Source organism: Danaus plexippus (genome assembly GCF_018135715.1).
Source record: "Danaus plexippus chromosome 22 unlocalized genomic scaffold, MEX_DaPlex mxdp_27, whole genome shotgun sequence".
Taxonomy (NCBI): Eukaryota; Metazoa; Arthropoda; class Insecta; order Lepidoptera; family Nymphalidae; genus Danaus; species Danaus plexippus.
In genome coordinates, this window is record NW_026869855.1 from 2,521,004 (window position 1) to 2,640,306 (window position 119,303).

The 119,303-nt window shown below is 32.7% G+C and overlaps 8 protein-coding genes across 16 annotated transcripts; 4 read left to right on the forward strand and 4 right to left on the reverse strand.

Annotated features, from left to right (window-relative positions):
- Positions 1-2,457: 2,457 nt before the first annotated feature.
- LOC116773525 (insulin gene enhancer protein ISL-1) lies at positions 2,458-32,987 on the forward strand. 3 transcript variants are annotated; one of them, XM_061528735.1, is made up of 9 exons: positions 2,458-2,816; positions 16,222-16,411; positions 22,777-22,907; positions 24,766-24,833; positions 25,136-25,241; positions 29,223-29,340; positions 30,474-30,651; positions 30,947-31,174; positions 32,234-32,987. In XM_061528735.1, the coding sequence occupies exons 1-8, from the start codon at positions 2,714-2,716 to the stop codon at positions 31,145-31,147; spliced, it is 1,095 nt and encodes a 364-aa protein (XP_061384719.1). In that variant the 5' UTR covers positions 2,458-2,713; the 3' UTR covers positions 31,148-31,174; positions 32,234-32,987. The 3 variants fall into 3 exon arrangements, with proteins under 3 accessions (XP_061384719.1, XP_061384718.1, XP_032521890.1); XM_061528734.1 differs by having other exon boundaries at positions 2,459-2,816; positions 30,947-31,141; XM_032665999.2 differs by having other exon boundaries at positions 2,459-2,816; positions 30,474-30,636; positions 30,947-31,141.
- Positions 32,988-34,116: 1,129 nt separating this feature from the next.
- LOC116773541 (endoplasmic reticulum metallopeptidase 1-like) lies at positions 34,117-43,777 on the forward strand. 3 transcript variants are annotated; one of them, XM_032666017.2, is made up of 19 exons: positions 34,117-34,270; positions 34,515-34,580; positions 35,003-35,119; positions 35,421-35,601; positions 36,253-36,411; positions 36,661-36,788; positions 37,037-37,135; positions 37,482-37,623; positions 37,957-38,108; positions 38,363-38,504; positions 38,593-38,731; positions 39,131-39,233; positions 40,629-40,815; positions 41,001-41,182; positions 41,478-41,612; positions 41,928-42,175; positions 42,361-42,473; positions 43,059-43,234; positions 43,552-43,777. In XM_032666017.2, the coding sequence occupies exons 1-19, from the start codon at positions 34,262-34,264 to the stop codon at positions 43,717-43,719; spliced, it is 2,646 nt and encodes an 881-aa protein (XP_032521908.2). In that variant the 5' UTR covers positions 34,117-34,261; the 3' UTR covers positions 43,720-43,777. The 3 variants fall into 3 exon arrangements, with proteins under 3 accessions (XP_032521908.2, XP_061384697.1, XP_061384698.1); XM_061528713.1 differs by having other exon boundaries at positions 37,482-37,620; positions 37,954-38,108; XM_061528714.1 differs by having other exon boundaries at positions 37,482-37,620; positions 37,954-38,108; positions 41,928-42,160.
- Positions 43,778-46,438: 2,661 nt separating this feature from the next.
- On the reverse strand, positions 46,439-56,679 carry LOC116773381 (neurofilament heavy polypeptide-like). Of its 3 annotated transcripts, none has more exons than XM_061528722.1 (19): positions 56,627-56,679; positions 56,249-56,444; positions 55,905-56,030; positions 55,159-55,216; positions 54,872-54,949; positions 54,440-54,534; positions 53,624-54,107; positions 53,412-53,480; positions 53,009-53,105; positions 52,578-52,703; positions 51,682-51,751; positions 50,941-51,059; positions 50,533-50,756; positions 50,046-50,175; positions 49,627-49,730; positions 49,014-49,096; positions 48,746-48,826; positions 47,761-48,090; positions 46,439-46,798 (listed from the first exon to the last, which is right to left on the reverse strand). In XM_061528722.1, exons 1-19 carry the CDS (start codon positions 56,635-56,637, stop codon positions 46,667-46,669), a joined length of 2,613 nt encoding a protein of 870 aa, XP_061384706.1. In that variant the 5' UTR covers positions 56,638-56,679; the 3' UTR covers positions 46,439-46,666. The 3 variants fall into 3 exon arrangements, with proteins under 3 accessions (XP_061384706.1, XP_061384705.1, XP_061384707.1); XM_061528721.1 differs by having other exon boundaries at positions 50,941-51,062; XM_061528723.1 differs by lacking the exon at positions 53,412-53,480 and having other exon boundaries at positions 50,941-51,062.
- A 253-nt stretch (positions 56,680-56,932) lies between these two features.
- On the forward strand, positions 56,933-60,360 carry LOC116773621 (myoneurin-like). The gene is made up of 6 exons (XM_032666107.2): positions 56,933-57,679; positions 57,785-58,055; positions 58,828-58,937; positions 59,281-59,408; positions 59,851-59,938; positions 60,292-60,360. The coding sequence occupies exons 1-6, from the start codon at positions 57,073-57,075 to the stop codon at positions 60,336-60,338; spliced, it is 1,251 nt and encodes a 416-aa protein (XP_032521998.2). The 5' UTR covers positions 56,933-57,072; the 3' UTR covers positions 60,339-60,360.
- Positions 60,361-76,151: 15,791 nt separating this feature from the next.
- Positions 76,152-83,102, reverse strand: LOC116773443 (ELAV-like protein 4). Its single transcript, XM_061528728.1, has 2 exons — positions 78,313-83,102; positions 76,152-78,019 (listed from the first exon to the last, which is right to left on the reverse strand). The coding sequence occupies exon 1, from the start codon at positions 83,018-83,020 to the stop codon at positions 81,959-81,961; it is 1,062 nt and encodes a 353-aa protein (XP_061384712.1). The 5' UTR covers positions 83,021-83,102; the 3' UTR covers positions 76,152-78,019; positions 78,313-81,958.
- Positions 83,103-90,651: 7,549 nt separating this feature from the next.
- Positions 90,652-97,461, forward strand: LOC116773648 (ankyrin repeat domain-containing protein 12). 3 transcript variants are annotated; one of them, XM_032666144.2, is made up of 7 exons: positions 90,655-93,676; positions 93,788-93,999; positions 94,404-94,608; positions 95,739-95,857; positions 96,225-96,403; positions 96,529-96,638; positions 97,124-97,461. In XM_032666144.2, exons 1-7 carry the CDS (start codon positions 90,754-90,756, stop codon positions 97,417-97,419), a joined length of 4,044 nt encoding a protein of 1,347 aa, XP_032522035.2. In that variant the 5' UTR covers positions 90,655-90,753; the 3' UTR covers positions 97,420-97,461. The 3 variants fall into 3 exon arrangements, with proteins under 3 accessions (XP_061384671.1, XP_061384670.1, XP_032522035.2); XM_061528686.1 differs by lacking the exon at positions 97,124-97,461 and having other exon boundaries at positions 90,653-93,676; positions 96,225-96,407; XM_061528687.1 differs by lacking the exons at positions 95,739-95,857; positions 96,225-96,403; positions 96,529-96,638; positions 97,124-97,461 and adding an exon at positions 95,275-95,413 and having other exon boundaries at positions 90,652-93,676.
- Positions 97,462-98,918: 1,457 nt separating this feature from the next.
- Positions 98,919-104,831, reverse strand: LOC116773597 (uncharacterized). Its single transcript, XM_032666079.2, has 6 exons — positions 104,141-104,831; positions 103,016-103,362; positions 102,386-102,525; positions 101,815-101,990; positions 101,453-101,642; positions 98,919-101,373 (listed from the first exon to the last, which is right to left on the reverse strand). The coding sequence occupies exons 1-6, from the start codon at positions 104,191-104,193 to the stop codon at positions 99,361-99,363; spliced, it is 2,919 nt and encodes a 972-aa protein (XP_032521970.2). The 5' UTR covers positions 104,194-104,831; the 3' UTR covers positions 98,919-99,360.
- Positions 104,832-107,234: 2,403 nt separating this feature from the next.
- On the reverse strand, positions 107,235-115,912 carry LOC116773599 (hyaluronidase-like). Its single transcript, XM_061528702.1, has 6 exons — positions 115,685-115,912; positions 112,151-112,509; positions 110,514-110,653; positions 109,614-109,789; positions 108,936-109,125; positions 107,235-108,858 (listed from the first exon to the last, which is right to left on the reverse strand). The coding sequence occupies exons 1-6, from the start codon at positions 115,762-115,764 to the stop codon at positions 107,827-107,829; spliced, it is 1,977 nt and encodes a 658-aa protein (XP_061384686.1). The 5' UTR covers positions 115,765-115,912; the 3' UTR covers positions 107,235-107,826.
- Positions 115,913-119,303: the final 3,391 nt, after the last annotated feature.

Genomic DNA, 119,303 nt, shown 5'->3' on the forward strand with positions numbered 1-119,303 from the left:
ACGACGTGACTTGTATGTGGAAAAAAGAATGTCTTTTCATGTGACAGAATAATTTCACGCAATTTGTTGAACGTTTTGTTGTGCTTTTGGCTGTTTTTACCTCATTGTTGAGTATCGCTCCCGTCTCTTAACGCTTCTATACATAACACTATATTTATATACTTACCTAAAGGTAAGATTTTCTAATGATGAATACGTATTACGTTTGAATCAATTTTATTTACTGGCATAGATTACTCACACATGCAAACCACACACACATGGATACTAATTGAAAGAATCAGGAAGCAGGTAATTTTAAGTCGGAATTATAACATCAGAAGCTGAGAGGTCGTTCTTAACAGAGAACTCACGAAAAACGTAACTTGTTGACTTTACTCTCGCTTCAATTAGAACTAGTTACTCAAAAAAAGTAAGATGTCTAGCGGGCATGTGTTACAATATTTACTATTGTTAATAGGTGCGTTTAAACCGGTTAACGGACGAAGTGTTCCGTATAAGATGATCTAACAAAGAGGTTGTCTTTAATAGTTCTTATAGGTGAATAATATCACAAGTCTCAAGTCGTATTGTGATTTTCTTTTTTAAATTAACGTATATTAGAAAAGACAAACACAAAAAGAAAAAGAATGCTTATATACATATATAATAACAATGAAATAAACGTCTTTTTTCCATCAAGAAACTTCTTCGTATTTCCTCCACACAGGACTCAAGATTATAATTCGTCCGACAAACAAAAACGTTGACATTGGCGAAGTGTTCCATGACTCCAGTGCGAATGAAGCTATCTACTATACTATATAAAATTGCTTTTATATAACAATTATGAAATATGTATTGATTAAATATTTTAACTAATAAAAATTTGTATACCCAATACTATGTGGTTATATCTGTAAATTAAAGAACCTTGCGGTTAATACTTTATAAAAAAACTACATGCAAGTAGGTCTTTCACAGCCATACCTACTTCATATGAATATGTTCTGTAATGTGAAAAGAATGACAAATAATAAAAAAAAAATAGATTTTTTTTTAATAATATTTTTGATATAAAATTTAAGTCAGATCAATTATTTCTCATAATTATTATAGATTATGAAAAGGAAAATGTACAATAAATATTCTGTGGATAAAAACAATGGAATTAATCCTCTGACCGGACACGGCTGGACACCGGATGTGAGGGGCAATCCGGATGTGAGGAATGTTATTGATTGCAGAATACCAGCCCTGGACGGAGACAATCATCAATATATCAATATAATAATTTGAATTTATTTTACGGTTATAATATTATATTAGCTGAAAATGGAAAATTAATTTCTTAAATATGTATATCAAAGAAAAAAATATATCCATACTAAGAATATAGGCGAACTATAATATATGGAGATCAAAAAATATTACCTCTGTGAAATTAAACGTATAAAAATACAAGTACGAAATAATCTACCCTTAAAGTTATTTTAGCTTTAAAAACATTTCTCATTGATTACTCTAAAGCATCCGGTTATCACCAATTACGTCACTTCCTTGCAATAATTATCTCGGAATAAAAAAAGGCTTATCTAGTTCACAAGCATCTGCAGACTTAACTTTTCACTTCCTTCCAAATTCCTTAACGAATCCTTTACAACGATCGTATAAGGACTCCTTTGATTTTTATTTTTAATCTGCGAAATCAACATCTGCAAAGATAACCTTTCTATTTTATCTGTGACGTTAATGACGTGAGGAACATTTGGCGCCAAATTTCTTGACAATTTTTTGTCGCCTCACACATAGCTGTCAAGTTAACTAGATATTAATTGATATTCAGAAAGCCATTCATTATTTGAAAGTAAAAAAAAAATATTTATTTTTTAAATTATACACTTATATAAAATTTGTTTATTAAATTTTATTTCTATAGTAATATGTAAGCAATAAAATGTCATTTGGAATAAGGTTATGAAGAATTAAAACACATTTTTGATTGACACAAATAGTTTTTATATTAAAACCTCTTTAATAATTTGAACAAATAGCTACATATAATTGTTTATACAAATAAAAATTTGTTAGCTCGTTAATTTAATATGAATGCCAGATAAGGGTAATTATGAACATTTAACTATGTAACATGGGGTAACTAGTTGTGTTTAAAACAAAACAAGAGATCAACAAGGCTAGATTAAAACGCCGTGGTAAAGGAGACCGCGGTACTAAAACATAAATCATGCTCATTATATTCGAACAGGATTATTTTTTATCGAAGAAAATGTTCAAAAAAGCATCAAAAGGCTATAAGGGGGGCGCCATTTTGTGAGGGTAACGTCGGGTAGGGCGGGAAAATGGGAAGCTTCCGTCCAATGGCTGATGTAATTTTGAAAAGGCGTTCTAAAATCCGACCAATAGCACCCGGTCTGATGTGATCATGCGCTTTGGAGTCGATCCATAGACTTATAGATATTATACGGCAGTATGGGCTTGGCCTTTGCCGTGGAACGATGTGCTCATAGACAATAGTCGTTTGAATTAATATAATGAAGTGGCCAAATATCTGAAGTGATGTATCATAGTGTTTATATGAAAACTGGCAAATTTAAAACATTATAGCATTATATATATAGATAGTGTTTATCATTTCTGTGTGTTTCGTATAGTATACGGGGAGTCAGTCAGTTAGTGTTAGAATCGTTATAGTCATCAGCTATCAGCGTCAGTGATGGTTATGGCCAGCGGCGGTGGCGGGCTGGTGCAGTCCCCGCCCGACATGTTGCACCATCACAACATCATGGACACTTCCTCTCACGTAGAAATGATGCCCAGTGAGTTAAATTATATATATCCATATAAAAATAACATACACCTAATGCAATGTCATTATTTTGAAGTATGACGTTTTTTGTTTTTCTAATTTCGTCTTCTGCACAGGCTAAGGACTTAAACCATTCTGCCGATTATTGTATGACTTGTATTTTATAATAATGTATCTATAGGAAACGTTTGGCACAAAGTTATTCTGCCGGGTTATGGTTTTGAAAATAATTTTTGTTTTTGCACAAAGACATTATGCCGTGTTTTGAATTTGTTTTTTTTTTTTTGCAAAAAGTCGCAAATCGCGTGTTATTATTTTAATTTTAAATAAGTATTTGTAAATACTATAAAACATATCACGGCAGAGACATATATGATAATTACAGTTTCTCCTTTATTCATATTAGGTACATATTTATTATAAGTAAATGACAAAGAAAATATTATATTTAATTTTGATAATAAAAATATATATACACTATAATCCTTTTACTGAAAATTAAAATAAAATGCCAGTATATCGATAAACCAATGTTTCCGATAATGTATTTGTACGCCCTGATTGATTCATTGAGCAAGGGTGAATCTGCCCGCTATTACTTCAACCATCGGGGGTTGAGATTTATTGAGGATATCTTACAATATAACGAAAACCAAGTATTAGTATGGAACTACACATAGAAGTAACCGTTCTGTTTCAAAGGGTGTATATTTTTTATTAAATTAGGATTGATATTGGAATTCGCAATTTAATAGCTTATAAAAATGCATGACTCTACCGAGTTCTGGTGTTTGGACCTAAAAATTCCACATAACACAATTCAGTGAAATTAGGTAATATATATAGGTACATAATTGATATTTCAATAATATTAAATACAATTTAAAATATAGGTACCTATTACTTAAAAAGTATTTCAATATGAAGAAAATCTAACATATTTATTAGGTATACATTTTATTATATTTTATATGGAGATCGATAAATACTAATGTTTAGTATTTAACTTGTAACGGAACAACGAACACACATTCACATATCAATAGAATCACCTGATTATTATCTTTCTTAGATTACCTATCTTTTTTTGACAAATAGTTTTTAAGAAAATGGTTAATTATCTGTGTTAGGATTTCGATTTTTTTTATCATAGTCAAATAAAAAAAAGACTATAGCATGTACCTATTGATGTAAACAAAAATAATATCTCTTAATAATTTTATTTAACAAAAAATAAAATCTTACAAATAGGTAACATACAATCAATACATTGTTATGAAAAATTTCTTTAAAGCTATCACAGAATGACAGAATATTAGCGAATGATTTTCCCTTCTGAAAGTCAAACCCGCTAACAGTTGAAGCAAACTTCGAGGTTTACTTCGCCGGCATTAAAACCTAACCGCATACCGCAGTTAAGAAATAAAGTGCCCACCTTAAAGTTAAATATTTAACTCTATTTTACAGTCAGTAACATATTACGTACACTAATTTAACTATTAAATAGGTACATAACAAAATCTTTAAAGACCAATCTAGTGTGTAATTTCTATGGCATTCGTTAAATAAAGCCTTATATACTTACGTTATATATTGTCTATTAATTTAAACAGCTTTAATTAAACGAAATGAAAGTAATAAAAAAAATAAAATCACTGAAATCAAAACCTAAGTAGTATTTAATGTACGTATAAATTACATCAAAATCAGTTTAGTTAGCCGTTGCCCATTTTATTTGTATTGCTGTATAATTGGCCCCGGTGCCGCCTGCAGGTAGGTGAGGTTTTTGATTTCGGATCACACCACCATCCGGTGGTCCCACACGAGGCCACCACCACAGCATGTTTATGGTGCGGACCCGGTAGCGTTCGCACCTTCCTCCTAAACTGTACATCAAAGACGCCGACCTAACAAATATTTGGTACAGCATCCCAGCATCCCAATAGATGGACCATTTGCTTACTTCTGTTTTTTTTTTTCATACGAATGATTTAATAATAATTCTTAAGGCGTCTTTTTTTTAAGTAAACTCTCGATTTCGGAAATGAATATTTATTCATAATTACTGATCCGGGTCCGTTTAAATTTGTGTTTTATTGTTATGTATGTATGTTTGTGTTCTCGTTACACCGTAACGCTCTATTATATATATCATTAATATAAATATGTATTTGCTTAAGAATCGCATGTATTTCATATGCGTACCCGCCTAATCAGAGAGTGGAGAAAGTGACAAAGGTGTAGAGTATCTGTAGGTAGGTACACAAATTTTCAACTAGGTATATTGAATATTTATGTTGCAGGAATTATGATGAAATTAAAATTGAATTAATATATATATATATATATATATTTGAGGATTTTTTAAAGTAATTATAACTGTATATTATACTTAAAATATTAAGATACTTAATTAAAACACAGTCCCTTGACTTGACAAAAGAATGTAACAAAATTAACAATATATGCAAAGTTATTGAATTAAAAGAAACTTTTTCTTTGTTTTTGTTTTTTTTTTTTTTGTAAAAAGAAATCGAAAAATCCAAAAGATTATGTCAAAAACGTTTCAGATAAGTTCCGTGTTATAAATATATTCTGCTTAATGTTAAGGGGATGGTGATTTTTAGAAAAATTTAACTTAACGTGAAAAATCACGTCGCAACACTAGCGTACACGCGGATCGTTGATAGTTTTAAATTGATTTAATAAATACTCGTTATGAGACTGTAAAGATTCTGTTAAAATTACCAGCTAGTTTAATTGTTCTATAGTGGATTTAAAATTAAATCTATAACACCTCTAAAATTCCATTATAATCGGTACAGCTATTTCCCGTATATTATGTTGTCATTATAATTGGGTGAATTAATATTAATGTCAGATATAAGCATTAATGATAATATTTTTCCGTTTATTTTTCACACATATTTTGTATAAAATAGAATAAGTATGAAAAAAAAAATGTGACGAACAAACGATTATATAACTTAAACATTATTTTAATAAAATTAATTTGTTTTATTTAGCGTCAAAACTAAAAAGGTTATATATATATATATGTTACGTAAGCATGTGTCTACCAACCTTAACATATAAACATACAATCTATAATATAATATAAAAACGTTTTCTTATATAGTAAGCATAAAATTGTTCCTATTGCTGGGATTAGGTCCGTCTTAAGATAAACCTGAACGTGACCGGAGAACGATTCTTGGCCTTACAATAAAAAAAAAAATATATAACAAACAAAACAGAGCACAAAAGTTAGAATTACAGATAAAAAAAAAATAATATGTTAAAATAACATATGCTAAGTCGGCGATAAAATAATTCTGTTTGCTTTAATAGATAGCATTATCTATACATATGTTTCAATTAGCCCCCATGTATATTTCAAGGATGTATGGTGTACTACCATGGTGTTCTGTGTTGCCAACATTACCGCACCAATTTCGTATTTACACACACAAAAAAGAAATTAATTAATTCCATAGTTGTACTACTTTTCTTTCTTACCATTTTGTTTATATTAAATAAGTATTTTTTTTTTATATAATACAATGAATTCCGTATAATATTTTTCTAATGATTATTTTAAAAATGGTAACGTTGACACGTTTCTTTTTTAATCACAGATGAGATCGCCCGATGTCGAAGGCAATAGATATTCAGCTTTGTGAATCCGTAATTACTATTAACGCCTACGTTCCGAAGAATACAATATAGCTCTTATTGCTATTAAAATAAAGGCTTTATATTAATTATATCACCGAGACCACCGTAGCGTATGTTCCGCACCGGAACTGTTTTAGATTTTATCTCAAGTATTGCTTTGGCATGTGCCGCTCTATTCGTTCGAGTTTTTCTGCTTTTATTACTATCGAATAAAAAATTTATCTCTATAAGAACATAACGGAAAAATAAAATCTTGCTAGTAATATTAATAATATAAAAACCAGAAAAATTTAAATCCAGTGTATGTTTCTTTATATTAACTAAGCAGTTAGCTATAAACAAGAGCGGCTCCTAAGACAACATGCAAGGTAATGTAATGCAGGAATTAAAAACATTTGAAAACGAAAGCGCCGTAACGACAAAGTAAGCCAGTGATATAAAACCTTTTTTATCGGCTGCGTAAATTCTGTCAATTACGAGGCCGGATTTTCGCTTCGGAAAAAATAAAATAAAAAAAAAAAAAAAACAGAGATCCCGCCTCGCTACCACTGGCGCCGGTCTGAGATAAGGATGTGTTTTTTTTCTGTTGATTTTCTTTTGTTTTTTATTATAGGTCTTTTATGGGGGACATTCGATAACGTGTCGGAAGATTAGTTTTTTTTCCCCCACCAACCCGTTGCTTTTAATCTAACTTTTAGAGGTTTAATAATCTATCGGTTATGTGACGTTTTATGGACACGCAAAATAAGTTTTTATTAACTAACCACCGTCACCGTCGCTAAATATAGTTTTGAAAACTTTAATTTTTTTTTATAATAATATAAGGATCGCACACAGTTTAACAAGAAATCTGTTATGAGGACAAAGCCAACGAAGTGTCTCGTTACTATCCATGGTTAATGAGTCGGCAATAAAATAAATAAATGGCGTAATGGCGTAAATATTTTAGACAAGCCTCTTGAAACGTTCATCACAATTTGTAACAAACTATCCCACTTCTGACAGCTGTCAAATTAAATGACATCTCTATACTATTTTGACCACAAAGGACTTTTTTTTTGTGTGTCATTTGACGAGTGCGATTTTTTTGTTGGTGACGTAGCGTTGAGGCATGCAACACTGTCCTTGTAGATAAGATTGGCGCCTTCAGATATAATGGTTTTGAGCACAAAAAAGATTTATGCCATGAAAGTATTTATTAGGCCATCGGTTAAATTAAATTTATTCTTGTTTAAATTAAAGGATCTATTAAAATTTATTTATATACCAAATGATTATATTAAATTAAAATATGAAGTATAGATATTTAATTGGAAGCTGAATGACTGGGGATCATTGACTGACATTTTTTTTTATAAACTGGTAATGTGAGATCGTAAAGACAGACGTTCAAACAAAAATGAACTCTAACACTTTGTTATGGGGTAACATTTTCCTTATTTTCCATATGAAATAAAAAATACCGGCGCCACTATTTTGTCGCCTCTGATATCCGGTGAAAGAGACCCTTTTTTTTTCTCATTAAACGTCATTATTGTACTTGACCCAATGATTTATGGACATCAGACGTTACTTCGGTAGTCTACACCGTGGGGTACACGTGATTAAAAATTTCAAGTATAATATATTGGGAACTAATTTTCACAAAATAAACATTTTTATTTACAACAATTATATGCATTTATAAGAAATTACGTTTTTTTTATGAATATTCCTATATATATGGTATTGTGGTCACTTAGATACTAAATATATATATATATATATAAAATTGTACTTGAAGAATTTAATTATATATATATATAAATTTTGCTCTATAATAATATGAATGTTTCTTCTAAGTTTTTATTTTCACTACACACGGAGCGTTAAGAGATTTTCATTAAAAAATCGTCATAGTATTAACGTGGGTTATTGTGTGAGAGACGGGGTACGCTTCGTATGTAGTGTGACATGAGAACTTGTGCTAAGTGTACACTGTACGGATTGATATTAAGTTATCTTGGGATTTCTCTTATAATACACAACACCAAGATGAACATGTACTATGCGTACCGATGCTTGGTAAAAAAATGTATGTAGAAAAAATTAATTCAATTAATATCAACGTGAAGAATGTTCACATTTCGTAAATGACATGTTTTAAAATAAACGTTAGATATTATTTTATATAAATATACATACATATATATGTGATATTGATAAAATTCAAACATATTCAGGAGAAAAAATATATTCATCTAGAGAAAATCAATTTTCTTCTATTCTATGCAAGAATTTAACATAGATAGTAATTATTAATACTTTATTAATATTATAAAATACTATTATGAAATACTATTTACAACCTATAATTTTTTTTTACCCTTTTTTTGTGAGATCTATATTAGCTAAATATTTCTTGCAAACAAAATCGTTTGCCGTTTTTCACACAACAACCTACGCTATTACTATACGACAAGTTTAACGACTGAAAAACTTTTAAACTCTCCGTGTGTAGTAACGATGAAAACTTATAATAAGCGTACTCCTCAGTATTTCGTGATACGAATATGAGCCAACGTTTAAATCACCAGTTATCTGTTATATCTTAAAAAAGATTTTCATCTTAAAAAAGATGTTGGAGATAACTAATTAGTTATTATTGATTATGATTATGAAACTGTCGCCATTTTATTTTTAGTTTCGGGACATTTTCATTGCTTCAATGTTAAATTATCTATAATAAAACTCTCACGCTATTGCCTTGATTAAACAATATATATATATATATATATATATGAGTCATTATAATTATATTTTCAAGTCGGTCAAACCTTCCATTACACGAGTGATGTATTTATCAACAAAAAAAAACTTTTATAATACCAAATTCCGTTCGTATCTCAATGTCATAAAGCCGGTAGCTCGGTGCATGTTAGTTTTTTTCACTAATAAGGCTGGGTACACACTGTGACAAGCCAAATGTCATACTGTCCTGATATATATAATTCTAATGTGTTTGTATGTCATTGAATTATTCGTGAGCAGTTAGACCGATTTGTATGATAATTTTTTTTGTATGAATTTGTCTGAAGCCTCAGATGTTTTAGATTCACAAATCATCCCAGCAGATGGCGATGCCGTCGGTGTTAAGGTTATATAAAATGAAGAGGCTTTAACGTAGGTTACTACATGTATTGTTTAAATACTATTCCTACATCTCTCATTGAGTTCACAGACGAAGTCGGGAGCAAAAACTAGTTATATACAACTTTTAACTATTTTCTTGATATTTAATAAAAATCACGCACGAGGCGTATTAGTACGAAATAACTACTTAATAAAATACACATATAAATATATATCATATATTATTTTTAATTAACTCACTGTATATCAAACTTTATCCGCTAAGCCTCTAAACTTTAATCCGACGTATAAATTTTATTTTAAAAATTAGTGCAAACCAATATGAGCCTTATTAATAACTAACTTAGTATTTTATTGAATGTTTTAGTATGTGTGAATAATAATTATATGAGGGTTGTACGTCAGTTTGTAGCGAAAATGTTAAGGATATTCTTATTAAATTTAATTAATATATTTATATGGGAATTGTATGTCTGTCTCATAATTTTATTTGTATATAGTCAACGATGAAGCTGTGTTGTTTGGGATAGAACTTTTTATTCTGATTGTCATTTACTGATATATTCTATAAAAATATGTACATACATATAGCAAATTAAAAAGTAAAGAAAGTTATTTATAATTTAAAGCAATTACTTAAAGTGTTATTCTCACTGACAAACAAATGCCTTTATACTTGTTTGATATACACACAAGATATTAAACGAGTAGTAAAAATTAATATAGAGAAATAATTATAAAAAAAATATATATTTAAAAATTACTTCATTCGATAAATATACGTACATATAAACAAAAAAAAATTAACAATTTAATTTGTTAAAAATTAAAATTTTGAACGGAACATAATTAAATAAACTGGTCCGTATAAAATATATTTAAAATCGTGATCTTAATATGACAATAAAATTTAAATTTTAACGATACCGATCTCTGCTCCGTCTATTAATAAGGTCTCCGATACAGATAATGATCTCTTTAGACTCGTTTTGACGTCTAAATTCATACGCAGTACCATCTTGATGTATAAAAAGTCGAGAATATCACCTTAGCTGTGATTAGACTTGAGATTAAACTCATAGAATTTGATAAAATAAAGTTATAGCGAAGAATCATTTAATTATAAAAATCTAAAAAAATTATATGTACGGCTTAGTTCCGAACCCGCGATCACAGGATTATAGATCTTTTTTGTCACGATAGCTCAGTCGGCGAAGTAGCCGGTATGCACACCTTCAATACAACTCCCATCTAATATTAATTTTTCACATATTTCCTATACAAATCAAATCATTATATTTATTTGAATATAATGTAACATTACTCACTATATTCATAAACCACCGAGCCTACATCGGATTCCATTAAAGTTGGGAGTAAAATAAAATCTCTGGACTTTTTTTTTTCCCTCAACAAAGATACGTAAACATCTCAGCGGCGTCCTTTGACTGTGAGCGACACGAACCGGGTAAATTGAACCTTACAAACAACTTGCAACCATTCTTACTATATATATGAATTAATTCTGTTCTATATATTAAAAATATATTATTATTATAGAAAGAAAATATAAATAATATTGACAAGTAAACGTTTATTTACAAGAGTGTTTGTGTAATTTTAACGTATTAATAAATTTTACGTACGAAACAGTGGTGCAAGCTTCTAATGACTCGGTAAACATTTTGTATGAACTTTTAAATGTCATTAAGGTTTGAAATCGTTTGTATTTTATTGTGTGTGCAGTTGAAATTATATGAGGTATTCGGTGTATCGTTACACAAATATGACCCGTGCTGTATAGCTTGTTGGTTTTGAACTGTTTATATAGGATGGTCTTCAAATTAGCGGTCACTACCGCGGCGTCTTAAAGGAAATTGGAGAGAAGCGTATATTAACACAGAATTTAAAAAAATATATATATAAAAAAATACATATTTATCAGGTAATACGAAACTATATTCATATTTACATGAATATTAAAATAATATAATACATTGAATTTTAATAAAATACGTCATAATTTGGTCGAAAATGTGAAATATTTTACTTATACATTTTTATTCCGATGTATTAAAAATGTTACCATATAAAAAAAAGGGATTGTCCGCTGAAAGCGCCAACACATGGCAACAGCGCGTCATAATGGCCGCGACAAACACCGATAGGGGTCCCAAAAACAAAATATACCATCGATGTTTGGACAGAATTAACTGAGGAATTAAGTGCTGTTTGACCTCCGATACACGCTTGAAGGTTCTGGCTGTTAGCTCACCGGTTACTGGTTACAGTTTAAACCGTAGGTAGAGCTATAGGTGAAAATAACCACTTCAGGGTAATCGACGAAGAAATTTGGTTAATGTCTTTTAAGTTATCACAGCCGCTTTACTTTTGACTACGAAACTTGAATGACTTAAACACAGACACACACACACATATAAACACATTATAGGGATCTGATCCAGACTCAATAACTCGTTTAAACCCACCAATAATATAAATGCGTAAGTTTGTCAGGATGTAATGTTTGTCACGCAAAAACTGCTCCACCGATTTTGATGCAACTCTATATTAATATAGCTCAGACATCAGGATGAGATGCAGGCTATAATTCAATATAACTTTGGTGTCAACACATAAAAATTTGCATTACATAAGTGCTAAAGTCACTGACAGCTTGTAAAAATATCTAAATAAGTCAACGCGGACAGTCGCAGTATCCACTACTATAAGGTACGTGTAAGCTTGTATCGCACTACAAACGAAGCGTTTAACGTTCCTCACTCAATGACCGACGTTAATAATATGATTTACGAAGATTAAATAAGACTATGCGATAGTATAAAAATCATTTCATATCCTCGCTGTAGTAAATAAATAAAGCCTTTTGTATCCAACGGCCCAGATATTAAAACTGTTTTCTTGCAATCTCATTTTAAGTGAATGTTAAAATGTTATGAGGAATAAAGTTCTTTGTACTTGAGATTTATGAACGAAAAATCGGTAACGCTCCGTATGTAGTATACTAGTAGGTGCCGATAACAAACATGAACATGTACTAAGGGTAGGTAATATGAAAAATGACAACAAGTGAGGATTTTATTTTTGTGGTAGGTCATTTATTCTAAGGGACACGGTTAAGATATTAACACATACACACACACATATATATATATATATATATTAGGTAATATTTCAATAGAAGCAATTGTAAGAATTCTCATAAATCACGATATATTTTATTAAAACAACGTCACTAAGAGACAAACAAAAGCAAAAAAAAAAAAAAGGAAATGCCTCCATCGGTAGACACGAAAACTTCCTACAAACATATACAACCTTACAACTTTATGAAATTATTTTCTCAACAATATAGGTAAGCTATACAGAATTTTTCACGTTTTCCTTCAATCGTCTGTATCTTTGATAATGGTTGCATCGAAGTAAAATAAAAAGATAATTTAGGTATATATAATTTCTAAATCTCGTTCCTACCTACCCACAAAAAAATACAAGTGAGTATTTATATAACAAGATTATTTTTCCATGTTTTTTTAACAAAAACATTAATAAACGAACCGCCATATTTATTACGTAAATAGTTCATTTACATTCATAATACTATTTCGTTTTTGATAAAACTCTTCCCAGTTGTCACGATAGAGGTTTAAATTACTAACCTTATTATCATTGTAATACAAACAATACAATCACAACGTTCTCCTAACACTCTCTCTTTGCAGTCGGTCAAACATCATTTTAAAATAGCCACTGTAATAAAAATGCATTAACAGCTTTAACGACGTAGTTAAATTTAACCGTGCTATTAACAAAGTGGTAATTATTAATTATAATTAACTGTCCATTTTATGCAATATATCTATATATTTATATATTCATTATTAATGCATTATATATGTAAGTATGAAAAAAATTAATCTTTTTACTTTTTAATTATATCCTATATAAATTTAAGAAAATTTAATCCTATAGATTTTTGATATAAATCAATATATACCCATAATATTACTGTATGCATATAAAATAATCAGTATCCTTAACACTTGTTTCCGTCACACTAAAGACGGATAGTTCGAAGTTTTGTATTTATATAAATAGTTAAGGACGTTTCTTAGCTCTAGTCACCCGTACAGGTAACGAAATGTAGGTAGATACGAAAAAATTAACCTCGTCAAATTATTTGATATAAAACAGATTTTTTATTAATTATACATTTTTTTTTATATAATTTTCATATTAACCTTTTCATTTTTTTTTGTAGTAATATTTGATTGTAAAATTGTAGAATTTTATAAACATATATCTACCGAGGTGATTAATTTAATTTAATTATATATATGAAATAATAAAAAATACGTTCTTGTAATGAAGAAATTAAATAAAACACACACACACACCCACACACATAGGTATATAATATATATATATCTATTCTCTATATCTCATACAGGAATTCGTAACTATACGTACAAACATAATCATGAAAAGTAGTCAATTCACTTATAAAGCAATTATCTCAAAAAGAATCCTTCCACAGACAGACAAATAATATATATATATATATATAATAACTCAAATCTTAATTAACTACAGAGCAATATTTAATTACATCAAAATATAATTGAGGAAGTCAATAAAATTCACGACTGAACATAATTGAATTCATCGTGAATGTTATATGAATTCGTAAGTTAATGTTTTATTATATGAATTGCTAATTGATTTATTTTTTTTTTATTTTTAATCACTCTCCGGACGAAAAGAAAATATTGTTTTCTTTATATATACATTTATTTAAGATTTTTAATTTATTTTTTTTTGTTTTAATTAGAAATTCAACAGATTTGAACCCGTTACTCGAGTTTATAGCGTTCCACTCGCTTCACCGACTGAGACATCGTGTCTATTGTTTTGGTTATCGTTATTGTATTTATGACTGTTTTAACCGGTTATGTCGAGGGAGTAGGGACTATGATAATTATACCTTTGTTATATAGGGCACTGTTTAGGGTCTTAGGGCTTCTAATACTCAAAGTTATTTTATTTGATTTCGAGTCTAGATACTGATTAGGTTTTATTTTTATTTTGTATAATACTCTAGTCCTTGCCATGTTACGTTTATTTATACTTTTATTGTATGTAATAAAAAAAATATTTTTATTTTAAGCATATAGACGAGATTTTGGAAAAAAAACAATAAAATTTATACAAATAAAATTATAAAAAAATAATCAATCGATCGATTATTTATTAGTATTAAATATCTCAACTGACATTACAAGATCCGGTCAATGATAGTACCAAATAAATTATTACATCAAATAAACAAATAGCCGGCGGTAGTTATGTTGGGTGAGAGCGAGATGGCCTAACAAGTCCGTCCCTGTCTCTAGGCGGGGCCTGTGAAGACCACGCCCCCCACATCGATCCTGTTATAATTTATTCATAATTCCTCATTGTTTATGACAGCCTGGTACCTCGGGGGACTTAGTGTTTTTTTATGGCATTCCTTAGATTCCTTTATGGGGGTTATTTGGGGGTCATTAAGGGGTTATCAGGGGTTGTGAACTGAGAATAGTGATGATGAAATGATTAACATCCTCTCCCGATCCAACTCTCATGGAATTTCATCTTAATTTGATTAAAAAACAGTCAAAATTGTATTTGGATTTATTTTATATACTTTTAATAAATGACAGTTATGTTTAAAGATTTCACCCACTTCACTGAAAGATAATAAAACATACTTATCTAAGAACAAGAAAAAAAGATAACATTGAAATCTTTTGAGATCTGACAAGTTCAAATCTTTTGAGATTTTTTCGATATTTCATAATTGATAATACTATTGCTATAGGTATTAATTCCTAATCTAGAAACTCCTTCAGTGACGTCAGTTATAATGCCTTTTCAATATATATATATATATTGTTCACATATTATAATAACCTATATATCAAATTTAACATATTATAACCTAATGACGTTTAAACAGATTTTAAAGAAAATACTCATATAAATGTATTTAAATATGTTGTTATTACCATACATATATATCGTTATTTATTTCATCCTCCTATATATAATATAACTATTGTCCTAGAATAGTAATAGATATTAATAGATCTAAGTATAGAAAAAAATATACCCTACAACATGACATCATTTAAAAATATAAGCCGTTAAATTTTTCTTTCCTGTGTTCCAAAAGATATATAAACAATAATTATTATGTTAGTATTATATATAAAAAAAAAACATATGTATTTAGAAAAATTAATTGTGAGTAGAGTCCTTGTGAGAGAAGAAGTGAAACTTCGTAATGTTGGAATAAAAAGGGGAAGGGGTTTTTTCGTGTTTCTTTAAGCTAAATTTTATTAACATTAGGTACTTACAAGTCACGACTGAGTGCCGAGTATTATCTCTCGCTCTGTCTCTTTTTATAACGAGCGTTAGATGTTTAACGCAACCTCGGAGGTGGCATTAGAAGTTTCACTTCAAAAAAGAAATTAATACTCTTGGCGCAAACACAATTAAAAATTATATATTTTTAGTCCCACTGAATTATTATCTTTTAATGATAGAAAAGCTCCGGCTGTCTCTGTGCGTGGGCTGCGGCGGCCAGATCCACGACCAGTACATCCTGAGGGTGGCCCCGGATTTGGAGTGGCACGCCGCATGCCTCAAGTGTCAGGAGTGCAGGCAGTTCCTCGACGAGTCCTGCACATGCTTTGTCAGGGATGGAAAGACTTATTGCAAGAGGGATTATACCAGGTTTGTGATGATTATTACACACACACGCACACATGCACACACACACAAACACATGTAGCCCGACACACATACACACATATATAAATATATATACAAATTTAACTGAACCTTGCATTATAATTCGTAGGAAATGTTGAAAAATTCATCGAAGATAATTACGACGCGATAGCTCAGTTTGTAAAGGGACTCTAACGATACCTAATGTTAATGGGTTCGAGTCCCGATTTAAATTTAAATTAAAATTCACATAGTTTAATTTAAACATAATATTTTCTTGTTTCATGCTACCCATTTTAATATTAGTTAATTTATCTTCAAATTTCATATCAAATATTATAAGGCGAGAAAATATTTTACCTAGTGATTTTTTATATTCCAACGAGTAATTGATTTACTCTACAATAGCAGTAATAATTTCAATTAAGTATAGTTATAGTGTGTATATACGAATAATGTATACGAATTAATTCCACCTGAATTGTACTTATTTTATCATAAAATTTCTTGTATGTATAACGTATATAAAAATAAATATCCCACTATCATTATGAAAGACAATTTTTCATATTATAACAAAACAAAGAACGAATCACACAGTATAATGCCACAGTGTAAATTAATGAATACGCGAATATCAATTGTGCTACCGTTATTTATACACTGTGAGTAACAGTTGCTTTGTCATAAGGACGATAGTTTAAATTTATTAAATAAATATTTTTCATCGTATAACATTAAAATGTAATTGTATTCTTCGAAGTTTAATAATAGAATACACTTGTATAGTATTAATAGTTAAGAGATATAATTTACTTTAGGTACTATGTTAATTTATTTGCACAGATTATACTAGGTCATAGTTCAGTTTAGATTAAAATAATTCTCAAATCATACGATAGAAAACCAAAAATACTTACTCTACTCAACGTGGCTACGAGCTAATTATAAATCAACAAAGACGATGTGTGTTTACAGAATATAATCTAATAATAGACGTAAGTTTAGAACATAAAACCATATTTAGTCTATGGTTTATAAACCTTAATCCTTTTAATAAAATAAAAAAAACTTCACAAATATCCGTCAATCACTATGGTATTGCGGCGCCACTTTTTAAACACAGACAACTAAGATGAATCCACTGAAATAACTTAGCTGTTTACCTTTTCACCCTTCTATAACGCGGCAGAAATATAGAATTACACATCAGCAAACATAGCACACTCCACGAGTTTACATATTCAGACAGCGGACCTCTTTGCTGTGACGGTATAGAGAATATTATCGGTTAGCAAACAATAAAACCTAATTTGGCAGCACGGGAATTGTCTTTGCCGCTTTGTACAGTGACGCCGAGAAAAACAAACCGGGTTTGACTTGGCATTATGTGTTTTGGCGCCAAAACAAACGTCACTCTGACATCGCGGCGGGCGGCGGGAATACGATATGTCTATGGTATGTTTGTTTCCGTTTGCACCGCGGGATAAATGTTCGATTATTATTATATATTTTTTTTTCTGTTAACCTAATGTATTATTTGTTTTTATGTCGCGTTAATTTAATCCGTGTTTATCTTCTCACGGAACCATTGATTTAGTGTGTTTATATAAGCCATTCCTCGCCCACTTATGTCACTTAGACGTCGTTTGACTAAATGAGAACCTATTTTGGAACATGGCCACTGTATTATATATATTGAAATAATTTATTTTATATCAAAAACGAACACATTTAAATAAAATCAAAATAGATTAACCCTTCTAAAAAAGGCGGAAACGAATGTTTACGTATTGAATTTCTATAAGAACAAACATCCTAATGTTACTTATATCGAATATTCCGGATATGATTAAACGGATGTATCAATTGACAGTCCCAATTAGAATAATCGTGATTGTTATAAACAGAATTTATATAAATTCAACTGTTACAAAAATATTGTATGAGACTATGTGTATGTGTGTGTGTGCGTATATGCATGTATGTATGTATGTATGTATGTTTATTTAACCCTAAATCCAAAACCATTCCCCGCACCTCTCAATTAGCGACATCCGAGATGATACGCGCATCTCCCGTTACTTTGTCCAAACATGAAGCGTTCATAGTCACAGGCGGAGCGGATTTTGTATCTACATTTTTATTCAGTTAAAAAAATCATCTATAAACATAATCCGCAATAAATTTGTTTTTATTATTATTAGTAAATACCTATTTTTATGATTTGGATAAATTATACTGTAAAATCATGAATTATAAATCATGAAATATAAATGTTTTATGCACCATCAATTCTATTCAATTCAAACTGCTTAAATTTCCATTTACTTAATGGGTTTCAATATCATAAAGAAATGTCCTTTTAATAATAATGATCCTCAATATTTCGTCACCAATCATGACTACAAATATACTTTATTCTACTAAAAGTTATTTTTATTTATAAAACACTACTCACATGCTGTTGAATTCTTAAAAAATATTTTACTCTCGTAATCTTGTACCAAAGCTCTCATATAATTGATTTGTCCTTACCGACAAAAAGTTAGCAATATCACGACATACACTCACATAAATATACAACACAAACAAATTAACTTATATATTAATCAATCTATAACACAATTAAACAATAACAACATTAATATAGTAATAAATTTTAATATATACGCTTTGTATTTCTCTTCAAAACTGTCACCTCATGTGTGGCCGCCATGACAGCTGCATGTCAAATGTCAATCGCAGATGTTTATTATATCACAGACTTGTGTAAATACTGTCTCTATATTTAACATGTGCTTTCATTTTGTTTTAAATAATTTAAACACGTATATTAAAATCTAATTCTATTTTATAAATTACAAAGTTGTACTGGCTGAATATAATTTTATTTCGGCTAATTTTTTTTTATGCTATGGCTTCATTCACACTAGGGTTGTGGAATATAATGCCAATGTAATGTATTGTGATCTTGAATACTGTGTCGAATCAATTATTTGCGTAACAAATCGAAAGTTTTTTTTTCATTAGTTTTTCCTGATATCTATACTCCACCTGACATCACATAGATTTTTATAAAAACATTCACAATAGACAAGGTTGAATAAATAACTGTAAATGATAATCCAAAAAGTATAGTAAACCTGTAAAACCGTAAACGCATCGGGGGAGTTATTGACCGGCACTTAGGGAATGAAACACCCACCCCTCTTTTCCGACGTCGGCAATCTCGCTAAAAGCATTCTATATTGTCTATGCCGTGTTATTGAACACGCTCTATGGAGGTTTTAATGGGTGAATTTTTTTAAAGGGTATTTTTTTTTTAAATATAAATTGTAAGCTTTTATACCGTCTTTATCAAGAATGTAAATTCTATATTGTTCTTTAAGACGTGAAGGAAAAATAATAGAATGTTTGATTAATGTACTTCTTATATTTTCCAATCTGGTTGGGTACATGATTGTTTCATAAAATTTATATTTTAGTATCGTACCAATCGACCGATTATATGAAAAGATTATTTTCTTTTTTTTTTAACCAACCAAGGCAGTGAGCGGGTTATCTTTTTCGAGCGTATGTACTCGTATATATTTCTGTAGCACTCCTAAACATTTTGTCGTATTTTTATGGGATTTTCTAATAGGGACGCTTGAACTTTGACAGCTGATTGCGGCCATGTTGTTTGAGTGACAGCTGTCAAATGCAGTGTGTTATATTCATTCCGTCCTCCCAAACCACCATGGCAGGTTACAGTGTCGAGCAGCACGTGCAAATCATAAAATTGTTTTATGAAAATGGGTCTTCAGTTCGAGCAACGTTCCGCGCACTTCGCCCGTTTTACGGTCGCGATGATCGTCCTGCCGAGTCGACTATCCGTCGATTGGTGGACAGATTCGAGTCAACCGGGTCAGTTAACAATCAGCCGGTTCCCGTGCGTCAACGTAACGCGAGATCTGCCGAGAATATCGCCGCTGTGCGCGACAGTGTCCTCGAAAACCCGCGGCAGTCAATTCCGCGTCGCGCACAGGAACTCGGCCTTTCGCAGACGACAACTTGGCGAATTTTGCGTTGTGACTTGAGCCTGCACCCGTACGAGATCCAGCTGACCCAAGAGCTCAAGGTTAATGACCATAGACAGCGCCGTGTGTTCGCTGACTGGGCATTAGAGCAGTTGGAAGTTGACGCCGATTTTGGCAAAAAAATCATCTTCAGCGACGAGGCGCATTTTTGGATGAATGGCTATGTCAACAAGCAAAATTGCCGTATTTGGGACGAGACCAATCCACACGAGGTTCACCAAGTGGCAATGCACCCGCAGAAAGTGACTGTTTGGTGCGGATTTTGGGCCGGAGGCGTGATTGGTCCGTATTTTTTCGAAAACGATAATGGTGTGGCCGTCACCGTCAATGGTGAGCGATACCGGTCGATGATAACCAACTTCTTTTGGCCTGAAATCGAGAATATGGATCTGGACAACATGTGGTTTCAACAGGACGGCGCTACGTGCCACACAGCACACGCTACGATGGAAGTTCTGCACGAGCAATTTCTGGACATGGTCATCTCGCGCGGAGGCGACGTGAACTGGCCACCGAGATCGTGCGATTTGACCCCGCTGGACTTTTTCTTGTGGGGTTTTCTTAAGTCGCAGGTCTATGCCAACAAGCCGTAAACCACCGATGCCCTCAAAGTCAACATACGCCACGCCATCGATCAAATACAGCCCGATTTGTGCGCCAGAGTCATCGAAAATTGGACCTTTCGTGTGCGCGCCACCAACCGAAGCCGTGGCGGTCATTTGAATGATGTCATATTCCATACATAATGGGGTCGATAGACCTTCCAAATAAAAAAAAAATTTGCAAATATCTTTCCTACATGTATTTTTTTTTGCATTTCAAAGATCAAGCGCCCTTAATGGAAAACCCTATATAATAATGGTGTCAATAGATTCGTTTTAGTCGTGAGAGTAACACAGGGTTAATAAAAAACGTGAAAAAAAATAGATATGTTTTTAATATAATTATATGAAAATAAAAATTAATATATATATATTAATGTTTTTTTTTTGATACAATCGGATTATACTGTTCGCCATTTAAATACACGATTATCTTAAGCACCAGTTAAATGGTTATTTAAAATATATTTAATATATAAATATATAAAATTAAATAAAAAAATCCATTATACAGATGTTAATCGTCCTAAGTGTTCTCAATATTTCATCCTTTCCAATGAACATGGCCAGTGACCTTAATCGTCAATCAGTCATTTTGGACTACGCAACTGTTACAAGATTCGATTCCCGGCCGGGTATAGGTATAGGTTATTTATTGAAGATCCGACTAAAAAAACTTTGATGTCACTCGGTATTCCAAGATAAACCATCCAGCGGTCTATTGGTATCTGATAACCTAATTTAGAACAATTCAAATTAATTTTTACTAACATACGAAATTTCGTAAATGATATAAATGTTTCAAACTAAAACAACTATGTTTATTTAAAGTTTAAAATATATAGCAATTATAATTATTACTATTCCATATTTTACTTAAAGTTTCGTTTGTAAGGTAATAATAAATACGGTAGGACGAGATCTAAGTGAGGGTAATCGGGTGATATGTATAGTAGTAGAGATGCAACCTCTCAGCATTCCATGGGTTCATCGTGTGGGTGCCGGTTCCATGGTTGCAGGGAGAGGAGCTTCAACAGACTTGCGACCCAGGTGTAGGTTTAAGGCCCCTATCTAACACGTTGAACAGCTACTTATATCAGCATTCCTTAAAATACCTATAGTTTTTTTTTAACAGCCCATGCCAAATTCGCGTTCTCATCTCAGTGGCTGATAATATTTATATCTCACTCTTATCTTATTTATTATCTGTTGATAAGAAATTAACTATTATCGATAACAACATCAACTATAATCAATTATTTTTTGTTATTGAAATATTTATAGGATTATTTTAATAAAATTTGTTGGAACGTTCCGTTATAATTACGTTAGAAAGTTCCGTAAAATTTCCGTATAATAATACTCGTATATTCATAACCACTTACAAAATCAAATGCATTTGAAATAACTAAGCATTGTACCAAGAATAACATTATTTATGATATAAAATATTTGTTAAATGTTACTTATGTGTCCCAATTAAAGTGAGAAATATTATACTATGTTCAAATCTTACAGCCGTAAATCTAGAAATAAAGTTTTTGTTTTATCTTTCTATTAATAAAAATCTCTCGCGTAACACATACTGGTGATGAAATTTAAACAAAGACGGCGATAAGTTAATGTAAGTTAAAATTCATCGACAAATCTTGAGCATAAAAATCTTTATTTCTTCCATCATCAGATTATTCGGGACCAAGTGTGATAAATGCGGTTCATCATTCAGCAAGAACGACTTCGTGATGAGAGCAAAGACGAAGATATATCATATAGACTGCTTCAGATGCTGCGCATGCGCACGACAACTTATACCAGGTGAGTTATTTACAGTACACACACAGGCACACGCACACACACAGACGTACACACAAAAATATATATTATTATATGGGGTAAAACAAAAAGCGCGATAAATAAAAAACAACCTTTATCCTAAGTCCAAGTTTTTGTCGTTACACTACAAACGAAGCGTTTCGCGTTTCTCATACAACATGAACATTATAAATGTAAAATATTAGACGAAATAAACGTATTTCTACATTATAATGTTAAAAATAAAGCCTGAAACACATTTCTGTTGCACCCTGATCGGTCATCCCCCGGGGAGTTCGCTTACAATAGATAGAATACAAACCGTAATTCAATATGATCCAGACTGTTGTATGTAACCGATATTCGTAGTTGTAGTGTCATTTCGCCTTAATGATTGATTGTTTATACAGATAAATAAGATTCAAATAGAATTAAAATTACTGAAAACTAAATAAGACATCGGAGTAATGTACTGAGCGGAATTGTTTGCGATTACCGCTTAGTATACGTATTGTTTGTTTAATGTTTGTGAATGACAAACCTATAAAAATATATCAAAATATATGTACATCATCATCATCAGCCTAAAGGAGCCCACTGCTGAGCAAAGGCCTCTTCTCACATGGAGAAGGTTAGAGCATTAATCATCACGCTTGCTCAAGACGGGTTGGCGATTTCAATCTTATAATTCGAAATTATAAGACCAGGTTTCCTCACGATATTTTCCTTCACCGTTCGTCAGTGGTGTCTAAATACTCTTAGAAAGTACATATGACTCGGAAAAGGTCACATTGGTACTTGCCAGGTTTCGAACCCGCGCCCCCACGTACGAAAGGCGGGTCTTTTAACCTCCAGGCCGCCGCGACTTTACAACAAAATATTATAATTATTTCTTAGATAATTTTTAAAATCAAAAACAAAATACTTTCAAGCGATATCTCTGAGACACTCTTTGATTGTAACCTTCCAATAAATCTTGAAAGATAAGAATTTTATTGTAATAATTTAACTTAATTTAGGTATATTTAAAATATATTTGAATGAGGATAAATTTGTTTAATTAACTGAATATTTGATTGTATATACTAGGTACCAGCCCCGGCTTCGCACGGGCTCTTTACAAAGAATATAAAATAGCCTATTTAATTTTGAGAATTATTAAACTTATATTACGATAACTTTCAAATGGTACGCTCGATTTTAATTATTTAAAAAGTAATTTACAGATACTGATGTAGGCTTGAAAACGAAGTATTTTATTTTGATAAGACTTAATACCGTATTTATGTAAATACCTTTCCAATAAACGCTTTAGGAATGCCAATTTTTAAAAGTTGTAAAATTGATATAGTGTGTTATCCTTAAGAGATAGACATATGCCATCGCGGACTTTTCTGTAGATCTATATAAAATACACAATTCCACCATACATAGTTTTGTTATATCTCAAAGGGTTTTGGCAGAGTTTTCGTTAAAAACTGACAGATGGCTCCTTTTTTCCCGACATCTTCAACAAATATCATTAATGTACACACAAATCGATACAAAACCTTAACAAATTATATACTAAAACCTTTCTCGAGAATCACGCTATCGATTGGCGAAAACCGCTTGACAATTGGTGCAGTAGTTATTCTGTTGATTGCGAACAGACAGACAGACAGACGCGGCGGGGTTCTTTATTTTATAATATGTATGTATATAGATAATGTGTGTGTGTGTGTATGCGTGAGTGGGTGTGTGTGTGTGTGTGTTATCAATAACTATGAAATGATTATAAAAGAATTCCTAATTATTTTACTTACTATTATAATAATTTATATAAAAAATATACAGAGATTAATTTTAAATATTGTTTTAGGTGACGAGTTCGCGTTGAGAGAAGGCGGAGCTTTATATTGTAGAGAAGATCACGATGTATTAGAAAAGGTAAGTTAAGACTTTAATAGGACCAAGATTCGATTCCCGCCTGTATATAAATATATTAATAAATAACTTGTAGCATATTATTTCTCATTTTGTTTTAAATTCTATCGAAAATAATTTATCCCTATCAAATTATGTATTGTTAGTGATTTTTTTTTTATTTCAAATTCATCTAGCGAGTCGGAATCGAAGCTACAGATTTTAGTGTCATGTAACAGTCAGTTTGGCGACTAAACTATCGGACCTTGTAGCTAAGCGTTCTGTATAATAGGTTTCTATATAAAATATATTATTCATAATATCAGAGCGCTAACACAAGCGGCAGCAGCGCCGGCAACGCCGAGAGCAACAACAACACAACACTCAGCAACAACAATTCGCATCACCCGCACGAGTTAGGATCTATGTCGGGTGAGTGAACGGACATACAACGAAAAATAAGCAAACACAATGCATTGAACTATATTATATTATTATCATAAAAAAACAATAGGTCTACAACCATCGGAATAAATCTATTTTATAATGAACAAAAAATACTTGTTTTAAACTTAATATCATAAATATTGCTATATATACTTACCACAAGTTTTCCTCGTCACTACACACGGAGCGTTAACAGTTTTTCGTTCATAAATCCATGTACATTATAGTATCAACGTAGGCTATTCAATGAGGAAAGTGAAACGCTTCGTTTGTAGTGTAGACGATGTATAACTTGTAGCGAGCGTACATTAATATCAGCAAATCAAATGTATTACAAACTATGATATTTGCATATAAAAAAAAAATCTAGAATCTAGAAATTAGTCTTATTATCTTTATATATCTATTGTAAGCAGAAATCGCTATTCAAAGCTGCAAATCGATTATTATATCGATATAATTATAATATCGATAAAAATTATAACATCGGCTGTAGGAACTCAACCAATTAACAATATTTTAATTTTTATATTCAAAAGGATTATAATATTAAAGTATTAACTTTTGACATAATAGATTTCTTTCTGGACACTAAAGATGTTTTTATAAGAACCAAAAATTTATATGAAAATATTTTAATAAGTAGGTATAAGTGAATTTATATTAATGAAATTTAATTTTTTTTTTTTTGGAAACCTTTGTCGTGTTTAGAATCAAGTGAGATAAATCTCAAAGATTTTCTGAAAAAAACTAAATAAATAATAATTTTAATTTAATTCATTTCTAATAAATTTTTGTAATTTTCGATAAAATCGATAACAGAAACTATTATTTCGCGTACCTACTATATATAATAAATATTATTTAGTACCAACATTAATATTTAAATATAATTAATATAAAAACCTGTTATTTTTAGTTAGTCTCAGTATGCTATTAATGAGACAAGTAAAAAATGTTTTTACATAAGGTATAATAACTATAACTTAATAACAATGATGACGGACAGACGAGATGGGAATGTCTGTCATTTTGTTTTGTTAGCTGTCATCTGCCGCCAACGAATTTTTAATTTTCCCTAAAAATGCGCTCTTCTTTAACTAGGCACGCATAGTACAAATATACATTGTCATACTACAAACGTACCGTTTGCCGTCTCTTTCTCAATAACCTACGTTAGTGACGAAACTTATCATTCCATGGATTCACCATGAGGGTGTCGGGTCTATCGTTGCAGGGAGAGGAGCTCCAACAGTGCCTGCGGCTTGCGACCCGGGTGTAGGTTTCAATTTTAAGGTCCCTATCTAACGCGTTAAACGCTCACATCCACCGTCCAAGCTCCTCTCTCTACCTAAACAAATTTGAAACGAACCTACTAGGGCCGCCTTCGACGCACGTTCCAAGCATGAATTGATACTAGTTCTGTACAGGCCCAAGTCTTAGCAGGTTGTAGAGAGATTTAGCCGTTATCCCTCTCGCTCCCACTTCTACGCGCGTACAAATTTACGACGAACCTATTCCTAGTGCGTCTATAATGTGACAAGATTTACCAATGAAAAACTGTTCAACTATCCGTATGTAGTGACTATGAAAACTTATAATAAGCATAACTACTGTTAGATAACCACACTAATGTAACTCAGAGCTGGAAGATTAAGAAATCGTTGGCTATAGGTGACAAAAAAAAAGACTTACTACTAGACACTTCCCTCCGCCTCCCCGTGACCACGGTTGCCGTAACTAAATCCGAATTTCCTCAAAACTAACGGATATAATTCAAAGTTATGAAATGTTTTGTTATTATAATAAGATAATTTTATTTTTTGATGTACCTCTGACCGCGCCCCTAAAGCTTTATCAGCGACACTTCATGTCACTATCACTAACACGCGTAATGAGTGTCACTATCAGAATCAAAAGATTTTATCGCACTGATTGGAAACTGATTTACGTATCGACAGCAGAAAATATAATAAATATATATATATATATATATATATATATATATATATATATATAAATATTATATTTAGAATGTATTCATACTTCTTAAGTTATTTACGAATTAATTTATTCGTAACTATGAGAAAAAACGAACATACACAAAAAATCATCCTATGTCCTTCTCTAAGGTGTTGTCTATCCAAATAACAAAATTCATTAAAATCGAGCCAGCGGTTAAGTAATTAAGAGCTAACATTTATACAAACCGAATTATTTCCTCATTTAATAGATTTACAAAATCTGCATATACTTACAGGTTTTTATCATCAAAACCAGAGGTTTGTTGAGTATTTTTATTATTCCATATCAGATTTTAATATATATATATAATAATAAAAAAATAGTAAATAAGTAAGTAAATTGAAAACAAACAGGTTGAGTTCACAATTAAGATTACTGTTACAAAATCTTTAAGTACTAATACTATCTAAATTCTTTGAAATATGTAAAGAAAATTACAAATCATGGACGAACATAATACTTACTATAAAAAAATAGATAGGTATGTCAGATTTTATTACACTTATATATTTTTAATCTATATAACGCAAAACCCGTACCAATGAGAGTAATTATATGCAATTAATTATAGAATCGTAACTTGTTTTGCCGGTCGTACGTTATCTTTTTGAAATGTGCCGACAAAGCCGCCGCCGTTTAATACGAAGGCTGAAAAACTCTGACTTTTATCTAAGAATTACTCGTTGTGACCTAAATTTGACCTTGAATGTAATAAAATAAGCGTTCACATGTAATTCTATTTAATATTAGCATGTATGTACGTATAAATTATAATATGATATTTCATCGGCTGTATGTTTGAGACTGAATATAATATTTTGAATTTAGAATGACAATTTCGTACGGGCAGAGATGGCGCGAAAAAATTGATAATCACCAAGCGACACATAAAAGTTCAAAATTAAAAATAAAGCAAATTAAGCTAATAAGAAAGCTTTATGAATATTTGATCTCAGCGCTGTCCGAGGGTCATTCTGGTGTGAAGTGAGGATTACACGCTAATGTAATGGCCCCTTTGACTGACCGATTGGGCTGCCATGTTAAATATTTATTCTACTCCCTTATTTGCTGGTAATCCCGGCTGTACTGTAACATTATCTATGTCCGTGCCATTAAAATTAATTAAAAATGTAAAAATATTATACATTTATGATAAAGACATGTTTTATATAAAGTTATCTATGAAACAAGACATTCGGCTCATTAATTACTAAGAATTTTTTTTTAACATGTCAGTCAATCAATCAATATGTCCAATTTATCGAAACCAATATGTCTATATTTTATGAAATTACAAATTTTTATCTTATATATGTTTTTTTATCGATTTAAATCGCTTTTTTTTGTTTAAATAATAATTTTATTATTATTTAAATATCCGTAAACTATTTCAGGATATTATTTAAACAACATTAAATTTTAACATAATAACGTAATTTTATTTTGTTACATAGTTATTTCGTAGAATGACAAACAAATAATATATTTAGAACAAATATATTATTCTGTTTGAGCTGATAAAGAAATAAAAGCCATTAAAATAGCGGCTCAAAAATTGAGCAATTATCACAAAACATCATAGAGGCTGAGGCAAGTTTTAGGCTTAAAATAATTCATGACCACTAGTTTAAGCCCGCAGCTTCGTCTGTGTAAATTTCGGAATTGGTTTAGGTAGGAATAGTTTGTAGAAAAGAATGTATATCTAAATGTCATATAGGTTAACCAAAGTACAGCGCCCTCTGTTGTCTGAATCATGTAACTATACAAAATACAGAATAAATTATAACCCATATTAAGTGATACGCTATTCTAAAGTCTAAGCTATGTGCAAAGTATCATCCCAATCCGTTCAGTATGCGTGAAAGATCGGGAAGACCTCAGAATTTCTCGCTTTTTGTTTGCAATGTACGATATAATTATATATGTGCTATGTTGCTTTAGATTCAGGAAGTGAGTCTGGCTCGCATAAGAGTGGAAGAGCCAGGGCTGGCGCTGCGGCTGATGGTAAACCAACCAGGGTGAGGACTGTCCTCAATGAGAAACAATTACACACACTAAGGTATTGTTATGTGTTATATGCTTGCTCTTATAGTGTAATGAGGGTAGATCGCTTAAATACGTTAGGTTCCGTCATTCAGTCTTGCTGCTGAAATCTATAACGAATTTTGTATAATTTTATTGGTTACAACAAGTACGTATGTTAGAATATTAGAACGTAATGGATAACGTTCGTACAGGCAGTTTGAACGTCTATGGTGAACTGGTATTTCAAAGTGTAAGTTCTAAGGTTAAATGCTGCTATTGTGAGGGTAACCTGTTTTACAGCAGTTTTAAGTCAGTAATTAGCAAAGTATGTAAGGAATTTTTTTTTTAGAGATATTGTTTTTTTTGATACATTTGTAATTAATCAATTCATTATATGAGAATACTTAAATACAATACTAATGTGGATGTTTTAACGAGCCAGGTTTCCTAAATACGTAAAAAAATTCATATAAAATTTTTATAAACTATATAAATTCAAAACTTTATGACTAATAAAATTTAGGTTATCCATTCTGATTTTATACGATTTTAGATTACCAGTATCCTTAGTACAAGTGCGCTCAGTCATACTACATACGGAACGTTTTCAGTTCTTTTTTCAAAACTGAAAACGCTCCGTATGTAGTATACGAACATGTAGTAACGGTAACACACAAAGTTGCATCACCAGACTAAACTGACATTTGTCGTTTTACAATTAAACGTCTACCCACATTTTATTATCAAATGTACGTAAATATAAAAAACAAACCTGAAACTTTACGTCACTAGTTTGAGGATGCGACTCATAGTAAGAATAGTGGTCGATTGAAATTATTTATATTAAATAACCTTATAAAATAACGTTTGTTAAAGAGTAATTAATTTTCTAAACTAACGAATGTATTTTATTAGTATTTCTATACTAGCTGCGACCGTGATTTTGTCCACGTTCATTAATTTCATTATCATTCACTATACTCAAATATATAATAAATAAAATCTAAAATATGTCTAATCTAAGTCACCGTTCAAAACATCAGCTACCCACCAGTTAAAGTACAATCAATATAAATCCAGCCATTTCCGAGATAAGGTGGAACATACAGACAATATTAGAATTAAACTACAATTGCATATAACCAATTACTTGTATTGAATTTGCAGAACCTGTTATGCTGCGAATCCTAGACCTGACGCTCTCATGAAGGAACAGCTGGTTGAAATGACAGGTCTTAGTCCTCGAGTGATAAGAGTGTGGTTCCAGAACAAGAGATGCAAAGACAAGAAGAAGACTATACAGCTGAAGATGCAGATGCAGCAAGAGAAGGTGGATAACATTTTGGTTCGAATTTTCATATATTTATATTTATCATAATATATCATACAGTCAATTACTTAGCAAGAAACTTTAGCTACGTATAATTTTAGAATTATTTGATATCAAAAATAACCACGTAGCTTCTCAATATTTATTACCAAAGTTATACTTACCATGAGTATGCCTAGAAAACTAAATACGCACCGTTTACAGTCCACCATCTATAAAAGTTGTCACGTGATAGTATTAACGATATGACAAGTTGCCTATACCTACGTGTTTAGATGGACTATGTTAACCAGTAGTTATTTGTATATAGGAAGGCCGCCGTTTGGGCTATATGTCTATGGGAGTGCCGTTAGTAGCAGGTTCGCCTGTAAGACATGAGGCTGGGTCTCTAGCTCTAGAGGTGACGGCGTATCAGCCGCCGTGGAAGGCCCTCAGCGACTTCGCACTCCACGCGGACCTTGACAGGCCTCAACACAGCGCCGCCTTCCAACAGCTTGTGAACCAGGTCTGATATAGTGCCGCCTCCCGCTGTACTAAGGTAGTGCGGACTTATACCGTACACGTTACGGAATTCATACGCGTATACGGTATAGTACGTCATTCAGCTCTCATAAATAACGCTCGGAATGAAAAAGCTGATTTAATAGATAAATTGTTTGAAAAAAGTTGAAAGACGCTGAATCTTTTTGAATATGGAACGGGTTATGTCAATTTTCACACACACGTCATCAATTCCAGGCTTGAACACAACTATCAATACAAAATTTCAAGCAAAAATCTTGATAAATACTATTCTACCTTTCACATGCGTATCAATAAACATAAAAAGTGTTTTAAAATTCATATTCTTCATGTAAACATCTGGTGTATTTCAAGCTAGTGTAATATAAATGTTTTTTAACCAAAGTGCGTAAAGTCTGTAGTTAATTTGATTTGTAATTATTATTTAGTACTACACAAAACACCTCCTTTAAAAGCCCAACACTGGTTTTGTCCTAAAAAAAAAGAAATTTTGCCTTTTGCCTGAAGTTGCAAAAAGTTTGAATTTAGAACAATCTTTAATATTATATTTTCTATATCCTGTCATTGCTTCAAAAAGTATCGAACAATTCTAACAGATGGCGCTTACAATAAACTTTAAGACAATGTCTTGCTAAATAAAAATTTTCTACTTAAAACTTTTTCATTATATATTAAAACAACAAATATTACTCTTTCGACATATTACTACTTTCCGTTCATTATTTGCACAAAAAGTTAAGTGCTTGAATATTTTTCTGTCTTTTATAGTAATTTCAAATTGGACAGTATCAAAAGGATCTATGAAATATAATAACGTAGCGATGTTTAACTTAATAAAAAAGTTGATTTTAAATAATTTCTTCAAACACTGTAGTTTAATATAATTATTGGAGTCTCCTATAAAATTGATATTAAAATTTTTCGATTTTATTATTGGAACACAAATTAGCGGTGATTTCAAAGATATTGAGACTCAAAAGATATTTATGTATATTGTTACAATGTTTCCTTTCTTTATGTGTATTCCAATTCACATAATTAATTATTTTATTTTAATATATTTGTTTTCAAACAGATGCACGGTTACGACATCCCCTCTCTGCCTCCTCCTCGTCACGAGGACAACTACGTCACATATCTCGAGAGTGACGACAGTCTGCCGCCGTCACCCTAGTGCCGTCTCACCTAACGCCCTGTAACCGAAAGGGACGGATGCTTGTATTTCTAGTGATGCCCTAAATATGCCAGGGGCAGACACTTGTAGTACAAAAGGTACCCTTTTCAACCCAGGGGTACTTTTAGTACAAGTGGTGCCCTATTTAGGTCAGGGGAAGATTGTCATGTTTTAGGGCTAATATATATTAATGGAGTGATACTTATATACGTACACTAAGTATGTCTGAACTCGTTTCCAAACTGACACGTCGAGTGATGAGTATATTAATTGCATTGGACTATAGCTTGAGTTATGAGTGATAAAGAAATAAGTGTTTCTCTGTCTTTTTATAATAAAAATGTTCCTTTATTTTAATAAAAATCCTGATATGTTAATAAAATTGTTTTAATATTATAATTTTTTACATAATGGCGATGTATTCCACTGTCACAGCTGACACTCGTTTAAAAAGACAGAGAATTAAAAACCGATGTCAGTGATGTTTGAAAACAAAAATATCAATACGAGTAGCGTAGCCCGTCTTAAATAATAACGCCTTATATGTATTTCTAATCGAGTATTATAGTGTGTTAAGTGAAATTGTTTGTTGATTGGCAAAAATTATGATAATAAAAAAAAAAAAATTGAAAAATTAATTTTTGCTCATCAAAAACTGAGTACCTAGTTCAAAGTGATCGTGGGACAGTGCAAAATATACATTAAGATGACCGCCGTCTTTTATTTTGATAAAAAAAAAACTTTTTTTTTTTTTAATTTTCTACAAAGAAGGTCCTCGTCTCAGCTGATATAGTGATTAATGTTTTCACCGTGTATTTATTTGCTTTATACCGATGTTTACCATTAGATGTATGACTTAATGTATTTAATTTTAAATATTATTTATATCGGATATGTCATTGTAATGTAAAGATCTGTTAGACATTACTGTATATAGATGTCAGTGTACATAAATTGTATAAATATAGCTATATGAATTACATTTACCAACTACTTTAAATATATTAAGTCCCTTAATATTTCTGAACTGCACAAATGAATTTTTAATATGCCTAATAAAATACGATTCATGTCACTTAAGATAAATGTTTTTGTACTAATAATATTTTCACGTTTGAAAATGTTTGCATATATTTTTTTTTTGATTTCACTTTTCTGTAACACAACAGTTGTTATATTAAATTTTGCTATAGATAACCGGATGTTTAATTTATTTTGTTGTATGTAGTTTAATCTAAGTATTTAGATTGTGCGCATAATAATAAAAACATTGAGTAATTAAATTCGATTTTTATTGCACCGTTTTGTATGAAGTTGTTTATACTAAAATAATCAGTACATAATAAAAGGTTTTATTGTGCAAAAATCACAAATGTCTTATAAGTATATTTTTTATAAAATAATTATTTCAATAGTCTATAACTCTTGCCACAAATAAAGAAATATACGAAAAAAATCATTTCCCTATGTCAAAATATTAACTAAAAGAAAACTACGATTATCAGATTTCTTTAAAGAGATATTATTTAAAAGAATTTTTTTAGTGTTGAATTGAAAGAATTAAAGAAATTTCATAACAATTCATTAACTCTACACCTTGCATAAACCTTAGTATGGCACATAATAAAAGGTGGGATTATTTATTGACTAGAGTCCAAACTGCTATAGTTAGAATAGTTTTTTTAGCTATCTAAATAACTATTTAAATCTATGAAAATGACATTTGAGTCAAATGACAGATAAGTGTAACATTTGACATGAACATTTTGACAGTTTATAAGCAATATGACAAGTGACAACCCGTACTGTTATGAATAGATACTAAGTGTTTTTAAATTTGTTTGTACTTGCCGTTTGCAGTGCGAGGTTGTCGTTTGTGTAAACAAAACGTTGATTAATGTTATGAAATTCTTGTAAACAACAGGAAAAATGACTTCGGTATGTGTGAATGTTTCGTTAATATGATAAAAATTATACAGTTTTTAATGTTAACATTAACACTAAGTTAGTGTAACCGGTATTATTTATAATAAATATATATATATATTTACGAAAACCTTACTTTGTACCGATTATTTTATGTTCTTGGGTATAAAAAACAAAAATTTTGAAAAAGATACGAAAATATTAAATTTTAGTTGTTCAACGCAGTATCCGTTATGATAATTCGTTTTTGTTTCAGAGATTTAAAATCGAATGTGACCTTCCAACTACCAGGGACGATCATGAGGAAAAACCTTCACACTCAGTTAATATGCTTTATCATTTGTAAATAATCTAATATACTATAAATGTATATAATACAATCATATCATGAAGCTGATGCGCTATATATATTATTTATAAAAATATTAAATAAAATTGTTGAAACATTTTCAAGTTAGTCAGAAATTTTTTCAAAGCTTAATTCAAGATAAAAGAGGTTCTTATAATTATGTTATAAGACAATAGAGACTTAATTAATATTATTTAGTCACTAAAAATATATATATTTCAGAAAAAATGCTACCTTCATGCTTAAATATTAAAAAAAAAATCAATACAATAATCCTTTTCTGTTACAACAACTTTAAAATGTAATGGTCGATCAGAGATTTTCTGTTTTGATTCTTTATATATATACTATATATATATATGATATTGTGAATAATTAATAATATTTACATACAGGTGCCAAGTTTTTGCATATTATTTCTACTCGGTTTCTACATGCTGCTGGGTTTTATAACAGGGGTCATACAGAACGATATGCCGTCGGCCATACATGAAAAGGACATTCCAAAAGATGTAAGTGATATATATATATATATATAGTATTTTGTAATTAAATTCAATAGATCACTAGAATTATCATTGATGTAATACGAAATAATACTATGATATGATAAATATTGACATATACTAAGTGGATTAACAAGTTTTGATACAACTACTGATTACACTAGTATATCCGTCTTAGTGAGATTATAATAACCGTATCAATTTTCGTATAGAATAGATTATATGAAAGAATTCTGTTCAACTAACATTAATGTATAAAAAATTATTACATGTTGTACATATACGCTTATCATATGTTTTGTACCAGGATTGGAAGACATTCAGCGAGGAGACAGCTGTCAAATATCTATATAGGATACTCGGTGATCAAGCCCGGGTATCTGGTACTGTTTATCACTTCGTCAAAACTAGAGATCTGAAATGGCTCTTAGAAGAAGTTACAGCAAATTCAAATTTACCTGTTCACATTGACTGGCAATATGTATCAGGTATTTTCATCATCATCATCATCATCATCAGCCTATAGGAGGCCACTGCTGAGCAAAGGCCTCTTTTCGCACGGAGAAGGTCAGAGCATTAATCACCACGCTTGCTCAAGACGGGTTGGCGACTTCAATCTTATAATTTGAAATTATAAGACCAGGTTTCCTCACGATGTCTTCCTTCACCGTCCGTCAATGGTGTCTAAATACTCTTTGAAAGTACATATGACTCGGAAAAGATCACATTGGTACTTGCCAGGTTTCGAACCCGCGCCCTCACGTGTGGGAGGCGGACCTTTTAACCTCCAGGCCGCCGCGACATTATTTTATTGATTTATAATTAATTTACGTTCTGTATAGTGATGAAATGTTAGCATATTATTAAGACTGATTGTATGTTCGTATCATCAGGTCATATCTCATAAACCGGAATAAATAATATCGAAATATATTGAAAAAAAATTCTGGAACTAATATTTTTGTTCATAATTTAATTAATGTTTTGTACCTTGAAAGTGAAAATACAAAAGATAAATAGATTTTTTCTAAGGTTTTTTTTCAATTCATTATCACTATGTGTCACTGATGCAATTTTTATTTAAAAATTAATTGTAATTATATACTATTAGGTTAATTTAATTTAAATTAATTTTCCAGGTAACTATTGGTTGGAGTTTGACCCGCCGTATGTCAACTCATATGACAACGTGTCGAACATTATCGCGGTGCTGGAAGGGGAGAGCGGGGTGAAGGAGGGTAGTATTGGAACATCCATATTAGTCAACTGTCACTACGATTCCGTACCTTTCGCCATAGGTAATTAAGACCAAATTTATGTAAACTAACAAGTTTAACTATTTAAATCATAATATTTTCAATGGGAAAGTATGTGAGGTTTTTTGCTATTGAATTTTTACAATACCAGAGGCCATACATGACACTAACATATAATATATGTATATATATATATATATATATATCTAAAAATAATTAAATATACAAAGAATAATATATGTTATTTTTGAGCTTTACTTCGTTAGTCTTAAGGTATATTTTTGCTTGAAGGTGCGTCTGATAATGGGATTTTTTGTTCCGCAATGGTCGAGATCTTGGGCAAACTATCCAGAAGAAAAGAGAAATTCAAACAGAATATAATCTTTTTATTCAACGGCGCTGAAGAGAATGTCTTGATGGTGGGTAGTTTGGTAATGGTATACTAGCAAAAAGGTCTTATACCAAAAAAAAAGTTCCTATCAGCCTGTATTTAATTTTCAATGAAATTATTAGAAAATATATATATGTAAACAACATGTCCTGAATTATTCTCATATATATTTAATACTTTATCCTATATGACGTTTTAATTCAACATTTTTTGTTTCTGTTTTATTATCTGTGTTATAATTTATACTCTGTGTAAATAGTTTTTTTTATATTTCAGGGTAGTCACGGCTTTTTAAAACATCCCTGGGCTAGTAATATAAGTGCTGTCATAAATCTGGACTCAGCGGGTATGAATGGTAGACCGAGTGTTTTTCAAGTAATTAGTTAATATTATTAATTATCAAACCTTATATTATATAGATATATTGTATTCATATAAGATTTCACTTTTATGGTTATATAAGAGAAGAATTTTTCACTGTATGGGAAAAACAAAGAAATTTAAATTTAACTGTTAACAGTTTAATAGTAGTATAGTGAATGGATCAAAGTCTGTAGAGGCCTTATAAACTAAAAGGTTGTTAATTATCTTGAACGCGTCGTAATTATAAATAGAAAAAAAGATAATTTTAAACGAAATATAAAAAAAAAAACGAAGCTTAAGACAATATTTACTAATATAGGTTTGTAATTAATAACCCATAAAAATTTTAACCCCTCAGGTAACGAACCCCAATATTCTCAACCCCTACAGTAAAACCCCTAGGCCAACAGCGCAGGCTGTGGGTCAATTCTTGTTTCAAAGCGGCATCATACCTTCAGACACAGACTTCAGGATATGGAGAGACTTCGGAAATATTACTGGTAATATTCTATAAAAAATTAATGTTTACTTTGTATATATATATATATATATTTAATAATAATTTAATAATAATTGTCCTCGAATAGAATAAATATCGAAATTAAACTTTAATGTTTGAATGTTTACATTTTTTATCTTGTTTCGTTGGCTGTGTCTTTATACAATAATATGCTGAAACTGTTATGTTATCTCGTCTTTCTCATCGTATCAAATTTAATTGGTGTGAATGATTTAAATTTAAACTACATAATATTATTTACTGTCATACAATGAGCAGAATAATATATATATAGCATAACACGTGACATAAAATCAATGTTAATTGAAACCAGGTTTGGACATAGCCTTCACGGAGAGCGGTCACGTGTACCACACGCGGTATGACAAGCCGCAGCTGATACAGGCCGGGGTCATACAGCACGCGGGGGACATGCTGATGACGCTGGTGGGGGGACTCGCCGACCAGGCACACGAGCACGAACAGGTACACACACACACATGTATTCATTCTTGATTAATATATCCGCCAATCATAATTTTAACTGTTAAAGAAGAATTTTATTATCAATCTACCCTCATAAAATATGTGTTCACATGGCTCACAGCGCTTATTATAAATACACTATATACAAATATATATATATATATATATATATATATATATATATATATATATATATATATATATATATATATATATACAAATAATCAATAAATTAATATATCTACATATTACAGGACAGATCGTCATCCGTGTACTATGACTACTTGAGCTTGTTCTTAGTATCGTACAGTGAGAGAGTCTCTCAGATCATAGATGGCATGGTGGGCGCGCTCGGACTGCTCAGCGTCGTGTACTACATGTGGCTGTTCGGACTGAGTGAGTGTCACTGAGAGCTTGTTTCATACATGGACTTTGCTGGCATACTATATATATATATATATATTATATTATATTTTGTTTGTAGGATGGTCCGTGTTCAGGGATCTGTTGTGTTCCTTGGCCGGCAGACTAATTTGTATCGTTGCTGGCGTACTAACAGTTGTATTATTGACACTGGCAACAATATTACTTGATATGGGTGTTGCCAGATACATGCAACTGAGGTGACAAAACATTACTTTATATTTTAAATTAAATAATTAAAAAAAATATCATGAAATTAGGCATGGTGTTTATTATGTTTTCGTTAAAAAAAAAATACTTCATAATGTTAGTTTGAGAACAGGAAGTTGTGGAAATTGATTTTGAAGGAATTTTAAATGTTTTTTTTTGAGACTAACTTTATTAACATCACTTAAAAGTCACACCTGAGCGCCGAGTGTTCCCTCTCGCTCTGTCTCTTTTCACCCCCTCCCTCAGGAGCGTTAAACGTTCAACGCAACCTTGTTTTAAGTCACAAAGAAGTTCCACTTCAAATATATAATATAATCTGTTGTTTATTCTGTGGCTGTAATTATTACGTTAATATAATCTGTGGTAGCTGTGTAATGCCGTTATTTCAGATACTTATCGTATAAGTGGCTGGTGGTGCCGCTGTATTGGCTACCGTATTTCACTTGCTATATATTAGTCTCATTTCTATATGATGGTCGTTGCAACAACAAAGTAAGTCGACATTTTAGAACATTAAAATCATTATCAATACATATATATATATATATATAGGGTTTTCCATTAAGGGCGCTTGATCGTGCAGAACTTCCATCGTAGCGTGTGCTGTGTGGCACGTAGCGCCGTCCTGTTGAAACCACATGTTGTCCAGATCCATATTCTCGATTTCAGGCCAAAAGAAGTTGGTTATCATCGACCGGTATCGCTCACCATTGACGGTGACGGCCACACCATTATCGTTTTCGAAAAAATACGGACCAATCACGCCTCCGGCCCAAAATCCGCACCAAACAGTCACTTTCTGCGGGTGCATTGCCACTTGGTGAACCTCGTGTGGATTGGTCTCGTCCCAAATACGGCAATTTTGCTTGTTGACATAGCCATTCATCCAAAAATGCGCCTCGTCGCTGAAGATGATTTTTTTGCCAAAATCGGCGTCAACTTCCAACTGCTCTAATGCCCAGTCAGCGAACACACGGCGCTGTCTATGGTCATTAACCTTGAGCTCTTGGGTCAGCTGGATCTTGTACGGGTGCAGGCTCAAGTCACAACGCAAAATTCGCCAAGTTGTCGTCTGCGAAAGGCCGAGTTCCTGTGCGCGACGCGGAATTGACCGCCGCGGGTTTTCGAGGACACTGTCGCGCACAGCGGCGATATTCTCGGCAGATCTCGCGTTACGTTGACGCACGGGAACCGGCTGATTGTTAACTGACCCGGTTGACTCGAATTTGTCCACCAATCGACGGATAGTCGACTCGGCAGGACGATCATCGCGACCGTAAAACGGGCGAAGTGCGCGGAACGTTGCTCGAACTGAAGACCCATTTTCATAAAACAATTTTTTGATTTGCACGTGCTGCTCGACACTGTAACCTGCCATGGTGGTTTGGGAGGACGGAATGAATATAACACACTGCATTTGACAGCTGTCACTCAAACAACATGGCCGCAATCAGCTGTCAAAGTTCAAGCGTCCCTATTGGAAAACCCCTTATATATGTCGGTCAGACTGTACGTACGTACGTATCACCAAAAAAAATATATACTGAACCCATTTTGATGATTTTTTTCAATAATACAGTTGAGATATAAGAATACAATATAGGCTATGTCATACATCACTGTTTGTAGTGTGTGTGAAGTCACGTGACCAGCTCCAACGTCAAAGCCTACTTCATTATAACTTAATTCTCCTCCCAAAATTCTTTTACATAATCTATTGAAATAAAATTTTCGATATTAATTCAGACTTAATACAATAAAATTAGCTTTTTCGTTCCAAAAAACATATTTTTTTTCTTTGTCCTACCCTCCGCTTCGATACAAACAATCGAATCGCTGTTTCACCTCTCGACCTTGAACTTTGACCTCAATGGATTCTGTTCGTAGGTGAATCGTTCAATAAAGAGCTTGCAAGCTATGGCAGCCACCCGTCTTCTCCTGTCCGTCTTGCTGCTGGTGCTGGTCGCTTTACCGTCTTTGTCGAAAGTGCGTTATGTGATAACCGTGATAGTGTTGATGACGTCAGCGAGCTCTTTCATCACAATGACGATGGTGAGGAGATTTAGATTGACGGGTGAGAAGCAAACATTAATATTATTACAGTTAATATAGATATATACGAGATGACATGGCTGTGTTGCTTGGCATATCGGCGTCTGTCGCATGTCGCGTTACAGCGTGTTGATTTAAGTGAAATCGATATAAAGCATCAATAAAAGTTATATCTACATGCGTGTTGTGTCTCCCGGTACGTTCCAGGTGTCCAGCACCTCCTGCTGCAGGTGTTTCTCTCCGTTCCTCTCTCTCTCTTCCTTCTATCTCTCTCTCTCCGTCTCTCTCCGTTTCTGTCGTCGATCCTAGGCCGCTCGGGTACCAACTACCCCGACGTCATGATGGCGGGTGTCAGCGCCGCACTGGCTATAGTCTTCGGTTTTGGCGTGGTGGGTTATTATATTTTTATACACATAAGAATACGTTAAAGTGCATACATTCTATATAATAATTAATTTAGAATAAATTGATTTTAATGTAAATGCCGTAAATCCTATTTTATTTTGTTATTGGCAAATTAAAAAGTAAGTATTAATGATCTCCAAGTACCTAAAATATTTGTATATCACATTAATATTGGTTTAACGAATTGAATTGTTAATTACGTACTGAACAAAAAATTTGTTTATGCATTTGTATATAAAAAAAAGTATTTTATTATATATATAATTTTTGTTTCTCCAGTCAGGTATCGAGTTGTTATTCTCCAAGTCCTACATGTCCCGTGTACTATGTTCGTTGTTGTGTGTGTGGGTCGTGTTGTCGCTCGTGCCGATATCTCAGTACGGGGGCGAGGTCACACAGAGGCACTACTGGTTTGTGAGTATTCGTTACTACATATATTATATTAATATACGCAAAGTGCGACATCGAAAACTGCTGAAGGGATTTTGATAAAACTTTGCAGAATTATTGCTCAGACTTTATGATAGAATATAGCTTGATGTAGGTTATAACTTATTCCGCTAAGAAACACGAAGTGCAACTTGTATAATGTGTAGTCACACGGATCAGACAACAGATGGCGCTAGTGAGTTGCTATACACGACATATTTATTTATTAATTTCTCTATGAATTCATCATCAGTCTTCGCAGACAGAGGAGCGGTCGGATGCTAGTATATTTTTTTTCAGCACACAAAAATAACAACCTACAATTCAAGTTTAGCGCCGGTCGATGTGAATTCGGGTGTGGTCGTAATGAAATTGGACCCGTACACCGTACAATCAGCCTTAACGGCTATAAGAGAGGGCCCGTTTTACTCCGACAGCGAGCAAACAAACGAAACATTCATCAAAGGAATCAAAATTATCGATGAAGAGTGCAATGACCTCGTGAACTGCAACCTACCCTCGATCAGACCACGGTTCGATAAGTTCATGTAAATATTACTTACATATATTTAATCATTGCTAAATAAATTATTACTATTTTAATGTCGTTTTATCTGAATATTGTGGCTAGTTAAATAATTTAATTATATAGTTAACATGCAAGCCGCTAGATGTCGCTATCCATAAAGTGTTGCATCGCACATTGTTATATATTTTCATTTGTTACCTCCAGGAGGAACAGCCTCTTCCTCACCATGGAACCACCGAGGGAGTTCAATCGTTCGCTTAGCTTGGTTAACAAATACTGCGACGGAACTGAATGTCATATGAGTTTTATAATGCACGGTGAGTATATAATACATACAAACACACATACATACATACACACATACATATATACATACCAGTGGCGTGCACAGAGGTTCGGGGTAGGGGAAGCAGAATATGTCTGAAAAAAATACCAATTTTCATGATAATTTCCTCCTCTACACCGTTGATAATAATGAGATCCTTCGCAAGTATTCATTTAAATGAAAACTAATATTTTCTGATTTATTTTATTATTTTGACGGTCAGACGAGACGTCTGCCGTGATCACGGTCGCTGCGGAGTAACCGAAACGTCGGGAGTGTGAAGTTTTTAAACATAATAAAATACGCGAAGCAATCCGAAAATACTAGTTTCATTTAAACATTGAACGAACATCTATATATTTTAAGAATATCTCAACTACCTCTGAGCCACGAAAGTACCTAAGAACTACTACGATCTGTTCCTCACCGCTTTACAAAAGTTATTTATATCGGACTATCCAGTGGAAATCCAAACATTCTTATTATTACTATATGAAAACAGTAGACAAGGAAAACAAAATAACGTATCTGTGTTCACCGCCTGCCAGCTCATTAAAACTCCCATATATACTTCCAGGTGCAGCTCACAACGCGATCACTCTGTACCCATACTTCAGTATCACCGCCTGGTCTTGGTCACCGGAAGTGAAACCCACGACTACCTTCAAAAACAAGCCTCTGTACGTCATATACCACGCGTCCAATACATACGTGGAATACTTCGCGCCTCTCGAGTTCAATATCACTATGGAGGTAGGTTTGGAAAATGTCACTGGCACCAACAACACGATCATGAATTGACTTGATGCGCTCAGTGTTGACAGCGGGGAAAATATAGAAAATACTCAAAGAACATGTCGAGAACAGCTAACAGCTGTTGTAATTATTTTTCAATATTTAAGTACGGCTGACTAAGAATGTATATATACATATAGAACATATAACATGAATCACTCACTAGTCGCTGGCGGCGCGAGCTCAGTCGCTTCGACGACCGCGGCTGACGCGGCGCAGGCTGCAGATACGAATCCCGTTTGTGATATTTTTTTAATAGGATTCCTTACTTGCAGGTGCCGGCAGCGAGACAACGCGAGAGCTTCGTAGAAATATCCCACCACTCGCACAGGATCTACAATCCGCAGGATTTCACTGAAAATTATATAAAACTACTGAACAGCATGCCCGAGCACTTCAACACGGCCAGCTTCCTCTCCTTCCGCGATAACTACGTGTTTTAAATCGTAACGAAGGTTCCGCTGCTTTGTATTTTTCAATACATTTTTATTTTTGATTTTTGTATTGATTTTTATTTCTATTCCAACAACGAGACTAGTTTACGTGAACATTGATAGAAAACTATCGCTCACGGATAATATTAACTTTTTATGCGCAGCTTCTGTCTCTATACAAAATTTTGTCACGATGTGAATTTTATTGCTTTAACGAAAGTTATAGTACATTGAAGTTATGTCCAGGCTGTTGTTTTGTTTAGATGTAGTATGAAGTCACGTGACACACTACAGATGGCGCTGTCGGTTGGTAAACACATTCTTTGTGAACAAACATTAGTTCTCCTTACTAAAACTATGAAATCTAAACAGAGCAAGTTGGCGAGTAGCGTACAGCCTCAGAGCCTTTAGACCACCACAGATTGGGCCCAAGAGCAGCTACCAAGCCAGGTTGCGGGTGCAAGCTGAATGTATACCGCCGCCTGGCTCGGAGCAAGAGAAGCGGAGGGGGGTTTTGGTCAGTAAGAGTCTGACACTGCCTCTTGCCTCGCCCAGGTCTAGAGGGGTTATTTGATGATTTCCCCTTTATAAAAAAAAACAGAGAAAGCCGCGCTAAAATGCTAGTATTACACCATTTGTACAGCTATCACGATTTCAACGTGAGTTGGAAACCAAAACCCTAAAACATCAATTTAAAAGCATTCAAATGATATCACAATGATCACAACTATCTTGAAAATTGATGTTTTTTTGATATTTAAGACGGTTTCAGTATGAATCTACAAATATCTTAAAATTACTTATGTAGGAAGTGAAAAATATTTTCACTCAGATTTTTAGCTTGAGACGAGTAACTTGAAAACTGATTGTATAATTCATAAATTATAATATAATAATGTTATTTAACTACTACCAAAACATTTTACGGCAGTGGGAGGGGGGAGGGGGGGAGTAAATAAAAGTACAGCATAGAAACGAATACGATTTATTAAAATCTCAGTCTTTTGAAAGCTCGCTATTATATAAATATATACAACAGTATGTACAGCATATTTACAGACACCGCCAGCGACAGACCGCACTCGGCGCGGCGCGGAACAGCCGAAAAGAAAAAGAAAAAACGGGGACAAAATAACATACGTCCAAAAAAAATTACACCAATAAAACTATTATAATCAATGTTTTCATAGTTTATTACGAGACCGCTAACCTAACGGGTTACAAGCTGCGTACAACGCCAGTCGCACGAGTCAACAGTCACGTGACAGCTGTCGTATATAATATTAAAGTTCCCGTCACACGGAACTCGCCTCCGTACATACAGAACATTTCCAAGTGCACAATTCTATCTGAGTGCGACACAAAATATATTGTGAAAAGCTAGTTTTCGAACAACCAACAAGTCCGGCCCGAGTTACAAAACTTATACATAACCGATGAAATTAATATTCCGACATAATTCGAGGCTGGGAATATTAGAATTTATCTGAAAAAGAAACTTAGATACACAATTAACTTATTAAATAACATTATTCAATAGACAAATAAAAAATATACTAGGTCCGCCTCCCACAGCTCTGAATACGGAATAATTCAAACTACCCTCAAACTAACATCCCTAAGCACCTTCATCAACTAATGTGTACAAAAAAACTAACACAGTCTAAACAGAACCTACTTGTATATTGTATATAGGTTTTATGAGAATTCAATATAAATAAGTCCTATTAGTAATTTGTTAATCACAATAGCTTTGCTATAGCAATAGTTGAATAAATTTTTTTTTAACAATTTTCACTTTATGCCAAAATTACATTGTATGAAAATGTCAAGTGTTCGAGGGAAATTGTAATAAAATTTTTTTTAAAACAAAAAAAAATATATACTAAAAATATTAGTATTACATGTAAGAAATATTTATAAGAACCTTAATACATAAAAAAATATACTTAATTTGTTACAAAAAAAAAAAAAAACATCCAGTCAACGTATTAAGACAACAATTATATTTTAATGTGACCTTAGCTCGGAAATGTAAAGAAATCTTATTAAAAAAAAAAATGGTGATTTTTATGCTATTTTCAAAAAAACAAAAAAAATCTTAATCCTAAACAAATGCTATCAAGATATAAAAGCTCGACACATGAAGAAATTTATCGTTTTTATATAAAAATGTGAGTGACAAAGTGTTATTCCTATTATTAAGTCAAAAGTGTGCTAACATATTTTTCTGTTAAATATTAAAACAGCATTCAAAGAAACACAAAAACTATATATATATATATATATATATATATATATATATATATAAAAAAATTATATATATATATATATATATATATATATATAATTTTTTTTTATATATTTTTCTTAACTACAGACAAGGTGAATATCATAATGAAATAGGTTTCGATCCTGTATAACATTAAAAAAATACAGTTTTACTATTTCATATTGAAGAAAAAAAAAAAAAAAAATGTCTACCAAGTTATTGTTTATAAACAGGCGTTATAATTTTTTGACAATATCAATTAGTTTTTCTGTAATCATTGCTGGTAGAAAATAGTTTGATTCAAAATATATATTCGAGATATAACAAAACTTAATTATAGCAACATTCTGGGACGCTTGCTGTCGGGACAAAGTCTTCCAAATAGTTACACGGTTCAATGTTCAGGTGACATTAAAAGCAGTTGATATTATAACTAGACTTGTATTAAAAGTTAAATTTTAAATGTAATTTTTATATTTCAAAAGATATAATTATCATAGTTTATATATAAAATTTGTTATATGAGTCACATACAAAAATGCTATAGATTTTTATTAAATCTTTTCAACATATGTGAGATTAAATTAATATATATATATATATATATATATATATTCATATATATATATATACATGATATTTTTATTGATACACAATAGCTATATATCAAGCCGTCACAATACATTATTTAAGTGTAACACTAAGCCTGCTGGCAGCGACCATTTTCTTGTTGAATTTCTTATAAAACACTTCAGCATCCTTGTTATTCTTGAACGTTATCCGGGCCGATCTATCCTCTTTATCCAATATAAGGTTCTGGAAAAATTTTACTTACACACTATCACTTATAATTATCACACCATAGAGAATGCCATGTTTTTAAAAAAAAGTTTTTATTTTAATTTATTAAAAAAAAAAATTCCGACACATTCTTCTGTGTAATCATTTTTCATATTACAGATGATAATACATTATTATATAAACTATCTTTTAATAGTATCATCGCGTGCAACGGTCTCATATATATATTTTTAATCTACTTAATGGCATTTTCTTTGAGAATTATTTTCATCATTTATAATTAACATTCAATATATATACATATATTTATATAACATACAATTTTTTTTACATAGTAACATTCTTTACAATATTTTTAACATTGTACCGAAAAAAAATAATATATTTCCATATATCAAATAAGAAAAAATCCCCTAGAAATATTTAAAATCAATTATCATAATTTCTGTGTTCGTTGTCACATTCACGTTTGTATATATATATTTTTTATATAATATCTATCATCTTAATTACATCTTATATATAGTGGTTACATTATATATATCACTACATAATACATACGCCACATATATAACAATAAAAATAAAAATATTATTTGAATGCTTTAAATGTATATTATTTTTAATATTATGTAAAAAATATATTTTTCTACTATACGCCGTACTCGCAAGCTATTTCAGTTCATTAACTTATATGACGTGTGAAGTATTATTTTTATTTGACATAGAATACCTCTTTTCATATACTTTTTTTTTTTTAAAGAAAATAGCATCGGCATATTAAATTAAGATCCGGTTTATTAAAGTCGATTTAAAATCTTGAATCCTGTTTAGTAATTTGTTTTCATATTCAAAAAAACTATATCAAAAATAAATTAAATTTTTATTTGGATGTATTTGTAATTCTCATGTATATATATATAATATTTTTCATTATAATATACATTTAAGACACACCAGTATAAATGCCATCATTACCTGTATATCTCCGGCCAAGGTTTTTAATCTCGTGTCCGTCATACCGTAAGGTAAGTTTTCTACGACCGCTATAAGACCAGTTTCATTTTTCACTTTAACGTCTTCATCGGAACTTTCATATTCTATATCCGGCTTGGCTGTACCGATGGCTGTTACCGCCCGGCTGAATATGCCGCCCGGCTGTAGCCGGCTAAACGATTTATCAGTAGGCTGTAGCCGGCTGGACGGTTTATCGTTCGGCTGTATCTTATTCTGTAGTATGACGCGCCGGTTGGTGAATTGTGATTTAGGTTTTTCCGTCTCGCGTTTGTCCTTATCCTGCTTCTGTGTCTGGAAGATGAATTTTATTCGTTACTTATAATGTTACATTTATAAAAGCATCTATCATTATTTTGATATTAGTGATAAAAGAATATATATATATATATATATATATATATATATATATGTGTGTGAAATCCGTCAAAAAAACACAATATTTTAATATAAAATAATAATAATAAAGTAATTCAGTCAACAACAGAGTATTCCAAGTGGAGCTAGTCACAGTTATATCTCTTACGGTAACTTAACAACAAACAATATGAAGCGATTATTTACATAAAATTTACAAATATATCATTTTAATGTGTTTGCAAGTATTTTCTCCTGTCAAAATGTCGGAAATAAACAGAAAAATTTAGATAAGAAAAAAAGCTTAGCTTCAAAACCGCCGCTTCTCTAATGTAAAAATATCTTACTTGTCAGAGTATAAAACCTCAGTGACTATAACATTTTTACTCATAAGTCACAGTAATTTTTTCTGCCTGTCGTTTTTGTATGAACCGGTTGATACACAGTCTATGTAAGATTAACGCATGATATGTAAATTTCATCTATTTTAATTTAAACTATTTTACTAGTAAGAGATAATTATGATAATTTACAACAAAAGCAATTTTTGTAAAGACAGATGACGGGCCACAGTGTATATATATAATCTTACCAGTTTGTCACAGTATACGATCTTCTGTCTCGCTCTAGGCGCGGCTGTGTTGGTCGATTCCGGCTTTTGTTTGGTTTTAGCCTAAAATTGAGAAATATATACATATATTGTTTATTTCCTATCTACATACCGATAAATGATATTAACAAACAAAAAAAATACAAAGTAATTAAATTTTCCTACAATTCAAGACCGAAACATGTAGAACTCTATCATTTTCGTCACACTAAATCATATTTCCGCACTAATCGCGTTCGTGTGAACCAACCTTAACAGTTTTGCTCTCGTTCTTCTCGTTTGCATTATTTTTATTAGCGCCCGTCACTATCGTCCTTCGCGTCGGGGATTTCTCTGCAATGACAATAGAAAATCACTTATATGCACATTTCTTTATATTCTAGATGTATTTATCTTACATTTAATTCAATTAAGAATTAGTTGATTTATTAAATAATAGTGATGTGTGTGATTCTTTTCATTATCAACGTATCACGTCCACGTGTAAATGTCAAATTTTATATTAACAATTATCAAAATACGATTCATTATTTATAAATCAGAATACAGTTTTCATTACTGAAAAAAAAAAATTAAACTAATTTCAGTACATTATTCACATTTCTAAACGGAATTAAAAAAAAATATCTCATGTGGCGACTTTATTTATGCGAAATTGATATTTTTTAAATTCATATTACGAAAAATAAATTTATTCGTAAAATAAAATTCACTCATTAAATAATCCATCTATCTGAATGTTAGAGCCCCGTCAAAATCGGTCCAGCCGTTTCGGAGAGTAAGCGTAACAAACAGACACACAGACATTGGAAAACCATTATTAATCTATCCATTATATGCTTTATATATATTTACATGCATACCTTTCTTATCACCCTTGTCAAACACAATCTTCTGTCTGGGTTTGCTCTCACGGGGAGGTAGTTTAGACCGGAGATCCACTTGGGATGGTTTTGGTGTTTCAACTCTGGAGATAAAATAAAAAATATTATATATATATATATTGCCTCATAACATTTCTCAAAGCCATTCTGTGTGAAAACTATGCCCATTGTGATTATCTTAAAAATTTTACTTTGTTTTAAAGCTTGATCGACGTTTTGTCTTCAGACGTTAAAGTATGTCATATGTTTTTCATAGTTTTTAGAAACCCATAGATTATTGATAGTTAGTGACCAAAGTTCATAGACCTCACATAGCTAGTGATCAATGTTCATAGATCGTTCATAGTTAGTGATCAAAGTTCATAGTCTTCTCATATAATGTCTGTTATTCTACTAACTTGTTTTTTTCTTTGAATCTCCCGCTGTCTTCGTCTGATAGTATATCATCTATGTCGTCTAGTATGAGATCGAGGTCGTCGTCGCTGTCTCGTGGTAGGGGGGGCGTTAGTGGTGGGGGGGTCAAGGTGTCTGAAATATGTTATAATATAATTATTAATAAAATACATATTTTGTTTAACTCTCATATATATTGATAAATAACTCTTGATCTGTGTGCTTAACAGTTTCTCGTTCATACATCTTCATACATTAAAGTATTAACGCGGGTTATTGTGTGAGAGACGGGGAACGCTTCGTATGTAGTGTGACGTAAAAGCGTGTGCTAAGTGTACACTGTACGGACTAATGATATTAAGTTATCTTGGATTTCTCCTTCAACATAACTGTACACAAGATAAAGTTCTATCAAATAAGTACAACAATTAAGGCCGGTTTTTTTCATTTTATATAAAATTCCAGTAAAATAAATATACTAATTTGACTAACCACAAGTTGAATTAGCCTCTGTACGTTCGACTTTGATCGGTGAGCGATCTCTCTTATCGATCTTCTCCGTTTTGATCACTTTCTCCGTTTTCTCCGCCTTATCAACCTTCTCCATCTTCTCCGGAGTCTTCCTTGTTGTATCTGGTATATTCTGTTCTGGTAACACCGCCGGCTTGACGTCTTTCTTCTCTTCTATTTTAACTTCTTTCTCCTGATCTTTGTCTCTGTAAATGTTTATGTAAAAATTTTTATTTATTAGTATATCTATCAGCGTAGTGTCTTAATTATTCGGATATTAATGACTTTTTTTTTAAAGCAAGCCAAGAATAAATAAACTCCTTGTACTACTGTTTATTCTTAGTGAAATATTTCTCTAGTAATGAGATCACAAACATACATATAACATACTTATCAGACAATCTCCTTTGTAACGCGACAGCATTTTTTCTCCTCCTAACTTCCTTAGCACGTAAAACTCTCTCTCTTAACGTCTCCTGCTCTCTTACGCGACGTCTATAATCACTTTCCTGCTAAAATAATTATAATAAATAAGTTTTATCCTATAAGTAATTTTTTTTCTCAAATCATATCCAAAGCATCAATCACATTTTAGGTCCAACGAATCAAGATAAAATATGTAAATATTACTTTTATGTTGTTTGTCTATTGAAGTGAAAAAAAAATGTTAATTTAGTATAGAAAAAAATATATATAAGTCTAGCTTTTGGCGATGGTTTTACCCGTTTATCGATATAAAAATTTTAGTATGAAGTTGCTAGGATCATAATATGTTTAAAAGTAATAATTTTAAGATATTTAATCATCCGTTTATCTGGTCCGTTCGAGCATCGAAACAACTGTACTGAGTATATATGATTAAGTGGTGGTTTGCACTTAAAAGTCTGCTACATATTACTTTTTGCTATATATGTATTTATTTTTTATTTACTTTCCGATATATTATAAAAAAAAACTAAAAAAAAAATGTAACTTTTCTTACATTCAGCAACAAAATATATAAAACTTTATCATTTTTAATACATTTAAATCATATTTTCTTATGAATCATATATATATATATACATATATATATATATATATATATATATATATATATATTTATATACAGTAGGGTTGTGGGTGTCTAACCTCATCTGTTCTTCGTCTATCAGGGCTCCGTGCACGTTCAGGGCTGCGACGAGGGGACGGTGACCGCATCCTGAAATGTGCATTACATCATGAGATAATATTTACTACTACAAGACGAAACCTCTCATCATTCCATGGATTCACAGTGCGGGTACCGGGTCCATCGTTGTAGGGAGAGGAGCTTCAATAGCGCCTGGGACTTGCGACCCAGGTGTAGGTTTAAGGCCCCTATCTAACGCGTTAAACGCTCACCTCCACCGTCTAAGTTCCTCTCTCTACCTAACCAAATTTGAAACGAACCTGCTAGGGCTGTCTTCGACGCACGTTCCAAGAATGACCTGATGCTGGTTCTACTATACGTCAAGTTACGAGACATCGTATGGACTCGGAAAAAGGTAATTCACATTGTATTATGTGAGCGTTTTCTCTATAACTATTCATGATATTTAATTTTTTTTTTGATATAATAAAAATTATATTTGTCTGTAAATTAATTAATTGAAATTTTTGTTCTGTCGCTAACTTTAAAATTTACTATGATCATCATCATCATCATCAGCCTATCGGAGCCCACTGCTGAGCAAAGGCTTCCTATCACATGGAGAAGGTTAGAGCATTAACCACCATGCTTACGCTTGCTCAAGGCGGATTGGCGGTATCAAACTTATACTTTGAAATTATAAGTCCAGGATTCCTTTGATATTCACCTTCAGCTGATTAGTAGTGTCTGAATACTCTTAGAAAGTACTTATAGACTCGGAATAAATCACATTGGTACTCGCCAGGATTCGAACCGGCGACCTCACGCATGAGAGGCGATCCTTTATCCTATAGACCACCACGGCTATATAGCATATTTAATTATGTTATACATAATAGTCAATGTTTGTATGTACCGTCTCCTGAGACCAGCCCTGTTAGCGTTGATGAATTCTTCCTGTCTCCTAAGCAGATCATCATCAGACCTTCGGCTGGACCGCGCCAGCTCGTTCTCGATCTCAATAGTCGTATTTTCTATATACCTGTTAACAAATTATAATTATTTTTTATATAAACGCCTGACATAATTTTAATGCAATTCTGTTTTCTCTCTAGATTACGGTTTACAAATTAACCTATTCTCTATACATAGAATATATTAGACTAAACAGAATATATAAATATATAATATAACTTTAATTAAGCAGATTGTGACTTGAAAATTTTGGGTAATATTTTTTTTTAACATCATATGTATCAAAACTACCTATGTCTATAAAATAGCTCACTCTTAGATAGGATAACTATCAGATTTGCGGACTTTTATAGTCTGAAAAAGGTCATTCACCTCATTGGTTCTCTATTCCTTGCCGCTGCCCTTGCCAATGCTTGTCTTTGTTCAGCTATAAACCTTTCAGCGGCCTCATCTACTGGCAACGATGGACCTATGGACAGAAATATATATGTTTCAACTAATTTATATATATATATATATATATATATATAACAATATAAAATCCAATCAAAGTATAGTGCAAAACAAAAACACTACTAAGTTGTAAGAGAAGGCTAAAAAAATTAAAAATATATTAACTACAATATATATGATAAAAACTTAAATAACACACACACTACATATTTTATTAGTACGATGGTATCAGGAACCTACTGTTTCGTAGTCGGTTAAAACTAAATACGCAAGTGCAAAACACAAAGCCAAACTCAAGCAAGCTGATATTGTATGTATTTACCGAATTTCGCTTCCAAAGTAGGACTAACCGGCGGTGTCTTAATGATCCGAGTCGGTATGTAGGCGAGCCCTAACGAATCAACCGTACTCATATATATGTGTATATATACATTAATAAAATAAACTTGTATGATAAATCTGTAGTTTTTGTCATTAGAGCATATGTATTAAGAGAATAACTTATATATGTTAGGGTAACATTTAAAATTTTACCTTCGACGGGAGGTTGAAAATTCCCTTTGAAGTGCGGATTGATCAAAACCTTCTTCCCAGGTGGTAAGTTTGGCGGCAGTGGCACTGGTAGCATTCTCACTTCCGGTTCCTTGACCGGCATTGGCATCGGCATCGGCTGGCGGATTGTCACTTGTGGCATTTGATTGGTGTTGATGATCTCGCGCATTGGCGGAAACCTTGGGTTGTAGGTTGGACGTTGGTAGAACATTGGTCCAGGATTTGGCAGAACGTTGGCCATTTCCGGCCTACTGTCGGTGTTGGGTCTGAATTGGAAATTTTGGAAGTTCTGGTTATATGGCCCGTCCATAGGCAGTTCCTGTGATAGAATTGGTCTTTCCGGTGAGATCTCCGGTCCCATTGGTATGTCGGGGCGTATGTCCGGTATATCTGGCCTTATTTGTGGATTTATGTTCTGAGGTCGCATCGGCGGTGCAAACGCAGGTCTTGGATTGTTGAAATTTCCCTGGAGAAAAAAAAATAATAATATTTTATTCTACATTCTTTCTAAAAGACTTAATGACTTTCTGATGTGAATAAAAATTTCTTTATTGAATAAAATACGTTATGACTCTCACATATATTTTATTTATTCAGTTTTAGCTTTATACACACATGAATATTGGTAACTAATAAGTATGTTTTGAAAATCAAAATTTGAATCATTGATTCATTCATCTAGTATATGTCTAGACAGATTTTAATGAAACTACCTATTTTTGTAGGTGTTATTTTCCAATAAAGTTTTTTTTCCTGTAAAGGCATGTTTCCCATAATAAGTTTACAGAACATACTAACCCTGTAATTGTATCGTCTGTAAGGTTTATAGGACCTGTTCGGGTTACGCCAGGCGCGCCCCCTACCGGGAAAACTGTTCGGAACGAACACTTTATCTGAAAATTTAACAATAAATATTGATTATTTCGTTATATCAAATTTACATATGTAATATTCATAAAACTAATTGTCATTTAGAAACAAATGTTCAAATCAATCTCTATTTACATCAGCTACATATCACTGGAAATCACATCAAAATAGTGACAACAGTTACCGAGATATAGTGGATTAAGACAGACGGATAGAATGTATATATATGTATATACATTCAGGGGAAAGCAGTTTTTACATACAGACACCATATATTTATGTATTTGTATATACGTGGTGAGGTTAGTTTTATTAACATATATATATATATATATACATATATATATAATATATATTTACCTAATGAATCCGGTATATTTCTTGGTAATGCAGATCTCTGTGAACGATTTTCAGCCGTTCTTTCCTGATTCTCGACATCTACAAATATAAAAACATATTTTTTTTACTGTACTACAGATATAGATATATATTAATTTAATTATAACATTATCTTGATATCATTAAAGCTAATGTTTCTCAAACCGATGCCTCACATATGACAAAATAAAAAACTTCCACACCTTTAAATATAATTTTATGTACAAACATTGCACAAACATACATATAGTTTCAATTAATAAACTTACTTGGAGTCTCTGTCGCTTCCGATGGCACAATCTGCGGTGATTCAATCGGTGTCGCTGGCTGTATATATAATAACTTATTAAATTACTGAACTTAATTTAATAACAACATAATTTTATATATATCTGTGTATCTTTTATGTTTATTTAGTTCCTACACACAGAAAACATATGAGATGATTCCCTATATATGTAAGTCATTCAAAGAGTTTTTAAGCATATTTCTGTAAGCTATTGATAAAACTCATAGAAAGTCATGGGATATGTTTAGTTTAAAATATAATACTATTGAATTTCAAAACATATAACATAGAAAATATAAAAATATCATTGTTTTTTTTATAAACAACTACACATTATCACAATCTTTGTATAAAAAGAAATATTTTCAGAGAACAAGAGTATTTAATGCTGATATTCTCATAACAATTAGTCAAGAATGTGAAAATTGCTAAATATTTAAGATGGCTGAAATACTAAAACAATAAAAATCATTGACGTCGACGGGATCATAGAAAAAAATACCGTTGTGTCATGGATATAACATAAAACACAAACGACATGCTGGCATCGGAAAAACATTAACATTTTTATGTTCCGAACTAGAATGAAAAGTATATCTATAAAGATATAAATTGTATGTATTTCTATATAACAGAAACTCTATATATAAAAAAATTCTTAATACTGTGAGATGCACAATAACAATTTCATGCTTATTATGTATTGCTTGTTAGATATTTACTTACAATGGCTGGTGGTACAGCTTGCTCTTGTTCAAATGTATCCCTGTACGGAGTGTAAGACTTTGTGTTTGGAACTTCTACCATAATATTCGGTACAACACTTTCGGAGTCAGGTGCAGTGTAAGATGGCTGTAATTTATAAATTTATACATATCATGATAGCAGTTGAGGGAAACAATACTCAAATATAGTTTTTGTATTACAATCATGTAAACGTCACTTTAATAACGCTTGTTTTTACATTAAGATTGTTTAAGATTCTCATAGGAAATTAATTTTAAATTATTTTAGACAAGAATAACATCGGTTTATGTAAGGAAACTCTTATAAAATATAACGTATAATACCTGAGAGTACTCCAATGTTCCTGAAGAATATTCTGCCGGAACCACTTCTGCTTGTTCTCTGTAAGCATTGGCTGTTGGTACATTTTGAGATGGGCCCCCGTCGTAATCGTCAGCCAAAAGTTGTTCTTCCTCCTCATTGCCAAGGTTATAGTCAGCTAGACTGTGATCTCCTAAGTCATCGCCGAGTAAATCCTCGCTGCGAAAAAACAAAACTTATCGATTTGTACACGCGTATAATACGAACACAATGCAAGAACACTAAATGAAAGGAATCATTATATCTTATACTTTTCAAGCACTCTATTTTACTTCTAGGCGGTTTACAGTAATATATTAATATATGTTATTAATTAAATTATAGAAAGTAAAAATACTAACTTGTCCGACATGTTGTCAAAAATTCTTGCGTTCTATTTTTTTTGTAGCTAATGGGTACAGAATAGAACATACAAATTCATTGTTCAATTTCACAGATTATGAATGTAGCTTATATTTCTAGTGTTTTCATTATATCACCAAATTAATAATAAAATATTTAGAGTATAACTTTATTCATATAATATTCGCAGAATAAGTATATTAAGATAAAGTTTTTAAAATGAATAAAAATTAAAAATTTAAAAATACAATTATGAAATGTCATTGTCATTTAAATAAATGCTATGTTTGACTTATGTCATTACTCATAAGTTACTTTTATTAATTATTACTATTAGTAAAGATTGCAAATCTGTTGCATGAGAGGAGAGAGGAGGAAAGAACGAAGTTAATTGTATATCAATATTTTTACAAATTGTTTGGTATCAATAAATTGTTAGTTCACAATGTCAGAGGACTTAGAGGCAGACGGTGAAATAGAGTTTCTTGAAGAGGACGCTGATATAGTTCAGCAGTGTGTCTATAATAATGAAGATAGTCAGTCTTATTTGGATTCATCCCAATTGATGGTTGTCGAACCGGATGACACGATACAGGAAGAATCGCCGCGGAATACTTTGTTAGTGGAGCGAGTTTCAAACGATCGTCGACGCAGACGGAGGCGGAAAGACGAAGAAGATTCGGATTATAATCCCCATGATGACATGCCGCCTAAGAAGAAGAAACGTCAAGGACGCCCCAGACGTGTGGAAGTGCCCGTCAGGAAAATCGATGCGACAGATCGTGTGCATGTTACTACTAAAACAACAGTTAGGAGATATGAGAAAAACCGTAAGAAAATGGACATACGGATCCCGGATTATGAGGATCCGCTGTGTTTACCGGTTCGTGCGCTATTGAAAGAGGAGGGCAATGTGCAGAAATTGAAAAATTGGAATAATCTCTGCTTAGAACATTTCAGAAATTATGATTTGCCGTTGAGAGCAGACAAGGAAGAAACAGTGGCTTCGAAACGGACTGTTGTACTTCGAAATCTTTATAATAATATGACTGGTAGGTAATTAACATTATATATATAAAATTTATATTAGAATTTAAATTATAAATGAAAAATAACAGTGGCTTTTATATAATGTGACCATCATAACATAATTACAGGCAAAACAGAAACTACGATGCACAGCAAAATGTGTGTTGAAAACAGCAAAGGTGTGAAACGTTCTGAGATTGTACAAGCAGTGTTGCCGAAGTATAGAGAGAAAAAAGTTCTTAATCTGTATAGACTGTTAGAATCCAAAAAACGGAGATCACACAGCTATAAAGAAGAAGTTATATTAACAAAGGAATCAAACAAAGATGTGGAATCGCTTGTAGTCTATAAACGGACAGAGAATCTGTCGTTGGTATACAAGATGTTTGAAAGGAAAGGGTAATTATTTTACAATATTTATATGAAATTATGCAATATTTTATTTTTTGTATTTCTGTACATGTTACACAGAGTATATTTTTTCTATAGCCTGAGTATTATTGGGTCTTTGGCAAAAAAAAAATCTAAAATTCAAATTCAACTGTATACCATGTACATACGGTTTTAGATTGTATGGTTTTTCAGGTGTCACAAAGAATGTATTTGTGACTTTGGTAAAAATTATACACTTATATAATGATATCGAAGATTTTCACGAGTACACATTAAAATAAAACAAATATTTTTTAATTACTATGCGTTTATTATTATTTTAAATACATGCTCCCGATGTTTCGGTTACTTTGCAGCAACCGTGATCCCGGGTAGCCAGATGAAAACAAAAACTCATAGTAAATATGAAAATGTTAGTTTTATTTATATAGTGACGGTTTAATAAAATCTAATCTATATAACATGTACCATAATTAAATAGTATTATCTAAAGCCATTGCTTTGAAATTTATTATAGATTTTGTTATAGCTTTATATTTCAAATTTACTGTAATTTTATATAACTTTCTATTTCATATTGTTAGTATAACTACATTCATAGTCCGGCACATAGAAAGTCTAATAGACATATATAGTCTAATAGACATATAAAATATAATGATTGGCCATAAAGGTGCAAGATAATTTTATTTTTTTTTAGTATTTATACTAAAAAGTTTTAAAGTAAATATAAAGAAAATCATTATATTTAATGTTTAAAATATATACTTCTTTCCAGAGATACTCCAGAGGAAGATGATAGAAAATATCTTAAAGAAGTTACCTGTTGTAAGATCTGTGCTCCGTGCTACCAAACGTCTTGGAGGGGATTTAATAATAATGACAAGAGTATGAAAATATACCTATTTTATTTAACAAAATTACTTATATGTATATATTATATGCATACGAATATTATGTGTTCATATTTATGAGCAAATAGATTGTTAAATAACATACATTATTGAATTTTAGTTGAAAAATATTGACTAGGTCATAGAAAAAGTTATTATTCCACCTAAATTAATTTTCTAAATCCTGTTACAAAAAAATAGTAATTTTTTTCAACAACATCATTGCCTTTTAATAATAACAGTTTCACATTTGTATGATAACTAATACGCCATCTCATTGTCAGTTAATGGAATGATAAATATTTCTTTGTTTTTCTTAATATTTCTTTATTTTCTAGAAAACATTACGTGTCAGATATGTAAACGTCCATGCATAAGTGTGTACAATCTCCTATCTCATATGAAATGCCACTCGGATGTTGATATAAGGAGATATAAGAGATCTATATCTAGGAGTTTGGCAGATGTAAGTATTAAACCGAAATATAATTACTGAAAAGCCTTATTCTTAACAAGGTTGATATTATTACTTAGAATTTTAAAAAATTTACTAGATTTTTTATTAAACAAATGTAATATAAAATTGATTTTATCCAAAAGTAAGGTGGATTAAGACATAGCTGTTGGCGTTTAATGTGTATTTCATATTAATTTTAGTTGGTTGTATCATAGACTATTTGCAAGAAAAAGAATTTTCTTAGAAATAGAGGGATAAACAAAATTAAATAGTTGTATTTGGCGATATAACTAGTTTTATTAGTCAAGCACTATTTAGTTTTAATAAAACTATCTCGATATAATAAAATATGCCAACAAACAAAACATTTTGATTAATTACTTACACATCGTTTCTTTATCACACTATTAAAATATTTATCTTATTAATAATCTGATATATATTATTTAAGGCTGTTGAATACCACTATAAGTGCAGAATATGTCAAGAACAATTCCTCAGCATACGGGATCTCAGGATACATGTGAACAAACATAAAGGTATATATTAATTTTAGATTATACATCCAACTAAACAAGATAAATTTTGTTAACAACCTTAAGATTTGTTTACAAAATTTATCATGTTTCGATATTGCTTGAAAAGTATAAAATAATCTTATTGTCTTTATATATTTATCTAGATTTGATATAGAATTATTCATCTTGTGTTATTTCTTTTTTATTAGTACATATTTCTTTATATTAGTATTTGATAAATCTGTGCAGTGTATACTTTTAAATTTGTTTAAATTGTTTTAGTCACAATAAAATATCATTATTAATAGAGTTAAAGCTCATAATGACATGTATAATGATGGTAATGAGAACTATAAAACTATTTTTTTTTTCAGGTACGGAAACATTTATGTGTGAAGTTGGAAATCATCTGACGAATTGATGCTAATAAATTGTTGAAAGAATATTTAGTTTCATTCCATATTTTAAGTGAAACAAAATGCAGTTTACGTTTAGACAGAATAATGAAATAAATGAAACAGCTTTCTGTGTAACATGATTTATTTCAAACAGATTTTTTAAGCACTGCTTGTTTCATAGCCACCTTTTCTATAAATACAAATTTTTTCCCATCACAAGTTTTTGATAACTACGTCATATTTTTCATACTCGCACATACCTATGGTTACATTATTCAATTCTATCATTATTAGTAGCAATTCAATAAGAATTACGAGCTCACTAACGGGCTCACTAGGAATAGGTTCGTCGTAAATTGTACGCGGTAGAAGTGGGAGCGAGAGGTATAACGGCTAAATCTCTCTACATTCTGCAACCTACAAAAATACTTGGGCCTGTCCAGAACTAGTATCAATTCATTCTTGGAACATGCGTCGAAGGCGGCCCTAGTAGGTTCGTTTCAAATTTGGTTAGGTAGAGAGAGGAGTTTGGACGGTGGACGTGAGCGTTTAGCGCCCGTTAGATAGGACCCTTAAATCTACACCTGGGTCGCAAATCCCTGGCACTGTTGAAGCTCCTCTCCTTGCAACGATGGACCCGGCACGCGCACGGCGAACCCATGGAATGAGGAGAATATTCGTCTAAGGTTTTTCTTTTCGCACTTTTACTCAATTAAACTATAACCTAATATAATTCCAGGGTCAGAAAAAATATAAGCGACTCATATATATAACTTTAAATAGGATAAGTAATTTTTTAGACTATGGCTTCATTCGAACCGGAGTCATGGAATATTTCGCCAATGTCAACGTTTTTAATTTTTATTTGTTGGACGCATTATAATCTTGAGTCGTGTTGAGGAAACGCCAAGGAATTTCTTGAAGGAAATACAGGTGTTTATTTAATAATTATTATTTTTTTAGAGAAAAACTGAAAAATCTTTATTCCTTGTAATGTTACTGGAAAGTGGAAACTGCTTCTTTTTGTTTGACTTCCATCGGAATACAGATTAAAAAAATTTACTGTTAGCATCATTAAATGTGACATTATACACAATTAATTATTTACATCAAAATATTTAATATAATATATTCATCTAGATTATAGATATTTTTTCATATTGACTAAATTTTTCAAATGTCACACAATTTCGTGTGTGATTATTTAAACATTAAAACTGACATTCCATTGCTTTGAAAATAAGTACTACAAAGTCGTGATGTTTTATCCTTACAATAAAAAAATAATAATATTTTTTCATTAAATTAAAATTCACATAACAAAATAATCCACAAGAAAAGTGTGAATGAAGGCATGACCTTGGAAAAGAAAATACTACTTTTATTTGTCCCTCATTTATATGAGTGTAGTAGCTATAGTATTCTAGTTCTAGTGTATCGTAATTTTCAAACAAATTTCAATAGAATTCTATATAAATTAAAAAAATTACTATGATAAGTTATTAAATATATAATAATTTATAATTATATTCAATTTAGTATGTTTTCAAGTTCGGTAAAATTTCACAGTTGAATTATTTTTGTGACATTTGTTTTAATACCTATAATATTGTTTCGTCTTTAATTATTACTTACTTATCCGCAAAATACTGTAAATAACATTGTATTGTTACCAATTCAAGTTACATACGACCACATTAAACAGTTTATTCATAGACACTGTATTATAAAAACAACTGTTTTAAGCTAACCCTATAATTTTATCCGTGTCTTGTCATAATTAAGTAACAACCCCGTTGAAATCCATAATTAAAGCTCCCCTATTTGAGTAACGTAATTGAATATATTACTATGGCAACCCTATGTTTGCCTGTCTCTAATATGAGTTTTGATTTATTCTATATTTGAACTGAAAAACTTATTTAAATCATGATGATGTTTTATGCCATATTATAAAAGTTATACATGTAATTTATTAATGAAGTTTAATTTTGATATAAACTATTGGCAGATAATTGTAACATGATAATATATATTTGTTAATAATTTGATATTATGAAAGAAGTAAAGGTCCAACACATAAATCCAACATGTTCGTAACTAAATCCCACCCTGACTTACCCCAACACAATATAATCGACTATCACCCCAAAGTTCATTGACATCTGACTGTGACATCGATATCAGACGGAAATGAGATTTTGTGATAATAACGCTGTGTGGATTAGGTATAAAATGACTGATTAGAATATGTTAAAAATGTACAAAGATATTATTTTTATTAAATCGGAAATTACATGTATATAAAATTTTAAACAATTACGCATACGCGAATTTAATATGTTTTTTATCTAATTAATATTGTTTGCGTACACAAATTAAAATAGAACTGATTTTAAATCATGAATTGTACCAGGAACTCAATTCAAACTTTCGAGTTTCTTCCATCAGTGCGTGTGACAGATAATCAATAAAACTCAAATTACGTTTTCTATTAATAGAATTCACTACGAAGCAAAGGTTTATAATTCGTCCGTAGTAAACTTTATTTTCTTTTATGTAGTTAAAATATTTGTCATATATTAATATATACAACTCACGATGTTTTTTAATTTAATGTTATCATTGATTAATAATGATAAATAATTGACGTAAAAAAACCAAACAGTTTTTTCGTTGAGTATTCCACTGAACAGCAATTACCGATTTTCTTAGTGATGTCTTTTCCATGCAATCAGGGTGGTGGTTGTTTAGTTATCAGTCAATTTTTTAAATTGTCATTATTTCGTTCTTCGTATGAAGTAAATGTTGTGCCTGACTACTGAAACGTAGAAGCAGGGTGAATATTATAAAACACTTTTTAAAGGTTAAGGAAAGGTTGATTCAAATAGTTAAATTGTCGATAAAACAAATAGATTATTTAAGGGCGATTGTAATCAGGATTTATATGAGTAGTAAAATGGATATAGTATGTAATCCATAAGAGATAGATACATGCAGCCGCGGATTTTTCTGTAGATCTTTATCAGGTACACAATTCCACCATACATTATTTTGTAATATCTCTTAGGTTTCAAGCAGCGTTGTCGTTAAAAGCTCCCAGACGGCGCATTTTTTCCCGACATCTTCAACAAATATCGTTAATGTACACGTAATCAAATACAAAAACTTAACAAATTATATATCTTCCTAGAGAATCACGCTATCGAGTACTTTTTCAGTATACATCGAACAGGCAGACAGACCGACGCCACGGGGGACTTTGTTTTATAATATGCATTGAAGCCGTCATAATCGGAACAGATATAAATTATCTTATAACAAAAGTGCCTATTTCTATTCTATTTACAAAAAAAAGTATAATTGTATTAATACTGAATATTTTTATGAATATTTTTCGATATATTTTTCTATTAATTCTAATTTACACTGTTATTACAGAATAACAAATAGTTTTACAGTAACTATTTGATTATCGCTATCTTATCTGTCATATAGTTTTGACAGTATTCTATCAAGACAATATAAAAAAGTTTCTATATTATATATATTCTTTTTTTATATAATCATATCAGCCATGACCAATAAAAGACAGACGGTGTTACAATAATTTATTATTATTAACTGTCACTCCTATGATAAATTTTGGAGGGGTGTTGGGACACAATATCGTGGCATATGTCTTTAAGAGGCAGTATCAACGGTACCTTTAAGTTACATAGATATCAAAAATATATTTTGAAAAGTCGTTATTATGATTTTAAAATTTCTTATTAATAATTTAATTTTTAAACCAAATATAAAAACCTAGCAACTGTCAATAGTAATTTAAAATTTTATATATGAAGTAACTTTCTGACTAATTTCAATTTTTTTTAAACATGCCGCTTTTTAAAGATACCGTATAAAGTCTAGTTAGTACCAATATTATAAATACGATTTTAAACGAGATAATCATAGCAGATGAAATATAGGCGAAGTATTATAGAAAATCAGTGACTTAAATGTATTTTACGAGAAGCACCAATTTAAATAAAAAAATATTTTCTGTTTTTCTCCAACGGTTATAGGTATATTGGTGCTTTCCATTAACTGCTATCTCTATATATATATATATAACAATTCGTTTGTGTGTGTATCTTGAGTTTTGTGTTTGAGTTCAATACTTTCTATTTATGTTATATTGTTAAGTATTTACTTTTCCGTGTTCATAAAACCTATAAGGAAGAAGCCTATATAATTGTTTTTTCTATGTTATGTGTTTTACTAATAATTTTTTTCTGTATATTTACCTTTAGCTTTGTAGCGTTATACATAACGAGCATTGACTGTCTTCATTCATAAATTATAGCTGCGATTCGTCCGTTGAGCGAGTTGCCATCACCCTTTTCCTACCTTTTCCTCTCCGCCTTCCACAATCAAGGTCGGCAATGGATTTGCAGAATCCCTTATGTTCAAGATGTCCATGGGCGACCGTGACTATCCGGTACACCGTCTGCTCTTTTGCCGCCTTTCAAATAAAAAACAAATATCTTCGTTCATGGTAGCATTAACGTAGGTTATTTAATAGGCAACACTCCGTATGTTGTGTCACGAAATAAACTTATGCTAAACATATTGTTTTCAAATTTGTGGACCCAAATGAGAAAGGTTGAGACGTAGTCCAAAAACTTTTTAATATTTTTTCCGAATCGAAACATCAAAAATAATTGCGATTGTCAGATCAATCAATCTGTCATTTGTCAATCTGACAATCGCAAAGAACTTAAAAATAATGATTATTATCATAACTTTTGATTTAAATAAACTGAACCACCACACACAATGCAGCCATCACCACATATGGTTATATTATTTTCATCTGATGCCAATAATGTATGGAATCATAACGTTCTATTTTCTTTTGAGTATCAATACTTCATTTTAAGTCGAAATCTTTGAGCCTTACTTTGTTATTTTAATGGCTGCGTTTTGACCGATGAGTGAGAGAGCCGCTTGCCCTTTCCCTTTTCCTAGCATTTCCTCTCCCCTTTCCACAACCGAGGTTGGCAACGCATCCACAACATTCCTTATGTTACAGATGTCCGTGGGTGACGATGACTACCATAAATTAGGCAGGCCGTAGGCCGTCTGCTCATTTGCTAACTTCATGTAATATGTACGAAAGCTTCACTAATTCATATATTGTTATTCCTATTATGTTATTATATTATAGTTTCCTTTTATTAGGATTTAATTTAGAAAATATATAATGAAAAATTCATCGACGCGAACTACGGTCGTCGTTAAGTATAATCCTAAATCTAGGGTCAGTCAAAGAATCTTGATAGAAATGTTGGATGCTGTTTTGAAAAGTATATCGAAAAATGTAAATAAAAAAATTGTGCACGTAATTTTTTAAATTAAAGCATTAGGCTAGGCTAGGCTAGGCTTGAGTCTCGCTCGAGCCGTTGCAGGGTACGGACGTCGTTTTTCGTTTCTGCTTTTCGTTTGCTTTCGTGTTTGTTAGAAGTTGTTGTGAGTGTGGTTGAGATGATGAGTGAGAGAGAGTATGATGGTGGGGGGGGTTCCCGGGGGGAAATACCGGGTAAGGAGATGAAGGAGAGTGTGTTTGCGGATGACTCAATGTCATCGCGCCCGGAATCGGTGTTAGGAGCCAAACGGCTGTTCTCGGACGTATCTGGTTCCGACACCGAGACCGGGGGTGGGATGTTTCGGGGTCCGGTAGTGTCGGGAAGGCGGGGCCGCGGCCGTACGCTGGCGAGAGCCCGCAAATTTTTAAGGGAAAGGAAGGAGGAGGAGTCGGAGGCTGCCTTCGACTCCTGCCTCGAAAAGAGGCTCCGAAAGGAGAGTGACGGGGGTGGGAAGGCGAAGGGGAAGGGGAGGGAGGTCCCTTTGGACCTGCAAGCAATGGGGGCGGAGGCGATAAAGGTCGAGGCCGAGAAAAGCCTCGACCTTATCAAAGAGTTGGTGGGAAAGAGTAGAAACCTCAAAGGGGGCTACTCGTCCCGAATTATGAAGGCCTCTGCCTTCCTGAGGGAGTCCCTGGATGCGCTCGTATCGCGCACCGAGGCTGAAGAGACCCACCGCCTCAGAGCCGACATTGGTCGGCTCCAGAGGGAGAACGCGGGTCTCAAAGAAGAGGTACGCGCTCACCGTCTCCAATACGAGGAGATGATGAGGGAGAGGGCGGCGGCGGTTAAGGCAGGTGGGCCGGTCGGCCAGGACCAGCTTCAGGCGCTTGAAGCAAACATCGCCAGGTTGGTGGGCAACCTGGTGGATGGACGGCTGACCGCGTTGGAGTCCCGGCTTAGGCGGGAAGAGGTCGCCCGCCCTCCCCTGGCGGGAGATAACTCGGCCGTCGCCATGGCTGCCAGAGCGGCGATCCGCCAGGCGGCCATACAAAGAGGGGCCAAATCCTCAGCCCCTTTACCGGCGTCACCGGCACCGGTAATATTAGTGTCAGAGGATGATTTCCCTTCCCTCCCTGCGCCCTCCAAGGGGAAGGCCAAGAAATCAAAGGGGGGGAAGGAGGTTGCCTGGACCGCCTTCGGTCCATCCACCTCCGGTGGAAGGGCTGAGGCGATAACTGCCGGGGCCGGGGCCGTTGCGGCGGGGTGGACGGAGGTGGTCCGCCGCAAGGCCCTCAAAAAGAAGGAAGTGGTGCCGGTACCCAAAACACCGGCGCCACAACCAAAAAAGAAGGCGGGCCCTAAGGAGGGCCCCAAGAAAGTGGCGCTCCCACGCTCACAGGCCGTAATGTTGAAGTTACGGCCTGAAGCAGCGGCTAAGGGGGCGACCTACTTGTCGGTCCTCTTAAGGGCCGAGAGGGAGGTAAATACGAAGGAGCTGGGTATCGGGCCCCTGAAAATCCGTTCATCGGCAACAGGGGCCCGCATCATCGAGGTGCCCGGCTCAGCCAGCGCGGACAAAGCCGACGCTTTGGCCGCTAAGCTAAAGTCTGTGCTGGCGGAGGAGGCGGAGGTGTCGAGGCCCGTGAAATTCACGGACGTAAGAGTAACGGGCCTCAACGACGCGACGACCGCGGACCGGCTGATAGCCGCGGTCGCGCAGGAGGGGGGCTGCACCGAGGCCCAGGTCAGGGTTCGTAGCGTGCGACCTGGGCCTCGCGGCACAGGCTCCGCCCTGGTGGAGGTGCCGGCTGCGGCGGCTAAAAAGCTGCTGCAGCTGGGCAGCCTGTCAGTCGGGTGGAGCCAGGTGCGGCTCTCGCACATGGAGGCGCGACCCAAGCACTGCTTCAAGTGCTTGGGAACGGGGCACGTCGCGGCCGCGTGCCCCAGTCCAAAAGACCGCAGCGGTTTGTGCTACCGCTGCGGCAAGGAGGGCCACAAGTCCGCCCAGTGCTCCGCGTCACCGCGCTGCGCTGTGTGCGCTGACGCGAGCAAGCCGGCGGACCATGTTATGGGGGGTCATTCGTGCCGCCCCCCATCCACCCGTGGGAAACTCCCGGCCCAGCCACAAAGGGCGGGGGTTTCGAGGCGGGCGTCGGGAGCTGAGATGTCCGAATAATGGCTGGACATCTCAGTTTCCTGCAGGCCAACGGGAACCACTCCGCCGGGGCTCAGGACCTCTTCCTGCAGTCTATGGTGGAGTGGGCCGTTGACGTGGCGGTCATAGCGGAGCCGTACTATGTCCCTGCCCTACCTCATTGGGCGGGAGACAGGGGCGGCTCCGTGGCGATCGTCACGCGGCCGGGCGCCGTGCCCCCCCTCGCAGTCAAGGAGAGGGGCCACGGGTATGTGGCGGCGGTTCGGGGGGAGATTGCCATAGTCGGGGTATATTTCTCTCCGAACCGCGACCTGCCGGCCTTTGAGAGATTTCTCGACTCTCTCGGGCCGGTGGTAGGGCAGTTAGCGCCTCTACAGGTGGTTGTGATGGGGGACCTCAACGCCAAGTCCACGGCGTGGGGAAATCCCCTCACAACACCCAGAGGGAGGGAGCTGGAGGAATGGGCGCTAACTGCCGGGCTGTCCCTACTCAACACGGGGACAGTCCAGACGTGCGTGCGACGGTTGGGAGGTTCAGTGGTGGACGTCTCGTTCGCCACTCCGACCATCGCACGCAGAGTGGAGGGATGGAGGGTTGAGGCAGGAGTGGAGACGCTTTCGGACCACCGCTACATACGGTTCGAAGTGTCTGCCACTCCTGCCGGTCGCCGGAGTCCAGCGTCGAGTACCTCGTCGTCCCGGGAGAGAAGTCGGTTCCCGCGTTGGGCCCTGTCAAGGCTCAACCGGGAGCTGGCTGAGGAAGCGGCCGTTGTCGGCCGCTGGAGTCTCCCGGGGAGTGAAGAGTTGGGGGTGGACGAGGGGGCTAGTCGCTTTGGGGACGTTCTCAATAACATCTGCAGAGCGGCGATGCCCCCCGTTGGACGTCCACCCCCGCGGGGTGCGGTGTACTGGTGGTCGGACCACATTTCCGACCTCCGGGTCGCCTGCAACGGGGCCAGGAGGGCATATACCCGGAGCAGGCGACGCCGCCCCCAGGACGAGGAGCGTGATGGCCGGCTGTACAGGGTCTACGTGGCGAAAAAGTTGATCCTGCAGCAGGCCATCTGCCGAGCCAAAGAGGCAGCCTGGCTGGAGCTGGTGGAGGGGCTCGATCGAGACCCCTGGGGCCGACCGTACAAGCGGGCGCGGAACAAAATCTGCGCCCAGTCGGCCCCCATCACGGAGGTGCTCCAGCCGGCTGTTGTGAGGGGGATCGTCGGGGAACTCTTCCCCGACGCCCCGGCGGGATTCACTCCCCCCAGAATGGCTCGGCAGACGCTGGAAGAGGGCGACCGCGTTCCGCCCACCGTCACGGAGGCTGAAATGGAGGCGATTCTGGCTCGCCTCCAGAGTAAGAAGAGCGCACCGGGTCCGGACGGGGTGCACGGGAGGGTTCTGGCCCTCTCCCTGGTGCACCTCGGAGGAGCCCTCAGGGAACTGTTCGACCTCTGTCTGAGGTCCGAGCAGTTCCCGAGGGCCTGGAAGGAAGGCCGGCTATGCCTACTTCCGAAAGGCAGCCGGCGTCCGGACTCGGCTTCGGCGGTGCGACCGGTGGTTGTGCTGAACGAGGCGGGGAAGGCTTTTGAGAAGATTATAGCCACCCGTCTCGTTCGGCACCTGGAGGAAGGCTCGGGACCGGGACTTTCAGAGTCCCAGTTCGGGTTCCGAGCCCACCGGTCGACCGTTGATGCCCTCAAACGCCTGAGGGCGGTGACGGAAGAGGCGGAACGCAGAGGAGAGGTAGTGTTGGCGGTGTCGTTGGACATCGCCAACGCCTTCAACAGCCTCCCACACAGCGCGATACAGGCGGCACTCGTATACTTCGGAGTGCCCCTGTATCTGAGGAGGCTGTTAGGCAGCTACCTCTCCCAGAGGAGGGTGGCAGTCGAGAACCGGAGGGGGTCCATAGAGTGGTGGACAGTCGACAACGGCGTTCCACAGGGTTCGGTATTGGGACCTGTCCTGTGGAACGTCGGGTATGACTGGGTCCTGCGGAGCCGCCTCCTCCCCGGGATGGGTGTCATATGCTACGCTGATGACACCCTCGTCTTATCCCGGGGACGGAGCTACAAGGAGGCGGCGCGGCTGGCCGAGGTCGGAACTGCTCTCGTGGTCAGCCGCATAGAGAGGTTGGGGCTTCGGGTCAGAATCGACAAGACCGAAGCCCTCCTCTTCCGCGGGACTGGGCGGAAAGGACCCCCGCCGGGTGCCACCCTCCTCATAGGAGGAGGGAGGGTCAGGGTGAGCCCTACCATGAAATATCTGGGGCTCACCCTTGACGGAGGGTGGACCTTCGTGCCCCATTTCAGAGAGTTGGTGCCGAAGGTCATGAGGACGGCAGGTGCGCTGGGGAAATTCCTCCCGAACCTCGGAGGTCCCAGCGCAGCTTGCAGGCGGCTATACTCTGGGGTCTGTCGGAGTATAGCCACGTACGGTGCTCCCGTTTGGGCTGATCGCCCGATGAGCCGCGGGGTCAAGGCCCTTCTGCGCTCCGCGCAAAGGGCGCCCGCGGTGAGGGTGGTTAGGGGGTACCGTACGGTCTCCTGGGCCGCAGCGACGGCTCTTGCCGGCGATCCGCCTTGGGATCTTGTGGCGTCGGTTCTCGCCGAGGTGTTCTCTTACGTCTCGGGTAGGAGGGCTCTCGGAGAGAACCCTTCGACAGAGGAGATCCGGGCGGTTCGCCGGCAGGGGGAGTCGCGCCTTATGCGGGAGTGGGGGGAGGACCTGGCGGGGCAGCCGTACGGTAAACGTACAACGGCTGCGCTCCGTCCGGTCCTAGAGCGTTGGATGAGGCGGAAACGCAAGCCTCTCACTTTCCGTCTGACGCAGGTTTTCACCGGGCACGGCTGCTTCGGTGACTACTTGTGTCGGGTGGCCAGGAGAGAGCCGGAAGGAGGCTGCCATGAGTGCGGCGCTGCGGTGGACACAGCCCAGCACACCCTCGAGGTGTGCCCGAGATGGGCTGCGCAGCGCCAAGACCTTGTGGCGGCACTCGGCGGAGTGGACTTGTCGCTTTCGAGTGTCGCGGAGAAGATGCTCGAGAGTGACAGGTCCTGGATGGCGGTGTCCTCCTTCTGTGAGACGGTCATGTCCACGAAGGAGGCATCTGAGCGGGAACGGGAGGTTGCGGCTGATGCACCCTCCCTCCGCAGACGACGGACGGGGGCGCGCCGGGGGCGATATCAACGCCTCCTCCAATAGCGCCCCTGCGCCCCGGGCTGGGGTCGGGCTGGTAACCCGGCTCCTGTGAAAGCCCGGCGTCGTCGGGGCGGTCCTAATTGCCGGGATCGCCCCCTTTCTCCGAGGGAGTAAGTCCGGTCTTTGCCAGGACCGGCCAGTCGCTGGTGTGCCCTGTCGCTGACAGATCCGGGGTGCACCAACATAGCGGCCGATGGCTTTCGCAGTGGTTTTAGTGAGTAGGGACCTGCCCAGGTCGAGTCTCACACATCCTCTCCGGCCCCACCAAGGCCGGTGAGACGGCTCGTAAAAAGAGTTTCCCTGCGTCATCAAAAAAAAAAAAAAAAAAAAAAAAAGGCTAGGCTAGGCTTATTACTTACACTAGCTCACGCACTGCGCCGAGGACGTCGAGGGGTGGAAATCCCACATACCCCGGCCGAGTTTCCCCGCGGTCAGAAATCTTTGAAAGATCTCCCCTCGTAAAAAAAATAAAATAAAAAAAGGCTAGGATTAATACGTACTGTTCTTTTCATTTCGATAAAGAAAAATGTTTTAGATTTTTTTTTCATTTACAATTATTAATGTTTATATTATCGTACAGTGAGGGTTATGAAAAGTAATTACTGAGTATATAAAATTTGAAAATAGTCGCTTAGATAGTAAGTATTTGGTTTAATATTTATATTACATGCTTTTGAAAACAATTAAGAATAATCGATCGTATATTATACAGTTAATCGATGTTAAAAGGTTGAATGTAAAAGCAAGATTTATATGTATGCCGACAATAATATATAACTTGGAAGGTAGAGGCGAGCGCTTACCGCGCGTTAGATAGGGGTCCTTTAAACCTACACCTGGGTCGCTAGTCCTAGGCACTGTTGAAGCTCCTCTCCCTGCAACGATAGACCCGACACCCGCACGGTGAATCCATGGAATGCTGAGAGGTTTCGTCTCAAAAAAGATGTATTTTCTTATTTAAAAAACACCACACCAGTATGCTTACCACCTATAAAAAACTTCGATGGGTTATTTCAATTGATTTTGATTGGAAAAGTAGGTGTTTTTCATGTGAAAAAAAGCCGATGAAATGAAGGAAAGATGAAAATTCAAATCGTGAAGACAACAAATCCGCTACGTCACTATTTTAAGTTTGATTTGTGAAGACCAAAGTGAATATTATAGCAATATTGATAGATGAATTGTGGGCGTGATAGATTTAGTAGCTCGGGAAGTTAAGAATCACGTAGATTATTTGACGCGTTTAGGTGATAACCTAAAACGGAGAGAGAAAAAAAATCAAGTATCAATACTAGTAGATGCAGCAATGGAGTTGAGTTTCAAATATATTGAAGAAAATTATTATTGTCGGTTTTCACTGGCAACATTAGAAAATATTGTAATAGTTGACCGGATTCCTGACGATAAAACTATAAAAGTGAAGATAATAATTCATTATCAGGATAAAATTGTATTCTCCAGTCAATTTGGAACAAAAAAATTATGGTTAATAGAAAACATGGTTCAGATGAGAAAGATCACCAAAAGGATAGGGTTGGGAATATGAATTTGGAGTATTGATACCACAAACAGTGACGCAGCGCCCAGCTACAGAATCTTAACTAAAAATTATTTTTTATACAACATGGGTATAAGAGAAATGGATTAAGCTACGAGGCAAATTGCTTAGAATGCAATGTGGTGACAGCTGTACTAACCCTTCACCTACAAACTACATCAACGATATCGATGACGACATGATGAACAATGATGATATGTGTATAGTTTATGATATATTTTATTGTAAATCATTCTTTTTACAATAACGTAATTAATTAGCATTGAAGTTACTCAGCAAAAATAATTTATTATATATTATTTGTCACTATATACACTTTTTAAAACTTCCGCCTCTCATTTTTTAGTAAATTGTTGTTAAAAAAAATTATAATCGAAATAGGCTACTTTTTTATTAGAGGTTTTAATAACGCAGTCTAACACTCGATAAACAGATTCATTGACCGGCCCTGGGTTCCGAGGTTTTACCATTTTTATGCCTTACGGCACTCCCACTAGGCACTATTTTTCATTCTGTTCTACTCAGACAAAAAAGATTTCATTATATATTTCCTAATATAAATTTTAGTTTAAATGTTACCTCATATACTAATTAAATCAATAATTGCAAGAACTTACAATATTTATTTCTTTTTTTTTACACTATGGCTTCATTCGCATTGGAATCGAGGAATTTTTCGCCAATGTCAACATTTTTATTTGTTGGACGAATTATCATCTTGAGTACTGTGTGGAGGAAACACGGAGGAGTTAGTCGAATGGAATAAAGGCACATATTTGTTTTTTTTTTTTACAAAATACTGTAGTTATATTTTGACCAGCACCTAGAACGATAAAAAAATATATAAATCATAATCCAAACATCTTAGTTAGTATAAAATAAATTGTTAATTAAACTGATAAAGTTTTAAATTATTAGATAGAATAATTTTTCATACAAACCAGACAAAAGCACTATAAACCAAACTTAAACAATACTCATCGCCAATTGTTAGTTACTTCAGATGTTATAATAACAAATGTTTTATGGAAGGATGTCAAAAAATTATTGAAGCCAACAAGAATCGTTCAGAAACGCTGTTAATATGTTTAGAATCTGATTATAAGGATTATGGCGGGATTAGACGTCACGTGTAATTAGCTAAGTGCACAATATATTTTCTTTTTCCTTATAACATTAACTAAGCGTACTCTTCTCAGATTTTATTTATTTACTTTATGGTAAATTGGATACAAAAAAAAAAAATTCTTTGTGGAGCCCCTCCGCGAGGAAGAAGTGAAACTTCGTAATGTTGGAATGAAAACAGGAAGGGGTGGACATAGATTTTTAAGGAATTTTTTGTATTTCTTTAAGACAAACTTTTTTAATTCCCTTTCACTCTGTCTCTTTTTATTCCCCTGACCCGGAGCGTTAAACATCTAACGCAACCTTATTGGAAGTTGCATAAGAAGTTTCACTTCAACAATTCCAACTTTTTCGGTTTTTCGTTTTGTGTGGATTTTGTGTACACCATTTTTAAACTTTTTCAAAAGCAGATGAGCTTACTCATTCGTGTATATTTTTGTATGTTTGCGGATAGCTCCGTCCATTATGAGTCGATTTTAATGTTTTTTTTTGTTAAAAAAAGCTGACTTAAGGTTGGTGCTATGATGAGTATACCAGAATCAGATGATGGCCTCTCAGAGAAATAGAGAGGAACTTATGGAACTAGGAAAATTGGCTGCTTACCTTTACTTATGCGATATGAAATGTTGAAATAAAAGGAGGTAAAATAAAATAAAATTTAATACTCAAAATTGTATTTTATCTGATTTAAACATTAATGACTATCTCCTATATTAATATTTACGTACATATGTATGTAATTTATTTGATATTCCGACACATAATTATAAAAAAATAGTTAAGTAAAAAGATATCACAAAATCCGTTTGTGTGACATAAATAATAATCGAATAACCGAACCAATATAGATTTTATTGACAATTAGTGCCTAATATCAGTGAGCTTAGTTGGAGTTTTTATCGTTACTACATACGGGGCGTTAAAAGTATTCAGTCATAAATCTTCGTACTTAATACATTATAGTATTAACGTTGGTTATTGAGTGAGAGACTAATCACGCTTTGTATTAACAGTGCGACGATTTACACGTAAACTATGTTTTCAGCTTGATTTGTGAAAGTATGATCCAATTTTTAATTTATAAAGAGTAAAGTAAGTATTTATTTTTTAGTCTATAATCTATGTGACGCATTTCGCCTTTTTAATTTTTGGTTAAAAATAATTTTCGAATATAGCATAACAGTTTCATATATTCAATAATATAGAATCCATTATATTATTTATAATACAGTTGGTTCTTGTTTTATTTGTGTGACATGAAAATGTTAAAAAATTATAACAAATAAAAAATATTATTATTTACTTTTGAAGTAGGTAATGTTATTTTATTGTGAGATTCCTTCTACATCCAAACTACCACCAAAGTAACATACATACATACATATATATATATAAATATGAATTATTTATACAAAGGAGAATGGCTTTGAAATAAAATGCTGCTGAAGTTATTAACATTTAAATCGCTCTGCTTAACACAACTGTCTTTAACTTAAGGAGATTACTATAGAATCTTGAGGCTTCAGCGCACTTGTTATAAGAGAATATTCTACTCATTTTATTGTAAAAATAAATAAATAAAAATAAGAGTACTTTAAACAAGAAATTGTCTTGAGCTAAGTTTACATTACCATCATAGACAGAGTTTGGACGTGTTTAAGAAATTTACTTTAATCGAATAAAGTGGACAAAAATTATAAAAAAAATCTTCAAACTGTGTGTATTTAGTTTACTATTAAAAAATATGTAGAAAGTATACATACCATTTCTCCTACTCTTCGTTTCAAGGCGACTGAACTTCTTGCGAGTTAACGAGAACTGACACGGTTTCAGTTTTCGTTCGTCAATTATGCCTACTGCAAGTTTGAGTCGTCACTCTTAATATGAAGCGTTAGTTTTTCAACGATAAATCAAACAGGTCGTTCGTTCGGTCATTCGCTTTAGAACTGTTTCTTTATTCTGTTTCCATTCGTTCACAACCATGTGAATGAATGGAAATAGCTTTTACATTACGGCTGATTACAAAGTAACACTATGGCTGCCCTAGTTGGTACTAGCATCCAGGCTGGAGTAAGAAAATTTTTCATTCAAAGTAAATAACAAAATATATTTTCTTTACTATTGAATTTTCTATTTCACTACAAATTATTTACATAAACAAAACATCTAAATATAAAGTAATTTATTAATATTTTATAATAATATTCATAAAAATATCAAAAGTAATTATAATTTGCTTGAGTTTTCTATTTAAAATTATTATTCAAAAAGTACCAAGGAACTGTGATTTAAAATAGAGCCTAGAAAAATCAATTGAAGCCTTACCTCTTCTCAATGTTTTTAACATATTATAGTTAATAAATTAGTACATTATCAACACTAATGGCAAATAGGTAAATGAGATTTTGGGATGTAGAGGTGAAAATAAAAGATTTTAAAGATCGGTTTTTTTTTTTTATATATTTAGAACAAGAAATGTATAGTTACAACCATTGAGGATATTAAATATCGTATTGTAAAACTATGGTATAAAGTGAAGAGAATGTGACAATTTTCATTATTATTTTTTTTTTATATCATTATCATTATTATTATTAATTATCATTCAATTATAATTAATTCCAATAAATTAATAATTATAGACACATAAATGACGCGAAAATATTAATTAATGAATAAATTACATAAAAACAGCCAAATAACCACTACAGATGTAAATATATGGTTAATAATGATTATTTTTAGGTATGAGTATTCTCAAAAGACTATACCGAAATTAACGGTATTAATTTATTTATAAGCTGTTTTCCAAAATGCAATACATTTTATACCGCACGGCGGATGCATATTTGGAAAACCGCATTCTTAAAATATAGGGAACAACATTTAGACTAATATACTTTATACTTACTCTGTTGGTTTTGCAAAGATACGGCGGCGGAGCTGTAAAGCTGTAAAACTGTAAAGCTCTCGAGCTGTAGCTCATCCAATATCCAACCGAACAAAGTATGAATAAAGTTTTTGGGAAGCTGGCACTGAGTTTTTTGACAATTAGGATAAAAGGGATATATTATTTTAACATTTCACTAATAAACATCGATGGGATGGTTTACAAATTATTTTATACGAAAATATTAAAGCCACTCCACACCGGCTGTTATCATAAAAAATAATTACAATATCTCCGCAACAATCACGTCGGTGTGGAGAGACGGCTCAGACCAGACAAACCCGTTCTACTGTATCTTGTGCAAATAAAAATTCTTTCACAAAAGCTATAAAGAAGTAGAGGTAATCGTTTAAACGTACACAATAATAAATATATATATACATATATAGCATAAGATAAGCAACGTGTCCTCTTTGACCACGTTTCACAATATCAACTAAATCTGTTACGTTCAACATAGACGTCTACAGCTTACATTAAATAGATGAAAAGAAACTCCATAGAAATCGGAAGATCATTCGTATCAAATGAGCTAACATATTCAGTTGTTAAAACTTACATTTATCTTACACTGCATTAACGCTAGCCTTAATGGAAGTTTCGAGATTCGTTTGTCAGCGGTTTGGACTATCGGACTATAGGTTTATAGGACTATAGGTTTATAGGTATCACATACTACATTGCACTCCTACGGTATGATTCCCATTCCACCGCCTTCATAGACTTATTAGGCCAGTTTAAATTATTCTGTCATATGATTTCGTTGTTATATAAATATTTTGTTATTCTTCTAAAGGAATGGGAAAAAAACCGTTATGCACTTAAGAGGAATCAACACCGAAAATAACCTAATTAATAGACAGTGAAAATGATATTACATGATTTACACACATATATATGTATATATGTTTATATATATAAATATAATTAAATTCAAAACCTTTCGGTTGACCGAAGCCCCGATGCCAGCTATTTACATATTTATTGCAATCTTCAGCTCTGAGATAAGACGAAAATTACGTTCGGAAATCGTTTTTTTTCCTTTTTATAATCAATCCGCACCGGTATTTTTTCACTGTCTATAAGATATTTGCGATCACATACGGCACCGATTTCATTTTTATATATTATCTGTGCTATTTCTACTGAGGTGTTTTTAAAAAAGTGAAAAATCTTTAGGCATTTTTATAGATATATCTGTCTCAACTGGCTCGGTTTTGAAGCGCTGTCGTATGTTTTCACAAAAATAATGAATGTAAATAGGGAGGCAAAAATTTAGCTTGGAATCGGCTATACTTTATAAAACTATTAAGGAGCGTACGCTAAGCTATACTAGAGAAAGGGGTCCGAAAGACGGGGAAGTACCTGATGAGCAAACACAGTTTTTAATTAATATTTTTAATAATTTTACAACAATATAGCCCTCCCAGTGGTAGGTGTTGCGCGACGCAATTTTCTCTAAAACTCTGACGTATGAAGTAATAGTAACACATTTAGTCGATGTCTCGAATAGTTCACGTTAAAAATATTACAACTTATCGATTAATACGCTTACAACACTAGATGCTTTTTAATTATTGAGCATTTGACTAGAGTTAACGCACCGAGTGTCGTCAATATCGAAAGCTGAAATATTCTTACGTAAACATTAAACTTACGCATTATTTACTATGGAAGATTTCATTTCTTCATTTTGTGTCTTAACTATGGGAATGGCGTAGGGCGCATCCATCATTGTGGTTTGTGCTATGATTGTACCTTAGGCCATTCCGTATCACCCAAATCCAATAATTAAGCTTAATGCGATGCTATTTGCCTCACCCATTACTATATATATTCGGACAGTCAGTCACACAATATCGTCGGAATAATCAATTGATTTACTTATTACATATGGGCATAACCTTGTGTGTACGTGATTGCACGATTCCCACAGAATGATAGTAGAAATGTCAAGCGAGTGTCACGGACGTCAAACTTTGAACTGTCAAATGAGAGGCGCGAAAACACGAGCGGGCATTCCACTTTACGAATTATTATAAAATTACTCTATCATTCTGTGTATCCCTTACCATACTTTTATTAATAAAGATCATTCACCACGTGTAATTTTTTTATTTTTATTTTTATTTTGCTAATTTCACAGCCTCAATGTCAATTAGCCTATGCGTATTAGTATTGTTTCTGGATTGCCAATAATTATGTTAATTTTTTTTTATATAATTTTTAACTTTTTAAAAAATGCATCAAAACACCGTTCAAAAATTAGCTGTTACGCTATTGATAGGTCTGGCTATCCCTTGTCACTTATCGGGGTCAATTCGACTATTTACCTACAAGCCAATGTATTTTTAGTAGTCTTGTAGATATATTGCGATTCCAAAGCATTAATGACTACCGATTTCAGAACGTAGCTTCCGTCACTTCCTTAAGGAACACGTAAGTTCAATGTATCAAATGATTATTGCTTTCAAGCAGCCTTAAATTTTTCTAAACATATTTATGGTTAAGTCGATAGTCATAAACGCCCCAATCACAATATTTAGTAGAACGTTTTGTACGTCCGCCGCTTAAATCTATGTAGATATGAATTTCATATTAGTATATTTAAAATACATATAAAAATATTAAGTTAATTATAATATTGTAGCATACCTACTTGTGTGTAACGGTTAAAAATTCACAATATTTTATTATTGCTTCACCAGTATTTTTTTCATTTATTCTACGCTACACTATTGAGCACTATTAATAATTTATTAATATCGTTATTATTTTTATTATTATTATTTTATGACCGAAAGAACTCGGTGACTGCACAAAACATTCTACTAATATCAGAACCAAGTGACTTTTTTCACATCTTACCAAAATACCAACATTTCCCTCCAAAATATTTAGATTATTTTTTTTTCTTTCACATTAACATTATTATTATCTAAAAAGTCGATGAGTTTACAATACTTTGGTGTTATTGTTTCGTTTCAAACGTTAATTACACGACAATGAAAACAGTAAATAAATCGAAACAGATTATAAATGAATTTAGAAAATAAACACGTTCCGATTGCACGACGAAATAATATCTGTATAATAAAATCGCCCGATATATTTTCTCTAATAAATAAATCAATTTCGGTACCGATTTTGGTACAACATATCAAATAAGTTAAACGCACACCTATTACATACGAAAGGATACATTAAATTGCACATACACTAAATAAATGACGGTATACCTAAACATATAGATTAAAAAAAATGAAGTTACAATCGTCAACATTACTGGTTACAATTCCCGCCTACACTAAGACCGAGAAAAATTCGAACAGCACAAAACAACAACTATATTAACCTAAGATACTACAATTATAGAATTATCGATAAGTTTACAAAAAAAAAAAAACTTGTGCTACACTCTCGGTGTATCGACCGTAAGCTAAAATATTGACACAAGACATCTGTCAGAAAATATAAATGGTAACCTCACAATTCATCTAAACGATACTAAATAACTTATAATTAATTGGAATGTAAGCAAAGCTGGGTCAAATTAAGCGTTTTTTTTTTAAATATTTTTCGTAATTAAATAGATAAAGTAATCGAAATAGTGGCTCGCTCGGTAAAACGAAGGTTACAATAAATAGTAAAGAAGGCGGCGCGCGTCATGTCTACCGACGCCACATCGAGTTATTTATTTAATATATTTTCATTAAATTACTGGCTATCAGTTATTGCACGTTTTACATTTAATTTATAATAAATATATAAATACTTGTAAATTTTAATCTCCATCTTTGGTTAGTAATGAGTACCTATTTAATTAATATCTGAAATATTACAAAACTGTTTTTTTTTACATATATTAAGTATATATTTTTTTTACAAAAATCGTAGGGTCGTTAGGACGGCACGATAATATATCTATTCAAGTTCGATGTTTCTTTTGGGTTCATGGTATTTTGTGTTGGGTGTTTCATCCGACGCGTCTTCTATTTTATTTTATATGTATATTTTTAAACAACATTTTATTTACATTTTTTTTTTCTTTATTTAAACTAAGACAATTAAAGCCTACTTCGAATAGACGCAGGGTCGCATCCATACATTATTAATATAGCAGGTACCGATCATATGTTTAGATATCGATTTTACGATATCTTTAGACTAGTATGCACCATTGTTCCGCAAACTTTCTTGTCACCGGCTAGCGCCGTCTCGCTCTAGCGCGGATGGTGGGAGGGGGACGCCGCTATCCGCTTCGCCCGGCCAGGGAAGCTAAATCGATTTTTCCCATCTTCCTTTGATAGCGCGTGCCATTTTTGACACCGCCCTAAGCGTATTACGATCTCTAGTCACCCCAAAATGTTTCTCAAAAACTAACCTACCTACCAACGGTGGTCGTACATCCCAAACTCGCAATTCCATTACGACAATAATGTCCCTATCATAAGTACGATATATTCGTATGATGTAACCAATGTACGCCACCGGCTTGCACCGTGTCGGCTGACAATCCGTGATCTTTCAAGATTTATTTTTTTAAAATTTTATCAAAACCTATCACAGTTTTTGATTAGTTTTCATTCTTAATTAGATTAATATATGAATTAAATATATGTATAGATAATATATATTCTTCCAATCTTTAACAATAATTCTATTATAGTTGGATCGACGCGTTCACCGCGGATGGCTGTATAGCCGATAGTCTTGGGCTAAGACTTAGCCGCGACCCGCGAGCGACGGACGCGATTATAGTGACAATATATTTGGCAAACATTATCGAATCGAGCCGAGCCGGCCGCTGAACTTCGTAAGATATGATCTCCTAAAATGTGAGAATAGCATTAGGCTATTATTGCTAATTATTTAATTTATAATCGAAAACTATTTCTCGATAACCACAACCTTTCATAAGCGAAGTTGATTGTCATTGTTATTGACTATTTAATATGTATGGTTGTTGTATTAAGAGCATTTGATGCTTCCTCTTATATTATTATTGCGTGCTCGATTCCCATTCAACGTCAGCCATTTCATCCGTACATGCGCATTTCCATTCCGCCATTTTGATTTTCGTGACACTTAACCCAGTTGTACGCGATGGAAATGGCGAACGTCGAACAAAGAGGTACAATGAGCGAATCGATAAAATTTACAATTAAATTACAAAATGGCCGCTAATTGTCGTCTAATAAGACACAATGAACATGTCTGTTTCGGGCGGTGTTATCTTCTATGTTGTATGTATGGGTGCGCGCCTGCTGTGCCGTCCTATCGTCTAGGCCGTGTCCAGACGACTTAGATCGTCTTGATCTTGTTCGTCTTAAAACTGACCTGGAGCACTCTGTTCCCGAGCGTATAGCCGTTCAGGGACTGTATGGCTACCACGGCTTCGTCGTAATTCGTCATTGTTATGAAGCCGTAACCTTTGCATTTGTTGGTCTGCAAGTCGCGGATCACTTTCACGCTCTGGACGGCGCCGAATGGCCCGAACAGCTGCCAGAGGACGTTTTCCTCGGTCTCCGGGGCTAGGTTGTAAACAAAGATACACCACTCGGAGCCGACCGCCCCTGGTAGCACCCCGCCGAGCAGTTCGCCGGCAAGAGGGCTGTAGCGCTGTAGACCTTTATTTATAGCGAGTAGGGACTTGCCTGAGCTGAATCTTCCCAGTGGCGCCGGGAAGCGAAGCGCTGCGGGAAGGTACGCTGCGAGCGGTGCTAACGCTTTTCCGTTGTTGCTTGGATTATTTGCGAATTTCACTGTTATAGGTTCAGTGGCTCCCTTCGGGACCGTTCCGTTTAACTCCTGGATAGCTCTCTCGGCCTCGACGCGTTGATCGAACCTGATGAAGCCGACTCCCTTAGACAGGCCCTGCTCGCCGCCGGTGAATGGACGTCCGCCTGAATTCTCACAGAGTATACGAGATGTGATAATACGACCGTATGGACTGAATAATCTCTCCAACTCTATTTGGGTCATTGTCTTCGGGAGGCCGGAAACGTAGAGATTGGCGCCTTTGATGGCTTCGCTGCTTGGCCTGGCGTACGAGACCTTAATGGTTTTGTTCTGGAGCCGCAGTCCATTGAGGGTGGCGATAGCCTTCTCGGCGTCTTCGGGTCGGTGATAGTTAACAAAGGCATACCCAAGACTCTGTCCGCCGCCGTGTAGCGCGTGGTTCAAGGCGTCCGGGAAGGCCGCTCCTTTGTTCCGGATCAGCTTGCAGGACTCTACTTCGCCGATACTCGAGAACAGGCTTCGTATTTCCTCTTGGGTCATGCTCTGTGGCAGGTAGTTTATGATGAGGTTGGTCTTGGACTCTTCGCCGGAGCCATTTTGCTGTTCACTGTCGCCCTTCGACATGATGGCTTCAAATCATAAACGGAAAGAACGAAAGGGAAACAAAACGCGGTAAAAATAAAACACGGCACGTCCGTTACCGCGGACCGCGCGAACGATTATGCGAGGGTTGGAAGCAGGGTGCGCGCATGTCTAGTTCTATTGATCCTTCCTTACATAACCCCGTTCGTTCACCCCTCCCGGTTGGTATAGTGTCCGAAAAAACCAGATACATCGCATCGATCCTATCCCGGGAACGAGCTCCACGTAACTAGGTACCGTTTACGTTTGCCGAGCGAAAAACGCCCTTATATATACCGAGAACGTACACGCCTCAACCCGTCCCCAGCGACCTAAAAAGCTCTCTACTTGATGTTTAAGCAATAAAATCTGACCTCAAGATTTCTAGAGCGAGTGCTTCTGGATATTCAACGCGTTGTTTTTATAAAACGTATAATTTTCAATTGTTCTTACAGTAATCATGCCAAATACTGTTTGGCAATGTTGTTTAGCGATTGTTTCTCTACTAAAGACATAATCGATTCATATAATAAAAATGCTACCAACAGTTAGGTTTTTATTATCCGTACAAGGAAGAACGAAATATATATTTAAATAAAATATGTTAACTGTGAAAATATTTATAAAAGTAATTAAGTCTGGTTGTTAAGGTTGATGAAATATGGTGATAAAACCAACAAAAAGGAACCTGTTTGTAAAAATATGATCTATTATGTTTTTCTTGGGGATTCATCAGTTAATAAATAATATTTTTATGACATACGAGTTAATATTATATATATGAGGAATGAGAACGATAGTTTCAATGGTTTTAGATCGTTGAATCATTGAATTGATGAAGGCGTAATGTTTTCAATGAGAAATACCTACTCTTTAACATTTCTCTGTGCCGGGAAACTTTAAGTAGCAGAACTATATATATATATATATATATGAATAGAATAATGTCTTCTGGAAACATTTTTTTTGACGCATTGTAGTTCTGCTACTTAAAGTTTCCCAGCACAGATATATATATATATATATATATATGTGATTGTTACATATATCAAATAATACACAAGTGTATATATGTAGGTGGTGTAAATGACTTGTTAGCGTATTGTATATTAATCGGAACGAAAACATTCCGTAGCTTGAACCAATTTATAAAGTTGAGTTACCAGCTAGTTGGCACAGTGCCCAGAAGGCCGTTCAGATGAAATCGAGTCACTTGCCAGATATTATGCTATGTATTCATAACTTTGGGAGTGCACGCACACAAGTACACACATGCACACACACATATAAACGTACATACGCAGATATCTGTTTATAGATAATATGTAATTATTAAGCAAGGGAAATCTTTATTCATCCTCTACGCTACGTTACGTTAATCGATTTTCACCGCAAAAGCTTCAGCGGTCGCTGACATAATTCTCTCTCGAGGAATATTCTAAGTAAATATACATTTAGAGAATACATGTGTGATAAGTATTGCGTTTTTATTATGAGTCTATGTTATGTAAGCTTATTTCTATGGAAAATTCATTTTCAGGTACAACAACGCCGCTATAATATAGACTCACACAAAGAGCGTACCGGTAGTATTTTGCAAGTTAGATTGGCCTGTGGGAGCTTAGCGTGTAAGGTTGTCGCTTGCTTGTACGAAAAAATATTTTGAAAAATATATAGGAATCATTGTTCAATTCAAAATGGCGCTAATTTTAACGTAAACTAGGTACCAATGAAATTACATGTTAGTAGGTAATGTATAACGCTATTTATAAAAATAAATTTGGAGTATCCGGTTGTATTTTATTATAGCATCATTCGGTATATATACCGATCTTTAATTTTATACAATTTTAGAATTATTATACTGTGCGTCTGACTTTTTGTTCCGGCTTATCTCCGAATTGGCTGGATTGATTTTGATGGGATTTTCAGTAGCTCATAGCTGATAAAATAAGGAGTAATTTAGGTTATTTTCATTTCGGAAATTTTATGTTATTTTATTAAAATTATATAAGATATACACTTCCGTGCGGCTGTTGTGGAGCACAGGTAGTCATTCGTCAATCTAAAGCAGTGTCAAATTCCAAGTTATTAATTAAGTAAAAATAACTTAACTATTTATAGATTAAAAACTTGAAAGTGTCAACCCTAACGTAAAACAATTTAAATGGTAATTCTTGCTGCTTTATTCGCCCTATATACAAATATAAATGTTGAAAACAATGTCTCTGTTAGTGGAGTAATTCCCTTAAATAATATCATATGCTCTACAAAATATACACACGTAAAGTAATATAAAATAACAAAAAATAAATATCTAACAACCTATCAGTGATATTTTTGATTTAAAAAAAGAAAATTTTCTTTATCTTTTTATATATAATTATCTTTACCTTTCATTTATATTTCTCAAAAGAATATTTTGGTGAGAAAAATACCCTGTCTGTTGAATGATATCAAAGTATGAATTGTTATATTTTCTTCCTATTTCGGGCCCTTGCGTATCGTAAATTGTATTTACTTATAGATATACACGAAAAACTACCTTATTGCTTTAACTTAAGCTTATATTTTGTTTAAAGCTTTGTACCTGAATAACGTACAATGTAAAAGGAACCTTCACTGAAGAAGGTTAAGTGTATTTCAGAATATTCCTAGCCAATGTTTTATTTAATGGAAGACCCGAATTTTGGCAAAGAAAAATGAACTCTATCGTATTGTGTTAAGCTTTACAATGTTCTATAAATGTCATTATTAGGGGGTGGTAGTGGCTTTTTCAGTCGGTGTCAAGAATGGTTGTTTGTTTCCATTGTTTAGGAAAAAAATAATTATATTAAAAACATTTCGATGACGTCACTGTGATATTTTTATTCAAAACTTCGAAACAAATGGTACGAAAGAGCTTCGGATAAGTATAAATGATATCTTTTTTATATCTAAATCTTAATAATTTTAAATAAAATAAACAAAATCTAAAATTACTTACATTATAATAACAGATTGACTATGACATACGTGTCATTAAATACGCACATAATATATTAACATATGCGTGTGTTTAATTATGTATGTATATATGATAAAATGGATATTTACTTAAAAATATGCGATGAAATCTTTGGGGGTAAATATTCCCATCCGTGGACACGAATTGGGGGATTCTCCCTGATACTCTGAGGTCAACGACATCGGCACGCGCTTAAGTTTGTAGGTGAAGATTATTGACTGCTGTTTACTGTCATAAATTATGTATTAGCTATAAACAACCGGTTTAGCATAACTAAAATATATTCTATCGTAACTAATATCCCACGTACATTGTTTTGAACTCAATGTGCATATACAAATGAGCGGAACTACAAAGGTTGTTTATAATTTCACCCTTCGCATTTCAATCAATAGCCTGAAGCTTTCCTCGAAATTAATACTCCATTATTAACGAATCTGATGATCGGTCTGATGCAAGTCTGTTTTGTAGACCATGTATTAATTGATAGCCATTCAACATGGCCGCCATTTTAAACACAAACGTACTCTCCGTTCTGCGACCTAATAGTATAAGTTGACAATTTAATACAGCAGGATTTGATTAAATATAGAATATGTACATAAGCTAGATTGATCAAATAAATTTTAAATATAAAAGGTGTATGTGATAATTGTATTAACAATTTAAATTTATAGTTTTTAAAACATAGATGACGTATCAACGATATCAAATATACACGTTCAGTGAATTAAATTTTTTTTGTCTAATTGTAAGTGAAGTGAGTTAAAAATAATTTCATTCTGTATAATGCTTATATACATTTGTATACCAATGATACCGCCTCTGGCGTTTTGGACGACCTGAGGGTCAATAAAGTCCTCGTTTGGTGAATAGCCAGAAGCTTCAATCACCAAATCTAACTACGAGATACTATGGACATATATTTTATTATGCAATACACGTTAAGGCCATTAATTCGCCTTTTATGATGCCCACGAAGTTTTTAAACATTTTGATATGGATTTCTTTTAATTTATTTAAAGAATAATATATTTTTTTATTTTGTCTGGATAGTGCTTGACTGTCATTCCACTCGTTGTTAGTTGGCTATAAAGTCGTAGGTTGTGAAGGCACTATCTTAGTAACGGCCTATCACCCCAGTCTTGAAGCTACAACAATTATACTTGTACATGAAACACAAAGGCAGGCAAACTGTTCCAATAATTTGCTGTTCACACGGAGAAGGAGGAAGCGTATCTTCGTCAAAACGCGTGGAAGGTCTACGGTCTACAAAGAAAAGATGGGTTTCTGTAGAATTTTCCACTTTAACTGGCTGTGGAACTAGAACTATTTTTCATTTATCGTTGATCATAGTTGTTACTTTTTCTCTCTATCTATTTATCTGTCTGTCTCTCTCTCTCTCTCTCTCTACACACACACACACATATATATATATATATATATGTATATATATATCAACTAGTTTATATCGTAAAGTTTAATAAAACTTTTACTTCCAGATGAAAATTTCTTAACATAACAACACCCTATATCCCTCACATCTCGATTATTTAATATTAACCACTACATACATGCATATATAGATACCAAAACGTTATGGCTAAATGTATACAGCGTTAGTTTTCTAGAATTGTATATTAAATTTCATTAATATACACGAAATATTTATACTAACACTATTCTATTATCAGCAAAGAAATCAACAAGCCTTGAGCTAGACTTAAAAAAATCTATACTTAATAATATCAATAGTACGAAATTACTTAACATAATCAATCAATATATACTACGTGCATATTAATTTAGATATATCAATACATAAATAAAAGTATTTCTCAATTATAATATGAGCTTAATGTAATAATGTCAGCGTTGTCGGAGTCAGCTGTTAGAAACCAAAGCTTTACATATCGCGATAGTCACGCACGCCTTGTTTTTATAAAACGGAATTATTCAATGTGAATGTAGCATATTTCTATCACTCATGACAGAGTATATTATAACAGAGGCATATTGATGTAAATGAGGTCGTATAACGATGTTATTTATTTAGATTCAGGAAATATACTATATTTGTTAAAAAAAAAAAGAAAACGGATTTGTTTAATGGTTAATGAAAAAAAATTTATTAAAGATCTACAATCTCAAAACAAATCAAAATTATTACTATCTAAATAGCCAGCGTAATTCAGATAATTTTACTTATCATATATTCCTTTATGAAGATATATTTAATTTTATGTTTGTCAACATTAGTTAGTCTGTGTGTATCCCTTGACAGCACGCGTCGACCGTGAGCGGATTTCATAACAGGATTTTATAACAGTATATTGTGTAGGAGAGAATATTTTTATTAATATCATTTTATAATTGAGATCATATTAAAAATATTATATATATATTGTTGGATACATTCCTGGAACGTGCGTCGAAGGTAGCCCTAGTAGGTTCGTTACAAATTTGGTTAGGTAGAGAGAAAAGCTTGGACAGTGGAGGTGAGCGTTTACCGCCCGTTAGATAGGGGCCTTAGACCTACACCTGGGTCGCAAGTCCCAGGAACTGTTGAAACTCCTCTCCCTGCAACGCGATGGACCCGGCACCCGCACGGTGAATCCATGGAATGCTGAGAGGTTTCGTCTCTGTCATTTAATTTAACACCTAATTATAATTGTGTTATAAATGTTACTTGATAATTAAAATGTTACTTATGGATACATTTTTAAAACATGTTGCACTTATATGTAGAGGGTAGATTGAAAAAAATATTATTTTTATTTTTAATTCTATACTTAGAAGTCAGTGAAGTTATCGATTATAATAATAGTAAAAGAGATAAATGAAACCAATGTTTTTCGAATAACTTGGCGTATTTTATTATTTTCATAAACTACATACTCCAGATGTTTGTGATCACGGGCAGATACACGTAATCCGAAAAATATAAATTTCATTTAAATGAATACTCGCATAAATCTTACGACATGAAAGTAAGTAGTCTTTTTCTATATTAAAATAAAAGGCACTCTACACACAGCGCGTGTCCACTGCGATTGCTTTGCGCAGTTATAATTAGTTTACGCTATACTCTATCTACCCTCCAAAACTCTACCCTACCGATTTTGTAGTACAAGAGACGGTTTTTTTTTACAAAAATTCAAACAGAAATTATTTTCGTAAATCCAAGAGAAAAAAAAAGACTTAAATTAAAAACTATTTTTTTTTCTTATATTACATTAACAGAAATAAACGAAATTTGTTTCCAATACGAAATAGTTTTAATTTTAACAGGTATTTAGTTTATTGCAATTGTTCGTTGTAAATAAAATAATTCTAATTTAATATTATTAGTTAAATAAAACAAAAATTCAAAATTATGTAGAAATATAAGTTGTTATCCACTACAGCTTTATTTAGTTCTATAAGAAGTTAAAATCTTTAAAGTTTCCATGATTTTATGATTTTATTCCCTTTTAATCAGAAAAATATTGGAGTTCAATTGGAAATGAAATTAATATTAAATAAAATATAATTATGTATGAAAAATTTTTTTCTCGAATAAGTTAGATAAAGATTCACACATACACAATATGTATATATATATATATATATAGTGTAGTGTTAATGTGTAGTGTTTTGCACATAATTGTTTAGTGAATTGTATATTGTTATATATTGAAAATATCGATTTAAGTAAAAATATAATTCCAAGCAAATCCATTAACAGATCGCATAAAAGTTAATGTTGCTTAATTTCTGGTTGTAAATAAGATGTAAAGTTGAAGAAAAATTAACTAGTGGTAATTTATTAAAATTTCCAATTGTAATCAGCTCTTAGACTACATTTTTAGGGTGCGGGCAACCCCTTCATTAGCATTTTAAAACGAGGGCCACTCAATGCATTGAAATCCATCTAAAACACTTTATACACAATGAAATAGAGTTCAAAATTGCAAGTAACTATAGCTTTTTATCAATACCTTAAGGGTTGTGCATTCGGTTTTATAAAAGATTTATATGGGTCATAGCAATTTTATTTACATGACAGATTGTGTTAGATAATGCTTTATTGTCATAAATTTTTCTTTTAATTCTATTGTTAGAATGATAGGTGTCATTCTATTGTAATGTGGCACTGATAAGTTTTGATACGCCACATAAAGCTTTGACAGAGCTGGAAAAAAGAAAAGATTACTTATTCAACTATTGCAAAAAAATATTTTTATTACTAAAATGGATTTACACAAAAGCTACGTAATATTAAGTGTCAAAGAACAAAGTATTAATTAAAACATTCAAAAATTGAGTATACGAATAATTTTGTTAGAAGGCTTCAATAGGATTAAAAATTAAGTATTATGAAATGGGAAAAGCATTTCTGCAGATATTAGATAAATAGAAAGTTTTAATCATTTCCTAGTTAAACTCTATTAATACGCTTGTAGCTGTGCGAATGCACTTTTGGCAAGACCTGCTTCCTCATTACAGTGGCATGTTGATAATTCGAATCTGTCGTCCTAAATTGAACTCTAAGATCTAAGCTTTAAGTTCTTTTTGAATAGACGAATAAACTATTGACATTTATTATTTGACACGTGGATTTTCTTGGATAAGAATACCAGTTGACACACAATTCTAACAGATGTGTGTTGATATTTGTAATGTTCAGACGTCGCTCGATTAATATATCAAAAGTGAAAGTTCACAGTGATTTAATATTATTTTGAAGATGAATACAAAGAAAAGTAAGAGTAAAAATAAATCTAAACCAATTCAGGTTGAAGAAAATAATATCATTTTAAATGAAAATCAGGATACGAATCTTAAGACTAGTAACCCAGCGGAAGACAACATAGGTGTTTCAGATAATAATACGACAGAAGATGTTCCCAAAAAGCCAAAAAGAACAAAAGGTAAAAAAAAGCAAAATATATTAGTAGAAGATAATAAAATAACAGAAAAAGAAAGCGCTCCTAAACATCAAGAATTAAGTATACAAAATATAGAAGATTCTGAGGAATTAATAAAGGAAGCTCAAATTGTACATAAGAAGAAAAGCAAGACTAAACATCCTAGTGCACAGTTCAAGACAGATGGAATAAATTTATGTGCACCGGTTGAAGAATCTTGTATAAAAGAAGTACTCAGTGTTCCTATTATAGAGGTGGATTCGAATGAAAGTACAAATGTAACCACTACTAAAGAGATTTCTTCCCAAAAAAAGAAGAAAAAAAAGAAAAATAGACACGATTCTGAAAAATCTGACCAGAATAGCCAGGCAAGCTGTACCCTAGCTTTTCAAAAACTTATCCAATCTTCTGATCATGATGAAATCTCAGACTCAGAGAAAATAAATGAGGTAACGGAATCAGAAAAAAATACAGAAGCTGTTTCAAATATATCTTCTAACATTATAGTTGAAAACAATTCAGAACAATCATCAAAAGATGTTATAAATTCTGAGGTTTTAAAACCTAAAAAGAAAAATAAAAAAGGAAAAAAGCATCCACCTATAGAACATCCCGAGGCTGAAATTGAAAACAAAGAATCCCATCCAACAAAAGATGAACACGAAGATAAGAATTTAAACGACAACACCAGTTTTATAGAAGTTAGTCCAAAACCAAAAGCTAAAATAATCAAACCTGTTGAAAGTAAACGGAAGGTAAAGAGAAATTTACAGGAATTAAAGAATGAGAGCGTTTCGGATCCATCAACTGAATGTGTAATTCTTGATTATAAAAGAAAAGATACAACTTTACAGACAAAAGATAAAGATATAATCGAAGCTAATATTGATGATAATATAAAAATTGACAAAGAACTTAAAGACCAAGATATTTCATTTAAGAATTCATCTGGATCAAATTTTAAAGACGGAAACGAAATTTCAGATTTAACACAAACTTGTGAACAATTTACGTCAGAAGAATTAAAATCAGATTTTAGTGATTTTGAAACGGTTACTGGCAAATCCGCTAAAAATAAGAAGAAAAAGAATAAAAATATTCAAGAATCGTCGATAAATAAACCCGAAAACATTAAAGATATTCAACAAAATTTAGAAATTCAGAATGACCCTGATGTAATAAAATCTAAACGTAACGATATAGAAATCGTACCTGATTTTATAGATTATCCTCGGTCTTTGAGTCAATTAGTGGTTGACAATAATAACAACACAATTATTCAAGAAATAAATACACCTGAAGAAGTAAAGCTAGATATTCCTATCTGTAATCCAACACCTGTAATTCAGGGTTCTGGGGAATCACCAGAAGTTCAAATTGTTAAGGAAAATATTAATATCACTGAAATAGATTTAAAAACTCCCAATAAAGTCTCACCTACTGAAAAAACAGATATCAAATCCAAAATGATTGAAGTTAATCGTGATATGGAGGAGCTCAGGCGTTCCATAGAAAGATCTTTAGCAGAACTTACAAATACTGAAAAAACAGAAAATGAAATTGAAAAAGAATTTGAGGAAATATTCCAAAGTCAGTGCCAGGAATCGACTGAAGTGGAAGTCGCAGTTGGCGAAATAAAAACTGCAATTGTTGATAATAATTTATCAGCCCTTAAAATTGAATGCGTAGAGAATGTAGATGAGCCACATAACATGTCTAAATCATGTCCTCTTGAAGAAAAAAATGTAGCATCAGAGGTCAGTGAATCTAAAGATGCATCTCAAAATTCTAAATTTAACATACAAATTGTTGCGCCAGTGTGCCCAGCACGTAAAGAAAAAGGTAAAGGCAAATCAAAGAAAAAGGCTATACAAAGTAATTCCAGTACTCAAACTAGTACTCCAAATACATCAACAAGTGGAACAGGTGCTGTTGCAAAGAGTTCAGATACCAAAGAGCAGAAATCAAAAAAAGAAGAGAAGTCAAATCAAAAATCTGATGATACAGAAAGAAAAGACAAAGCGAAGAAGAGAACAGCAGAAGAAAATGATGGTAGTGACTTTCAAGACAAAAAGAGGTCTTTAACTTTAGATTTAAATTATGAACCTATCGAAAAATTTGAAGACGCTTTGACTTCAAGCGCGGATGACGTCAATCAAACTTTTGATCTTATCGCGAACGATACAAGTACAATTCCAGGTACTTCCATATATCAAAATAATCCAGAAATAAATATAATAGCACCCACAGAGTACACAGAAGTTGAAGAAAAAGAAAAGCAAAAAGAAAAAAAGAAGCAAAAAGAAAGACCAGTTTCACAGCCAAAAAACTTATTAGGCCCCACCAACATTCCTGTACAATCGAATAAATGTGATTATAAAAAGGAAAAATTAAAAAAACCTGACTGTATACAAGCCAAAGTAAAAGTAAAGGATTCTGTTGACATTAAAAAAGAATCAAAGGAACGAGCGGAAACAAGGAGAGACAAAACAGGAGAACTTTTAGATAAAAATAATCAAAATAAACCTTTCCTTCATACAAATGAAGACTTGGTTTACAAATATAATTTTAGGAAAGTATTCCTTCAAAGCGTGTGTAACGTTTGCCAAAAGGAATTAAAACAACGAATTCCTTGTCCATTCTGTTCCTTGGTTTTTTATTGCAGTTCGAAGCATAAAGATGAAAACTGGCCACAACATCAACCACTTTGTTTCGCCGTGTCTACTATTGCCCATTTAAAAGGTAGTTATATTTTCATACAAACAATATTTTAGTAAACTTGCCACATCGTATCCGATAAATCGAATTAATATTTTTGCTAACAAAAAAGTACTGAAATATTTTTGGTTTCAGATCAAAAACATATTTACGCGGACTTGAAAAACATAACCGGCCAGGAATACCGAATTTTAAGAATGCAAATAATTTTATCTTGCGAAAAGATATTAAAAAGAAACTTACTGGCCTGGGAACAGGAGGCACTTCTTTATCCTAGAATCTGCGCAGACGTTTGCTGTAGGGAATGGCGGCAAGAGAAGCTTACTGATTGTGTGAATTGTGGACAGGTAACATTTATACATACAAGTTTAGACCTGCTCTTTACTGAAGTATTGTTTCTATTTGCCAGATAAAATAAGTATTATTTTGTATTTCACATCCATCCTATGATAATTTGCCAGAAATCAATTTTGTTAAAACCCATAATTCACCTCGTAATTAATAAATATATATAAATATATATATATATATATATACCAAATATATATTTGGTTGTAGGATAAAGTTCCTTTTTTGAGAGAAAAATAATCATTTTATTTATTGTATCAATTTTATCATAGCTATTTTAACTTAACCAGGATCCAATAAAACTGTTTGTCGTCTATCTCTTGTTGTAAAGTAAGGAGATAAAAATTAAACAAAATTATAGCAGTTGGACCTGTATAAGTAGATAATTAAAATTTTTTTTTAGGTTTCATACTGTTCTGACCATCCGGAACATTTGCCTTCATCTCATCAACGTTGGTGCAAATCGTATGCTCTGTATCAAAAATTGGTTTTGCACCATCAGACCTTTGGTAAATTGATGCCAAAGTTGCCAAAGAAAGTGTTCGAAAATTGGCAAATTCCTGATAACATGAACGAAGTTATTGGTTCCATGTATGACGAGAAATTAGGTAAGGACTAAGAGATCATATCTTTTGTAAGAATCAGACATGATGTTCATTAAAACACTATCAAGCATATGAAATGATATCGAAAAAAAAGCTATACGTTGCATAATTTTACGCAAATTAAATTAAAAAATTATATAAGTATAAAATAAATTACATCATCATACAGTTGCGGATGTTCATGGGCGATGGTTTCTACCTTCCATTAAGTAGGCCGTCTGCTGGTTTGTCAACTTTGTTCTAGAAAAATATAATATATTGTGAAAATTACATTGAAAAATAGTACAGTAATATAGTTTGTTCTACATGAAAATCATTATTGTCACTGAACACATCTATAGTGATATGTCATAACTTGTATGTACAAGTAAAGCTTTAAACAAAGGCTTTTTATAAAGAACAGTGAGATTTGCGATCCTTTTTTTACATGTAGATTAGCCTAAGTATAGCTTGTTTTGTTTGCTTGTCTTTGGCCTATATAATGTTATATGTATACTCTTATGAGGATATACGTGAAAGTTTAACACATCAATTGAAGACTCAAGACCTTTATCAGTTATAATTTTTTTTGTGTTATTAAAAGAATTCTTAAAATTTGATATCTCTACTATAAATTATATTGACACAGTTAAATAAATATAAGTCTTATTAATCATTATTTTGTACCAGAATGTTCGTATTCTAAGGTGTGATTAGTCAAATATGATTGTCTCCATACTTGAAGCTCTGCCAAGAACGGATCACTTCATCTTATATAGATTATGTATTTATAACTATTTTATTTATAGTAAACAATAATAATGATTAATATAGTTTTATTCGAGTAAATCGTTAATATTATATGAGTGATTTTATAATTTTAAAACAGTGAGTTACTTTTATTTCGTCTGGAATTTTTTATCTGTTGGAGCAATGGTACAGCTTGAAGGATTATTTTTTAATCTAGCTAAATAATTCATACAATATATATGTATATATATTAAGTGTATAATATGCATAGAAAGATGACATTATTTTTTTTAATAATCACCAATCAGCCCGTTTAAATCGACTATATTTTACGGTCAGAAAATTCTGTGTATCGTTAATATTACGGTTGGTACTATATGCTAATTAAATTATGCTTTAATCAGATATCAGTGACATACAGTACGCAACCCTAACACAAATTGCGACTGCGCCGCTAACCACGATGTTTTGCTATCAGCTGTTCATTAAACGACATTTGTCTTTGACAAACGGATTGAAAAAGGTAAATTATATGTTATTCAGATTATAAATAAGACAATTATATGTCAAGTAAAACAAAGACATTCCATATATAAAAGATAGTAGTTGGTTACACTATTTATAACTCAAGAACGGCTGTACAGATTTGGCTGAAAATTTGAGCGGAGGTAGCTTAGAACCAGAAGACTGTCACAGGATACTTTTCGTTACATGCGACTGAAACAGATAAGAAAATTAATAAATTATAAAGTGTGCTTATTTATGGCCTCTGAGGCGTAAAAGGTATACATTTTTAATCCTTAACGCGCTCGGATTCGCGGGGTTACACTAGTATGATATAAAATAAAAAAATATATATTTTATTTAATATGGTATGATTCATATTCCAGAAATCTAGTTTTACTATCCACTCCCTTGGTAACGATCTCCAATCTGAGGCGGATTCTTTGAACAAGTGGGAGACATTTTTCCTCCACCTCCTGTCCGAAGCCAAGGAGCTGCGAGTCGTTCTTATTGACCCGGATCTTAACCATTCTAAGCTACCCTTAGAATTGCTCGGAAAAGTCAAGTTTGTATGACGCTTAATAGATTTTATTTTACACCTTAAGCAAAATTTCTTTCTTTATTATCAATTACATTTTTAAAGTTTTCCAACATTGAGTTCTAATATGATAGAATTTTCTTTTTTTGCAGATTATGCGAAGACTGTCAAATGAACAATCGTCGTCTGCTGTTTGATTTCGAAGATAAGAAAAGTTATGACGAGTATTACTCGAGCAGTGATTTCGTTTTTCCTGACATTGGTAACGTTGATTTGACCTTCAATTTACCTTTAAATAAATTTAAAGTAATTGGACAATATATGCCCTTATTTTTTTATCATTTAAATTATGTTTGAAGTACTTTTAAACGAGAACAAAAAGTAAAAGAGAATTTGTCTATTAATATTTATTGGAATTGTTTGAAGCTAGCAAAAGTGTAAGCCTAACGCTAGTTGCACTCCCTTTTTTTTATTGCGTGTCGAAATAATTTATGCATACTTTCTTATTTGGTGAAGGAAAATAAGGAGAGTTATGCTGGATTTCCGTCCTGAAAAAGACGCAATGCCAACTAAAATCCCACAAATGTCCCATGCGACGCTCTGCTAACTAACTAACGTACTACAGTCTCCCATAGACGTAGGCGTGCCATCCAAGTGGAATAAAAAAGCCTGATCAATTTACCTTTACTCACCTTTTAAGATTTTTTTTGTGCAATTTCTATTTATAGTAGCTACATTTCTTTCCAGTGTGTGCCTTCAACCCAAAGATTCAACGTTCTTCCACCTATATTAAGGACGTTTGGCCGTCTACTATAAAATATATTCTGAAACAAAAGATTCCATTTATTATCACATCGAGCACTCTAGAGGAACTCAAACAAGATTTGGGACGTATAAAAGAGATTTCGACTTCCTACGACGTGATATCCAATCCAATATCCAATCCCTTCGCAAGTATTAGACCAGATAGAAACTTCATCACGGACCACGAGGCGCCCTTGATTTTTAAAAATCATTTCTATAGCATACTGTGTGGAGCCTAGTTATGCATGCTGTGTTGTTTTGAAATAAATTATAGAATTTTATTTGTTATTTTTTTTTTACATATATAATTTTCATTATGAAACAGTGCTATGATAAAAAAAGTGATATAATTTAGCTGTTAGTACTTACTTACATGTAGGAAAAAATATAAAAATAAAATGTATAGAGAGGAAATATTCTATTCTGATTAAGAACTTTCTTAAGCGTTCAATTTTAACGGTTTTAATTAAAAATCAATTATTGTTTATAGCTACCAAAACTGCTTTTTAGTTTCCTCAAAACTTTTATTTGATGTATGAAGTGTAAGCGGGGATTACTACGTTAATTTTATTTTCTTTATACGACTGTCTGTTTTAGTTTAACTAAATTATGACTCATGTAAATATGGGATCAAAGAGAATAATTAGTAAGCATGTATAGTCGAATCGAAGAAATGGCTCTGAAGATAATCTTTTAGAAGGAAACTAAGGTTGCCATATCGTGAAGATGATCACCCTCACATATGTTGCTTAGAATGAGACGGCTAGATCGTGGAGGCTGGGTTATAGATTGCGGTGTTAAGGATTGCATGACTACAACGTAGCATTTTTTGTTCATTGTGCGCAGAGCCTCTTCGCGCGGAAGAAGTGAAATTTCGTAATATTTGAATGGAAACAGGAAGGGGTAGAAATTGATTTTTAAGGATTACTTGGTGTTTCTTTAAGAAAAACTTTATCAACATTACTTACAAGTCACAAATATCAGATGAGTGAGGGAATAACAAATGAACAAACGTCATCTCAATATTATTAGTAGTCTGAAATGATTTTTTTTTATCGCACCACAACAAAGTGAGAGCCTTTTTATGTATGTAAAATTGAATTGTACTGAAATCGATAAAATTGACAATGAAAATTTGTATATAACTTTGACTTATTTAATGGATGTTTCGAGTGTACTTTTTTTTCATCTTCTATAATTTTCATTATTAATTAACTAAACAAAATAAGCGATTATTTTCTATAACTTCATTCAGCAGGAAGAATGTCTGTGATCTTTGTTGTAGAGCGTTTGATATGATATCGGATCAAATAGGTTTTTTATTTTTTCCAGCAACTCACCTCGTATAAATGTTTAATAATATTAATTAATTTATTTATAAAAACAAAATTATTATATAATAACTTTTTATTGACACATTAGGAAGGCCACAGATTAAAAATTTTGTTTTTGTGTAACATATTTTTATATTTTTCATTCTAGCAACTGAACAGATGTATTGATTATTCAATTATCTGTATACATTTTAACGGATTTTAACGAACAAACACAGCTATTTATGTAATGTTTTATATTAGAGAAATACATTAACTGGTGTCACTTGAAACAGGATTGAGCTTTTATAGATGCTCCACAAACACAGACATACAGTTGTTTTAAGTAACCTAATAATATTATTCTATGCATTATTTTTCTAAAATTTAAATATTCATATGAATATAAAAATACCACTTTAATGTTGTTTTATATATTGTATAATATACTTAAGTATCCTATTTTTTATTTTATTCTAAAATTCTTGAGCTTTTAACTAATATATATAATTGATACAATGATTTTAATTCAATATGATCATTTATTACCACATGTTTGTATTGACAAACTACTAACGAAGTGTTTTGTACACGACAATATCAACGTTCTATATGAACGAAAAACTTTAAATGCTCCGTATGTAATGTGATGTAAATTTCAAAGAATATTTTGTGTCACCCAAAAACGATTTTAATTTCAATAATGATTTTTTTCTATTTTATTGCCTTTAAATTATAGTACAAATAGTTTTATTAAATCGGAAGGTTATTTTAGCAAATTATTGTTGTTTTGAGAGTGTATTTTTGACGTTAATGAATATTTAGTCTTTATATATTATTGTCATAATTTATTTCTTACAAACTATATTATTTTTTATAAATATATGATATAATATGATCGACGTTTTCAGTTTCTTTGGTGTGAATATTGTACGTCTCTGTGTTGATCTCTTCCTTCCGTTGAGTGATTTCTTCATTAATTTCAGAATATCTTGTTAAGTCAGTGCCGAGGTCAAGATCTGTAAAATCATTTTGTGAGAATGTTCCTTCAGTTGGTATAGAATATTTTTCACTGGACGTGATCAGCTTGCTGCTATAACCACTTCCAGTTGATTGTGAATTTTTAAATTCTTTATATTCATTGATATATGTTGATTTCGTTTCTTCTACAGCGTCATTCTTGTTGGAAGCTTTATCTATATATTGTTCGTTTTCCATTGCTTCCATACTAATGTGTGATGCAGAGAATTCATCAGCATCATTTGTAGTTTTTATAAAATGTAAATTGCGTATACTGTCTACGCTTCGGTCTGTAACAAGTATTTCATTCGATAAAACATTTGCAGTTAAATTATCCATTATTTCTAATGTAATTAAACCTTCAGACGTAGCTTCCGTAAGCGTTGATTCATCCAAAAAATCGCTTGGGGTGGTTATTTCTGGAGTATTAAGTTCTATTCTAGGAGAAAATATCTCACTGCTAAAGTTTTCGTTTTCAGTTGATAGAGTAACATCATTGGATTCAAGGAACTGTGTTGTTGAAATCTTCATTTTATTCGGCACATAATTAGCGTTACTGTTATCGCTGTTTATAGTAAAATTATGCTTTTTATTTCCATGTTTAGGTATAATTAGATAATCATCTTTAATGTCTGTACTATCCGTGTAATAAGAGGGTGTTAAAGTGTTTACATCTGTGAAATTATAATCAAAAACTATCAAGTAGTTGGATTCATCTTGACCAGAATTAAACACTTCGTTACGATATGATTTATTTGGTATAAATTCGTCATCATCTTCAAAATCGTCTAAACTTTCTTCAGTAGTACTACGTTCGTCTGTATATGGTATAAACTGGATTGTTGAATTACTTTTTGTGTTATCAATTGCAACATAATCTTTATTACTTTTGTTTGATGTGCGTAAGTTATTGAAGTCATTGACAATTATAAAGTAATCATTTTCTGTATCCGTTACCCTTTTAGACTCGATGGCTTCAAAAGTATCTTTTTCGGTGTAATTATTATCAATTACTATTATATAATCGGAGCTTTCATCTTGATCAGATAGCTTATCTTTCGTTGCCGGCATTTCAATTGTATTTTCATCGTAATAATCGTATTCTGTATCTTGGTAAGCGTCGGTTATATTTTCTAGTGAACTTTTTACAATCATATTACTTGTTGATTTTGTTGTTAGTGGCTGTTCTAGTGAATTATTATATTTCGTTAATCTGTCTTCATAATTGTCTCTAACAATTATCAAATAGTCATCATCGATATTTGCATTAGTTGTATCCTGTTTAAAAGTGTCATTGGTTGTTGAATTATCAATAATTATAAGGTAATCATCGGTAATTTCATCTGCATTAGGAACATTGTCATCACTATATGAATCTTCTTCCGTTGTAATAAAATTTTGGGATACCATATTTGTAGTAATTTCTGTAGATGTTTCTGGTGTAAAATCTTCTTTATCATGTAAAGTTGTCAGACTTTGCTCAAAGGTAAAATCATAGTTGACTTTTAAATATTCTGTAAAATCTATTTCTTCATAATAAGCGCTTTGTGTTGTTTCATCGGTAAAGGTAAAGTCGTAATTTGTCGAACTTTCCTTTAAAAGAATATCTTCACTTTCTAAAATTTTTCTATTTCCTTGCGACATAAACTTGAAAAGATTTTTATTTTCATTATTGACTGCGTTGCTACTTTTTTTAGATCGTTGCGTATATTTTGCTACATTAGGTCCGAGTATCGTCTCCACGTAGTTATAAAGTTTCTTACATTTGTCAACAGTATTCACATCATTTGAGCTGCCCCATATTATTAAACCAGATGCTTTCGACTGGTACAGTGTGTTGAGAGCTATTGAAAGGTCTTCCTGAAATTTTGATAGAGAAAAATTATATATTTTAATTCGTGATCACAATTGGACGTATAGTTTAATATAAGAAATCAACCTGACTAAAAAACTCAGCGTCTCTATATCTAAACCAGAAGTACGGCAAAATTGGCGTGTCTTCGAGCCTAACGCGTGCACTCTCTTTTATTCTCCCTTTAATATGAAAGGGAAGTTGTGAATTGGTAAGTTTTTTTGAGCTGTATATAGAAGGAAATAGAGCAGTGCTCTCAGCCCAAAGCCAATAAATACTAAAATAAAAAAAATATTACATTATTTCCGCTGTATTTATAGTATATAATATAAATTTCAGTTAGTATTGGCAGTAAAAGCATTTATTTGTTTTATAATTTAGATTATTCTATCAAAAATCGTTAAAGATTTATTTGCACTTATATTAGTACTTCAGTGTCATTTATTTACTTGTCATTTGCACCTGGGATACTTTTAACACAGTCTTCTTTCATATCCATATCTCTCATATTGAAACAGTGTGGGTATCCATAATAGCCCCACAAGGCGTTAGGTCGCATTTGTTTTGCAAGAACCAGAGTAGATTCCATGAACTTCCTTGCAGCGGTTTCGAAACGAATTGCCGCCTGAAATATAAAATGCTTAGTAATGTTTTATAGTAATAGTTTGTGTGAAATAAGCTTCATTATTTCTATTAGAACAGCATATAACATGGAAAGGGACATGCAGTTCCCTTGTATAATATGTCTTCTTGATGTATTCTAAGTAGGGTTTTGGTTTCAAATTAAACATTTTTAAATTTTATATATATACTTATACTGCAATTAAATTTATGATATTTTTTAAAATCTTAATAGCCTTTGTATTTTAAATCTGTCGGAGTCCTGCATAGTCGGGACATTATTTTATTTTAAAGCAGTTTTTTCCTATTTTGTATGAATTGATTGTATTCTCGGAAAGGCTCTATAAAATGTTTTCCTCATGAATCTATTTCATTAAAGTTCTCTTACCAATAGCATACCTCTTTTTTTATCCACATATTTAGCCACCACGAATGCCTTTCCTTCTCAATTTCAATGGATCTTTTTCTATAGACATCGAGATTGCCGAAGTTTTGATCGAAAACTGGTCTCCACATCTCAAAATCAATTACTCCAACGCCTTGAATAGAAAAATTGTGGTAATTATTAAGTTATTTTGTAGAAATTGGTCAATTAAAAGGATTTCTTCGTGACTTCAGATGCAGGGGAAGGAAGATAAAATCATTTCTTACATTTCAGTTTATAAAATATTTCATCAGGATTAAATACTCCCACTTTCTCCAAAATACTAAAGACGTAAATGACATAAAAGTGTGGAACAAATTTTGCATCTTGATTAGATGGATGAAGGAAAAATTATTGTCTGCTAAAAATACTTTATGATTTTGCGTTTTTCATCTAATGGTTCTTCTCCGTTAGTAGTAAACTTTGTAATTTAATATAGGATTTGATTAAAGAAGAGTGAAATATTAATAAAAATATTGATTTTAGTGTCAATTTGTTTATTTATATTGAACTTAAAATCCAACATCTCTAAGACAGGAAACAATACAATCTATTTATCTTTTATATTTCGCCACATAGATTTTATCTATTTAAAATAATCGTACCATCAAAGAAAGGGTCTGGTATCTTCTCGAGTAATTGTTCTTTGAAAGCAACCAAATGTTCTTGCAGATTCCCCTCCTGAGGTACACCGTTGTTTATAAATTCATATTCTCCGCTGGTATTATTTTTAAAAATGGACGGAAAGTCACCCAGTTCGTACAGAATAGTGATTTTTTCACCGTTGAATCTGTCTCCGTTATTTTGAATGATACCGAATTTTTCATACAATTTATCAAAGGGTATTTTCTTTGAAGCACACTGAAATGTCGGCACGTTCCAGTACACCCGGAACTCTTTTTTAAATTCCTTTACATTCAATTCTGGAGCTTCAATGATGAAGTAACTGTCGCTGAAATAATAAAATTATATTTTTTTAACTCAATTTCTTAACGATATAGTGATATCATAAGAATTCTTTGTGAAAATGTCTTTTGATTATTAACAAGTGTAGCTTAGTTTTCTATAGTGGAGTAAAATTGACAACATAAAAAAAAGAAAATTAAATATTTCGCTTAAACCGCTTGGGTCAGTGAATGACTCAAAAAAAAAAAAATTCAATTGCCTACAAAAATTTTCCTTGAATTTAGTGTCAGGATTCTCAAACACTATATATATATCAATAACTTTGAAGAATCAAAATCCAGGCTACATATTGCGATTGTAGCAGGAGGTCATTAATTTATCACAACTTCATAGTCTCGAAATAAACACAATAATTAAAATAATATTACTCCAACTGTTAGCATTCGTCAGTGGTTTGATAGTGATCCTAGCAGAAGGGTCACCTCTAAAATATAATAGATTGTTTTAAATAATATAATATAATTACTAATTTATAAGAAAATTCGGCCACCGTTTATAAATATATGTTCAGCAAGATACAGAAATAAGCGGAAAAGTTATAAAGGCATATTTACATCAAATATAATTACCTAAATTCTAGTCAAAAATATTTAAAAATTCAATAGCAATATATTATAAGAATTTACAATATAATTGTAAAACTAAAAAAAAAATGTCCAGAATCCAGTAACGGACAAAAAAAACTTTCCATTTTCGTATTAACTTTATTTAGCAACCATTTTTATTTGTATTGCTAGGTTTATATAATGACAATTAATATTTACCTTAAAGTTGCACATTTCCAAATCAAGAAAGCCAGAATCGAGATCCAAGACATACTGACGGATTTACTGCGATTAAACGTTAATAGATTTTATATAGGTACATTTGAATTGACCAACATATGCGATCTATTTCAACTACATTAATGTAACTAACTGTTTGACAGATTATAAATATTTTTTAATTTTTATAAATATTAATTATCTGAAGTTGACGCGCGCAAACTTTACGCTGTTATTATAATTTCAGGCAGATTGAAATATTAGTATTTTGTCATGCAGTGACGAGATAGACACATGACATTGGCGAATTCCATAAGGAAGCGCCACTAACGAAAAAGAAGAAGAAGAGATGGACAGTAAGCCACAAAACTGTCACGCTTTTGTTAAAAGCATTGATTATTACGCCACAGAATGTAAACAAAGCAAAATGTGTGTTTTAGGAAGTTTGATCAAGTAACACTGTTTATAGCGCCCATTGGCCATACTTGACACATCGTTAGAAGTATTGTGAACTAGTACTATACGAGGTATATGGAAAATTTTAGGGTGGCCATTTTGGTTTATTCTTTTATTTTAATACTTTAGTCTCGAATAAAATACTCAGACGTTCTCGAGAGATAGTGACCAACATTCAAAAAATTTAGTGTTGAAGAGTACAAATTTGTTAAAAAAATTAAGTCTAAAATAAACTTACTCTAAAATACAGTAAGCAATAACTTCAATCGAGATTTGAAAATTACATTCTTGATATTATACGTTAAAATGACATTATCATAACAATGTCAGCATTATGTATGTTTCGCTATCACACAGGAAGATGGAAAAATATTTGCCATCCGGAAGTTACCAAACATAAAGATAATTTAATTATTTATAAATAAAATTATTCAAAATTTAATTGATTGCAGAACATTGCAACTATAATTCAATGTCGTGTTATAAATATATATTAACTTTATCTTTGCTTCGCGATATTCGTGTTTATATCTGAAGTAGTAAATAGAAGATTATTTCAGAAGTAGTATCCCATAATGGTATATGGTAGGTCTTTACTGTTGGTTTAAAAAATATAATAAAATGGGTACAAAATTGCCTACCGTTCAAAAAAATCTATGCCAAAAAAAAAAAAAACAGCATATATTCAATTGTTTGTTAAAGATTTATATACCTTAAAATAAATATTGATGAATTTTAACCTTTGCCCTGAATTATTATGATTGTTGAGGACAGTATCAACATTATTTTAAATAAAATGAAAGTATAACTTCTTACTTGAAAACGTTAGGTCCATAACTCTTACTTCGGGTCTTTAAGAAAGACGAATTGTTGACTTTGTATGAAAAGATTTAATAGTATTTTATAGTAAACCTGCCCAATAGCTGGTAAAAAAATAATTTGAATTAAGTTAGTCGTGCTATCAATGAAATCAGGACACCCAAGTACTAAAATTGTTAAAATTACATCAAGTATTAACGCAATTAGAGAAAGAAAACAAAAAAAAAGAGACTAAAATTATCATCATTCCATGGATTCTCCGTGCGATTCCCGGGTCTACCATGTCACAAGGAGAGGAGCTTCAACAGCGCCTGGGACTTGCAATCCAGTTGTAGGTGTAAGGGCCCTATCTAACGCGCGTTCTGGGACTTGCAATCCAGGTGTAAGTGTAAGGGCCCTATCTAACACGCGTTTTAACGCGAGCGTTTACGCTCACCTCCACCGTCCAAGCACCTCTACTTAATCAAATTTGAAACTGGAAACGTATTTGTTAATATATCCGGCAAAATAACGAATAAAATTAAATAAATATCATAAACAAATATAATTGTTAAAATTCTTTTTACATGTACGTTAAAACCAAAACAAAATAAAATGTCATTTACGTATACAATTTCAGACCGGTATTTCTACTAAGCAACCAGTATTTCTACCAAGTCAACTGAATAGAGTAAACAGAACGATTGCTCATTGCTCTGTGCATTTTGCCCGTTAATTTTATTGTGTATTTCGAAATTTAAAGACGAAATTCTTCCTAACATCGACAACTTTTTTTGTCTCGTAATGTTTCTATGTGTCTTCGAACAAACCCGTAATATCAGAGGTCATAACTTTTGATCCGCCAGTAAACAGAAACTAAGACGATTTTCGCGAACCCCGGGTATGTACCTCATAGATAATAGATAATCTCGATCACTTTGCAGCAGCCGTGATCACGGGCAGACGAGCCATTGAAACGTCGACGAGACTCCAGAAGTATGTAGTTTTTTAAAACTAATAAAATACGCGTAGTAATCCGAGAATATTAGTTTCATTTAAATGAATACTCGCGAAAGTCTTAGATCTCAGATCTGATAGATGTTATTTATTTGTCATTACTGAATTATAAGGTACTCGACCTTAAGCTGAGTCATTATGTTGGAATGAGTTAGTCCGGGTCCAATTATCCTTATAATTTGTTCGTTATTATCTTTTTTTTAAGCATTAAAAGCATATGATATGGGTTTAGCTGTAATATAGTTCTTAAATATTTAATAACTGACCTACCTCTATGATCATTTTTCTTCAAATCCGATCAACTATATATATATATATTAAAATCAACTATATATATATATATATATATAGTTGATTGGATTTGAAGATTCGGATTCTATATATAGATTCAAGTAATTTAATACTCATTTAATAAATTATACATATTTAATCAATGAATAACCGAAAACAAATTTTCATAATAAACCCATAATTTAATTAATTATCTTTTTAATAATAATATATTTATGCTTGATTAAAAAATATTATATAACACAGTGAAACCGTTTAGGATATTGTTTTATAATAAAACTGAGATTCTAGAACAGCTTTACGGATTTTGTATAAATATCTGGATGTTTTTTTAATGAAAATTATACAAAATGACGGGGACAATTTTGAGATTTTTTACCAAAAAAAAAAAAAAAATTATAACTTTTTGTTGATCATATTAAGTAAATCGTGATTAAAGTACGACATATAATATGTTTGGTGAAATTAAATAAATGAAAATGTCTTTTCGCATACAAATTATTCCTAAGCCTCTTTCTTAATACAAACTAAATTATATCATGTTCGTAAATATTTATTCACACAATCTTAAATAATAAATGTACTTACATATGTACAGTACTAAAGCTATTTACACATTAAAAATATAGGCAGGTTATTGTTAATTATGTAATATATCACAGAGCTATGTATAAGAAAAACTTAAAAATAATAGATTAATAAAATTATAAATTAAATATATGAAAAAATATATACTATTACAAAAACCAAGGTGGTCTTTAACAAGACTAATTCGTTATTGTAGTGTGACAGATAGACTAATATTATCTGGTATACATATGTGTGGACATTAGATAAAAAACTGCTTTGTGAGTTGGGCATAAGGCGTGATTTCTTCTAAGGGATTTATCCTAGCCTTTCTTTGCTTCGATCGGCAAAAAACTGGTCTGTCATTTGTCATATAAATATATTTTTTTCGTCCGGAGATCGAACTTCATCACTATTGATCAATCAATCAGCCTTCAACATTATATACCAGCTGTTTTGTTGTATGTATTCATTATATGAAATATTAAGTATTTTAAGTTAATTGCAATTGTATTGGTTCAAAGCGCTCATTTATATTATTTATATTTGGTATAAAATCATTTGCCGTAAACGTATGTCACAACCTGATCTGAATTTTCGGTCACTTCACTGATGTCTTCTCTGTCTATTTGTTGAAGGACCATTCTTTTTTGTGATTTAGTTTTATTCACATTATAATATCTTAGAACTACGAAATAATCACTGTAGTCACTCGAGTTCTCTTTATAAGAATAATCACTCGACGTTTCTTCGCTGGTAACGTTAATTTTTTCAACTTTGATCAAGTAATCGGATGTCTCTTCACTGGAACTGAAAAAGTTACTAAGATCGTAGAAACTATCCTCTGTTGATTGAAAATTTTCAGATTCTTTATCCGTGTTAAGCTGTGTTGTTTCATATTCATTGGTTATTTCTCCGTTTGTATAATTCTCTGTATATTCAATAACATTTGTTGTAGAATGGTTATAGGGAATATTTTTTTGATCGTCAGTTGTGATTTCTACTAATATCGTTGATGTCTCTTGAGTGTAATCTTCGGATACATCAAACATGTCGTCTTTTAAACCATTGTTAGTAACAGCGGTGCTTTGCGAACTGTCATCACTATCAGCACTTCTAGTCGTTTGCTCAATATCTTCGTTTTCGCCATTGCTTTCAACATTTAGCAGAGCATCATATAAAAAATCTATACCAGTCCCTGAACTTAAAACGTCCACTTCGTTATTTTCAGTTCTGTTGAAGCCTTTTTTGGTTAGTTCTTCATCGACTTGCTGCGATATGTCCTCAGTGTAGTTTTTGGGTGGAATCCAATCATATTCAGGATCTATTTGTCCTATTTTCATAGAAATAGTTGTATTTTCAGGATTTTCTGTAGTAGAAAGTTCCACGGTTGTTAATGTATTATTAATTTCATCTTTAAACACATTCTGTTTTGTATATTTCGCTATTTTCGGTCCAAGGATGGTCTCCACGTAGTTGTAAAGTTTCTTACATTTGTCAACAGTATTCACATCGTTTGAGCTGCCCCATATTATTAAACCAGATGCTTTCGACTGGTACAATGTGCTGAGAGCTACTGATAGGTCTTCCTGAAATGTAAGGGAAAATTTTATTAATTTGTTAATTAAAAGAACATAATTTTTCAAATATTTCTTTGGAAGCACACCTGTTTCATAAAACCAGCATCGCGGTATCTAAACCAGAAATATGGCAACACTGGAGTGTTTTTGAATCTCACTCTGACGCTCTCTTTCACTCTCCCATTAATAAGCGAAGAGAGCTGAGTAGAGGAGAGTGAGACGGAGCTGTATATTGAAGGGAAGATGGCAGTGCTTTCTGCCCAGAGCCAATAGATACTAGAAATATAAAGTTAAAATACTTTTAACTTCCAATGTCCGTTAAGCGTTTTTATTCAATGTAATTATTTAGCCACTTTATATAACATATAACATAATATAGCCAATAACTGACAGGTTTTGAAGTACATATCTTTACACACATTCACTACATCTGAATTTTTATTATGAATATATATTTAAATGTCCTATTCATTTGTTTTATTTTCAAGTTCTAACTACGGAGTCGATTGTTGTAAATTTTTTCACAGCAAATAATGGCATGAATCTTCCAATTTTTAAGATCACAAAGTCACGATCACCACTAAGCATATTTCAATTCTGTTAGTTTTGACTCAGACGTCATTTAAATATCGTAATTACTGTAGATTTTGTTTCAAAGTAGTTTTTATTGTGAAGGAATAAAGTTATTTAGATGATCTACTTAAATTATATAGAATGTTGACTATGGAATAATTTTTGTGGTTTACGCTTGTATTAAGGATTACCTATCGTTTTCTTCTGGAACATTCTTCGCGCATGTTTCCTTCATATTATTGCTGGCCATGTTGAAACAGTGTGGAAATCCGTAGTAGCCCCATAAGGCTTTGGGTCGCATTTGCTTTGCTATCGATAGAGTCGTCTGCATAAACCTTCTGGCTGCTGCCTCGAATCTTTGGGTAGCCTGGAAAAAATAATCACTAATTCTTTTATTAAAGAACTTGTGTTTTAACTCAAAGGGGAATTATGGTATTAATGTAGGTGTAATCTACGTAGGCGGGACCTGTGTCATGTCAGATATATTTTTCTTCTATTTTTTACGATTTATAAGTCTTAATTATTGTTAAACAACATAATATGTCCCATATTTGAGAACGTAACAATCAAATTTGCCTTAAATTTCACCCAATGCTGACGGCTAATACAAAGTGGAAATCTGGTATGGGCGTGACAAGTACGAATTACACAAAAAACAAAAATATTATTCCTCTCAAATTTGTAATATTTCTAAATTAAAATCAAATTTAAAAGAAAAAAAATTGTAAATCAAAGTCATGAACGTTACACGACGAAGACGCATTTTAATTGAGCCCTCAGATTGTGACTGCCCTAATTATGGAATGACTATACAATTACAGACTGATGGCTCCTAGATGACGCCGCAATAAACTCGTACTAAGAAATAATAATTGTATGTCTTCTTTTAAAATTTATCCGCTTAAAAAAATTCGAGGACCGGCAAAAAATTACATGAAAAAATATATAAAAACTATGTAAGAAAATGAAGAAATGAGAAGTATTTTATAATTTATCACCTATGAGCTACAGAAACAAGGAAAAATCAAAAATGTTTATGTTGTTCATAAAAACTATGAATGCTATGCATATTTTTGGAAGTTAAATTTCACCTGTGCCTGTATCCATGTCTTTGGCCACCACCAGTGCAATTGCTTTTCAATCTCGATTGAAACATCCTTGTAAGGAACGAGTACTCCGAAATTTTGTCGAAAAACCGGTCTCCACGACTCGAAGTCAATTATACCGATTCCTGGAATATAAATTATTATATTATAGCTCTATTCTGGCCTATATTTAGAGTTAAATTAAAGTAAAGACTCTTTTTAACTGAAGGAGAAATAAATAGTTTTAAAATTCACAAGGCATTTGTTTTAGAAATGTGCAACTGTTTCTTAGCTGCTTGGATTGAAACGATATATGTGTTCATTAGTTTTCACAGTCCGATTTATATTATAGTTTTGCACATGTGTGCATGTATTTGTATAGTGAAAATTACAATGGAACTAGCATTTTTAAGAATATAGGTAATAAAGAATATGAAAATTTTCAAATTTATTTTGTTGCCTTGATTAGTTATATTTTTTAACTTTATTTGAAATAAAATACTATTATGAAGTGTCTGCATTTTTAATATTTGTTTTATATTAAAAGAAATAAAATTAAAGCGACGTCGTCACGATCTTTTCGTACACATAAAAAACAAAATAGCAGCAAGCTTATCGAAAATAAATAAGACAAAACAGTGTTTCAACTTCTCATTTATACGAGAAAATTACACTCGCGTGGTTTTTATTTGATTGATTTAATCATACATAGAATATACTCTTCATATTTTCCTTATAAAATTTCTGTACTAAAGTAAGCTGTTTGAATGTTAAGTTTCTGTTTACAAATTCATTCTATGGATACAAAATTAAAGATTTCTAATAGATTAAAGTTATCCACTTGTATATCATTGATTGATTTGGACGAGAAAAATACTTTGTTTTCGTTAGTTCATGTAGTTTTTTTTTATCAAGTATATAAAATATAAAAAAAAAATTCTTAGACAAAGCGTTCGTCAGTAGCAGTTATACCAGAAAATAATCAATAACAAAACATTGTTGCAGAAACGCTTCGATTATTATACGAAGGTTATTACTGACCTAGGTTTATAAAATGATTATTATATAACGTATATTTTATAATAAAATTTTGTTAGGACAGCTAAAAAATATCTCAGACAGGATATTCGAGCCGGGTCGCTATGTAAGATTACATTGGTATTTTAAAATGTTTTACATACATTCAGAGGATTCTGTCTATCAGCGCTCTAATTTTGGGTCATTTGGAATAAAAAATAACTTTAATAAAATTAGGTTATATTACAGGCCCTCAAATCCAAACTTTAACTTTGAAAAACAACTATGTAGTTATTACTGAATGTGTAATTTTTGGATGGAATTTTTTTCATGTAATGTTAATAGAGACTAATGGTAAATAGAGCAAATGTCTGAAAATATTTATTTTACTATGGGAATATATTAATACGTCTGATTAATTTCTGAGAACCTCAAGGTTTCTCGTGAACTGATATATATTGTTACGAAGCTCTGATAACAAAATAAGATAAAGGATTTATGTGAATAAAAAGACTATGATGTTAGAGTTTTGCGTTTTGCCTTTTGCTGTTACTTTTGGCTTTGTTATAATGTGTTTATTATTTTATTAGTTATTTTGTGGGTAGAAATGTGATAAATATACTGACCATCAAATTTCGGATCGGGTATGGTTTGATTTAAATCAATTCTAAAAGCATCTATATGTTCTTCCAAGTTGCCCTCCTGAGGTACACCTCCGTTTCTCAATCTGTATTTTCCACTGGATTCATTTTTAAAAATCGCCGGAAAATCTCCTGGTTCATATAGAATAGTGATTTTTTCTCCATTAAATCTGTCTCCATCATTCTGTATTATCCCGAATTTTTCGTACAAGTTGTTGAATAGTATTTTTTTGGAAGTGCACTGCATCGTCGGAACGTTCCAGTAGACCCTAAAGTCTTTTTTGATATCTTTAACATTCTGCTGTGGCGTATCCGACTCCGGCATTTCAACTACATAATAGTTACTGAAACAAAAAATGATTAAGAAAATAAGGCAGTTATACACTACAAAGACAATGGATGAAACATGTAGATATTTTTACTGAGTTATTTAAAAAAATATATATTCTTAGTTTTGAATAGTGAAACTATCTTTTCGGTGAAGGTAACTCACATTTTACTTAGAAAACTCGAATCGTTTAAGGAAATATGTGAATAATTGAGACCAAATATTTCTAACTAAGCTATAAGTAAGAACTTTTTCATTCAAATATATATATAAAGGTGTTAAAATTTTAGTTTTATTATACATTTTAGTTAAAAAAATTCATATCAACCTTAAATTATAAACCGTCTGATGTTATTTTGTAAATAAGTCACAAGCAGAAATCAAAATAACAAAATTTTTGCAAAATCAGCGTAGCTGGAAATACCCTGACAACAAAACCCAACATGAAGTCAAAGTTAACAAAGTATAATCAAAATATTTGAATGAAAGCAATAAAGTTGTTATACATCAATAAGGGCTTCGGTCATTCGTTGTCTCTATAAAAGATAAACAAAAGAAAATACGCTCTCGCTATACTTAACATTTACAAAGGATTTTTTTTGAAGATTTAGTCTTAATATATTGATTATTATCTACATCTCGTACATGCCATATATATTGGTATGTGATATAGTTCCATAAATTTCCTACGTTATAAAAATATTACCATAACACTATTGTTGTTACAACCTTGACATTTCAAGAGCACAGTTCAACAACCGGTCATTACGTCATTTGAATAAGGCTTGGTGCATGACAGGCCATTATTCACGTGTGTTTCGTGTTTACCCTTATAATAAGCATGCTCTTTTTATTAGATATTTCTTTGATAAAACGCTTCTTATCCAACAGTGAGGCTAACGATAAGCGAGTTATGTTTTAATGAATGTGAGCGTTTGTGTTTTTTTGTTAAGTCATAAAATTGGACATCAAAACCAAAATTTTCCTATCTTAAATAATGATTGAGTATTTTTTTTTTATGAGTAAAAATTATATTAAAAAATATGCTGATTTTATAGATAGATACTATTCGCTAAAAATTTGGTTAACTATTTGGATTCAATGTTAAATGTGCTTTAGTACAATGAAGAATATGTGTAGAGATATTATATATGTATATATTAATGACGTAACAAATATATATATATATATATATATTTGCAATGTTTTACGAGTGTCCGATTTCTATCTGTACAGAGTTCACGTATTTGCATCATCGACATTTTTCAATATGAATACCTTAGTACTATTAGAAAAACAAAACAAATTCTCATAACAGCACAATATTTTTTAATCAATAAACATTGCAATAAATTGAAAATCATCTTGAATACTAAACCAGTTATGTTGTGTAACTTTCAGTGGTGTATCCTCGACTATATATATTTTTAAGTACAAGTTGTGTCTGGACTTAAGTACATCATTACAACGGTTGATAAAAGACTATTGTAATTTCACTTTCAATTGAATTACCGGTGTTATACTGATAGTGCTGGATGTCGAGCAGATTAATGTTGACTCACGGATGTTTTTTATATACTTAAGAATATAATAAATAAGTTAAAACCACTGTCTTCTCAACTGAAACATCAATAGATGTATTGCTTGCTATTCTAATAGCCCTTCATAGATCTCTTGCTTTATATATATGTATGAAATAAGCATAATTTGTGATTTTTTTTTTAAATAAACGCATACTAAGTAACAGTAACGACTTATACGAAGTAATTTAGTGCATTTTCTATGTTTGGTCGTAAATAAAAACCTTTTTTTATCGTGCTGATATCACCTTATAAACTAAAGTTGTTTAGTTTGACATCTTGGTCGTAATTAGTCACTAGGAATGATAACAGTCGTTTATAAGTAGGTTAGTATACCTAAGTATTTTAAATGAAGAAAAAAATTGATTTAAATGAATTTTATATGTAATTTATTTTTGTTAATGAATGCAATCGTTCGCGTGTTACGCTTACTATTCATTCAATTATTAATTAATTTAATACATTTATAAAAAATATTATTTATAATAAAAAAAATTGTTAATAAACTTAAATGAAGCGATCGCGGCTTACGATACGTGTCTTTGTTTTGTTGTCACCATAAAAAATAAATATTAAGCGAAATGAAAACACGCGGAAATAAAAGACAACTATAAATATACGGAATCTTTGTTGGCACATGATCGTAGCGTCAATGAACTTTGTGTGTTTGCGAAATATTTTAAACGCAGTTTTAATATATATATATATATTTTTTTAAAGTATATTTTTTTTAATAGTTTATATTTTTAGACCGACAAATATAGACGCCATTTAAATGCCAATAAATGTCGCGTTTATTTTTGTACGACAGCTATCCGTATATAGATATTATAGCCTTAAATATTTTTTGAATCGTATTTTTTTTATACAAAAAAAATATTATTGACTATCGAAAGTACCGTTGTTATATAAATAATAAAATAATATTCTAAAAAATTTTCTTAGATTTTCTCCCTAAATTAAGATTATATTTATTTAATGTATTTTGGAAATAGTTTGTCATACAATATGTAGAGTTCGTTATTTCTGTTAAAAATTCTAATAATAAACAACTCATAACGAATAAAACACAATTAAATCTGTTCAGATGTAATCCGAGATCTCGTCTCGTTGTCACTATCATTGCTTGTAACTTAAGTAACATAACTCAATACACAAATATATCATGAAAATTAAAATAGTTTAATAATATTGCATCAATTCCTATTACTTTTCATACGGGTTTATAAATTAATATAATTTTAAATATTTTATCCCTTAATATATAAGAAAAAAATATATATATATAAAATAGTAATTAATTAATACAAAAAAAACCGCTTTAACGTATGAGTATGAATATGAGCTATTAAATCAGTCGTGATAGATATAAAAATGTATATTAATTGATTAATTTAAAATGACACAATAAATAACAAGACAATCCGGAAGGCACGACTAGTTACTTATAAATAACGAGGGTAAGTTAGCTTAGTAAATATATTTCAAGGTTACAAAAATATGTACTGCTATTTCGTTGTATATGCCGAAATTTACTACAAATATAAATGAAAAAGTGCTTTATAATTTCGTATAGAAATACGATAATATTGTATTAATATTAATATTTACCTTACAACTTCAGATTTCACAGCACAACATACAAACATAAGTAATATATAATACATTTTTAACACAATATCAACCTTCATATCAGACTGTGTTGCCACTCATCATTTCTATAATCGTTTTATTTGTTCACTGTCTTATTTTTTTAATATATTATTTTGTTAAACATATATTTATGTTAACGAGTACTTAACGTGTAACGCGTCCGCCCTTTGCTTGGCGACTACGTTGTGATCTCACTCCACATGCATTAAAATACAGAGTTAAATCGTGATCCAAGAGCTGTTTTTTTTTTTTACTCAGAATATAACGTGGATAGAATTTAATTACTTTCATATGGAATTTGGATATTTATTATTTTTTTGTTTTATACCAACAGTGGTATTGAAATTTGTATCTGTACTTTGAGTTAATTAGAATTTTTGTTATATAAACATTGGTTATTATTATTTTTCTTGTCATTATCAATTAAGAAACAACGCTTTTATTTTCTATTGTTTCGTAAAAAAAATAATAGTAAAAAAGATTATTAATTATCGTACAACGAAACAATAGACTGTGTCTGGGAGTAAACAAAAAGTGCTTACTCAAAAAAACATCCTAAATTCATTACTTATAAAGTAATTTATATAGTGACGCAAAAAATCTTTATATATATATTGAGTACCTTAACGTTAAGGCTTCATATTTAACTTGCAACAACTGAATACGTCCAAAGTAAATCATTTAAGAGTACGGAATTGTCTAGTCTCGAACATATTTAATTGTCCTTAACAAATCTTCTAAGTTTCTTATTTATACTATTCCTATATAGTAAATATGTGTTGTGCAAAATTCAATGAAAATATAATTTCTGTATACGAATGTATTCTTACCAGAGAAAAATAATATAAAAACGTAATTATATAATGAACTACTTAAAGAAAGTTGGGCTCTTTGACTCAAAATTGAGATGAAAAGCCTTTACTTTGTTCGTAGCTGATTATGTAATTTTTATGTGTGATTTTAACATTATTTAAAACAATACTATAAATTAAATTACAATGTAAACAAGTTGTAGTCCGCGGTTTTGTTTTGTACTTGTTTTTTGAACTGTATTTGGACGTTTTTGAGACTATTACTTATAAGAGTAAACATTTCGAAAGCATTTCTTCATTTCGTTCTTGAAACTATAGAAGATAAAAAACTCGGTGGAATCAAAGTACACTTTAATGTATGGTTAAAATATTTAAACGCTTATTTTCTCTTTCATTGCGATCTTTACAATTATCATAATGACTGTCACCAAATATAATAAATAATACAATATAACTAGAATTTAAAAAAAAATAGATTTTAATATTCTTCTGCGGAATCCTTTGTCCTTATATCATTTCGATATTCGATAAAGCATTTGTTTAAAACATTAATATATTAAAAACTACATTAACATATAAAATTATCTCCAATACAGACAAGGATACTACGAATAGCAGTAGTGATTATTGTAGAATATATTTTATATTTAACCTACGTACTCCTGATCAGTAAACATGTCCTAGAATTAACGCGTCCATTAACAACACAAGTGAGTAATTGGTCATTAATTTATCATACGTAAACAATCATTTAATGAATGTTGCGTATATTGTAGGTCATATACAGGATGTGTTATTAATGGGACATTGAGAAAAAATCATTGTTTTATACAGAATTATTTTTAAGGGGATAAAGGAAAATATAATTATGAAGCTCTTTGTCTATATCTATAATTTCACTTGATAGTTAACGTTATCTATAAAGCGGTTAAATACTAAAGGAAGTGTTAGTGTCGTCGCGCGTCGTGACAGTCGTAAATCTTATGTAAATTGCATTTTATACTGAATTGAAAAAAAAAAGTCTTAATTTTCAATATTCTACACATTGAAATGCTTTTCAGAAAAGTAATTAATTTTTTTTTTGTACGCATGAGGTGTGTTTTAGTCATTACTCGTTTAAAATTATTTTAATATTACATTGTCAATGGGAGAATAATACATATTATGTATTAATTTCTGGATGCACGATATGCACAGAAAGACAAAAATTGTTTTTTTTTTTACATATATATGAGAATCATTAAGATTTTCGCGAGTATTCATTTAAATGAAACTAGTATTATTCGGATTTACTACGCGGATTTTATTATTTAAAAACTACATAATCAAGCAACCGTTGCTGCAAAGTAACCGAAACGTCGGGATTATGTAGTTTTTAAATAATAAAATCCGCGTAGTATATCCGAATAATACTAGTTTCATTTATATGAGAATCGTTTAAAAATAGATGATTTTGATTATAATTTTTATAAAAACTTACTGCAATATATTCGTATCAGTCAATGATGTTTTTATATGACGTTATCAAGTCGCGTTCGTCTTTGATGATTTATCATTACAGTTCCAACGGGTTTCGGAAGAATTTCTTCAACTTATTTTACTCAACTGACCTCCTTTTCAACACCATTAAAATATTCCTTTGATAATTTTATTTCAAAATAGTTGTGGATATCATTTCACTAATGTTGTTGAATTTTTTGACGGTCAATATTAAGCGGTTAAAGAAGTAAGAATTATAATTATAAAGTATATGTTTTTGCTATATAATACGATTTCAAAAAAATCTTGTTTCTATTCTAAAAAAAATAAATTACAAATTCAACACAATTCTCAATTGATTATTATAATATTGTCTATGGAATTGCAAGTTAATTTGTTTTAGAAGCACTTTTTTGAGAATGTTTCATGAAGTCAAGTGGAAATGAAGAGTTCATTTGTAGAAGAAAATAACTTGGTTATGATATTATATATATATACAATAGAACATTTTTCCTAAATTCAGGAATTTCAAAATCATTTAAATACGCCTACTGTTTGTTTAAACTTCCCTGTATCCAGTCTGTTGAATTATCTTTTAAATTTTTCATTTAAACATCATCGTTTCTGATTTATTTCAAGTCTAATGAAAATCATAATTTCATTACAACGAGAGAGTTACGGTGTTTTCTTAATTTTTATTTATTTTTTTTTACTTCTATAGCGATATGTTTTCGTCTAAACTGCCAAGATTTTTCATGTTGATAGAACAAGAGGAAGCAGGTGCAATTTATTAATATATTTAACACCTAAACTTGTGTAAAGCATCAGTGAAAACATTCTTTTAAAATATAATAAAATTATAAAACCTTTGATTTATTGATTTTTATTTAAGTGACCTTCATGTTTTAAAGAATTGAGACAGTTCTGGTATGCAGCCGCGTCTATGGAATGAGTGCAGTACAACAAAAATATTTTGTCAATACCATTATTGAGGTCGGGATGTTAAATTTAAAACCAAAGTCGTTTTAAAGTAAACATTGTTACGCTGTGACCAAAACAGTTTAGTCAGCATGTCGTTCACTTATAATATATCACGTTCAATTTAATGTAGGACTGAAAACCAGTGTTTAATGACGGACATTTAAATTGTGTAAGGATTTAATTTTTATTATAAATTAAACTAATAATTTTGTTCAAACGATATTACACAATGTGCTGGAGATTATAGCCTTTGAATTATATATAAAAAATTAATATATACAAGGTTATTTTAATGTATTTTCATA

Bases quoted from the DNA above. Each gene is read 5' to 3' on its own strand.
- LOC116773525 (XM_061528734.1), top strand. From the start codon at position 2,714: ATGGTTATGGCCAGCGGCGGTGGCGGGCTGGTGCAGTCCCCGCCCGAC. The intron at 16,412-22,776 runs GTTTGTGATGAT...TTCCATCATCAG, and splicing joins TGCAAGAGGGATTATACCAG to ATTATTCGGGACCAAGTGTG. The intron at 30,652-30,946 runs GTTCGAATTTTC...ATTTGTATATAG, and splicing joins AGAAGGTGGATAACATTTTG to GAAGGCCGCCGTTTGGGCTA.
- LOC116773541 (XM_032666017.2), top strand. The intron at 35,602-36,252 runs GTATTTTCATCA...TTAATTTTCCAG, and splicing joins TGACTGGCAATATGTATCAG to GTAACTATTGGTTGGAGTTT. The intron at 42,474-43,058 runs GTGAGTATATAA...ATATACTTCCAG, and splicing joins TATGAGTTTTATAATGCACG to GTGCAGCTCACAACGCGATC.
- LOC116773381 (XM_061528721.1), bottom strand. The intron at 51,752-52,577 runs GTACATACAAAC...TGCACATTTCAG, and splicing joins AGGGCTGGTCTCAGGAGACG to GATGCGGTCACCGTCCCCTC. The intron at 50,757-50,940 runs GTATGTTATATG...AAACATTTACAG, and splicing joins CAAAGGAGATTGTCTGATAA to AGACAAAGATCAGGAGAAAG.
- LOC116773621 (XM_032666107.2), top strand. From the start codon at position 57,073: ATGTCAGAGGACTTAGAGGCAGACGGTGAAATAGAGTTTCTTGAAGAG. The intron at 58,056-58,827 runs GTAATTATTTTA...ACTTCTTTCCAG, and splicing joins AAGATGTTTGAAAGGAAAGG to AGATACTCCAGAGGAAGATG. The intron at 59,939-60,291 runs GTATATATTAAT...TTTTTTTTTCAG, and splicing joins ACATGTGAACAAACATAAAG to GTACGGAAACATTTATGTGT.
- LOC116773443 (XM_061528728.1), bottom strand. From the start codon at position 83,020: ATGTCGAAGGGCGACAGTGAACAGCAAAATGGCTCCGGCGAAGAGTCC.
- LOC116773648 (XM_032666144.2), top strand. From the start codon at position 90,754: ATGAATACAAAGAAAAGTAAGAGTAAAAATAAATCTAAACCAATTCAG. The intron at 93,677-93,787 runs GTAGTTATATTT...TTTTGGTTTCAG, and splicing joins TACTATTGCCCATTTAAAAG to ATCAAAAACATATTTACGCG. The intron at 96,404-96,528 runs GTTTGTATGACG...CTTTTTTTGCAG, and splicing joins GAATTGCTCGGAAAAGTCAA to ATTATGCGAAGACTGTCAAA.
- LOC116773597 (XM_032666079.2), bottom strand. From the start codon at position 104,193: ATGTCTTGGATCTCGATTCTGGCTTTCTTGATTTGGAAATGTGCAACT. The intron at 101,991-102,385 runs GTATGCTATTGG...TTTATATTTCAG, and splicing joins ATATGTGGATAAAAAAAGAG to GCGGCAATTCGTTTCGAAAC. The intron at 101,374-101,452 runs GTTGATTTCTTA...TCAAAATTTCAG, and splicing joins ACGCTGAGTTTTTTAGTCAG to GAAGACCTTTCAATAGCTCT.
- LOC116773599 (XM_061528702.1), bottom strand. From the start codon at position 115,764: ATGAAGGTTGATATTGTGTTAAAAATGTATTATATATTACTTATGTTT. The intron at 110,654-112,150 runs GTCAGTATATTT...TTTATATTCCAG, and splicing joins ACCCGATCCGAAATTTGATG to GAATCGGTATAATTGACTTC. The intron at 109,790-110,513 runs GTGAAATTTAAC...TATTTTTTCCAG, and splicing joins AGACATGGATACAGGCACAG to GCTACCCAAAGATTCGAGGC.